Source organism: Peromyscus maniculatus, chromosome 23 (genome assembly GCF_049852395.1).
Source record: "Peromyscus maniculatus bairdii isolate BWxNUB_F1_BW_parent chromosome 23, HU_Pman_BW_mat_3.1, whole genome shotgun sequence".
NCBI lineage: Eukaryota > Metazoa > Chordata > Mammalia > Rodentia > Cricetidae > Peromyscus > Peromyscus maniculatus.
In genome coordinates this window covers 41,142,592-41,265,549 of record NC_134874.1, presented here as the reverse complement: position 1 = coordinate 41,265,549, position 122,958 = coordinate 41,142,592, and the positions used below count along the sequence as shown (strand labels likewise).

The 122,958-nt window shown below is 38.3% G+C and overlaps 1 protein-coding gene across 5 annotated transcripts; it reads right to left on the bottom strand.

The window, feature by feature from the left end:
- Window positions 1–41,973: 41,973 nt before the first annotated feature.
- Window positions 41,974–102,383, bottom strand: LOC102919468 (cytochrome P450 3A13-like). 5 transcript variants are annotated; one of them, XM_076560637.1, is made up of 13 exons: window positions 102,225–102,383; window positions 100,451–100,544; window positions 78,603–78,655; window positions 76,957–77,056; window positions 69,145–69,258; window positions 68,765–68,853; window positions 68,003–68,151; window positions 58,384–58,511; window positions 57,044–57,110; window positions 51,954–52,114; window positions 49,708–49,934; window positions 49,299–49,370; window positions 41,974–42,381 (listed from the first exon to the last, which is right to left on the bottom strand). In XM_076560637.1, the coding sequence occupies exons 1-12, from the start codon at window positions 102,293–102,295 to the stop codon at window positions 49,328–49,330; spliced, it is 1,296 nt and encodes a 431-aa protein (XP_076416752.1). In that variant the 5' UTR covers window positions 102,296–102,383; the 3' UTR covers window positions 41,974–42,381; window positions 49,299–49,327. The 5 variants fall into 5 exon arrangements, with proteins under 5 accessions (XP_076416752.1, XP_076416750.1, XP_076416753.1 ...); XM_076560635.1 differs by lacking the exon at window positions 49,299–49,370 and adding an exon at window positions 46,606–46,768 and having other exon boundaries at window positions 102,225–102,382; XM_076560638.1 differs by lacking the exon at window positions 49,299–49,370.
- Between the last annotated feature and the right edge of the window lie 20,575 nt (window positions 102,384–122,958).

Sequence of the window (122,958 nt, the reverse complement as noted above, 5' to 3'; positions counted from 1 at the left end):
TGTATTAAGGCTGGGCAAGATGACCCAGCATGAGGAGTAGGGCCCTGAAAGCCAGTAACAAAGTTGGAGACAGCCCCTGTTTTTACCATTAGGAGTCTCACAAGAGAACCAGCTATGCAAATGTAATGTATATGCACAGTGCCTGGGTCAGTTCAGTCCCTGTGAGCACCTAATAGCCCAGTTTAGTTGATTCTCTGTGTTGTCTCATGGAGTCCTTGACCACTCTGGTTCCTATAATCCTTTATCATCCTCTTTTGTAGGACTCCATAAGCAGGAGAGTAAGCAAATCCCCGCTACTTCCTTGAGTACCAGCATTGACAGGCTGGATGACCCAGAGACCCAGGAGAGAAAGAAATATGATGGGAGGAAAAAGAAAACATATCAAAATAAAGATGTTGAAATTTTTGTTAAAAAAACCACACAAACAATGAAAAAAATCTTCTCCAGAGGAATTCAGTGTGGAATTCTATCAATATATTTGACAGAAAACCCAAACCAATTCTTTAAAGGCATGTCTAAAATTTACAAAGTTTTGGAAAACTTGAAAATTCACTTTAAAAGCTTGTACTGTCTTCTTACTAATATCAGAATATATCATTTGAAGTAAAATTTTATTGAAATATGACTTATAAGTACCATCAGAGACATCATAAACAAATCAATTGCAAACTTAATTCAGAAACATGAAGTGAATCCTAAAGCTTGCTATCCAAGGTAGCACAAATAGAATAAAACCTAGTTCTACACACGGACATCAAAGATGGAGTAATATGAAAATTTAGAACATTCCTTCCTGATTAATGTTCTCAGGAAACTAGACAGAACAGGAAATTCTCTTAACTTGATGAAAATTGTCTATGAAAACCAAGATTTTACACAGATATTGTGGCCGAAAATCTTTCCTGTTATTTAAAAAAAGAGACAATGCTAGCTTGTTCTCTTTATCTTCACCACGATTCAATGATTAGAACCAAAGAGAAGATTTGTATGTCTTTCAGGGTACAGCACCAATACCTAAGGATACACAAAAATAAGTTATAACCATGAGTTGTGGCATTCCCAGGATCACATCCCCTAGAGGACTGAGGGGGAAAAATCACAAGTTTGAGAGCACATTAAATTACTAAGTAAAATCTGAACAAAAATAAACAAAAATTGTAGTTGGAAGTTTTCATGTGTCTCGCCTGGCCCAAGCTGTTCAGACACAAATAAACACACAGAAGCTTATATTAATTACAGAGTGCATGTCCATTAGCTCAGGCTTGTTACTGACTAGCTCTTACACTTAAATTAACCTATAATTCTTATTTATGTTTAGCCATGTGGCTTGGTTTCTTTTTTCAGTTCTGCCTTGTCTTTTTACTTCCTCTGTGTCTGACTGGTGACTCCTGACTCAGCCCTCTTCTTCTCAGAATCCTCCTTATCTGTTTATCCCACCTGTACTTTCTGCCTGGCTACTGGCCAATAAGCATTTTATTTATCAACCAATCAGGGCAACATACATCCACAGCATAGAGAATGACATTCCACAGTACTTCCCCTTTTCTGTCTAATCAAAAAGGAAGGTTTTTAACTTTAATATAGTAAAATTACATATAATGGAACAGTTATCAAGCAGGAATTCTAGTTATAATATCTAGTCTATTTGTATTTGGCAAAATTAAAGAAAATATTTTATCTATTCTATGTTTATGAGTCTAAAGTTTCATATCTAATTTATCTTTTATCATAACCAAGGAAATTATAAGCATCTAGTCTACATCAAAGACCTCTGAAGGACCTGAGTACTACCTAAGTAAACAGGAAGAGCATTGCAAGCAACATCCAAAAGTCTAGAATGACAGAGACAGCTGGCTGCCTGGACAGTCATCCAAAGTTCCTCTGTAATATTGGGACATTCATCTTCAGAATATAGGCCTAGAGATTTTCAGTCATTTCTCCTTGTGTCCTGTAGAATGTCTGACAGTCTCCTCTGTGAAGCAGGAACCTGAAGGGCCATCTCGTCTTGCAAAGTTCAGTGGTTACCTTCCTATGGCTCCTGCATGTCCAGTTAATATAACATACTGTCAATCAGTTGATGAAAGCGCACTTTTTTTTGCCCAGTAGCTAACTTTTGCCACCTAGAATGCAAACTCCATAATGAGTTCATTCAATGCCCATCATTCTCCTATGTGTCTTATTGTCCAGAAAAGTCTGAGTTTTAAAACATTTTAAATGCCATATTTTGTAGGTCTTGGAAGTGTTTGAAGATTACCTATCTAATTGAAGTATATCTATGTATACCTAGAAAACTTAGCTAACATGACTATAAGTTTGATTATCATAAATAACTAATTTTTAATCTGTATTATTCAACATACACTACAATCTTAGATGAGTTGCACAAACAAAATACTTTAAACAAGAATAAAAATATACATATAGTATAACAAAATTAACTTTAAATTTGTGTCAATAAACTGAAATCTATAGAAATTTAAAACATTTTACACAAGTTGTTACTTTTAAAAGTAGATTCAACAATCTGTCCTTTCATCCTATCATATCTATAACCTTTTTTTAAAATTATGAACTGTATGGCAATAGCTGAAGCTTTTTCCTAGCTAGCTCTTATATCTTAAATTAGCCCATAACTACTAATCTATGTATCACCACATGGTCTGTGGCTTTACCTGTGTCCCATTACATATTGCTCCTTGGGAAGCTCACTGGTGTCTCCCCCACCTGTCTCTCTCTTTGAATTTCCCACTTGCCTCTAAGCTGCCTTGCCATAGGCCAAATGGCTCCCCCTCTGAAGATTAGATAGTTGTAGTAACAATTTCCTTGTTAAGAAATTCAGAAACAAAACTCACTAAGGAGGTGTAAAGTGTGTAAGTTTGAAAGACATTATAAGATTTTTTCTGTTGGTAATGTAAATTAGGAAATAAAGTGAATTAGGTACATTTTGGACTCACCAAAGTAGGATAGATAATGGAATATTTTCTCTGAATTTGTCAAATGCAAATGTACTAGATATTGCTGATGCATTTATTGCTTTTATATATTGTATATAGTTACTGTATGTATTGTATATAGTTTTTCTTATATTAGTTATAACTTTAAAAAAATTTATTAGACAAAAAAGGGGGAAATGTGGTGATATTTTATTTGTGCTGAAATGTGGTGATATTTTATTTGTGCTTTAATAAATAAAGTTTGCCTAGAGATCAGAGGAAAGAGTAAACCATTTTAAGTAAACAAAGAAATCTGGCAGCAGTAGCACACTCCCTTAATCTTATCACTTAGTAGGCAGGATCTCTGTGTGTTCAAGGCCACACTAGGGAATAGAGCCAAGCATGGTGACACATGCCGTTTAATCCAGTACCAACCATAGAGACCTGGAGGGTTAATATAGACAGACAGAAAGTGACACAGCTGTGTAGGAAGAGGAAGTGAAGGATCTGGGCTAAGAGAGCCATTGAGAGGGCAGGACAACAAGGCAATATAGGCATCAGAAGACACGAAACAAATCACATTTGGAACCTGCCAAGTGGTGAAGTAAAGTTAGCTGTGGCTTTCCCTATTTCCCTGATGTTTCTCTAAGGCTTTTACCCATATATTTGGCTCCATATTTTTTATTTAATAAGACTATTTAGAAGTTCATCTACAATTTTTTTTTCATTGCTGGTGGTGAATTATGCAGCATTATACATGCTAGCCAAGCACCATATCACAAAATTCTATCCCTAGACCCTGGATTTGAAGAAGAATCTTGATCTTAGGCCATGCAGGTCAAGAATGGCAATCTTCCTGTCTGTGTAGCACCACTGCTGGGATTAAAAATACTCACCCCACACACAAGAAAAAACTGTTCCTTTATTTAAAGGTACTCACATTCAAGGAAACAATACAAGCCCAATGTGAAATTAATAAGAAAACACCATTTAAAAAGTCATTAAAACATGAATAGTCTTGCAGTAACCACTGCACACCAGTGCTTCTGCCTCCATCACAGTAATTGGACTGACATGGGGTGGAAACTGATGAAACTCAACATGGAGTATGTCCTGGAGAAGGACTTTTTGCAGAGGATAATGTAGAGGATCCCTGTGGTGGGATAACCCAATATTCTGGCCAGGTGATTTTCTTATCTAATATCCCCACCCCAGTCTCACTCCCCACTGTAGCCATTCGTTATTTTTACCATACCCAATGTCAATAGAGATTCCCGCTTTTCTCACTTTTTACATGTTATGGAATCTCTTTTTATTTTTTAAACAGCCTTCTTTATATCCTTTTTACCTTCTTAGAAAATGGACTGGTCTAATTTCAAGTAACTCTGTGTCTCAGTTTTATGAGAGACGAGACTGTTTTATATGATGTGACTACACATTAACTTTCTAATATTCGTCTACTTTTAACCAAGACTTACACAGCTTTCCCCACCTTTTTGTTGCCTCTACCTCTCCTTTTTATTTACATACTCCTCCTCTATTTCTTACCAAGAAACTTTTATTAAGCACTAGCCTTTACATGGTGGACTTCTTATTTTTCTTCCCCTTTTTTTCTTACTTATACCTCAAGTAGCTGACATTTCATAGAGAGATAATTGAAAGTGCCTTATTCTCTAAAACATTTCAAGAATGTCTAATGACAGTTTTATAAACAATCACTCCAATATTTTCACAACAGTCTTACTGATGGATAAAACTTGTATTGGAGACATCAATCAACTGGCTGAGGATGACAGAGGGAAGAACTAGGAGCCATGAATACAAGGGTAACAGAAGATAGATCTTCTCAAACCTACTAAAACACAGATTTTCTTAAATACTGAAAACAGTCCCACCTAAGGGATAAAGATGACCTGAATTAAATCAACAAAAAAATTAACCAATGGTTCAAACACAGATGGGAAGGCTGCAAATAGATCCATATCTGTCACTGTGCCCAAAACTTAAGTCCAAGTGGATCAAGGACCTCAACATAAATCCAGCTACACTGAACCTGCTAGAAGAGAAAGTAGGAAGTAGTCTTGAATGCATTGGCATAGGAGATCGCTCCCTAAATATAACACCAGTAGCACAGACACTGAGAGAAACAATCAATCAATGGGACCTCTTGAAACTGAGAAGCTTTTGTAGAGCAAAGGATACAGTCAACAAGGCAAAGCGACAGCCTACAGAATGGGAAAAGGTCTTCACCAACTCCACATCTGACAGAGGACTGATATCCAGAATATATAAGGAACTCAAGAAATTAGACATCAAAACGACCAACAGTCCAATTAAGAAATGAGCTATAGAAGTAAACAGAGAATTCTCAAGAAAGGAAACTCAAATGGGTGAAAGACATTTAAGGAATTGCTCAACATCCCTAATCATCAGGGAAATGCAAATCAAAACAATTCTGAGATACCACCTTACGCCTGTCAGAATGGCTAAGATCAAAAACACTGAAGACACTTTATGCTGGAGAGGATGTGGAACTAGGGGAACTCTCCTCCACTGCTGGTGGGAATGCAAGCTTGTACACCCACTTTGGAAATCAATATGGCGCTTTCTTAGAAAATTGGGAATCAATCTCCCCCAAGATCCAGCTATACCACTCTTGGGCATATACCCAAGGAATCCTCAATCATACCACAAGAGCAGTTGCTCAGCTATGTTCATATCAGCATTGTTTGTAATAGCCAAAACCTGGAAACAACCTAGATGCCCTTCAACTGAAGAATGGATAAATAAAATGTGGCACTTATACACAATGGAATACTACTCAGCAGAGAAAAACAATGACATCATGAGGTTTGCAGTCAAATGGATGGACCTAGGAAAAAATCATCCTGAGTGAAGTAACCCAGATTCAGAAAGACAAACATGGTATGTACTCACTCATAGGAGGATACTAGATGTGGAACAAGGATGACTGGACTGCTACTCACATCACCAGTGAGGCTACCTGGAAAACAGGACCCCAAGAAAGACATGAGGATCACTAATTGACAGAGAAATGGATGAGATCTACATGAACAACCTGGACATGAGTGGGAGCAGTGAAGGGTGAGTGTTGAGGGAAAGAGAGCCTGTGGGAGTGGGAGATCCCAGCTGGATCAAGAACAGAGAGAGAGGACAAGGAATAGGAGACCATGGTAAATGAAGACCACATGAGAAAAGGAAGAAACAAAGTGCTAGGGAGGCCCACAGAAATCCACAAAGATACCCCCACAAAAGACTGTGGCAATGGTCGAGAGACAGCCAGAACTGACCTACTCTGGTGATGGGATGGCCAAAAACACTAATAGTCATGCTAGAAACCAACGACTGAGGGATCCGGATGCAGAGATCCACGGCTAGGCCCCAGGTGGAGCTCCGGGAGTCTAATTAGTGAGAAAGAGGATTTATATGAGTGAGAAGGTTGATTTCTTCTCTTTCTTCTGTGTTGGGATGTTCAGGTCTTGCTGATGTAGCTTCTGATGGAGCCATATTGGTTTTTATGTTGTTGACTATATTTCTGCACTGTCATCTACCCATCTCTTCCTCCACTTGGTGCAATCAGTGTCTGTGTCTGAGGGAGCCTCTCTTGGTCTGATGATGCACTTGGTCCAGTGGGAGCTCTTGGTCTAATTGGTGCTTAGGGACTCTTTGTCTCATAGAGCAGCTCTTAGTCCAATTGTCACTCATGGCCTCTCTTTCAGGAAGTAGTTCTTAGTAAAATTTGATAATGGCAGGCTCTGTCTCAGGGAACACTTGCTGTTTTGGAGGGTGGGTGGGATTTTGCAGAGGTGGGGCTTGTAGCTTGCAGGGTCTGATGGGTGATGGTTGTAGTCTAACCTGTCTGCAGGAAGTCTGCCTGCCCACTGGCATGTAACTGGGACTGCAATGGGTGGTGTGGAGGTGCAGGGTTGTGCCCCTGGGCCCAAAGCCTAAAGGCTGGGGTGTTCAGGTATGAGGATAAAGACTCACCTCTTAGTCCAATCAGGTGCTGGTGGGCTCTGTCTCAGGGAACAGTTGTAGTCTTGGAGGGTTCCTGGTATTTTGGGGAGGTGGGGCTTATTGGTTACAGGGTCTCTCTATACTAAATTTTAAAATTGGGTTGTTTGTTTTCTTAATTTTCATTTTTAAGTTCTACATACATCCTAGATACTAAGCTACTACTGTGTTTGAAAAGATCTTATCTGAATATGTAGAGTACCTCTTTATATGGGTATTGGTGTGCTTTGCCATACAGAGTATTTTGAGCTCCATGAGGTCCCATTTTTTCATCATTGGTCTTAGTGCTTGTGCTATTAAATTACTGATTAGAAAATATTTTCAGTGCTAATGAGTTCCAATCTACTCCCCATTTTCTATTTTATCAGATTCACCATGTCTGGTCTTATGTTGGTGTCTTTGGTTCACTTTCAGTGGAGTTTTTGCAGGGTCTTAAACATAGATCTGCTTGCATTCTTCCACATGCAATCAAACAGTTTGATGAGCACCATTGATGAAAATGTTCTCTCTACTCCAGGGTGAATTGTTTGCTTTTTTGTTAGAAATCAGATTTTCTTAGAAGTGTGGACTTATGTCTATGTCTTCAGTTCAATCCCATTGGTCAATGTGTCTGTTTTTATGACAATCATGGTGTTTTTATTACTATAGATCTGTAGTACAACTTAACTTCTAGAATGGTGATAGATACCTCTAATACTTCTTTTATTATTCAAGATGTTTTAGTTGTTGTGTGTATGTGTGTTAGTTTACACGTAATTGGCCTCCGTAAGTTCACCGGTAGTGGCATTATTAGAGGGTGTGGTTTTGTTGAAGGAAGTGTGTCACTGTCTCCTATGCCAAAGCTCTTCCCAGTGTCTAAGACTACTTCCTGTTGCCTGTAGAACAAGATGTAGGATTCTCAGCTCTCTCTCCAGCACATGTCTGCCTGTAGTCCACCTACCAGGATGAGAATGGTGTCAACCTCTGAACCTATAAATCATGCCAATTAAATGTTTTCCTTAGTAAGATTTGCCATAGTCATTCTGTCTTATGAACAAACCCCAAGACACTGTGTATCTGTATATGTGTCTGTGTCTCCATAGGAAGTTCAACATTGTTTTTTGTTGTTGTTGTTTAATTTTTGTGAAGACTTGTGTTGGACATTTTTTGATGGCTATTACACTGAATCTGTAGCTTTGGTAGCAGGGAATTTTTCACAATAATAATCCTTCTAATCAGAGAGCATTCCATCTTCTGGTATAACTGTCAATACCTTTCTTCAATGTCTTAAAGTTGTTTTAGTTTTCAAAATACAAATTATTCACTTTTCTGTTTAGAATTATCACAAGATTAAGGAAGAAAAAGTTTATCTTTGCAGTCATTATCTTGTAGTCATTTCAGAAGGAGTACTTAGAAAAATGTATTCAAATCCAATTTACAATGCAAAGGAATATGAAAGCATTAAAAAGGAAATTTCTTGAATCAGAAGAGACTTTGAAAATATAAAACAATTCTTGGTAAACCCAAAGCCTTGTCCTAATGCATCATTTTAGTGTTTTAATATCTGTGTACCTCACCTTTCTAGAAGTAATTCATTTTTAATAAGGAAAATCCCATCAGGTCTCTTAGTTTGACACTTATAAATGAGACTTTTCTTAATTATTTTACTCAGAAATAAAGCTATAGAGCTGCAAAGATATTTCAGTGGGTAAAAGAACCTGACATCCAGCCTGACCCGGTGAATTTACCCGTGCAGCCAATATAGAGACAAGAATGAAATGACTCATGAAAGTTGTACTCTTACCTCCATCTCCATACAGTGACATGAGATGGAGACCACATGGGAAGACAAATATAATTTTTAAATATAATAAAATTTTAAAAAGAAAGAGATGAATTGTATATACCGTAACAAACAAGAAAACAACTTAGGAATCACTGGCAATAATAAAATATTTTTTCAAGTTCACACAGTTTATGAACTCAGTCAATCTCAAGGAGCAGAGAAAAAAAGAGGACCACTAGTTTTAGTCTCATAAATCTTCTCAGTTTACAAGATGTTATCTTTAATTATCACCTAAATTAAGGACTTCTTTGATGAGAGTATGAAAATAATGAATTCACTACCCATACAATAAAAGAATATACATAATTATTCAGCCATTGGTAAGGGCAATATATGGAGACATGTCATTGTGGTATCACAAACCCAAGGATTTTCCTTGAGTTCTTATCAAATCAATTTACACAATTTCTTATTTCAAGTACACAGTGCTCTATTTTGATCAAGCACAAGGCATATTCCTGGGCTGTAGAACCCAGTGAAGCTGTCCTAATTAGGATTTCACTGTGCTGTTTACTATTGTGCACTGAGGGGACAGAACAGTTGGGTAAGTGTATACAAGATCTATGGAATTCTGGAGTTGCATGGATTAATGATTTGAATAAAAATGGCTCCTATAGGCTCAACTGTTTGGATATTTATTCTCCATTTGGTTGAACTCTTTAAGAAGGATTATAAGTTCAGCCCTATTGAAGGAGTTATGTCACAGGGGGTAGGCTTTAAGGTTTCCAAAGGTTGTCGGGCAGTGGTGGCACACACCTTTAATCTCAGCACTTGGGAGACAGAGACAGGAAGATCTCTGTGATTTTGAGACCAGACCGGTCTACAGGCTCCAAAACTACAGAGAAACCCTGTCTGAAAACTTAAAGGAAAAAAAAAGGTTTCAAAGTTTTAGTCATTTTCAGTGTCCTCACAGTCTCCTGCTTATGTATTCAGATATGAGCTCTCAGCTGTTCTGTCTGCATGCCTTTGTTTCCCAATCACAAACATTAACACTCTGAAGCTTTAAGCCCAATTAAATGCTTTGTTTTAGATATTCTCTTGGTCATGGTGTTTTAACTCAGCAAAAAAGTAACTAAGAAGGAAGGTACTACCTGGGAGTGGGCTATTGCTGTGACAGGCCTGCCCATGTTGTTTAAGAAAAATGTGAATGACTTTGGGGATTTAAACTAGAATATAGGTTGAATGCTATGACCAGGATTTAATGGCTTATCCTTGTAGCAACTAGGAAGACATTTCAGAGAGCCATATGGAGGCCCAAACAAGGATACAACAAAGAAAGAGAACTACAGACTGATCTCCCTCATGAACATTGATGCAAAACTACTCAATAAAATACTGGCAAATAGACTCCAAGAACACATCAAAACAATTATCCACCATGATCAAGTAGGTTTCATCCCAGTGATGCAAGCATGGTTCAACATACGAAAATCCGTCAATGTAATACACTATATAAACAAACTCAATGAAAAAAACCACATTATCATCTCACTAGATGCAGAAAAGGCATTTGACACAATCCAACACCCCTTCATGATAAAAGTCTTGGAGCAAATACAGGGAACATATCTAAACCTACTAATGGCAATTTACAGCAAGCCAACAGCCAACATCAAATTAAATGGAGAGAAACTCAAAGAGATTCCACTAAAATCAGGAACTAGGCAAGTCTGTCCACTCTCCCCATACTTATTCAATATAGTACTTGAAGTTCTAGCCAGAGCAATAAGACAACATAAGAAGACTAAGGGGATACAAATTGGAAAGGAAGAAGTCAAGCTTTCCCTATTTTCAGATGATATGATAGTATACTTGAGTGACCCCAAAGATTCAACCAGGGAACTGATACAGCTTATAAACACCTTCAGCAACTTATCAGGACACAAGATAAACTCAAAAAAATCTGTAGCCATCCTATATACAATTGACAAAGAAGCTGAGAAGGAAATCAGAGATACATCACACTTTACAATAGCCACAAATGATATAAAATACCTTGGGTAACACTAACCAAGCAAGTGAAGGACCTATATGACAAGAACTTTAAGTCCCTGAAAAAAGAAATTGAAGAAGAAGTCAGAAAATGGAAAGATCTCCCATGCTCATGGATAGGCAGGGTTAACATAGTAAAAATGACAATCTTACCAAAAGCAATCTATAGATTCAATGCAATCCCCATCAAAATACCAACACAATTATTCACAGACCTGGAAAGAATAATACTCAACTTCATATGGAAAAACAAAAAACCCAGGATAGCCAAAAGAATCCGGTGCAATAAAACAACCTCTGGAGGCATCACAATCCCTGACTTCAAGCTCTACTATAGAGCTACAGTAATAAAAGCAGCTTGGTACTGGCATAAAAACTGACATGTGGACCAATGGAATTGAATTGAAGACCCTGACATTAACCCACACACCTATGAACATATAATTTTTGACAAAGAAGCCAAAGGTGTACAATGGAAAAAAGAAAACATCTTCAACAAATGGTGCTGGCATAACTGGATATCAATGTGTAGAAGGCTGCAAATAGATCCATATCTGTCACCCTTCACAAAACTTAAGTCCAATGGATCAAGGACCTCAACATAAATCCAGCTAATCTGAACCTGCAAGAAGAGAAAGTAGGAAGTAGTCTTGAACACATTGGCATAGGAGATCACTTCCTAAATATAACACCAGTAGCACAGACACTGAGACAAACAATCAATCAATAGGACCTCTTGAAACTGGGAAGCTTTTGTAGAGCAAAAGATATGGTCAACAAGGCAAAGTGACAGCCTACAGAATGGGAGAAGATCTTTTCCAGCCCCACATCTGACAGAGGACTGATATCCAGATTATATAAGGAATTCATGAAATTATACATCATAACAACCAACAGTCCAATTGAGAAATGGGCTATAGGACTAAACAGAGAATTCTCAAAAGAGGAAACTCAAATGGCTGAAAGACATTTAAGGAATTGCTCAACATCCCTAATCATCAGGGAAATGCAAGTCAAAACAACTCTAAAATACCACCTTACATCTGTCAGAATGGCTAAGATCAAAAACAATGAAGACACTTTATGCTGGAGAGGATGTGGAACTAAGGAAAATCTCTTCCACTGCTGGTAGGAATGCAAGCTTTTATAACCACTTTGGAAATCAATAGGCTCTTTCTTAGAAAATTGGGAATCAATTTCCCCCAAGATCCAGCTATACCACTCCTGGGCATATACCCAAGAAATGCTCAATCATACCACAAAAGCACTTGCTCAGCTATGTTCACATCAGTATTGTTTTTAATAGCCAAAACCTGGAAACAACCTAGATGCCCTTCAACTGAAGAATGGATAAATAAATTGTGGCACATATACACAATGTAATACTACTCAGTAGAGAAAAACAATGACCTCATGAGGTTTGTAGGAAAATGGATGGATCTAGAAAAAATCAGATAACCCAGACTGTGAAAGACAAACATGGTATGTATTCACTCATAGTGCGATACTAGATGTGGAACAAGGATGATTGGACTGGTACTCACATCACCAGTGAGGCTACCTTGACAACAGGATCCCAATAAAGACATGAAGATAGCCCAATGACAAAGAAATGGCTGAGATCTGCATGAACAACCTGGACATGAGTGGGAGCAATGAAGGCGAGGGTTGAGGGAAAGAGAGAAGGAGATCCCAGCTGGATCAAGAAAAGAGAGGGAGAACAAGGAATAGGAGACCATGGTAAATGAAGACCACATGAGAAAAAGAAGAAACAAAGTGCTAAAGAGGCCCACAGTAATCCACAAAGATACCCCCGCAAAAGACTGCTGGCAATGGTCAAGAGACAGCCTGGACTGACCTACTCTGGTGATGGGATGGCCAAACACCCTAATAGTTGTGCCATAAACCCCATCCAAGGACTGAGGAATCTGGATGCAGACATCCATGGCTAGGCCCCGGGTGGAGCCCTGGGAGTCTAATTAGCAATAAAGAGGAGGGTTTATGTGAGCGAGAAGGTTGGATAAAGCACAGGGACAAATAGCCAAACGAATGGAAAAACATGAACTGTGAACCAAAGGCTGAGGGGCCCCCATCTGGATTAGGCCCTCTGAACAGGTGATACATTTGATTGGCTTTATCTGTTTGGGAGGCATCTAGGCAGTGGTACCAGGTCTTGGGCTCATTGCATGAGTTAGCTCTTTGAAACCTGGGACTTATGCCGGGACTCTTGGCTCAATCTGGGAGAAGGGGACTGGACCTGCCTGGACTGAGTCTACCAGGTCAATCTCAGTCCTCGGGGGAGGCTTTGCCCTGTAGGTGGTGGGAATGGGAGGTGGGCTGGGGGGGAGGGGATGGGGGCAGGAATGTGGAGAACAAGGGAATCTGTGGCTGTTTTGTAGAACTTAATGGTATTGTAAAATAAAATAAAATTAAATTAAATTAAATTTAAAAAATCACAAACACAACATAATCCAGATTCTCTGTGTAATATCCGACTTTATGTGGCTTATTTTTTTATATTACTTCTACTCTCTCTCTAAATACCTTATGTTTTAAAACTATTTCTGTATATAACTGTCTATATTCCTTTTCCTCTCTTTCTCAGGCATACATACTTTTTTACATACATTGTAAACCATTTAAAGTCTTATTTTATCCCACCCTCTCTTATTGTGAATCTTTGCTTTAAACTGCAGCATTACTAGGACTAAAATAGCAGCTTTGGCTGCTGACTCTGCCCACCTCAACTTCCCCAAATGTGGAACTGTATTTATAGCCAGCTCTGGGAACCATGCTCACTGATCACTCTGGGAAGCAGTGGGTGTATGCTTCATGCAGCCCAGAAACCTCTTCTTTTCCTAGCTCCATTCCTTCTGTCATGCATTTCCTTTATCTTAGTTATTGAATACTATGCAATTGTGTAAGGACAGCATATTTTCATTATGTGTTCATCAGTGATGAATATCTATGGCGTGTTCAATTTCTGGTTATTTTGAATAGAATAACAATTAACATGGATGAGCAAGTGTCCTTGTAGTGGTATATAGAGTCCTTTGGGCATATGCTCACTAGTATAGCAGGATCTTGAGGTATGTCAATTGACAGCTTCTTTGGGAATCTTCCTATGGTTTCCACAGTGGCTATACATGTTTGCACTCCTATTTGCAGTAAATATGTGGTCCCAATTCCTTGCATTCTCAACAGTTTATGCGGTCATTAGTTTTATTGTTTTAATGATCCTTGGCATTCTGATTGGTGTAACATAAAATCTCATTTTTTAACAAGCAAAATTCATAGATGAGAAATGTCTCTGAACAATCTTTGAATGTCATTAAGATTTCATAATTGATCTCTCCTAATTTGCATGTTTTAGGGCCTAATTATTTGTAGACCTATTTTATATCCTAAATAATTAATATAGTCTCCTCTTTGTATCTTTTCAGGAACAATTTGTGATCCCCAACAAGGCAAAATTTTCTTTACTTCTTCATTCTTTCTAATGTATCTGCATTTTAATCAGCTATTAAAATATTGTCCATGTAATGATAAATTATAGATTTAGGTAATTGTTTACATATTAATTCCAGTGGCTGTTGTATAAAATATTGGAACAGGGTTGGGCTATTTAACATTCCCTGTGGGAGAAACCTCCATCGATATCTCTTAACTGGCATAGAATTATTATAATTAGACACTGGGAAGACAAATCCTTCTCTGTCTTTTTCTTGTAAGGATATTGAGAAGAAACAGTCTTTTAAATCAATAACTATAAGAGGCCATCCTTTAGGTAACAAAGAAGACAAATAAATTCCAGATTTTAGAGAGCCCATTGGCAGAATTACCTTGGTAATTACTCTTAGTTCTGGTACCATTCTCTAGCTTCTGAATTTAGTATCATTCTGTTTATTGATGAATACAGCCTTTGTTAGAAATATTTGAAAGATTCTCTGGGGCCTTGTATAACTTTCATAAATGACTCAATTTTTTTCTGTGTTTCCTCAATTCTGTCCCATGTATCCATGGCTGCCTGTGGCATAGAATTAAGGTTTGGTTATCATATAAACATTGTCTTTGTATATCAGTATAATCACCTACTCCAAGAAGCTGATCCTGGGAAAATTCCACATTTGTAGTCCTACATTGTTGTTCTATTATTTTAGCTTCCTGTTTAATCTAGGTTCTCCATTGTAATTGTGCTCCAGTGTCTAGGACATCTGTAATTAATTCTTTCTAGTTCTGAGGAATAATTCCATTACAAGTGGACCAGGAGTTTAACATGCTTTAAAACTGGAGACTGCATGTCATATGATACTTTAGCATCTGTAAATCTCCTTAAATCTAACATCTCCACTGGTTTCCAACTACCTTGTATACACTAATAGGGAAAACCACCAGCCAATCTTAGCTCAGCAAGTCTGCAGCTTCCAAGTGAGAGTTACTTCATGTCTACCAACACACATATGCCTTGCTGTTTTTTCCATCTGATTTTTTCTCTTTCTACACAGATCTGTCACTTTCTGTTGGTGTTTATAGACCTCCAGACCTCCATGGTTAACTAGAGTTGGAATTTAGGCATGTGTCACCATACCTGGCTCTGTTTCCAGTGTGGCCTTGAAGATATAGTGATCTTGCCTGTTAAGTGATAAGATTAAGAATGTATGCTACTGCTACCTGACTTCTATGATTGCTTATAAGCTGGCCTTTTCCTCTGATCTCCAGGCAAGCTTTATTTAATAAAGCACAAATAAAATATCACCAGAAACAGGGCCCATTATATCAATACAAAAGGGTTCATAGGGGCTCAGAGAAACTGAATAGACAATCATGGAACCTCTATGGGTCTGAACTTGGTCTTCTGCATAATTGTTGTATTCTGCTAGCCCCTTACCGTTGGAATGTGGAAATTAAGCAACAGCCTTGGCAATATCTTGTGATGCTTAGGAGTTCTCAATGGAACCCTTATGGCCAATAACTAAATAAGGCAAAATAATCAAAGTAGGCCTAATAATCAAAGGTTTTACTTGATGGCATAAAATGTCTTGTTGGGGCATTTTCTCCTTATTTGGTGCCTCTATTTAAATTTATGTCACATACATATATATTTCAAGAAGCTTTTATAGGAATAGATTTTTCAAATGGCTATATTGCATTCCCCCTTTTCTCCTATTTTCCATCCTTCTCCCTATTTAATTTTCATATTCTAGTCTACTCTCTATCTCTCCATAATGATATGCTGTATTTCTCTTTTCTTCAGAAGATCCTTTCTTCCACCCTGCTATCTTAGTAAATACCTAAGCTCTGAGGCTATTCACACTATAGCACCCCTTTCAAAGATTTAACACCTGACATCCTCATATAAGACAAAAATATTTGTCTTTTATGGTCTGTATTTCTTCATCTGGGGTGATTTTTTTAGTTCCATCTATTTACCTGTTAATTTAATATTTCTTAACTGCTGAAAAATATTTCACTTTGTAAAAATATGATATTTTCACTATCCACTCCCCACTTGATGAACATCTAAGGCATTTCCAATTTCTGCAATTTTGAAAGGGTTAGCAAAGAACATTGATGAGCAATTATCTCTCTAGTATGATATAGAATCCTTTTGTTATAAGCTCAATGGTGGTATAGCTGGATCTTAGAGTATATCATTAAGCAACTTCCTCAGAGAGTGATTTCCATAGTCATACAAATTTTCACTCCAATTAGCACTAAAAATTGTTCCTTTCCCCTCACATCTTCAATAGCATGAGCTGCTATTTATTTTACTGGTTTTTGCCATTGTGACTGGTATAGAATGAAGTCTCAATATAGTTGAATTTGAGTTTTTCTGATGTTGAAACATGTCATACATTTCATCAGATGTTTTGGGGCTTTTTATGGTTCATCTTTTGAGAATTTTCTGCTTAACTTTATACATAATTTTAAAATTGCAATGTTCATTTTCTTAATTTTCATTCCTTTTAACTTCTACATATATCCTAGATACTAACCTACTACCAGATATGTAATTGATAAAGATATTTTTACCAATATCTTGTCTCTCTGTATGGATACTTGTGTCCTTTGCTATACAGAATATTTTGAGCTTCATGAGGTCCCATTCTTTAACCATTGGTCTTAATGCTTGTGCTATTAATGTATTAATTAGAAAATACTCTCAGTGCCAATGAGTTCAGGTCTCTCCTACACTTTCTCTTTTATCAGATTCATGTGTTTAGCCTTATGTTGATGTCTTTGGTCTACTCTAAGTGGAGTTTTTTCAGGGTATTTAACATGAATCTATTTGAATTCTTCTACATGCAGTTAAGCAATTTGATCAGAACCACTAATAAAGATGCTGTCTCCTCCAGTGTGAATTCTTTGCTTTTTTGTCAGAAATCATGTAAGTGTGTGTGGAGTTATGTATAAGTCTTTAGTTCAATCCCATTGGTCAATGTATCTGTTTTTATGACAATCATAGTGTTTTTAATACAAGTCTGTAGTACAACTTGAAGTCCAGGATGGTGATACTATCAGGAAATTTTCATTATTCATAGTTTTAGTTATTGTGTTAGTTTGAATGCAATTAATTTCCATAAGCTCATAGGGAGTGGCATTATAGGAGTTGTGGTTTTGGTTGGAGAGATTGTGTCATTGTGGGGATGTTTTTGAGGTCCCCTATGCTCAATCTATGTCCAGTGTCTCAGACCATTTCCTGTCACCTTCAGGTCAAGATGTAGGGTTCTCAGCTTTCTCCAGTGCATTTCTGCTTGCATGCCACCCACCATGATGATAATGGACTAAACCTCTGAAACTACAAACAATCCCAATTAAATATATTCCTTAAGAAGAGTTGCCATGGTCATTGTGTCTTTTCAACAGACCCTAACTAAGACACTGTGTATCTGCATATGTGTCTGTGTTTCCATATGAAGCTGAACTTTTTAAAAATTTTTATAAAGTCTGTGTTGGATGTGTTTTGGTGGTTATTGTATTGAATCTGTAGATGGCTTTTGGTAGCAGGGCAGTTTTCACTATAATCATCCTACTGATCAGAGCACATGGGCGAATGTTACATCTTCTGGAGTGATTGTCAATGTCTTTCTTCAATGACTCAAAGTAGTTTTAGTTTTCAAAAACAAATCATTCATTTGCCTGGTTAGAATTATCAAAAGAAACTGATTAAAGAAGAAAAGGTTTATGTTAGTAGTCTTTATATGACAGTCATTTCAGAAGGAAAATTAAAAAATATTTGAATCCTATTTATAAGGCAAAGAAATATGAAAGCATTAAGAATGACATTTTTGAACCAGACAAGAATTTTAAAATATCATACAATTCTTGGCAAAGCCAAAGCCCTATGTCTTGCATCATTTTAATATCTGTGCACTTTGTCTTTCTAGAAGTAATTCATTTTTAATAAAGCAAATCCCATCAGATGTCTTATTTTTACTTCTATAAATCAGACTATTCTTATTTATTTCACTCAGAAAAAAGCTATAGAGCTGCAAAGGTATTTCAGTGGGTAAAGGAACCTGACACCTAGTCTGACCAGCTGAGTTTGATAGAGCAACACATGTTATGACAGGGAAGAAATGACTCATGAAAATTATCCTCTTACCTTCCTCCCAATGCATTGACATGAGATGGAGACCACATAAGCACACAAATTAAAATTTTCACATATAATAAAATTTTAAAAAGAAAGAGATGAATTGTATACACCATCACTGTTGCTTGCTCTGCAGCTGGGGTCCCACTGTCTCTGATACCAGGGGCAGGGGGTGAACAGATGCAGAATCAAATGACACAGGCTCTGGGAGGTTGTAAGTAATCTCGTTTATTAAACAAAGGACTGACGTATTTATGTGTGTACTTTTTGGTGGGCTCTGCTTCTAGCTGCCCTGGTGTTTCCTGGTTGGTTCTGGGACATATGTCAACAGTGATCTTGAGAATCCAGTTTCAGGTGCTCTGGTTCAGGATACTACAGTGCTTGTTAGAGCTCTTTGTTAGCATGAACCAATGTTTTAGGTCTTATCTGATTTATATCACTCTTTTTATTTTATTTTGTGGCTAGTAGTGGCAATCACAGTTTATTGCTCTAATCTTGTTGTCCTTACCTCAGGGGTCCCTTGACATAGTGACTGTAAATGTCTTAGGTTGGCCTTCCTGACAGGCTTTTACCCTTCTCTGGCTACCAGCCCTCAGAGGGTGGTTCCCCTGGAAAGCATTTAGGGTGCAAGAGTATTAGACAGAGATATCAGACAGAAAAAACACAAATTTCCATGACCCCAGCTCTTATTACTTCCTTAGGGGAATGATGAACAGGGTTTTCCAGAGCCATTAGCAGTTGCAGGGTCATTTTGTTGATGTGGTGCTGGCGAGAAACATACTGTAGGAAACACTTAAGAAACAGAATTATTAAGAGTATCATTCTCATATCATTCCCCATGCCATAATTTTTGAAGGATCTAGGATCAGTTTCATGTGATGCCAAGTTTGTGTAAAGAATGTCGTAGATAAGTCCAGTGGTTTCACACGTGTGGAGTTTAGGCTTAAGATTTCATTAGAGAGTTGTACTGAAATGATTAAGAATTCTTTTTTTTTTCATGATACCAATATGATTTCCCTTAATTGACTCCTGGCTTTTGTTATATTTGAGACTGGGTAAGGGGTTAAACAAAAGGAGGAAGATTGGGGATCACAGTTTCCTCTTACCAGCCATCTTAATGTCTAGATTTCTTCATCCAATAAATCTAGTTGTTGCTGTAAATTGAGTACAGCTGATTGGAAATGGTAATTAATCAGCTGTGGAGTATTTAATGCTCAGGCTGATTACTCTGTGGCCTTATTAAGCATAGAGGCGGTGGCTCCCATTTGAACCAGCGAGGCTGTGGCTGCTGTGCCACCTGCCACAGCAATCAGAATAGAGGCCATTATAGCCGCTGTTATTCCAAGGTCTCTTTTTTTCTGTTTTTTTCATCATCAATTTTACTCCATGGAAATGTGTTACATTGGTCAAACAAACCCAAAGGAAAGCATGGAGGTGTACCACTATTGCCTGTGAGGCCTCCTCAGGATTCCAGCAGCATCCCAGCTTACAAAGGTCCTGAGTGCAATTTAGCATTGGCATGGAAAATTGGTTAAGATAAAGAAAAAGATTTTAAATATATATAGGTGTGGCAACGAGGGCAAAATATTTTCGCAGGACAACATAGTGATCATTTATAAGTCTTTCAGAAGCAGAGATGGTGTCATAATGTAAAAAGGTATAATCTCCATTGAAATAAATGCCTCCTTTTATAATGAAAAAGGGCCTTAAATCCATACATGCATGGGATCCACATAAAGGCCATGCCCCAAAGACAGTTCTGTCCTTTTTCACTTGTCTTATGAGGTAATCATCAGTAGTTTTTGGTGTAGTACTGTTCACAGATAGTGTAGCTTCACCATCTTCTGGTGTCTGGATCCCAAGCCCCAAGTTAGACTTTCCTAATAAGAGACAGGGTGCAAAATCAGGAAGTAAATGATCCCATTTAATAAGTATTTCAATCTTGGTAGCATATTCCTCTGGATTTAGACAAAAGGAATCAAATGAATGCTGAATGCCTTCAATGAAGATTTTTTCCTTTTTTCTCAATAGTGGGGCCCGTTATATTGATACCCTGCATAATTTCAGTTATTTTTTCCAATTAGCCTTTATAATCCTGTAAAATCTCCTGTGATATAAGAGGGGAAAGGGATGTACCCAGAAACATCAAGTCTATGACGTGCATCAAAGCAAAGGATATTTGTTTGAACATAAGATCCAAATGAACAAATAAAAGAGTCTTGAAATGGGGTATAAGGCAGGCCCAAGATTTTGCCAGTTGTATAAATTCCCTGGAAATTAGGGGCAATTACCACAACAGGCATGGGATAGGTGGGGCAGGAACTAATGCCCATAGAACTTCAGCCTGAACAGTCTTTGGCAGGATCAGTAGCAAGGCTGTCAGCAAAGGGTGAGGTCCTCTTTGAGATTTTCTTGATCCATAGCAGGCCTTATATCTCTGATTGGCATCCATATTGACTTAGTTTTATCCTATGGAAACACACAAGCATATACTTACCCATGTGTTAATATTGGAGCAGGAGATTGCCAGAGATTAGCTATAGGGTCTCTTCGTCTGACTAGAGGGAGTGGTGTTTCTCTAGGAAGAGAGGCCCAATGTGTATAGGCTGGAAGTTCTTCTTAAAAAGAGCTTTCACCAAGGCCAAGTGTGGATTCCTCTTCAATTCCTTGGGTATTTTTTGTAAATCATCCTTTAGTGAGCAGTTTTTCCTTTCTAGAATTGCCTGTCCTTCAGGGTTATATGGAATACCTGTGGTGTGTTCTATTTTCCATTCCTTAAGGAAATCCTTAAACTGTTGAGAGGTATATGCTGGGCTGTTATCAGTTTTTATGCTCCAAGTCATTCCCATGACCATAATAGTGGTTTTTAATGCCTTGATTACATGGGAGGATTTTCCCCAGTCTGTGCTTATAAAGCCAAAATTGGTCTTCTTGGCATCTGTAAAAGATATAGTCACTTTAAGGAGAGGAACATTCGAAGGATTAGCACACAGGCCTACAGTAAACTCAAGAAGTCACAGGACTGATAATGTTCATCTTGGGGGAAGTGATTATCCAAGATCCCTGTAAAACCTGTCATCATTTTCGGGAAGGGAAGGGAGTCTGCCCATAAGGGCTGAGTATTTTGGAGGGAGAAGGGGAAGACAATCATGTCTGGTTTGCAGCCCATGATTCTCCTGGCAGTTGCTCTTGCTTTATTGCCTATCTCAAAGGCAATATCAAACTTCCAGGTGATACGGGATAAGTCAGAATATGATAGATGTATCCAGATTAGTGGGCATGATTGCCACAGTGCTCCCAATACTCCACCCTTAGTCCAAAGGACTAGGGTTACCAGGGCAATATTTGAATTATATGTCCTTAGGAAGGTATTATAGGCAAGTTTACTCCCTCTTTAACAGATCCTTGGCCCCCTCTGTCAATTGTACTTTTGCAGAGGGGGAGATATGCCCCTCAAGAAGGAAGAACAGTTGTCTCGTGTCCTCATCTGGGATTGGGAGAAATTGCTTGAACCAATTAATTGTGCCAAAGAGTTCCTAGAAGTCTATAAGAGATTAAGACTCTCAGATTATAATAGAGGCATTGAGTGGTTGGATGACTTGGCTGATTTGGTAGCCAAAAAACAAAAAAAAAACAAAAAAAACAAATGGAGGTAGCCATTGTATCTTTTCTGGGTCAACCTTGAGGTGAAGGGCTACCAGGTCCTCAAGGAGCTGGGGCAATAACTCTGGAAGTCTCTGTCTACTTGAGTGGGCCAAAAGTCGAGTTTAATGGTAAAGGCCTTGGAAGGTTTATATATGTGGAAAGGCAGTGGCCCCTAGAATTGGGGGTGAAGGCTAGAATTTCTACCAGATTGACCTATTATGCATGCTTTACTATATCCTCATGAAAGGCTTTATCATCTATGGTAAGCATAGCTCCCATTTCTTCTAATATATCTTGAACCCAAAGCCTACGGTGGTGTATCAGCTATAATAGGGAAAAGTCGCCCTGATTGCCATCAAGATCCTACCAGTGAACCAAGTGAAGTGTTGTTTTAGAAGGCTTATCTCCTCCTACCCCAGTAACAGTTGGGCCATCTTTAAGTTTCCAATGTGGGAAGGCTTGAGTATCATTAAGAGATGCTCTTCAGGGCATGAGGATGAAGACAGTTTTGCCCAAGGACTTGCCTCTTTGGGAGGTGAGGCAGGAAGGGATTGTTTAGGAGGTTTCTTTGATGGGTCAGTCTCATCCTCTGAATCTGGCTCTACATATGGAGGTGGGAATTCAAGCAAGAGGGTACCCATATTTTGTGTTTTACAGTGGTCATTAAAAGTTTTAAGAACACCATCTGTGGTACCTTCTTTTATACAAGGTATAATACCTAATAAAATAGGAATAAATCATGCATGAGAAGATTTACCTTTCTAAACCTCCCTTTTTTGGCTAAGAATCAGATCTGCATCCAAAAAGCTGGATCCCAGATATTATCAGGAGATATACAGGGTGCTATGGCAGAGTCTTCAACACAAATGCTAGCCACGTTTGGCCACTTAATGTGAATATCCCTGGTCTATAGAGATCTTTATGTTCTAATATCTGAGCTTCTTTTGCAGTAGCAGGAATGTTACCCATTGTTAGTCCAAAGGAGGGTAAAATTACACTATCCTGGGTGCTGTGGGATGGTCTGTATGTCAAATTGCTCTGATTGGTCAATAAATAAAACACTGATTGGCCAGTGGCTAGGCAGGAAGTATAGGCAGGACTAACAGAGAGGAGAAAATAAAGAACAGGAAGGCAGAAGGAGTCACTGCCAGCAGCCACCAGGACAAGCAGCATGTGAAGATGCCAGTAAGCCACAAGCCACGTGGCAAGGTATAGATTTATGGAAATGGATTAAATTAAGCTATAAGAACATTTAGCAAGAAGCCTGCCACAGCCATACAGTTTGTAAGCAATATAAGTCTCTGTGTTTACTTGGTTGGGTCTGAGTGGCTGTGGGACTGGTGGTTGACAAAGATTTGTCCTGACTGTGGGCAAGGCAGGAAAACTCTAGCTACAGAGTCTCTGGGGCGTAGGGATCATGTCTTTGGCACCCTGTTCAAGGTGGCTGCAGCTCCCCACAGCTTGAGTCTTGGTTGTGACACCATTCAAGTACTCAGACAGCTGCAGTGGCACCCAGTGGCTCTGAGGGGGTCATTGAGGTTCATCATAAGCACTGCCAGGAACAATGTAACACCAACTTATCAGATCTGTCTTTGGTCTGTAAGGCTGCTAATGAATCAGGTCCTGAATTGCCATATTCTGAGCAAGTCCTACAGCAATGTACAATGCATTCAGAGACTTATTATGACTGATAATCATTTGATGAAGGCTATGTTGGAGCCTGTGGTCTTCCTTAATTGGCAAACTGCCTATGATGATCATGTTGAGGCTCAGGCTCATTTTAATATACAGTATAACATCACTGTTTCTCTTGAGATGCTCATGGGCTAAGAACCATATGTTAATCCTGTCACATAAGCCCAAATTGATCAACACACCCATTTACTTGCCTCATGAGACACCATTGTGCTTGGTGGGTTGGAAAGATTCCATCACCCTTCAGTGCCAAACCCCTGCTCTCCTATCAACCTGAAGGCAAAGGTATGCTTAGATTTTTTTCCCCAGGATACCACCCTGCAGATATGAATACCATCCAGAGATATGTGTCCAGCAACAGACCAAGAGACTTTGGCCAAAGAAGAATCTTCAGAGGGGTAATGTATGATTTGCCCCACTACTATGACATTAGTAAAAGTTATGTCATTATTGGCATGTGAACCTAGATATAAAGCAATTGCCTCACTGCCTACATGGTTGCTAATGCATCACCAGAAAGACTTCAATTGGCACAATAAATATGACTAGGGTCCCATCCATGTCATTTAGACTGAATTTTTTTTTACTAATCCTTTTCTTGTTCAAATATCTTCTGCAACAGGTTCAAGAACAGAAGGTGGCCACAAAGATGACACTGCAGATGACACCTTATTTGGCAAGCCACCCTAAGGTCAGCACAGTCCATTATGCTGAACTCTCCTAAAGTGGGATAAATAAGGTAAGGGCAATGAACCCTAGCTCCCACTGAGCATGTCCTATAAAATAATAAAAGGGGTGGATATGTGGGATGATTCATTCCTAACAGGCTTAAGGGTCAGCCTAAAGTTACAGCACAAACCAGTAAAAAAGATACTTTCTGAGAGCCAAACCTGGGTCTACTGAAGGGCCTTAGCAACAGCAGCTGAGACATGATCTGGAGTTGACCTGGGCCAATAAGAGGCAGCCAGGTCACTCCAGCAGATGTATATTCATCAGACCTTCCCCCAGGGTGGGGTGGAGGGTATATAAGGCTTGTCTCTCCCTAAATAAACTGAGCTTGTTGCTTTGACATTCTTCCAGAGTCTGTGTCATTGACTCTGTGCCTACATGGCCCCCTCCCCCAAAGGGAACAACAGCACAGGACCCTGCTACACAAGTGGGTCAAAGACCTCAACATAGGACCAGTTACATTGAACCTGGTAAAAAATAGAGTGGAAAGCAGCCTTGAATGCATTGACACAGAGGATAATTTCCTGAAAAGTACATCGATAACACCAGTACTAAGATTTACAATCAAAAATTTGGACCTCATGAAACTGAAAAGAATCTTTAAGGCAAAGAACACAATAAAAATACAAAACAACAGCCTACAGAATGAGAAAAGATTTTCACCAACTCCACATCAGCTAGAAGGATAATATCCAAAACATATAAATAATTCAAGAAAGCAGACATCAACATATCAAATAATCCAATTAAAATTGGGGTACTGGTTGGGTGGTGGTGGCCCATGCCTTTAATCCTAGCACTTGGGAGGCAGAGGAAAGCAGATTTCTGTGAGTTGGAGGCCAACCTGGGCTACAGAGTGAGTTCCCAGAAAAGCACAATGCTACACAGAGAAACCCCGTCTCAAAAAAAAAGAAAAGAAAAGAAAAAAGAAAGAAAGAAAAGGAAAACAAAACAAAACAAAAAATGAGATACTGATCTAAACAAAATTTTCAACAGAGAAATCTCAAATGGCCAGAAAACACTTAAAGAAATATTCAAAATCCTTAGCCCTCAGGGGGAAATGCAAATCAACATGACTCTGAGATTCTATTTTACACCTGTCAAAATGGCTGATACAAAGGCACAATTGAGAGCTTTCTCTAGGGATGATGTGTAACAAGGGAACACTCCTCCATTGCTGATGGGAGTGCAAACTTGTACAGCCACTTTGGAAATCAATATCGTGGTGTCTCAAGAAAATAGGAAACTGATATACTGCTATACCACTCCTGGGAATATACTAAAGGATATGCCATCCTACCACATGGATACTTGCTCAACCATATTCATAGCAGTTTTATTAATAAGAGCCAGAAACTGGAACCCACCTAGATTTTACTCAACTGAAGAATGGATAAAGAAAATGTGATACATTTACACAAAGGAGTGTCAATCAGCTGTTAAAAATGACATCATGAAATTTGCAGGCAAATGGATGGAACATCCTGAGTGAGGTAACTCAGACTCAGAAAGACAAACATTGTATGCTCTCACTTATACAAGGATTTTATCTGTATAGGATAACCATGTCACATCCACAGACGCAGAGAGCCTAAGTTACAAGCAGAGCTCAGAGGGATGCATGGATGTCTCCAGTAAGGGGATATAGAATAAATTTCATAGGTGGTCTGGGAGCTGGTAGGTTTGGGAACAGCAGGGGTCAGGTGGGGAAAGGGATGGAGTAGGTATGGTGATATTTTATTTGTGCTGAAATGTGATTTTATTTGTATGTTAATAAATAAAGTTGCCTGGGGGTCAGAGATAATAGTAGGACATAGCAGAACCAGGCGGTGGTGATGCACACCTTTAATCTGATCACAAGGCAGGCAGAGTCTGTGTGTTCAAGGACATAGCCAGCTTGGAGACACATGTCTTTAATCTCAATAACAACCATAGAGACCTGGAGGTCTGTATAGACAGGCAGTGACGAGGAGGTCATGTGGTTGGGTTTACAACCAATGAGAAGGCAGAACAGAAAGTCAATAAAAAGACAGACACACAGGAAGTAGGTATCCTTCTCAGGGGAAGGATGGCAGCAGCAGCAGGTGATAAGAAGTTGGTATTAGTCTCAGCTCTTAGCTACTGCTGTGACCTCTGGGGCTTTTAACTCTGTTTGACTCTGTGTTTCTTATTTAAGAAGACTGTTACATCTACATTTGGTGCCCAACGTAGCAAGAATTCATTAAAAAACACTTGACTCAGCTCTGCAGCCCGGCTCCCACCTCAGCCCAGCTTGGCCTAGGCCCTAGGCCTGACCAACTGTAGCTGTAAGCAGTTACCCACAGCTGGAGCTACTTGCAGCCAGATTGACAACTCAAGTGGCTCAGGTTAAAAAATAAAAAAGCTGGTGCTACAAACAACTCAGGCCTGCCAAAGCTCCTGGTCCAGCTACACTCAACTGTACTTGCAGCAGCTACATTCAACTGCAGCTAGAGCTGCTTGCAGCCAAAATGCCAACTCACATGGTCGAAGTTTAAGGAAGCCAGAGCCCAGGCTCAACTCAGCTCAAGCAGGAGCTCGTGGCTGGATTTCAGCTTTTAGCCAAAACATGTGGCTACACCTTTTTCTTCCTTCCTTCCTTCCTTCCTTCCTTCCTTCCTTCCTTCCTTCCTTCCTTCCTTCCTTCCTTCCTTCCTTCCTCCCTCCCTCCCTCCCTCCCTCTCTTTCTCTCTTTCTCTCTTTCTCTCTCTCTCTCTCTCTCTCTCTCTCTCTCTCTTTCTTTCTTTCTTTCTTTCTTTCTTTCTCTTTGGATTCCCATCTCAGATGCTAGGTAGCTGTTTGGAAATTCCCTTGGATTTCTACTGTTCTACACAGACTTGGTAAGTCAATTAAGATATCAGATATTTAAAAGGGAAAAACTACTTAAAAGAGAAAATTTTTTCCACATTAAAAATGGGTATTATGTGTACATTAGAAGAAAATTGGACTCTGATAAAATTTTAATCAGTCTAAAAATGGAGCAACTATGTGAGAAGATTAATGTTGATGGGATGTACTTTACACCAATTATGCACATTATTATTTTCCTTATCCTCATTTTACTGTTTAAAAAGATAGTCAATTTAAGTGCCAGTATAAAAGCTTTAGAAAAACCTGTTAAAATAAATTATAGAGAAGTTCAGATTCAGACAGAATAATTTAACAGTGAAATTATTTCAGGATTGGATTATAAGGTTTCAGAAAGAAAGCCTGTTTTCACAAAATCACCCTTAATTTATCCAGTAACTATACAGCAGGTACCTGGTCAAGTGAATGCATAAAATATTTGTACTCCAATTGAAATGTTAGATCTAAGAAAGTTTAAGGAGGCAATAGTATCTTGTAGCATGCATTCCCCATTTATAAAGCAAATGTTAAATTCCTGGTCAACTTATAATAAGATTATACCACAGAACTGACGAGTGCTGGTAAATGCTGTCCTGGAACCTAGGGCACAGCTGCAGTGGCACATGTGGTTCAAAGATGAAGCTAAAACCATAGAAAGTCAGTAGAGGGCTAGAGGTGTGCAAATCTTCCAGGATCAGCTTGTAGGATAAGGCCAATATACTGCAATACAAAGACAATGTTTAGATGATAACCAAACCCTAATTCTATGTCAAGTGGCAGCCTTGAATGCATGGGACAGAATTGAGGAAGCATGAAAGGAAACTGAGTCATTTATGAAGGTTATATTTAGCCCAAAAGAATCCTTCATGGATATCTTACAAAGACTGAATTTAGCAGTAAAGAGAATGATCCTGAATTCAGAAGCTATCCAGATAATAATAGAATCTTTGCCCTTGAGAACACGAATGCATCATGCAAGAGAATAATCAGGCCATTTAAGGCAGGATCTGCACCCTTGGAATATTGGATTAGAGACAAGTTTAATGTTGAGGCTCATGACCATGATGATATGTGGCTAGGAGAAGCAATTTCAAGAGGTTTGAGGAATGTCAGATGTTTTGGATGTGGAAAGAAAGGACATTTGGAAAGGAACTATAAACAGGGCATTCCTAGAAACAATGTTTCTTCAAGGAACAATGGCAACAGAATGCCCCTTCCTTCTGGAGTATGCAGAAGGTGTTGTAAAGGAAAACATTGGACCAACAAAGGTAGATCAACAAGGGACAGACAGGGTAATCCTTTGCCTCAGTCTTCAGAAAACTGCCAGAGGGCCTCAGGCAGGCTCCCACAGCAAATCAAGTTCAGACCTTTCCTTCAGTCATTGAGGAAACCCCTACTCAGAGCAATTAAATAACCAATGCCTATTGGGATAAACCAGCTGCTCAGGATGATGAAACAGTTGAGACAGAGAGAACAGAAAATTCAGGAGGAAACATAAGGAAAAAAATTTTGGCAAACTTCTATAAATGAACAAAGACCAAAATTAACAATAAAAATAAATGGTGTTTTGTTGTCTGGTCTGGTATATACAGGTGTTGACATGACCATAATTGCACCAGAATTTTGGCATCCAACTTGGTCTCTTCAAGAGGTAAATGTTCAGCTGTTAGGGACTGGAACATTATCCCATGTGAAACAGAGTGCAAGATGGCTCGAATGCATAGTTCCAGAAGGACAGAGAGGAAAATTATAACCATATGTGGCTAACATAGCTATGAACCTATGGGGTAGAAACTTGTTACAACAATGGAATACTCAGATTAACATCCCTACAACCTTAGAAACAAATAATAAAGTAGCACATGTTCCTGAGAGAAATATTAGAAGGTATTATTCTAATGAGTGGTCACCAGCCATCCAGATTGTACAAGGACAGGCAGGGCACAACAACTGATGATCTTCCAAAGACACCAACAGCTCCACCTTTAAAATGATTAACAGACAAGCATGTATGGGTTCAGCAATGGCCTTTAGCAACAGGGAAACTCTAGGCTTTAGAAGAGCTGGTAGAAGAACAGTTAAATGCTCAGCATATTGAAGAATCAACCAGCCCTTGCAATTCTCCTGTATTTTTTTATTAAAAAGAAATCTTGTAAATGGAGAATGGTAACAGACCTTAGAGTAATTAACAAAGTAATTCAGCCAATGGGCTCTATACAATCTGGAATTCCTTTGCCTTACTTAGGTAACTCTCTTACCTAAAGGATAGCCTCTTATAGTAATTGCTTTAAGACTGTTTCTTTTCAATACCCTTACAAGAAAAAGACAGAGAAAGATTTGCTTTCACGGTGCCTATTTATAAATCAACTGGTTAAGAGATATCAATGGGGGTTCCTCCCATGGGGAATGCTGAATAGCCCAACCCTGTGCCAATATTTTGTACAACAACCATTGGAGGTGATACAAAAAAATCCTAAACCTATAATTTATCATTATATTGATGATATTTTACTAGCTGACTCAAATGCAGATACTTTAGAAAGAATGTTTGAAGAAGTAAAGAAAATTTTGCCTTGCTGGGGATTACAAATTCCTGAAAAGATACAACAATGAGATTCTATTAATTATTTAGGATATAAAATAGAACTACAAAAATTAGACCCCAAAAGGTGCAAATTAGGAGAGATTTATTACAGATACTTAATGACTTTCAAAGATTATTTGGAGACATTTCTCATCTATGAACTATTGTTGGGGTAAAAAATGATGAACTGAATATTTTGTTCAAAACATTATAAGGTGACAAGGACTTAAATACTCCAAGAGAATTATCACCTGAAGCTGAGAAAGAATTGGTGGTCGAAAAGAAAGTTCATGAAGGACATGTAGATCATATCAATCCAAAGCTGGATTGCATTTTGGTTATTTTACCTTCTAGGCATTCTCCAACAGGAATATTAATACAAAGGGATGATATTATATTGGAATGGATATTTTTACCAAATAAACCAAATAAAAAATTAAAAACTTATGTGGAACAAAATCTTTGACTTGATTTTGAAAGGAAAATTGAGACTTCATCAATTAGCAGGAATAGACCCAGCAGAAATTGTCATACCTTTGACTAGAGAGGACATTGAAAATGTATGGGCAGAAAGTGAACCTTGGCAAAGAGCTTGCAGTAATTTTTGGCGAGAAATTAACCACAAATATACAAAATGTAATAGAATTGATCTTATAAAGAGAGCTGATTGGATTTTGCCTCGGATTGTACAGAAAAAACCAATACATGGAACTTATATCTTTTATACAGATGCAAACAAACAAGGAAAGACAGGTTACAAATCAGAAAATTTATGTAGTACAACTTGAAGATTGGTATGATAATACTGTCAGTACATTTTTATTACTTATAATTTTAGTTATTGTGTGGATGTGTGTTAGTTTAAATGGAATTCCCCACACACACACCATAAGCTCATAGGGAGTGTCATTATAGGAGGTGTGATTTTCATAGAGAAAGTGTATCACTGTGAGGTGGGCTTTGAGGTATCCTATGCTCAAGCTATGCCAAATGTTTCAGACAATTTCCTGTTGACTGTGGGTCAAGAAGTAGAATTCTTAGCTCTTTCTCCAGTACATGTCTGCCAGCATGCCATTCACCATTAGGATAATGAACTAAACTTCTGAAACTATAATCCATCCCAATTAAATGTTTTCCTTAACAAGAGTTACCATGGTCATGGTGTCTTTTCAATGGACCCTAACTAAGACACTGTGTTTCTGTATATGTGTCTGTATTTCCAAATGGAGCTGAACTTTTTAAAAATTTTTATAAAGTCTGTGGTGGATGTGTTTTGGTGGTTATTGTATTGAATCTGTAGATGACTTTTGGTAGCAGGGCAGTTTTCACTATAATCATCCTACTGATCAGAGCACATGGGCGAATGTTACATCTTCTGGAGTGATTGCCAATGTCTTTCTTCAATGACTTAAAGTAGTTTTAGTTTTCAAAAATACAAACCATTCTGTATTTTTGAAATACACATTTTGTCTGGTTAGAATTATCACAAGAAACCGATTAAAGAAGAAAAGGGCCGGGCAGTGGTGGTGCATGCCTTTAATGCCAGCACTCGGGAGGCAGAGGCAGGCGGATCTCTGTGAGTTCGAGGCCAGTCTGGGCTACCAAGTGAGTTCCAGGAAAGTTACAAAGCTACATAGAGAAACCCTGTCTCGAAAAATCAAAAAAAAAAAAAAAAAAAAAAAAAAAAAAAAAAAAAAGAAGAAGAAAAGTTTTATCTTAGTCACTATCTTGCAGTCATTTCAGAAGGAGAATTAAAAACACATATTCAAATTCTATTTACAATGCAAAGAAATTCAAAAGCATTAAGAAGGATATTTCTTGAATTAGACAAGTCTTTGAAAATACCATGAAATTTGCCCATTTGCCAGCCAGTGGGCAGGGCTCCTGCAGAAAGATTCCCCTTCTCCAAGACCCCCCAGCAGACCCTGCAATCTACAACCCTGCCTGCACACCGTTCCACCAAAGATCGCTACCATTTTCTGAGACTTGGAAACCAGCCCCCAGCTCATCCAGCCCAGAGCTTCATCTGGCCCAGAGATGGAGCTCTCATTGGGCAAAGAGCTGTCATTGGACAAGGAGTAAACTCAGGAAACAGAGAATATGCCAGCCTTGATTAGATCAAAAGAGTGGCTTTCTGAGAAGTGGAATCTGCTACCTCTCACTGGACCAAGAGAGGCTTCCTGAAACACCAAATCTGTCACTTCTGACTGAACCAAGAGCCTTGATAAGTCCAAGAAAAAATCTGGGAGTCACAGAATCAACTAGCTTGATTTGATCCAAGGGCAGCTCCCTGAGACACAGAAGCTGCCTGCTCCAATCAGAACAAGATCTAAGATTAGACCCAGAAGGGCCCCCTTAGACACAGACACAACAAACACATTGTAGACCAACAGCAAATCACTCAGACACAGGCACCTCTTATACCTATTAGAGGAGGAGATGGGCAGACATCAAGGCAGAAGTACAACAACATACAAGAACATAAAGAACAATACAGCATCACAGGAAACTAGCCCTCCTCCAACAGCAAGCCCTAAACATCATTAGGTGGGAGAAGCAGAATAAAGCAACCTTAAGAATAGCATCATGAAGATGCTAGAGGGCTTTCAAGAAAAATTAAAAATGAAATTGAGGAAAAGGTAAACAAAAAGTGGAGGAAATTACTAAAGAAAATCATAAAAAGTCAAACAAAAAATGGGAACAAATCTATAAAGAACAAGAGGAAAAGACAAATATAAAAGCAGAAGAAAACAATAAATCCCTTAAAGAAAACCATGAAAAAGCAATGAAACCAGTGAGGGAAACAGCTCAAGACCTGAGAAGGGAAATAGAAACAATGAAGAAGACACAAACAGAGGAAATGCTGGAAATAGAAAATCTGAGTAAATGAGCAGGAAACAAAGATGGGAGCATAACCAACAGAATACAAGAGATGGGAGAGAGGATCTCTAGTGTAGAGGATACAATACAGGAAACGGATTCGTCAGTCAAAGAAAATACCAATGCCAAAAAAACCATAACACAAAATGTCCAAGAAATCTGAGACACCATGTAAAGACCAAATCTAAGAATAATAGGGATAGAGGAAGGAGAAGAATACCAACTCAAAGGCACAGAAAATAAGTTCAACAAGATCGTAAAAGAAAACTTTCCCAACTTAAAGAAGGAAATGCCTATGAAGATCCAAGAAGCCTATAGAACACCAAACATACTAGAACCCCCAAAAGATACCCTCACCACATAATAATTAAACAACTAAATGAACATAATAAAGAACGAATACTAAAAGCAGCAAAGGCAAAAGGCCAAGTAACTTATAAAGGCAAACCATCAGAATAACCTGGATTTCTCAATGGAGACTTTGAAAGCCAGAAGGACCTGGACAGATGTACTGCAGATGCTAAGATACCATTCTAGACTTACACAGCAAAACTTTCAATCATGATATATGGAGTGAACAAGACATTCGAAGACAACACCAGACTTAAACAATACTTATACACAAACCCATGCCTACAGGAAGCACTAGAAGGAAAATTCCAACATAGGAAGTCAGATACACTCATAAAAACACAGGCAATAGATAACACCAGAGCAGTAAACCCCAAAGAAGAGAAGCACACACACTACCAACAAAAGATATCAGGAATGAACAATCACTGGTCATAAATATCCATTAACATCAATGGACTTAATTCACCTATAAAAAGACACAGACTAACAGAATGAATATGAAAACAGGACCCATCTTTCTGCTGTATATAAGAAACACACCTCAATTTCAAAGATAGACACTACCTAAGAATAAAAGGCTGGGAAAATTTTTTTCAATCAAATGGTCTTTAGAAGCAAGCTAGTGTAGCCATCCTAATATCCAGCAAAATAGACTTTAAACTAAAATCAATCAAAAGACATCAATAAGGGCATTACATTCTCATCACAGGAAAGATTCACCAAGATGATGTTTAAATTCTGTACACTTATGCCCCAAATACAAGGGCACCTGTTTCTGAGATTGGAGGGATATTAGTCTGAGTATTCCATTGTTGCAACTTGTTGTAACAGGCACCCACAGTTGTAAAGGAGATATTACTAAAGCTTAAATCACATATAAAACCCCACACATTAATAGTGAGAGATGTCAATACCCCACTTTCACCACTGAACAGATTTGCCAAATTGAAACTTAACAGAGAAATAAAGGACTTAACTGATGTTATGACTCAAAGGGACCTAATCGATATCTACAGAACATTCCATCCTAACAAAAAAGAATATACCTTCTTCTCAGCACCCCATGGAACCTTCTCTAAAATTAACCACATACTTGGCCACAAAGCAAATCTCAACAGATACAAAACAATTGGAATAACCCCCTGTGTTCTATCAGACCACAATGGTTTAAAGTTAGATTTTAAAAACAACAAAAACTACAGAAAGCCTACAATCTCATGGAAACTGAATAATGCTCAACTGAATCACCAATGAGACAAGGAAGAAATTAAAAAAAAAGAAGTTAAAGACTTCTTAGAGATCAATGAAAAGGAAGACACCACATACCCAAACTTATGGGACACTATGAAAGCAGTGCTAAGAGGAAAATTCATAGCACTAAATGCCCACATAAAGAAGTTGGAGAAATCTCACACTAGTGACTTAACAGCACACCTGAAAGCTCTAGAACAAGAAGAAGCAATGTCATCCAGGAGGAATAGACACCAGGAAATAATCAAATTGAGAGCTGAAATCAATAAAATAGAAACAAAGAAAATAATACAAAGAATCAATGAAACAAAGAGGTGGTTCTTTTTAGAAAATCAACAAGATAGACAAGCCCTTATTTAAACTAAAAAAAGGCATAGAGAGAACATCCAAATTAGCAAAATCAGAAAAGAAAAGGGAGACATAAAAACCAACACTGAGGAAATCCAGAGAATCATCATATCACACTTCAAAAATCTCTACTCCACAAAACTGGAAAATCTAAAAGAAATGGATAATTTTGTGGATAGGTGCAACATACCTAAGTTAAATCAAGACCAGATAAACTATTTAAAAGTCCAATAATCCCTAAGGAAATAGAATCAGTCATTAAAAGTCTCCCACCCTGCCCCCCCCCAAAAAAAAGCCCAGGACCAGATGGTTTCAGTTCAAATTCCACCAGATCTTCAAAGAAGAGTTAATACCAATACTCTCTAAATTGTTCCACACAATAGAAACAGAAGGAACATTACCAAACTCCTTGTACCACCTGATTCACAAGCTAAACCAAAATGCAACAAAGAAAGAGAACTATAGATCAATCTCCCTCATGAACACTGATGCAAAAATACTCAATAAAATATTGGTAAACAGACTCCAAGAACACATCAAAACAATTATCCACTATGATCAAGTAGGCTTAATCCTAGGGATACAAAGGTGTTTCAACATATGAAAGTCTGTCAATGTATTACACCATATAAAAAACTGAAAGAAAAAACCCACATGATCATCTCACTAAATGCTGAAAAGTCACCTGACAAAATCCAATACCCCTTGATATTAAAGGTCTCGGAGAGATCAGGAATACAGGGAACATACCTAAACATGATAAAGGCAATTTACAGCAAGCCAACAAAAGTAAATGGAGGGAAACTAAAAGCGATTCCACTAAAATCAGGAAGAAGGCAAGGCTATCCACTCTCCACATACTTATTCAATATAGTTTTTGAAGATCTAGCCAGAGCAAAAAGACAACTTAAGCAGATCAAGGGGATACAAATTGGAAAGGAAGAAGTCAAGCTTTCCCTATTTTCAGATGACATGATAGTATACATAAGTGATCCCAAAAATTTGACCAAGGAACTTATACAGCTTATGAACACCTTCAGCAACATAGCAGGATACAAGATCAACTCAAAAAATCAGTGGCCCTCTTATATACAATTGACAAACAGGCTGGGAAGGAAATCAGAGATACATCACCATTTACAATAGCACAAATGATATAAAATACTTTGGGGTAACACGAACTAAGCAAGTGATGGACCTGTGTGACAAGAACTTTAAGTCCCTAAAAAAAGAAATTGAAGATGTCAGAAAATGGAAAGATCTCCCATGCTCATGGATAGGCAGGAACAACATAGTAAAAATGGCAATTTTACCAAAAGCAATCTACAGATTCAATGCTATCCCCGTCAAAATACCAGCACAATTCTTCACAGACCTGGAAAGAACAATACTCAACTTCATATGGAAAAACAAAAAATCCAGGATAGCCAAAAGAATCCTGTACAATAAAACAAACTTTGGAGGCATCACAGTCACTGACTTCAATCTCTACTATAGAGCTACAGTAATAAATACAGCTTGGTACTGGCATAAAAACTGACATGTGGACCAATGGCATTGAACTGAAGACCCTGACATTATTCCACACACCTATAAACACCTGATCTTTAACAAAGAAGCCAAAACTGTACCATAGAAAAAAGAAAGCATCTTTAACAAATGGTGCAGGCAAAACTGGATGTCAACATGTAGAAGGCTGTGAATAGATCTATATCTGTCACCGTGTAAAAAACTCAAGTCCAAGTGGATCAAAGACCTCAACATAAATACAGTTACTCTGACCCTGATAGTAGAGAAAGTAGGAAGTCGTCTTGAATGCACTGGTACCAGAGATCACTTTCTAAATATAACACCAGTAACACACACACTGAGAGAAACAATCAATCAATGGGACCTCTTGAAACTGAGGAGCTTTAGTAGACCAAAGGACCCAGTCAACAATATAAAGTGACAGCCTACAAAATGGGAAAAAATCTTTACCAATCCCACATCTGACAGAAGGCTGATATCCAAAATATATATAGAACTCAATAAATTAGACATCAAAATGCCCAACAGTCCAATTAAGAAATGGACTATTGAACTAAAGAGAGATTTCCCAACAGAGGAAGCTCAAATGGCTGAAAAACATTTAAGGAATTGCTCAACATCCCTAATCATCAGGGAAATGTAAATCAAAACGACTCTGAGATACTACCTTATGCCTGTCAGAATGGCTAAGATCAAAGACACTGAAGACAAGTGGAAAGGACGTGGAGCAAGGGGAACTCTCCTCCACTGTTGGTGGGAATGCAAGCTTGTACAACCACTTTGGAAATCAATATGGCACCATCTTAGAAAATTGGGAATCAATCTCCCCCAAGACACAGCTATACAACTCTTGGGCATATACCCAAGGAATGCTCAATCATACCACAAGGTCACATGCTCTGCTATGTTCATAGCAGCATTGTTTGTAATAGCCAGAACCTGGAAACTACCTAGATGCCCTTCAACTGAAGAATGGATGAATAAAATGTGGTACACATACACAATGGAGTACTGTTCTGCAGGGAAAAACAATGACATCATGAGTTTTGCAGGCAAATGGATGGATCTAGAAAAAAATCATCCTCAGTGATGTAACCCAGACTCAGAAAGACAAACATGGTATGTCCTCACTCATAAGTGGATACTAGATGTAAAACAAAGGATGACTAGACTGCTACTCACAGCTTCAGGGAGGCTACCTAGTAAAGAGGACCTTTAAGAAAGACAGAGGGATCACCCACCAACAGAGAAATGGATGAGATCTACATGAGCAAACTGGATGTAAAGGGGGGTAATGAAGGGCAAGGGTCGGGGGAAAGAGAGCTTAGGGGAGATCCCAGCTGGATCAAGAACAGAGAGTGGAACAAGGAAAGAGATACCTTGATAAATGAAGACCCCATGGGAAAGGAAGAAGCAAAGTGCTAAAGAGGTCCCCAGAAATCCACAATGAAACCTCCACAATAGACTGCTGACAATGGTCGAGAGAAAGCCCGAACTGACTTACGCTGGTGATAGGATGGCCAAATGCCCTAACTGTCATGATAGAACTCTCATCCAATGACTGATGGAAGTGGATGCAGAGATCCATGGCCAGGCCCCAGGTGGAGCTCTGGGAGTCCAATCGGTGAGACAGAGGAGGGATTGTATAAGCAAGAGATATTGAGACCATGATTGGAAAAAGACAGGAACAAATAGCTAAACTAGTGGAAACACATGAACTATGAAACAATAGCTGAGAAAACCCCATGGAACTAGATCAGACCCTCTGGATAAGTGAGACAGTCGATTAGCTTGAACTGTTTAGGAGGCCTCCAGGCAGTGGGACCGAGACCGGTCCTTAGTGCATAAGCTGGCTTTTTGGGGCCTGGGGTCTATGCTGGGACACTTTGCTGAGCCTGGGTGAAGGGAGGAGTGGACTGGACCTGCCTTGACTGAATCTACCAGGCTGAGCTGAATCTCCAGGGGAGTCCTTGCCCTGAAGGAGGTGGGAATGGGGAGTGCATTTCGGGGAGGCAGGGGGGGGGAGTGGAGGAGGGAGGACAGGGGAATCTGTGACTGATATGTAAAATTAAAATAATTATTAAATTTAAAAATTAAAAAAAAGAAAATATCAAAAAATTATTGAAAAACACAAAGCCCTATCCTCTTTCATCATTTTATATTTCAATATCTGTGCACTTCATCTTTTCAGAAGTAATTTGTTTTTAGAAAGGAAATCCCATCAGATCTCCTAATTTGACTTCTATAAATGAGACCATTCTTACTTATTTTACTCAGAAAAAAGCTATAGGGGTGCAAAGATATCTCAGTAGATAAAAGAACCTGACACCCAGTCTGACCAGCTGAGTTTGACCTGTGTGACTCATGAGATGGCAGGAGAGAAATGACTCATGAAAGTTGCTTTCTTACTTCCATGCCTATGCAGTGATATGAGATGGAGCACACATAGGCATGTAAATAAAATTTTCACATATAATAAATGTTTAAAGAAAGAGATGAATTGTATATACCATAATAAACAAGAAAAAACTCAAGAATCACTGGAAATAAGAAATATTTTTCAAGTTCATGATGTTTTATGAACTTTGTCATCTTCAAAGAGCAGAAGACAGGAAAGGACCACTAGTTCAATCTATTAAATCACCTCAGTTCACAAGATGTCATTTTTAGCCATCACCTAAATTAAGGTCTTCTTTGATGAGTGCATGGACATAATGAATTCACTATCCATGCAGTAAACAAATATCTATAATTTTTAGGCATTGGTTTCATGATGTATTGTATATCAAATAAAGTTTGCCTGAGGATCAGAGGACAGAGCCAGCCACTAGATTAAACTTTGAGGCCAGGCTGTTGTGGCACAACCTTTAATCCTAGCACGTCAGAGACACAGATCCATCTGGATCATCTGGATCATGATGAGTTCAAGATCACACTAGACTACATGAGATTGATTCAGTCTAGTAGAGAAACAGAACCAGGCAGTGATGGTACATACCTTTAATTCCAGCACTTGAGATCCCATGTTGCTACCAGGATTTGAGAAACACATAGGCCATTAATCCCAGCAGTAGGAAGGAAGTGAAATGGCTGGGTGGAGAAAGGCATATAAGGTGTGAGAAGACAGGAACTAGAGCCAGGTTTCAACTGAGAACTTAGAGGTATTCAGTCTGAGGATTCATGGAGATAGGATCTAACCTGTCTTTGGACCAGAGGATTAAAAAGTGGTGAGAAGTTTCTATAGTGGCTTGTTCCTTTGTCTCTCTGATCTTTCAGCATTTACCTCAATATCTGGCTTCATGTTTGTATTATAAGACCATTTAGATTTAGGATTTTGCAACACATTGGTAAGTGCTATCTGTAGAGAAATATCAGTATGGTACCACCAAACCCAGGGATTTTCCTTGAGTTCTTATTAATTCAATTTATATAATTTCTTAATCATGAACACAGTGCTCTATTTTGATTAATCACAAGGCATATTCCCTGGCTGCTGGACCATGTCCAGCTGTCTGAATTAGGACTTCACCGTGCTTTTTACTACGATGCATTAGGGGGGGGGGAGCAGAGTAGCAGCTTAAGTGTGCACAAGGCTATTCTAAAGGAAACCAGACCAGGCTCCCAAAGAGGTATTTTGAAGGAAAATGTCTGTAGAGGCAGCACAAACTCAGTGAAGGCAGAACTACGGAGATCTAGAGTTGCATGGTTTAATAATTTGAAGGAAAATGGTTCCCATAGGCTCAAATGTTCGAATATTTGTTCTACATTTGAACAAACACTTTAAGAAGGATTATGAGGTGCAGCTCAGTTGAAAGAGTTGTGTCAGTAGGTGTAGGCATTGATGTTTCACAGGTTTAATCATTCCCAGTGTCCTGTCTGTCTCCTGCTTATGGACCGAGATATGAGCTCTCAGGTGTTAGGTCTCCATGCCTTTGTTCACCACCACAGACTTTAACCTTTGGAAACTTTAAGCCCAATTAAATGCTTTCTTTTAGATATTTTCTTTGTCATGGGGTTTTGAATCAGCAATAAAAAAAGCAACTAAGAAGGAAGGTACTACCATGAAGTGGGTTATTGCTGTGACATGCATGACATGTTGATTTTAGAGGAATGTGAATGACTTTGGCTAGACTATCTTCTAGTTAGTCAACCTAACTAGAAGATAGGTTGAACTCTATAACCAGGATTTAATGGCCTATCCTCATAGCAGCTAGAAAAACATTCCAGAGAGCCATATGGAGGTTGGAGGTCCAGCCACAAAGACATTTTTCTACCACTATGACACCAGCTTTCTGAAATCATAATTCTAATTTAATGTGCATTTTATAAATTTTCTTGAGCATTGTGTTTTGTGACAGCAGTAGGAAAGCAACTAATATGCATGGTCTTGATGCAAACTTCTTGTACTACCATGGATACAATGTACTTCTACACAGAAGGTAAATGGAAATGTATGGCTATGAAAATTGTACCACTTAGATGTCATTATTGCTTTTTTATGTTGCTATAGTATACTCGAGACAAGATAACTCCTACAAACTAAATTATTTGTTTTTTTCTCCCTTTCTTTCCTTCCTTCTTCCCATTTCTTTTCTTTCTTTCTTCTTTCCTTCATTCCTTTCTTTAGTCTCAAACTCTTCCTTCTTTGCCAGGATGCTGACCCAGTCAAATGCAAATGAAGCACACTATGAACTCCTACTAGATGATGCCCCAGCTGCTGTCCCATCATATATATCCCCCTCACTATCTGGTAGGAAATTGAGGTGACTCTCAGAGGTTATTTCCACCATACTCTAGCAATTCTAGGGATTCTGTTTCCTTTGCTCCTGTAGCCTGTTGGCCAGTGGGCTATAAAAGAAAGGGAGACCCCACAGCTGGCACATACTGAACAGGAAATTCTGGAATGTATATAGTTCATGAGTACACACCTCCCACAACTGGCAGAGGGTAGAGGCATCTTTACATATACATGTGAAAACATGCCCTACATTGAGGATCATGCTCCTTTCAGAAGCCAAAGTTTTCTAATAAATAACCCATTAACAGACGTAGGATATCTACATTCAGATTGTTCATCAGAGTTTTCCTGAAAAACACCTAATAATACAGGGTACTGCTATTGGTCTTGGTTACTGAGAAGAACACTAGGGTAAGATCCCATTTGAAAAGACAGTAAACACATTGGTTATAGGCCATCCCAAAATTGTACTGACCAGGAAATTTTCTCCTTGATGTCAATCTTCTATAGTACTGGAATGTGGTTGGAAGTATTCTTTAGGGGGAAAGAATTCAACAGTCTTTCTTACTCAGCAGTGAATCTCATGAACTTATAAAGTGACAATCATGGCAAGATCAAGGTTTATATATGAAATAGTGACATGAATATTATGAGGATAGCCAATCACTTTTTGCTTGGATTTAACTCCATTCCATGGGAAGAAATACACATTTAGTACTGTATCTCTTGCAAAGGATACATGGCTGTGGGGCACAAGAATGAACACAACGCAAGAATGAATCTATTATTCTGATAAAGGTCTTAATATCCAACTGCCTTTTAATTTGCATCTTTTATCAATAGATTAATGTAGCCCTCAGATCTAATCAAAGAAATTTCTCTGTGAAGTGGATAGTGGTTAACACAGAAACTTACAACCCATCAAAATGCAAAGAATAATTGTCAGTGGAATGATCAGCCACAAATGCCAAATTAAAGATTCAATAATGGAAACAATATTGACAAAATCAGTGAAAAATCTTTTATCAGCATTGAAATGAAACATACTGTTCTATCTCTGAAAATATGGGCAAATTTTGATATTAGAAAACATAAAGATTGCTAATAATTTTCATTCCATTCACAATAATTGAGAAATATCAAGACAATGAAAAATCATTGAAGACTCTGACATGAAGTGTGATAGATTAAAGTCACATTCATCTAGGTTTTCTTCAGGAATAAATTAAAATCCAGGTATTTAGAATGCACTTTTTGAAGAACACATCAGAACTTGAGGTAAAATCAATCTTCATTTATGGCCCCGTTTCTTGATATAATCTTCAGAACAATAGGATTTTCTGGAGTATGAATTATTTTATTACTTAATTTCAAGGGAACCTGAAATAGTTAAATAAATATACTGGTAAGTTAAATGAATCATCAATTTCACAGAAATCTGGTAGAACCTGAGGTATTATGTTCCCTATACTGTGTACCCTAGCCCTATACTGTGTACCCTAGTAAACTTATCTGGGGTCAGAGAACAGAACAGCCACTAGATACAGAGGCTAGAAAATGGTGGCACTCACACTTTTAATCCTAGCCTTCTGGAGGCATGAATCTCTGTCAGTTCAAGGCCACACTGGAAATAGCCAGGCATGGTGACTCATGCCATTGATCACAAGAAATGTGCCTTTAATCCCAGAGAGTGATGGCAGAAAGCAAAAAGATATATAAGGCATGAAGACCAGAAACTAGAAACATTTGGCTGGTTAAGCATTCAGGCTTTTGAGAAGCAGTTCAGCTGAGATCCATTCTGAATGAGGACTCAGAGGCTTCCAGTCTGAGGAAACGGGATCAGCTGAGGAACTGGCAAGGTGAGGTAGATATGGCTTGTTCTGTTTCTCTGATCTTCCAGCGTTCACCTCAATATCTGGCCTCAGGTTTGATTCAATTTAATTTAATGGCTTCTTCATGTGCTGTGGACATGCACATGGCTGCGGCCCTAGCATTCCCAAGTAAGAGGGAGGAGAAACACAAGATTACAGCATGCTTAGCTACATAGCATGTTCTGTACCATCTTGAACAATATGGACTGCTTCCTGGAAAAAAATAAATTTATCTTTATGAGTTAATAAATGACTTTTAACACTATGGTGGTCTGAAAGAAAATGGCTCCCAAAGGGAGTGACACTATGAGAAGTTGTGGCCTTGTTGGAGCAGGGGTGGTCTTATAGGAAGTGTGTCCCTAGGGAGTTAGGCCTTGTGGTATCATATGCTCACCCCATGCCCAGTGTCTCAGGCCAATTTCTTTTGACTCTGAATTAAGATAAAGAATTCCCCAGCACCATGTATGCCTGCAGGCCACTGTGCTCCCTGTCATGATGATAATGGACTAAACCTCTGAATATGTAATATGTCACCTCAATAAAAATGTTTTCCTTTATAGGAGTTTCCGTGATTACAATGTCTTTACATAACAATAGAAACCCAAAATAAGACAAACATCAAATGTCTTGAGTTGCTTATATGGAATATGAAAACATGCTTCAATCAATCTATTCCTCCTTAACAGAATATATATAAATGTATTCTGTATAAGGCCTGAGATAAAATTGTGATGGTATGTCTTCCTTATTGTTCTAAATTTTGACTGAAAAGCAGAAGTTTACACATTGTAAAGCACATTTGTGGACACATAACAATCACATCTTAAAAGGAAATAGAAGGTTAATTTTCACCTAGTAAAACTGGAAAAAATCCAAAAGTAGGTTTGGTACATGGTAAATACTATTGTCATACTATGACTTTGGAACAATGCATTTTCTTTCCAATTTGATACATGTGAGTTCATGATAGATGGAGGGATTTTAGGTACCACTATAGTATGCATTAATCCTCTGTATTTCTTCTGAAATTCCAAGATGGTGCTAAAAAGTGAATTTTCACTCATATTCAGTAACTTTCCTAAATTATATTGTTGTGAGTTTGTGGAACAGAGGGTCCTCCAACAGAGTAGTAATCTGATATCAGCAGAAGAATGTGCAAACAGGTTGTCTCATAGTAGAGAAAGGTCATCTTGCAGGTAGCTAGAGTTTGTCAAAAATTTCCAGATGCCTGAAGATGGCCTATCATCAAAACAAATTCACTGAAATGTATTCATGTACGGAGTAGGAAGACAGGTGGCCTAAATTCACCAAAGAGAAAATGACCTCAGTATATTCTTCTTCCATGATGAAAATATACTGAGTCATATTTTATACAAAAGTCATCAAATGAAACTTGTTGGAAATTTCTTCATTTATGTTAACAACAACATATTCTTAAGTTCTTTAAAGCAGACCTTTCAAACATGCTTCTAAATGTTACACCTTATATTAAAACTTTACACAGGCCGGGCGGTGGTGGCGCACGCCTTTAATCCCAGCACTCGGGAGGCAGAGCCAGGCGGATCTCTGTGAGTTCGAGGCCAGCCTGGTCTACCAAGTGAGTTCCAGGAAAGGCGCAAAGCTACACAGAGAAACCCTGTCTCGAAAAAACAAAAAACAAAACAAAACAAAACAAAAAAAAAAACAAAAAAAAAAAAAAAAACTTTACACAGAAGAGGGCTGTGTATTTGTAAGACTAGACATGGTCATGGATTTCAAAGAAGCAGTATTCAGTATTTTCCAGAGAGAACATGGCAGATGCACATATAAACTTATGAAGATGTGATAGCATGCAAAAGTCATGTGACATGTGCAAACACAAGCCGAAACCGTATGCGTGTGTCAATAAGAACATCGTCCCTCAACCCCTTAGCCGAGGAGCTTGGATGCTTGAAATCAATGGAAAGCAGTCTGTTTTCTTTATTAAGGCTGTGACCTCAATTAAATCAACCAGATTCCAGACCAGGTCCTTCACATAAGAGCAGTCATCTACACAAACTGGACTTGGTTGACTTAAAAATTAGAGAGAAAAATGGAGAGAGAACACATTGAGTGTGAGGTGAGGTGAGGATGGATCTGGGATAAATTGTGGTGATGATATGAATTAAACAAAATGTATTGTATGAATTCTCCAAGAATTAATAACACCGTTTAAAAGTACACGTAAAGAAATGGTTCTATTAAATAATTTTGTCAGATTTTATTATTTAGAATAGTTTAAAATGTTTAATGTTTTTATTGAAGGATTTAATATACAAAGATCCTTCGAGGAATCTTTTTAATTTTGGGGAAGAAAAAATTTAGGGGATATAGAAATTAGGGGATCCTTTAATGAATAAAGAGAAAATAATAGTGGAAAGCATATGTGGTAGTTCACAGATTATAGGGGTTGGAGGGCAGCCTGAAGATGTCATCTAGAAAACAGGAGCAAATTTTACTGAGAAAATCTAGTGAAGGTTCTTGGTTTGGAGGGGACTTAATTGATAGGAACTTGAAGGATAAGGAATAAAAAAGGGAAGAAACAGATGGATTTATAAGAATCTAAGTGAATGCCTGCTAGTCTAGACCTGAGTTTCTAAAATGTGAGGATCAGTGGATAAAATGGCCAAAGGATTCCTTCATACCCATGAATAATGATTTAATGCAGCAATTATTGTCTGTGGCTAAAAATGGGAACCACTGTGGAATGTTTAAAGCCACTGCAGTGGGCAAAGAACTTTGGACATTCTGATATCACACAGGGAGCATAAGGTGATAATTACACCTCTTGGAGACAAAACATGTATATATATATATATATATATATATATATATATATATATATATATAAAATAAAACACAATTTAAAAATATGTTCCATAATTGTAGGAGCCAGAGGGGTTGAGGGCACCAGGAGAACATGGACCACAGAGTCATCTAAAGCAGGACTCATGGGGGCACAGAGACTGAAACAACAATCATGGAGCCTACGTGGTTTTGTGTGAGGTCCGGTGCACACATGCTGTGTTTGTTTAGCTTGGGGGTTTGCAGAACTGCTAACAGTGGGAGTAGGGGTGTCTCTTACTCTTTTGCCTGCTTGTGGCCATTTCCTCCTTCTGGGTTGTCTTATCCTGTCTTGATATGAGTGTTTATGCCTAGTCTAATTGCAACTTGTTATGCCATGTTTGGTTGATATTCCTGGTAGACCTGCTCTTTTCCTATGGGAAAGGGAAGAGCAGTGGATGTGGGAGACAGGTGAGGCAGCAGGGGTGGGGGGGCAATGGGAGGATGGAAAGAAGCAGAGAGGAGGCTGTGGTCAGGATGTAATTTATGAGATAAGAATAAATAAAAGGAAAATAATATTTCCATGTATGGGATATACAAGTATGAAAATACTATAAAATGTCTATTATTTTATAAATGAATATATACTTGTAAAAAGAAAAAAAGAATTAAGTGATACTATATGTAATCATAAAAGAAATATCTACATCCTTAACATATATGCTTAGACACAGACTAACTGTTCCAGAAGTCAAGGGCCCTAGGACTCAAGCATGGCTTTATATAGATCTTTTGACTGAGAAATAATTAATTAAAGATAAATCATTACATTCCATATATATTTCATATATATGTTATATATATACACAAATTTATGAAAATACCTATGAATATAAACCAAAAACGACAAAAAGAATATGTTCTGCCTCACCTCTGTTTCTTCACAAGGATACAGGGAAAAGTTCTGCAGGATTTTGACAATTGCAAGCTTCAGGTTAATGAAAGCAAACCTCATGCCAATGCACTGTCTAGGACCATATCCAAAAGGCAGGTATGTATAAGGATTGATTCTATCTTTATTCTCCTTGCTGAACCTGATGTCACAATTGAATAAGAACATAAATAATGAAACATGAAGTGCACAAGAGCCACATGTTTACAGTTTTCAACTACAGTCCTCAGCCAGAATCATACAGGGTACTTCAGTGGGTTCACTATTGCAATCAAGGTGAGTTAAATCATTAAGAGATTTGGAAGTGAAAGTTCTTTCTACAACTTTATGGTAAAGGAGCTCCCAAAGTTAATAAGATGTTGAGTGGTTAATGATCATTGAAACCAAATGTGTCTTCAAAGTTTAAAATATTAAGAATATCATGTGTTCCTAGTATGGACACATCACAAAGTAAAAGTGAAAGAGAAGAAAGGAATTGCTCTGACTCTTGAGTTGGGGGATTTGTTCATTGAGGAAGAAGGAGATGTATGTTACAGATGAATTGTTTCCATTCTATTCTCTCTTCACCACCCTCTCCTTCCTTCCTTTCCTTGTTTCAGTCTACTCACCCTAATCTATTTCCTCTTCTTCCTCCTCTTTCTTTTCAGCCTCCTTTCGCTCATTAATCCCTTTTCACAAAATCTTTTACTGTCTCTCCTCCTCCAAGAGTTATCAACTGAAGTGCTTTGCAAGGACACATGCTGCTTCTCTACTCTGTTTTCTCTGAGTTTTGTCTCCATTTCCTTTACTGGGAGAAAAACCTACTAAAAGTACAGTCCCATGTCCAATTAAAATTTGATTTCTTGCTGGGCGGTGGTGGCACACGCCTTTAATCCCAGCACTCGGGAGGCAGAGCCAGGCAGATCTCTGTGAGTTCGAGGCCAGCCTGGGCTACCAAGTGAGTCCCAGGAAAGGCGCAAAGCTACACAGAGAAACCCTGTCTCAAAAAAATCAGAAAAAAATTTGATTTCTCACAAGATTATTTAAATAAAAATGGCGATTCTGGAAATATTCTAATAATATCTGTTCTCTGAGTTACTAACTATCAGGGAATATTAAGAAATAATTTCCAAGCTATTTTATAGAACAGCATTGGAGTCCAGTGAGAGTTTTACTGATATGTGTGTGCAAGCTGAAGTTGGTAGACTTCTGTTGGGGAAAATTTCCACACACACACCCATATACACATAGATGAGAAACATTAGCATTCTTCTATAGACATCTTATATAATGCATTTGATTATAACCTCAGTATTTTTTAACTTTTGCATTCCTCCTTCCTGGTCTAGTTGTTGATGCCCAATGAGTCTATAGTATCTGACTGAAAGCTGTACCAACAATAACAATGAACCATGGATAATGTCTGCACTTGTAGCCACTGAACTAAAGGAGGTGGAAGTGGTGGCTATGTAGAGGGACATAGAAATCACCTAACCAGAAAACAGGAGTTAGGTGACTCCATTCTACTCCTCTAATAAGCACTATCCTTCTGCCAACACTAGAGACACATGGCTAAGAATACAAGGTTTTAGACATCATGAAAGTCATGTAGAGGCTACTATTTGTCTAAATTCTTGGGCTCCTATTTCAAGTGCATCTATCTTAAAATACCATTTTTACATGAGTAGCATGATACGGATTGGACATTATTTATAGGAATATATAAGCACACATTTGTATGTGAGCACCTAAATGACACCTAAACAACAATTTGTAAAAAAAATGCCATGCACTTGAAGAAGCGTGAGGAGGGATCTATGGGAGAATTTTGAGGGAGAAAAGTGACTGAAGAAATGCTTATCCAAATAATAATCTTGAAACTTAAAAAAAATAAAATAAAATATTTTCCTGCATTTTTATTAGTGGGGCAACAATGGAAGCATAGCAATTATTTCCATGCTGCATACAATTCCCACAGACCGCTTATCACTTTCCACTCACAGAATACCCTGGTTCAGATTCAAGAAGGACGAAAATATCAACTTTCTAATCAGACTTAACTTTGGAGGAGTCACGCACTGGATGAGTGTGACAGAGTTTCCTTCACAAAACAAACAGAAACAAGACTAAGAGGACTTGTATTATCATTCATCCTAAGTGGCACAACTTGACCCACCATACACAAGCTTTCTGCACCTCTACCTGCACCAATGCCTAATACATTGGTATCCTATAACTCAGAAATTTGAGGATGTGTCCAGAGATTTCTTGTGACAATAAGGACAGCATCAAAGAATTATAAACTTAAAAAAATAAGTAAGATAAATGATTTTCTAATCATGGTAATTGTACTTGCTCTCTTTTATACACCTCACATACACACACATAAGCCTGTGTCATAAAATATCATTTATGAGCTACAGAAAGTAATCAGAAACTATAAGAACAGGAGGAAACTGATGTTTTTCTAATATCTGAAAACCTGCACATACTTCAAAGTATGTCCATTGATGTCATTATATTACTAGAACTTTTTTATTAAGGTTTTGTGGTAGTTTGAATGAAAAAGGCCCCATAGGCTCATAGGAACTGGTATTATTTGAAGTGTGGCCTTTTGTGGTAAGTTGTCACTAGTGGTGGGCTTCGAGGTCTCAGTAGCTCAAGCCAAGCCTCGTGGTACAATCTTCACTTACTTCTGCCTGCTGATCTGGGCATAGAACTCTCAGCTACTTCTCCAGCCCCATGTCTGCATGCTGCCATGATTCCTGCCATGATGATAATGGACCATAACTCTGACATGTAAGCCATCCCCAAATAATTTTTTCCTTTGTAAGAGTTGCCAGGGTCATAGTTTCTCTTCACAGCATTAAAAGCCCTAACTAAGACAGTTTTAAGACTCTAAAACAATATTACAAAATTCAGAACTGTCATTATTTGATCAACTAAAATGTATGTAGTTTTTATAATAATTATCATTGTTTACTACTGATATTCTAAAGACAAATATACATGTCAGGTAATATAAATTCATATTTATGTGATTATATTAATAGACATCTTAAGATACTTATATAAGTCTGCTTCCCTTTATGGTTCTTGTACCTTTCTGGATGGAACTCCTCAGGATCTGGCCAGTATTTTGGATTTTGGTGAAGAACAAAGATAGGTATGACCACCACTGTCCCTTTGGGAATGAACACACCATTGATTTCAGCATCTTCCTTACTGATTCTGTTAATCCTGCCAATAACTGGATATAATCTCATAGTTTCATTCACCACCATGTCTAGATATTCCATCTCAACCAGAGCTTCATAAGTGGCAGGTACCTGGTAAGATTAAAAAAGATTCTGCTGATTTGAGATTCAAAACTAACTTTCATGTCAATCTATTCAGAACTATTAAGGTTTTAGGAACTCAACTTCAACCCAAGTTAATGATTGGATTTACCGTTGATAAGTCCTATTCACCACAGTCATGTGTGTTGACATACTAAAGGTCCACTGAAATGCATGCTGAAGTGAATATGGAAGAACATTCACGTAAGCTTACACTTAGGCCCCAAAGCTTCAGTTTTCCTTTGTACTGTTTTCCTTTTAAGTAGTAATGAATGGCATATTATGTCAATCTCATTCAACATACATCAGCTGTTGAGGTTGTCAAAACTTAATATAGGGAATCCACAAGTCCAGACTGAAAAAAATATAATGTGGGGAACATTAAATTCCTTTTTAAAATTCCATATCAATCCTTTCAGAGGACAACTCACAGTGTTTAAATCCTATGACTAAATTTAATATTACTATAGATGTTCAATTTGAAGATCAATGCTAAATTAAACAGGAATAGTATATGAAATTACAGTGACTAACTTCTGTAGGATCTTTTAACTTTGACACTTATTATGGTAAAATAGTGTGAAAATTGAGATGAATTGAGCAAAATCTTTATGTTCTAGTGAGAGGTCCATTCAGCTCCATGCTCAGTTTCTGAAACAAACATTCTCTTGTACCGCATATGCTGTTCAAATAAATCTTTCACTTTCAACATCACAGGCTAGAGTCACCTGAGAAAGAAGTTTAAATGGAAAGATTAGGGATTGCTACTTTATATTGGTTTGTGCATATATCTGGGAGTATCCCTGACTATTCATTAATGTAGCAGGGTCCAGCCATTTGTAGATAGCACTATTTCCTGAGTGGATGACCTTGGGATGCATGAAAACATCTAGATAAGGATAGGTCAGTGAGTGGACCAGCATCCTCCATAGTCCCTGCTGTGCTTCTTTGGCTGTGAGTGAGTGCCTCTGTCAAAAGCAGTGCTGTGTAGAGTTGCATGCAGTCCTGTCTACAAGTTCCTGTCTTGAGTTCCTTCATTGACTTTCCTCAGTGATAAGACTGTTATGTGAACATGTATGCTGAAGTAAATTCTTTCCTCCCCAAAGTTATTTTGGGTGATAGCATTTGTCACATTGACAGAATGAAACAGAAAGATAGAGTGAGTATGAGGAGTGAAGATGCTTTGCTTGTATCTCATTGACAACCCAGTGAGTCCCAGAGTTCAGGTATCTCACACTCCATTGTATCCAGTTTTGGGTGTAGATGAGAAGATAGCTTATATAATGTGTTGTCTCACACTGTGGGACACTGATATCACCATAATATACAGGTAAATATTTAAGTTAGAAGCTGCCATGATGTGATTTCTTTGAGTCTAATAATCTGATTAGAGAGAGCTGTAAAGAGAAGAACAGCTGAATCAGCCTGCCTAGCCAAAACTAGGTGATGCTCCATTGATAACAGTCATGCCAAAGCATTGCCAGTAATAATAATAAAGCTGTCAGGTCAATTGTTTAAATTCTTGGGGGAAGCCTCAGTGGTTAAGAGCACTGTTTGCTCTTGCAGAGGACCCAAGGACAGTTCCCAGTACCGATATGGTGAGCACATTTCATGGAAGTCTAACTACAGGGAATCTGAGGCCCTCTTCTGGCTTCCTTATGTTTCACATATGCACATGGTACATAGATATACATGCAGGCAAAAAAACCCATTTAAGTTTAAAGAAGACACTTGGCTGATATTTGCTTATCCTTAAATATCTAAAGAGATTTTATGCATGTTTATGGACTGTGTCATTGTAGTTAGAATGTTTATTACAGGGTTAGTACAGAATTGCTGAGGTTAGTTTTTCTCTACACATAATTTTTTCTTTGTTTTAGATTTGCATAAGTTATTGCTGAAAGAATCATTTCTTACTATATTTACTATAATTCTAAATGCAAGTGTGGAAGTAGTGTTTCTTGTTGAGGTTTGATATTTTTTCTGTGGCTCTCAGCATCATCTACTCACCTTATTGGGCAGGACTGCATCAATCTCTTGCTGCAGTTTCTTCTGAACATTGGGGTGAATTGCCAGTAAATATGCAATAAAGGAAAGAACAGTGCTTGTTGTCTCATAGCCAGCAAAAATAAATGTGATTGATTGGGCCAGGATCTCCAGATCAGAAAGAGCTGAAATGAGATATGACATTTTATGTTAATGATCAAAGCTGGTGCCTACACAGAGCCTTCACCTGCTTTGATCTACAATATTTGACACAGAAAAGTACACTGCACTTTATATACAATGGTGTACTGCCTGCAAAATATGAAAGGGCAATGGTGGCACAATACGTGTGGGAATAACTAACCAATAAGTGATTTGACTTATGACCTACTCCATGAGATGGAACCAAGACTTGGAACTGCTTAGGTGACCTGGAACCTGAGACTAGATATCCCAGAGGCCAAAGGCAAAGCCAAATAATGCTTGTGTAAAAAGGTAGAGATAAAATGACTCATAATGATATTCTGCTGTAATTATAGATAAGTGCCTTGCTCAGCTATCATCAGAGAAGCTTCCTCCAGGATCATATAAAAAAAAATATCCAGAACCACAATGATGTATTTGGCAGAGAGTGAGAGCCTTTGAAATATTCAGTCCTAAATGGGATTTCTCCACCAAATCCCTCTCCTCAGATCCCAGAGACACCCACAGAGGAGTCAGGAAGAAAGTAGTAGACAGTTGGGTTAAGAATACCAAAAATACCAAGAATGCAGGCACTCCAAATCAACACGATGAAATGTCATATGAACTCACAGAGACTGAGAAAGCATGCATAAGGTCTGCATGGGTCTCTATAAGGTCCTCTGTGTATATATTGTGGCTCCCAGTTCAGTACTTTTATGGGATTTCTGAGTGTGCAAAAGAATGGGTCTCTGATTCTTGTATTTTCTTCACCTAACATTGATATGTTAGTTTGTGTTTTATCATTTTAAATTTTATTTTTTCACATTAAAAAAATGAATGATCAAATGAAAACCTGTCCAATGGGAAAAATGTTAACAACTATATCCTTTATTTGTGTTGGGAGATGGAAAATGAGTTTTTTCCAAGTGGAGTAGCACACAGAATATCAACCACTCCAGGACAGACCTCATGTTCAAGCGTGGTTTCCCATCATATTAATGAACTCCACAGTGTGTGTGTGTGTGTGTGTGTGTGTGTGTGTGTGTGTGTGTGTGTGTGTACTTTAATTTGGTTACGGTTTGGTGTTTGTTTGTGGTATTGTTTTGTTTTGTTTCCTTGATTGTGGGTAATTTTTCTGTAGTATTGGACTTTTGTTTACTTTTGAGAAAGAACTTAAAGTTCAGTGTGTGGTATTTTCAGAAGGCCTTTGGGCAAGGGGAAGAACATGATCAAAATATATTAAATGTAAAAATTTTTAATAATAGAAAATAACAAAAAATTGGACATTGACTTGAAATGTAGGATTAATGAAATTAATTAATTAAAATTTTCAAAACACACGTTGTAGTATGAATGTATGAAAAGAAGGATTACTCTGAAATACTAAACCCAGTCACCATGATTAAACATTGGAGAGGAAACATATCATAAACACTGTGATTTTTCTTTGTAGCTGTAAAGTTTCTCTGGTCCTGCCAGGCACCCACAGTCCCATGGCCCACTTATAAAATAATAACTCAGAAGCTTATATAAATTACAAACCATATGGCCATTAGCTTATTACTGACTAGCTCTTACACTTAATTTAACCCATAATTCTTATTTATATTTAGCCACATGGCTTGGTACCTTTTCTCAGTTCTGACTTGTCATCTTGTTTCCTCTGTATCTGGTTGGTGACTCTTGACTCAGCCTTCTTCCCAGAATTCTCCTTGTCTGCTAATCCTGCCTATACTTCCAGGCTGGCTACTGGCCAATCTGTGTCTTTTTAATCAACCAATCATAGCAGCACATATTCACAGCATACAGAATGACATTCCACAGTACTTCCCCTTTTCTGTCTACTCAAAAGGATGGTTTTAACTTTAACAAAGTAAAATTACATATAATAGAACAGTTATCAAGCAAGAATTACAGTTACAAAATCTAGTCTATTCATATTGGCAAAATTAAAGAAAATATTCTATCTATCCTATATTTGTGAGTCTAAAGTTTCATATCTAATTTATCTTTTATCATGATTAAGGAAAACTGTAATTATAACTATCTAGTCTTAAACTATATCAGAGACTTCAGAGGGACATAATATTATCTAAGTAAACAAGAAATGCATTGTAATCAATTTTCAAAAATCTCAAATGACAGAGACAGCTGCCTGTCTGAACAGTCATCTAAAGTTCCTCTATGGAGTCTTTGAAGATTACCCTACCTAATTTAAATATATCTATTTATACCTAGAAAACTTAACTAACATGATTGTAAGTTTGACTATCATACAAGAGTAATTATTAATCTGTATTTCTTAATTATCTATTACAATTTAAATGAGTTACATAAACATAATACCTTAAACAAGAGTAGAAATATATATATATATATATATATATATATATATATATATATATATATAAACTTTAAACTTGTAATAAACTAAAATTTATAGTAATGTAAAACCTTTTTAAACAAGTTGTTGCTCTTTAAGAGTAGGTTTTATATTCTACTCTTTTATCCTATCATATCTATATTATCTCTTTTTTTCCTTTAGAAAGATATTAAATTTATAATCAACCCTTTTTAAATAAAAAAATTATAAACAATACTTTAGAAATTTGGGTGTAGCTTCTCATACTAGTTTCTGATGGTTGAGGGCAGTGACAATCTTATGGGGATCCTGAAAAAATTAAGAATTATGGACAAGTCCTGACTGGAGTAGTCTGTGAGGCTGCATTGTCTGAGCCAATTGTCTTGAAGCTGATCTGGATGTTGGAACATCTGGAGACCTCTCAGAGGGTCTTCCTTAATCAAACCATATAAGCCTGTTTTTCATCTTCTGTAGAAACAAAAGCAGAACTTCCTTTCCAAAGCAATATATCCTTAGACATAAAATTTAATGTCAAGGTGTATTTAAAACATACATATTGGTTTAATTTAGCAGCCTTTACAATCAAATATCTCTCTGCAGTTAAAAATCTCAAAGACAATATAATCCAGACTCTCTGTGTGATTTCCATCTTTATGTGTCTTATTTTTGTATTACTTGTTTTCTCTTTAAAGACTATATTTTTTAAAACTTCCTATTTTTTATATAACAGTCTATATTCCTTTTCCTCTCTGTTCCAAGACTATGTATATTTTTACACACATTGTAAACCATTTAGAGGTTTATTTAATCTAAATCTGCCTTATTGTGAATCTATTGCTTTACACTGCAGTGCCTAGTAATGAAGCAGAAGCCTTGACTGCTGACTTCACCCACATCAGCTTCCCAATATGATGGTGGTAATTCACTGCCAGCTCTGGGAGCCATGCTCTCTGCTGACTGTGGGAGACAGTGGGTCCATGTCTCTATCCAGCAGTAGCATGTAGCCCAGAAACTTCTTTTTCTAATACTAGTAAAAGCTAAATCTACCATGCAGTGCACTGCTCAGCTTGGAGACACCACTGTGTACTGCAGCTGGAACCCACCATACTGCAGGTCCAGCCCACATGCAGCTGCAAGCACACCACACTGTGGCTCATAGCTTGCCTGGGACACAACTAGGAAGCTGTTTTTAGTTCCATTTTAGAATCTCTTATTAAGTTCTCTCAGGCTTTATTTAAGTGGAAACATTTGCCACCATGTCTGAGCACACCATTTGTAGCTGAAAGATTTTCTTTGTACCCACCTGGCCTGGGTCAGGAAAAATCTCCCTCACCCGCCAGATATGCAGCTATTTGGACCCAAATAAACACACACAGGCTAACATTATTTTAAAACTATGGCCATGGCAGGCTTCTTATTATCTAGTTTTTATATCTTACATTAACCCATTTCTATAAATCCATATTTTGCCATGTGCCTAGTGGCTTACCAGTAGCTTTACATCTTGCTTCTTCTGGCAGTGGCTAGCAGCCTCTCCTCCACTCTCTTTTCTTCTCTCCTACCTCTACAGTTAGAATTATTGGCCTAAACTTATTCTGCAAAACCTTTGGCCAAACAGCTTTATTTATCAAACAATCAGAGCAACACATATTCACAGCATACAGAATGACATCCCACAGCATTTCTTCTTTAATGTACTATGTTATTGTGAAAGGAAAAATAAATTTCCAATCCCTTAAGCTAGAGAGCTTCCAATTATGAAGCACAGTAAAAGTTAGTATTTTGACACTGTACTTCATGATTAAATGCTCTGGAAACAGATTTGCAAGTAGAGGTTCTGATTCAGTGGTCCTGCCTGAGGCTGAGAATCAGCATTTGACTCTGTAGGTAACCCACATATCACTGAAGACTCTTGGAGTGAAAAATCAATGCTCATAACAGACCTTCAGATTTTTAACAGTTTAATCAAAATATAATTGTTTAATTTTCCTCTTTTTCTCCTTCCTCCTAAATTTTTAAGCTACATCTCCACTCACTCTCAAATTTAGGACCTCTTCTTTAACCAATATATTACATACACAAATAAATAATCATAAATACAACCTGCTGAGTCTGCTCATTTTTCCAACTTATACTGGTTTCTGGGTTGGAATTTAGTATTGGATAAACAATTAGGCATTCATTCCTTGGGAATACTAATTATCTCTCTTGGATGACCTGAACTACTTGGACCTCTTCATCTAAGGATGGGTTTTCATGAGATTTTCACCATCTGTGTTGGAATGTCAACTGTTGTTGGGCCAATTCAGGTCTTGGTTAGGCAGCCATGTTTATAATATTTCAGGGTTGTAGTTTCCCAAAGAGGGAAGGTAAAATAACCTTGATATTTTCTGTATGAACATACTCCAGGATTTTAGAGAGTTCCTCGGGCCGCTTCATATAACATAGCCTGTCTGTGTCTTTTTGTGATTTAGCAGGAAGCTTTCTCTGCTGGAATGAACCTTTACATTTCAAGAACTAGCCCTGCACTCTGTGCAACCCCTTTAGACCCTAAATTATACTTAGTTACGTTTATAGGACTCCGTGTCCTTGGAATTCTGGGAGTTCATCATCAGCTGAAGAAAATCCACTCGGTGCTGAAAGGAGACAGAAATTTCAAAAGCAGAAAGTGAATTGGCATGCAAAAAAAATAAGTATGAAACAAAGAAGTTAAACTTTCTTGGGCAGAAGAGGCTTATTTATGAATCCAGATAATGTTGCCTGAATCACTAATGACACAACACACTGACCCACAGATTTGGGGGGACAAAAATTTTACCATGAGCCCAGAGGTGATGGCACACACCTTTAATCCCAGCAGGTGGATCTTTGAGTTTTGAGTACAGCCTGATCTATAAAATGATTTCCAGGACAGCCAGAGCTAGTCAGAGAAACCCTGTCATGAAAAAATAGCTTTTACAAAATAAGTCTATCATGATCTAGTATCATGCTGCCATGTTCAGCACCATTTCTCATGACTTTCCCTAATTCTAAGTATCTGTAGTTGTTGACAACAGACTCCTGTCTGGATGGTTGGCAGTTACTTCTCCTTTCATAGGTGCTTGTTTATAAATAAGTTCTACACATCAATATCTCATTTCCTTGACATATTGTTAGCCAATATCTCATATACATCACCTGCTGTTCTGGAAGGCATTGCTTGGTTTTATGTGATTGCCTCCTGTCTTAGTTAGGGTTGCCATTTCTGTGAGGAGATGCCATGATCATGACAACTCTTATAAAAGAAAACATTTAACTCTGGATGCTTGCTTACAGTTCAGAGACTTAGTTCATTATCATCATGGCAGGAAGCAAGGCAGCATACAGGCAGACATAGTGTTAGAGAGATAGCTGAGAGTTCTTATACCTTGACAGGCACCTGGAAGTGAGTTGAGACACTGAGCATGGCTTGAGCATAAATGAAACCTCAAAGCCTGCCTCCACAGTGACACACTTCCTCCAACAAGACCATACCCACTCCAACAAAGCCACAACTCTTAATAGTGACACTCCCTTAGGGAGCTATTTTCTGTCAAACAACCACAACTACAAATGCACCAAACATCAGAATACTAGCAAATAAGCAGTGGCACCTCCTCAGACATGATGCTGACTCCCTGACAGCCTTCTGTCAGCATTTCTTCTGTCAACATCCTTAAGCCTTAGTCCAGCATGTAAGCTGTATTAGGAAAAACTGGGTGGTATAAGTGACAATTTCAATGCTCAAAGAAATTGCTGAAGTCCTAGGCAGGATACAACTCAAATTGAAAAGGGCAAATTCATTAAATATCTTAATAGGGCTTTTTATAAGGAATGTTTAGCTTTTGATATCATTGCCTTAAAATTACAATAAATTTTGTCATATTTTACCTCTTGGGTATCTGCAAGTCTATCTTTTTTGGTCCTTTCTATAAAATTCTTAAAAAATGATGTAGCATCACTTGGAAACACACAAATGTTTAGTTTGTCATATACTCTGGAAAGGAATGGAAAGAGTGCTGTAGAGAAACAAAAAAAAAAACATGATGAAATTGCAAATTTAAGCATTTCACGGTTATTTTATTCACCAGTAACAAACTTTAAATAATCTAAGTGAAATATTAAAAAACAACAGAATAACTGTGGTAGAAATTAGTATAATTATAAAATATAGTAAGTATATCACACCTAAATTAACTGAATTTTAAATAGAAATGCAAAGATGAGAGTTCAGCTCCAGAAATATTCAGTGTAAAATTTTATGAAATATTTAACAGGTAATTATTACCAGTTCTTCACAGGCATTTCTAAAACTTACAAAACTAGGAGAATGCAGAGAATTGAATCTGAAAGCTTCTATTGCCCTGTTATTTAAAATCAGAATAAATTTTGCAATGAAATCCTATGTAGAAATGTGACTTAATGCCTGGACTCAGTCTAGATCCCTGGGCACCAGCCACTCCAGGGAAGACCTGCCCAAAATGGCCCCAGGTTCTGTCCACAGGGCAGGTTCCCTTCTACTCTCACCCCTATTGGGAAGGCTCCCCTTCTTCAAGACCACCGGTAGACCCTGCAATCTCCACACCCTGCCCCCACACCCATCATCACCCGAGACCCCAGCCACTTCCTGAGACTTAGAGACCTGCCCCTAGCTCCCATCCTGCCCCAAACTTCCCATATCGACAAGAGCTGAATGCCTGGGCTCATCCTAGATCCCATCCCTGGGCACCAGCCACACTGAAGAAGACCTGCCCAACTTGGGCCCCCTGGGCAGGTTCCCTTCTACCCAGAAGGAGAACCTTCTACGGAGAAGGGCATTACATCCTCATCATATGAAAGATCCACCAAGATGAAGTTTTAATTCTGAACATTTATGCCCCAAACACAAGGGCACACACATATGTAAAAGAAACACTACTAAAGCTTAAACCACATATAAAACCCCACACAATAATAGTGGGAGATCTCAACACCCCACTTTCACCACTGGACAGATTTCCCAAATTGAAACTTAACAGAGAAATAAAGGACTTAACTGATGTTATGACTCAAATGGACTTAATAGATATCTACAGAACATTCCATCCCAACAAAAAAGAATATACCTTTTTCTCAGCACCCCATGGAATCTTCTCTAAAATCAACCACATACTTGGCCACAAAGCAAATCTCAACACATACAAAACAATTGGAATAACCTTCTAGGTTCTATCAGACCACCATGGTTTAAAGTTAGATTTCAACAACAACAAGAACTACAGAAAACCTACAATCTCATGGAAACTGAATAATGCTCAACTGAATCACCAATGGGTTAAGGAAAAAATAAAGAAAGAAATTAAAGACTTCCTAGAGATCAATAAAAATGAAGAAACCACATACCTAAACTTATGGGACACTATGAAAGCAGTGTTAAGAGGGAAATTCATAGCACTTAATGCTCACAAAAAGAAGTTGGAGAAATCTCACACTAGTGATTTAACAGCACACCTGAAAGCTCTAGAACAAGAAGAAGCAAAGACTTCCAGGAAGAATAGACGCCAGGAAATTATCAAAGTGAGAGCTGAAATCAATAAAACAGAAACGAAGAGAACAATACAAAAAATTAATGAAACAAAGAGCTGGTTCTTTGAGAAAATCAACAAGATAGACAAGCCCTTATCCAAACTAACCAAAAGGCAGAGAGAGATCATCCAAATTAATAAAATCAGAAATGAAAAGGGGGACATAGCAACAGACAATGAGGAAATCCAGAGAATTATCAGGTCATACTTCAAAAACCTCTACTCCACAAAAATGGAAAATCTAAAAGTATTAGATAATTTTCTGGATAGGTACCACATACCTAAGTTAAATAAAGACCAGATAAACTATTTAAATAGTTGAATAACCCCTAAGGAAATAGAAACAGTCATTAAAAGTCTCCCAACCAAAAAAAAGCCCAGGACAGATGGTTTCAGTGCAGAATTCTACCAGATCCTCAAAGAAGAGTTAATACCAATATTCTCTAAATTGTTCCACACAATAGAAGCAGAAGGAACATTACCAAACTCCTTCTATGAGGCTACAATTACCCTGATTCCTAAACCAAACAAGGATACAACAAAGAAAGAGAATTACAGACCAATCTCCCTCATGAACATTGATGCAAAAATACTCAATAAAATTCTGCCAAAAGACTCCAAGAACACATCAAAACAATTATTCACCATGATCAAGTAGGCTTCATCCCAGGGATACAAGGGTGGTTCAACATATGGAAGTCCGTCAATATAATACACCATATAAACAAACTCAAAGAAAAACACCACATGATCATCACACTAGATGCAGAAAAGGCATTTGACAAAATCCAACATCCCTTCATGATAAAGGTCTTGGAGCGATCAGGAATGCAGGGAACATACCTAGACATAATAAAGGCAATTTATAGCAAGCCAACAGCCAACATCAAATTAAATGGAGAGAAACTCAAAGCAATTCAACTAAAATCAGGAACGAGGCAAGACTGTTCAAACTCCCCATACTTATTCAATATAGTACTTGAAGTTCTAGTCAGAGCAATAAGACAACATAAGGAGATTAAGGAGATACAAATTGGAAAGGAAGAAGTCAAGCTTTCCCTATATTCAGATGACATGATAGTATACTTGAGTGACCCCAAAGATTCAACCAGGGAAATGATACAGCTTATAAACACCTTCAGCAACATAGCAGGATACAAGATAAACTAAAAAAAAATCAGTAGCCCTTCTATATACAATTAACAAAGAAGCTGAGAAAGAAGTGAGAGATACATCACCCTTTACATTAGCCACAAATGACATAAAATACCATGGGGTAACACTAACCAAGCAAGTGAAGCACCTATATGACAAGACCTTTAAGTCCCTGAAAAAAGAAATTGAAGAAGATGTCAGAAAATGGAAAGATCCCCCATGCTCATGGATAGGCAGGACCAACATAGTAAAAATGGTAATTTTACCAAAAGCAATCTACAGATTCAATGCAATCCCCATCAAAATACCAACACAATTCTTCACAGACCTGGAAAGAATAATCTCAGCTTCATATGGAAAAACAAAAAAACACAGGATAGCCAAAAGAATCGTGTACAATAAAACAACTTCTGGAGGCATCACAATTCCAAACTTCAAGCTCTACTATAGAGCTACAGTCATAAAAACAGTTTGGTACTGGCATAAAAACCGATATGTGGACCAATGGAATTGAATTGAAGACCCTGACATTAACCCACACACCTATGAACATATACTTTTTGACAAAGAAGCCAAAGGTGTACAATGGAAAAAAGAAAGCATCGTCAACAAATGGTGCTGGCATAACTGGATATCAATGTGTTGAAGGATGCAAATAGATCCATATCTGTCACTGTGCACAAAACTTAAGTCCAAGTGGATCAAGGACCTCAACATAAATCCAGCTACTCTGAACATGCTAGAAGAGAAATTAGGAAGTAGTCTTGAACGCATTGGCATAGGAGATCACTTCCTAAATATAACACCAGAAGCTCAGACACTGAGAGAAACAATCAATCAATGGGACCTCTGGAAACTGAGAAGCTTTTGTAGAGCAAAGGATAAGGTCAACAAATTAAAGCGACAGCCTACAGAATGGGAAAAGATCTTCACCAACCCCACATCTGACAGAGGACTGATATCCAGAATATATGATGAACTCAAGAAATTAGACATCAAAATGTCCAACAGTCCAATTAAGAAATGGACTATAGAACTAAAGAGAGAATTCTCAACAGAGGAAATTCAAATGGCTGAATGAATTTTAAGGAATTGCTCAATATCCCTAATTATCAGGGAAATGAAAATCAAAACTACTCTGAGATTCCACCTTACACCTGTCAGAATGGCTAAGATCAAAAACACTGAGGACACCTTATGCTGGAGAGGATGTGGAACTAGGGGAACTCTCCTCCACTGCTGGTGGGAATGCAAGTTTGTACAACCACTTTGGGAATCAATATGGCGCTTTCTTAGAAAATTGGGAATCAATCTCCCTGAAGATCCAGCTATAACACTCTTGGGCATATACCCAAGGAATGCTCAATCATACCACAAGGGTACTTGCTCAGCTATGTTCATATCAGCATTGTTTGTAGTAGCCAGAATTTGGAAACAACCTAGATGCCCTTCAACTGAAGAATGGATAAATAAAATGTGGTACATATACACAATGGAATACTGCTCAGCAGAGAAAAACAATGACATGAGGTTTGCAGTCAAAAGGATGGATCTAGAAAAAATCATCTTGATTGTGGTAACCCAGACTCCGAAAGACAAACATGGTATGTACTCATTCATAGGAGGATACTAGATGTGGAACAAGGATGACTAGATTGCTACTCACATCACCAGGGAGGCTACCTGGAAAACAGAACCCCAAGAAAGACACGGAGATCACCCAATGACGGAGAAGTGGATGAGATCTACATGAACAGCCTGGACATGAGTGGGGGTAATGAAAAGTGAGGGGCAAGGGAGAGATAGCTTGGGGGAGCAGGAGATCCCAGCTGGATCAAGAACAGAGAGGGAGAACAAGGAATAGGAGACCATGGTAAATGAAGACCACATGAGAATAGGAAGAAATAAAGTGCTAGAGTGGCCCACAGAAATCCACAAAGATACCCCCACAATAGACTGCTGGTCAAGAGACAGCACGAACTGACCTACTCTGGTGAAAGAATGGCCAAACTCCTTAACTGATGTGCTAGAAACCCCATTCAACGACTGAGGGAACTGGATGCAGAGATCCACGGCTAGGCCCCGGAGGACCACCAGGAGTCCAGTTGGAGAGAAACAGGAGGGTTTATATTAGTTGAGACCAAGGTTGGATAAAGCACAGGGACAAATAGCCAAATGAATGGAAACACATTAACTATGAACCAATGGCTGAGGGGCCCCCATCGGGATCAGGCCCTCTGAATAGGTGAGACAGTTGATTGGCTTGATCTGTTTGGGAGGCATCCAGGCAGTGGGATCGGGTCCTGTGCTCATTGCATGAGTTGGCTGTTTGAAACCTGGGGCTTATACAGGGATGCCTGGCTCAGCCTGGGTGGAGGGGACTGGACCTGCCTGGACTGAGTCTACGAGGTTGATCTCAATCCTCGGGGGAGTCTTTGCCTTGGAGTAGATGGGAATGAGGGGTGGCCTTGGAGGGAAGGGAAGGGGGAGAACAAGGGAATCCATGGCTGATATTTAGGACTAAATTATATTGTAAAATAAAATTTAAAAAAAAAGAAATGTGACTTAAAAATACCAAAGAGATTTTATCAGCAAAACTCTTACAACTGAATGCAGAAACATGAAAGAAATTCTGTTATTTGCTACTCAATGAGGCATAACACAAAATAAATCCAAATCACACAAGCAATCAGAGATGGTGTGTTTTGAAAAAATTCATGGATAAACACAATATCCTTTACTATTTTTTTTTCAAAACAGGGTTTCTCTGTGTAGCTTTGTACTTTTCCTGGAACTCACCTTATAGACCAGGCTGGCCTTGAACTCACAGAGATCTGCCTACCTCTGCCTCCTGAGTGCTGGTATTAAATCGTGCACCACCATCGACCGGCATCCTTTCCCAATTAATGTCTAAGAAAATTGGGATCAGCAGTGATTTCCCTTAACTTTATGAGAACTGTCAATAGAACCTAAGAGTTAACATAGAAATTGAGGCAGTATATCTTTTCCATCACTCTTGGATAAAAGGCAATGATAAGTTGCTCATGCTATCATTATTTCTGTGCAGTAACTAGAACAAAAATGCAGGTGCATTACATCTTTCATGTCACCGCATCAATACACAAAAATACATGATTATAATCATGTGGTCTGGTGGCTGAGTCAGAGAAACACAAATCTGAAAGGAGACTTGATTATTAGATAGAGTCTCTTTAAAAATTAAGAAAATTTGATGTGTTGGTGACTAAAGGTATAGGCTTATACATGCTAGCCAGGCACCATGCCATGAATCTCCATCTTTAGCTTCTGAACTTGAAGTAGAATCTTGACTGAATGCCATGTAGGGCAAGAATTGATATCTTCCAGCCTCTACTGCTCTACTGAAGGGATTTTAAATATTTCTCAACACTCTTGACTGTCATATTGCTTTACTTTAGTGTTCTTATATCTAATGCAACAAACAAGGCCAATGATTAGCAAGAAAACATTTTTTACAAAATCATCAAAACATAAATAATCATGGTGAAATCACTGCACATTTGTCCATTTTCCCATATCACAATCATGGGGGATGGTCCAGGAAGAAACTGATGGTGAAACTCAACATGAAGAATATTCTGGAGTAGGGCTTTTGGGGAGAACAATACAGAAGGTCTCCCAGTAGTGAGATAACCCAATATTCTGGACATTTAGGTTTTATTATCCTATCGCTCCACTCCATTGTCCTTTCCCTCTAAAGCTATTCCTTATTTATATAATACACAAGGTCAGTGAAGGTAGGCAGCCCAGTTTCTCAATATTCAATCTTATGTCATTTCATATTTTTGGAAACCTTTTCATATATCTCTAATTCCATCTTGGTAACATAGACTTTCCTGGTTTAAAGGACATCTGCAGCTCAATTTCCTGAGAGATGGGACTGTTTTACATATGACTGCACAATCTTACCTCTTTTTCTCCAGTTTATCTTTAACCCAAACTCCAAAATCTTCCTGCATCCCCTTTTTACTCCACCATGATGTTTTTTCTGCCCCTCTATGTCCTACTTTGCAACACTCTATTAATCTCTAGTCCAATCATGACTTATTTTCCCCCTTTATTCATACTTATACCTACAATAGCTAATGTGTCAGCATAGAGAGAATGGAGTCTGCCTTTTCTTCCTAAAATAGTTAGCCTTTAAAGAGTGACTAATGAATGTTTTGAAGTCAACTGCTATTCTATTTTCATAGAGGGTTTGCTAATTGTTGATAACTATTTTTGAAAACCTACAATAGGATCATGGGGAGTGGGGGTGTGGTGGGGAAGAGCTCAGAGCCCTGAACATAAGCCTTACAGAAGAAAACATCACCTCAACCCTACTACAGCCCAATCTTTCCTGAAAACTAAAAAATCTCTCTATATAGAAGGTGACCTGAATTAAAAAAAAATAACAAAATGTAGCCATTGATGTAACCACAGATGGACATTTCTTAGTTGTAAGGCATAAGTAACATGAAAAACTACATCAACTTTCCTTCAATCACAGAGTAACCACAAATAAAAGGAATGTACAAAACACAGGATAAGAAATCAAAGTGACTATAAATTATGTTTAAAGAATTCAATAAACACATGCCTATCTCCTGAATTAATCCCAAGAAAACACGAAAAGCTGAAAGAAATATGGAAATTGAATCAGGATATTCAGATGAAATTTGATAAAGAGATAGATATACAACAACAATGAATGTTTCATTAAGTGTGAGGAGCCTAGTCCCATCTTTTCCTGGGTACTATTGAGGAGAAAAGGATAAGAAATATTAGGTAGGAAGAGAGACCATGCTAATGAGAAGAAAAACAGAAACACAGAATAGTTTTGGGAGACCTGGATCAATACTCAATGACCTCTTCTATCTCTTCAAAAGGTCTCTTTAAAACAATGTCAACAGGCAGTGCAAAAGACCCCCCCCCTTTTAGATCAAAGCACACCGCACAGTCAAGTGCAGATCCTTACAAACACACGGTAACCATGCCTGTGGTTAAGCCATCACCTTATGCAGCCCTGTCTGGTAAAGCAAGCTCAGACCTAACTAGGAAACCTCTGTGGGCCTCCACAATTAAGTCAAATACAAATTTTGGTGGAAAGCATCAGAAATAGAGCAGATCATATAGAAGATAGAAGGTGAAGGTATGAAGACAAGACAGAGTATTAAGATCATTCAGTCATGATTAGTGATCTATTTCTTAAACAGTTGGATGGAACATGTAAGTTATGGGGAGATAAGAAAAAGGTCTATGTTTTTTAGGATAGAACAATGATGAGAATTCTATGTCAAATGCATAGAAAATATTCTCAATAAAATCATAGGACAGAAGTTCCCAGACTTCTGTTGAAAGAAGGAAAAAAATGTCCATCAAGTTCCAAAATGGATAGAGTATAACACAGGTAAGAAGGCCGGAGAAGAAACTTCCCATTTCATATTATAGATATACAGTGAATATGCAGAATAAAGAAAGTGTACTGGAAAGTGTGAGAGGGAGGATGAAGTCACAAATGAAGACAGGACCATGAGCACATCTCCTGTATTTTCAATGGAAAAAATACCAGGATGTCTTGAAAAGTTGTAGTCCATGTTTGGAAAATAAGAGCTGCTGAACAATGTAAATTTGTATATGAAAAACACTATTTATTACAATCAAGACAGAAAAGCTGTCCCTGTTTATGTCATTCTAAAGAATTTCTCACAATGAAGTCTGCTTGCATTACATAATATAAAGATCAGTTTGTACTGAAGTAAAAAAATAAATAAAGCCAAGAGGCTAGATGAAGAAATGATGCTAACACCGCTGTTCAGAAAAGAGGGCCAACACAATGTCACGAAGTAGAAAATCAATAAAGAGTCAGGAATTCAAATATAACTTTCAATAAGAAGTCTGAATATTAACACTCTATATTCCTTTATAAATGGACACAGACTAAGGATGAAGATAGTGATATATCCTTTAATTTCAGTACTCAAGGGTCAGATCCAGGCAGATCACTATGAGATTCAGACAAGTCCCGTATACATAACCAATTCTAGTCCAGCTAGGAGTACATGGAGCCTGTCTTTTAATAAATAGATAAGCAAATAATCCACAATCATATTTGATAAACAATCATAATGCTTTACCCTGACCCAAGAAATGTACCCAACACCAAATATCAACATAGGAAAAATCATGCATCACTTTTCCAATATCACACTAAAGCTAGTCCCAAGGATGTAGAAGATCATTTTATATACATTAAAGGAACTATCCACTCACAAGACATTGCAACTCTAAATTTATTTGCATCAATATGTGCACTCAATTTCATAAAACAAATGCTAATAGATACAATGTTACAGAATAAATTCTGCAACATCTACACTCACTCTTAAAATAAATATACTATCCATAAGAAAATAGAGAAACTTTAAAAGTAGATAATATTAATTTAACTTCAATTCAAGTTTCATTCTAGATATGTTGAATAATTCAATATATGTAAATGTATAGTTATAAATCATGGCATTAATGGCTTAAAGACAGAAATCACAAAATCATCTCATGCCTATCAAAGAAGTACAAAAGTATATGGCAATGATGGATTACAACATGTGAAATGAAAATTCAGATGGGGATAAAAGAAACATCATACAGGAGTGAAAGCAAAATGGCAGAGATAATAATTGTGTATGGATATGCTATGAGGGACCTCTTTATTTTGTATGGTATATAAAATAATTCTAAGATCTTAATGTAGTTGAAAACAGACTATATACCTGAAGAAAAAGCCAATGGATTGAAAGAGTCAAATATATAAAGCTTTCTGGTGTTTTTCACAAAGGGATCCTGGGGGTTGTTGAGGGAATCCACTTTCACTCCAAATAAGGTACTAGTGGTCACGTCCATGCTGTAGGCCCCAAAGATGCTGAATAGAGAAACAGGCGAGTTCATATGTTACTCATACAACCTCTGAGCTATGTGTCAGCTTGTCTGCATTATCATCAATACAGCATGAGTTTACTACTGTGGTGTCTTCAGAACTCAATATGATTTTACTACCCATACCATTTCCAAAACCTTCTCCCTCTTCAGTTGGATGAAAGAGAGGCAGAAAAATTTATTTCCTGTTGATATTTTTTAAACCCTCAGTAAATCCTGTCCATTTAGACTGTTGAAAGTTACAGCTATAATACTCTAGGCAAACCAATGTCCTCTGATGTAGCACATATATCCTCTACCCACATTTCTTTATCCCCATGTCTTCAGATTTCCTAAATTTTTCTTTCATTCTAAACTATATAACTAGTCTTCTAAAACATACAGGATGACAACAGGCAACCTAATTTTGTCTTGTGTACACAATGGAGAGACTCTCAAAAGGTATTGCGGCAACTGTTCCTTAATGTGTGGTTCACAGCAGCATAATTTCATGCCTCTCCCTTACTCTTAATCCAGAATAATTTTAGCTACCTGTCAGGCAGAGGGAAGTCTCCAAATGGGGCACAGTGTCCCCAGCGAATGCATGCACCACTACTCACTCTTTTGTTGTAACATTCTTGCCCTTCTCTACTTCCTGACTTATGTTTTTCACCAGCAAGTCTCCATATTCTTGGATGATGTGGAACATCTATGCACAAAACACAGCACAATCTAATGGTAAATGGCAATATCTGAGTCCCAAAATAACAAGTCTTTGAAGTTATAAAATGATCATCATATTTTTAAAAGTACTATGTAAGACAAAATAACAACGACAAAACAAAACAAAGAACCAACACAATAATGAAACAGAAAAACAAAAACCATTCTTAGCAATGCGATGCTCAAAGGAACTTCTCTTTAAAGAGTATAATATTATTCTACCAGTCATCTGATAGAGTATACTACATTTATAATAAAAAGTCCTCCATTAACTTACCTCCTTCAGTTTTCCACTACTAAAGGTTGGTGTCAGCAATGATCTGATTCTTTTCCATTCTTCATTCTCAGATTGTGTTACACCTTTTTTCATTATTCCAGGTGGACCAAAAGGCTACCATACAAAGAAAATAGATTATTCCCTCTATTAGATTGGTTATCTTAGCAGTTATAAAATCTGTATAAATAGAAAACATTTGTTAATAGCTACTAACCCTCTTCTAGGTGGCAGGTTTTATGCTAGCCTCTAACATTTCCTCAAACTAGGGCTGGAGCAAAGGCTCAGTGGTTAACACCACTTGCAAAGGACTCGGGTTTAATTCTCAGTAGCTACATTAGGTGGATCACAAGTGCCAGTAACTCCAGTTCTGGGTGTCTGATGCCCTCTTCTTCTCTCTGTGAGTACCTTCACACATGCAGCACACATACATACATTCAGGCACACATATGTAATAAATAAAATATGTAAAATACCCCCCAAATTACATAAGGATACATATAGCCACCTGTGTGGGATAAAGCTGTTATATTACAGTCTTCATTTCGATATGATTCCTTCTATAGAAAAAAACTGTCTTTCTATGTGAAAACACAGGTGGGAGAACAAAAGTATTCTCTAAGTCAGTACAGAAAATTTTAGTTACTTAGTTAGGTTTCTATTGATGTGATGAGGGCTATGAATAGAAGCAACTTGTCATGGAGATGGTTTAGTAATCTTACACCTCTCAGGCATCAGTCTGTCACTGAGAGTACTTGAGGCAGGAACTTAAGGCAAGAACCTGAAGGCAGGAACTGAAGCAGAAGCTTTGGAGGAATGCCACTTACTGGCTTTCTTAACATGGTTTGCTCAGCCTGCTTTCAGATACAACCCAGGACTAACAGCCCAGGGGTGGCACCAACTACAGTGAGTTGAGCACAGTCACTAATGAAGAAAACGCCCCACAGCCTTTCTACAAGTAAGCAGATGGAGGTACTTCTCAACTGAGGTTTCTCTTCCTAACTATGTCTCGGTTTGCTTCAAGTAGCCAAAATACAATGAGAACCATAGGGTACATATAGGAGGGCTATATTGGCAACCTTTTCCTTAGACCAGCTTTTAATTTACAAGTATCTTCAGGGTGAGCTATTTTGAAAAGAAGTGACATGACATAGTAAGCATTAAATTATCACAAATACGAAGGACTAAGTATTATTAGTCTAAGCATTAATTGTATATAAGGGAAATATTTCTCCTTGATTTTTTTTTTTTTTGGTTTTTTTCGAGACAGGGTTTCTCTGTGTAGCTTTGCGCCTTTCCTGGAGCTCACTTGGTAGCCCAGGCTGGCCTCGAACTCACAGAGATCTGCCTGGCTCTGCCTCCCGAGTGCTGGGATTAAAGGCGTGCGCCACCACCGCCCGGCTACTCCTTGATTTTTTATACTGAAATATAAGCAAAAGAACACTATAATTCCCTTTTCCTGATAGAAAGTTTCTTCTGCCATATGCCCCTGTATTTGATTCTAACTTGAAATATTTCAATAGTTCCTAATGATATAAATACTTGTTAATAGTGAGAGGGAAACTTCATACATGTGATAAAAACTACATCACACAAAACCTTCATCTGGCACCTCACTTTGTTAAGAAACATTGATTTTTCCCATTAACAATGATTTTACAAGACCAGTTCTCACCTCTTACTACATCCTACCCTGGTGTCTAGCTATTGAAATAAGAGAAAAAAAGATATACTCAGAGGCACACAGATTTCATGGAAGTGGAAATATTTCCATATTCAAGTTATGTTATTAACCATGTGGAACAAATAAAGATTATACAAAAAGAATTAAGGAAACTGAATGTGACAGAATATCTACAACCACTCACACTCAAGGCTCAGGGAACATTGTGGAAGACATGGTGAAAAGACAGCTAGAGCTAGAGGAGTGCAACAAAGGGCTGGACTCTGGGAGTGACATGGGTATGGCTCACATGGACTCACAGTTGCTGTGGTTATCCTCACTAGACCTCTAGAAGATCAATCCAATTTTAAAAATCCAGCACAGTCGAAAAGCAGCTCATGATGTCCCCATCCCTGTCTGTAGAGCTAATATTAGTTGCATGAGCATTTTTTCCATGTATACACAACTCTATTAAAGATGTGCAATGCCTACAGGGCCATGAAGAAAGCATCGGATTCAATGAGACTGGACTTACAGATGAGTTTCCGGCACTATGTGGCTACTAGATTTTGTACCCTGGTCTTCTGCAATAGCAGTCAGTTTTCTTAATGTCTGAGCCATCTCTCCCCATGCAGTGTTGTAAAACATACAAAAGCATGTCATAGGCCCTAGTACAGAAGGTGTTGCTACTAACTGGAATGTGATGCTAATCTAATTGGCTTCTATATTCTTAACGTTTATACTCTCAGATTGCTGCTTTCAATGTTTGTCTTGGAAGTTTCATTTTACCATGGGCAAAGATTTATACAGAAACTTATAACTAAACAAAGTAAACAAAAAGTTGGCCTCAGAATGCTCACTCCTAAATGTGACAGCTAAATTACCCACTCCAAGGCTCAGGGGAGATTTTTTAAAAAAAAGGGAGAGGAGCAGAAGAAATATAAAGTCTGGCCTGGATAAGAGGCTCACTAGTTAAGAAAATATACTGCTCTTGACAGGGACCTGGGTTCAGTTTCCAGAATTCCTGTCAGTTGGGGCAATTGTCTGTGATTTCAGAACCAGGGAATCCAACACCTTCTTCAGGTCTTCATCGACTCTTTACTCATATACACAAACACATACACATTTTTAGTGAATATAAATAAAGTTTCTTAAACATTTTAGAATATATAGGAAAGGTACAGTCATATAGAAAGTTCACTTCTGGGCATAAAAAGGTCAATGCACTCTTGAAATCCCAGAAATTGTGATTAATGGCCTAAGACCATTCACAGGATAAGACCCATCAACATTCCACTATGAAGAAGGATAGGATTCATGAGGTTCTGTCTCTCCCTGAGGATTTATAGGTAGGTAGTGACAACCAGAGAAGGAAGAACCATTTACTTCAACAGTGTACAGATTAATAGGATGTCTATATTCCTGCAAATAACTCTCCAATATTTGGTCTCTTGTAATCAACACTTAATAAATTCACTGAGTCACCAAATTTATTTAAAGGCATTATAGTAGCAGAAAAATAATTTAGTAGAGTGAGAACAGTAAGAGTGGGAGAGAGACAAGATGAGGTAATAGGATGTGAATATAAACAATATATATATATGTGTGTGTGTGTGTGTGTGTGTGTGTGTGTGTGTGTGTTTGTGTGCATGTGTGTGCATGTGTGTGCATGTATTATATGTCTGTCTGTTAGAATGGATTCTATATATTGCAATAATATAATAATAAAATGTATAATACATACATATATGAAATAATAGAGACATTAAAAAATAAGAATTACTGTCATTACTCATGTGCACATACCCATATACTGATGCAAGGCACACACATAATTTTTAAATTAGAAATAAAAGTTATAAAAATAAATTATTAAAATATTCAACACAGTGTTGTTGTATGCTTTAAACTCTGCACACAGGATAGAGGCATTTAGCTATCTGTGAGGTGAACATCATCCTGGATGGACTACATATCGAGTTCCAGCACTGGCAGAGATAATATTGAGACAGTGTTAGAAAGGAAATAAACATGCCCTTATTATAAAGGAGAGTAAGAATGACAGAAACATATATCAAATAAAATATATAATTCATAACAATAAATGCTTTATAATACAAACTCACAGCAAACATTATCCTCAACAGAGAAAATTTATATGTGAAAATTCTACCAGAAAACTTGCTGAAATGATGAACAATTTCAGTAAAGAGTCAAGATACAATTCAGCTTAAAAAAATCAGTAGTTTTATGTATACTAGCAGTCTAAGAAGGAGATTGTTGACATGTTTCATTTTAAAATACCTTCAAAGTATATAATAGACCTTGCAATGATCCTAATCAAGGAGGGTAAAGAACTCTACAGTGAAATCTTTAAATCACAGAAGAAAGAGACTGAGATAATACAAATGGAAAGACATCCTTTAATTCTAGACTGGTAGAACTGACATTGTGAAAATAATGATTTTACCAAATGTATTTTATAGATTCAAGGCAACACCAAGAAAATCACCATGACATTCTTCGAAGAACTAGAAAAAAATTCCTAAAATCCATATGGAATCAGAAAAGATTCTGGATAGCCACAGCAATTAATAATAATAACAATGCAGAAATAATTATCATTCCAGATTTCAAAATACGTTCCTTAGCAGTTAATAAACATAGTATCCTACAGGTGCAAAAACATATATATGTGATATATATATATATATATATATACACAAACATGAGTATACATGACTACAGTCACTTGATATTTGAAAAAATTCCAGATGGCTCAGAGGTTAAGAGCACTGACTGCTCTTCCAGAGGTCCTGAGTTCAATTCCCAGCAACCACATGGTGGCTCACAACCATCTGTAACGAGATCTGATGCCCTCTTCTGGCCTGCAGTCATACATGCTGTATACATAATAAATTAATAAATCTTTAAAAAAAAATGCCAGGCGGTGGTGGCGCATGCCTTTAATCCCAGCACTCGGGAGGCAGAGCCAGGCAGATCTCTGTGAGTTCGAGGCCAACCTGGGCTACCAAGTGAGTTCCAGGAAAGGCACAAAGCTACACAAAGAAACCCTGTCTCAAAAAACCAAAAAAAAAAAAAGGAAAAGAAAACAAAAGAAAAAGATCCAAAAATACACACTGGAGAATAGACAGTAACTTCAACAAATGTGATGAGAAAGCAGAATGTCCACATGTAGAAGAATGTGATAGATCCATATTGATCATTGTACAGAAAACTAACTACAAATAGATCAAAGACATCAGTGTAAAATCTAAAATGCTAGGTTTTCCAGAAGAAAACTGAAGCAGGACCCTAAAGAATATGGGTGTAGGAAAGGATTTCATGAACAGGACTCCTTATGTCTGGAAATTAAGGTCAACAATTGACAAACATTGCCTCACAAAATTAAAAAGCTTTGTACAGCAGAGGAGGCAGTCAATTGAGTTGAAGGCAAACTCTATAAAGTGGGAATCTTTGCCACCAGTACATCTGATAATGGTTTCATATCAGAATCTATAAGGTACCCAAAACTAAGACTTAAGAAAACAAATGACTCAACTTAAAAATGAGATATGAGAGATGGACATAGTGTCTCATACCTTTAATATCAGTACTACAGAGGTAGAGGAAGGTGGATTTATGCAATATGAAGAACAGCCTGGTCGACATAATGAGTTCTAGGACAACCAGGGCTATGCAGAGAGACTCTATCTCAAGGAAGGTGGGTAATAAAGTTGAAAAAATTCTCAAAAGAAGAAATTTAAAGTATAAAATATGGACTGAATGTTTGTTATCCATGGAAATTAGGTAAATAAAAATTAGAACAACTTTGAGATTTCATCTTACCAATCTCAGAATGGCTAAAATCAAGACAACCACAGCAAATGCTAGTGAGGATGTAGGAAAATAGAATCATAATCTACTGTGTGATTGGAAACTGGTGCAAACTGAAAATCATTGTAATTAGTTCTTCAATAAACCAAACACACATCTAACATATGACCCATATTTACCACTTATTGGCAATTCTTCAAAAAAGACAACATCCTACTCCACAGATGCTTGCGCAGATATGTTCATTGATGTTCTGTTCACAATTACTAGGAAATAAAACAACCTAAATATCCTTCTATAAATAGATAGTAAATAGATAATGAAAATGTGGTATATTTATAGAATGGAATACCATTTAGCAGAAACTTAAATCAAACCAGGCAGTAATTGAGTGGAACTAGAAAATATTATATTGAGTGAGATAACCCAGACCCACCAAGACAAATACCCCATGTTATTTAATTCCTTTGGTTCCTAGCCTCAATCTAAGATGTGTGAATACAACAGAGAGTGATCACAGAAAGGAGAAAACTAAAATGGGTCTGTGACAAGGGGAACATCTAAGAGGGAAATAGCAGGACACAGGTAATATGAAGGAGAAATGGGGAAAATGGGAGGGACTTTTAACTGGAGAAGGAAGAAGGAGGAAAATACAGAAGGAGAGGAAGAGGGAATGATGAATAACACTATGGACAGTTGAATGACACAGGGATTAAATATTTTATATCATCTAAAGGGAGTTGGGATGGGAACAGGGGAGGGATGAGTAGGAGAAAACAAATGATATATATTTGTATTTTAACTAAAGTTTTGAAAGGAAACACATGAACTATGAACCAAAGGCTGAGGGGCCCCCAGCTGGATCAGGCCCTCTGAATACGTGAGACAGTTGATTGACTTGATCAGTTTGGGAGGCAACTAGGCAGTGGGACCAAGTCCTGTGCTCATTGCATGAGTTGGCTGTTTGAAACCTGGAGCTTATGCAGGGACACTTGGCTCAGTTTGGGAGGAAGGGACTGGACCTCCCTGGACTGAGTCTACCAGGTCGATCTCAGTCCTCGGGGGAGGCTTTGCCCTGGAGGAGGTGGGAATTGGGGGTAGGCTGGGGGTAAGGGGAAGGTGTGGGAGGGGGGAGAATAGGGGAACCCGTGGCTGATATGTAGAACTGAATGGTATTGTAAAATAAAATAAAAATAAAATAAAATTTTAAAAAAGTTTTGAAAGTACCATTTTAAGCTGTTTACACAAGGAGGTATATAAATGTGGATAAATTATCTTAGCTCTGTCATCAGACCAAACTGAGTTTGAATGTAAGCACTCACACTTACTAATAAAGCTTAAACACACTAAAACATAAAATAAATAAGTAAACTGCCTAAGAAAAACTGAAGGAGAAATGAAAACACAAACTTTAACCTTATTTATGATTACCAAGCTTTCTTAGGGACTATGGGGTGACATAAGTATAAGGAGACAGTAAACAAGCCTCTGCCCTGAGACAGAAGAGCTGCTAAAATGAACTAGTGACTTCTGCTTTGTGACTCTGCTTGCCAATCCTCTGCTGACCAAGGTCATCTGCTCTTCCCCCTTGAGAAGTGACCACCATGAATTCCCACTTAGACAGCATATTTGTGCCTGTTCAACAAAGGTTATGAAGCAATGAGGGAAGTTTTTGTTTATCTCTGAGTACTGACAATTTCTCCTACAGAAAGAGTGACACCCCCACATATTAACAATACAGCATGAAAATACACAGCATGCCATGTACATTGTTTCAAAATTTTGTGAATACATAAGAATTTCATAATAAAATGTTTGTCCATTTGTGGTGCTGGAGATTGAACTCTGGGTCAGGTTAATCTACCACTGAGCAACATCTCCAGCCTGTCATAACAATGTTTTTTTGTCTTTGTTTTAAAAGACAGGGTTCTTCCGTGTAGCACTGGCTGTCCTGGAACTTGATTTATAGATCAGGCGGTGTTCAAACTCAGAAAGTTCTGCCTGCCTGCTGTGATTAAAGGTGTGCAGCAACACAGCCTGGATGAGTTTTTTGGAAGATGCAGGTGTTCCTATGTCAGGAGTGGAACCTAGGCCTCCTGAGTGAAAAACAGGAATCCTAACAGCTAAACTATGTGAGATCATAAAAAAATTGTCAATGAATACTTACATATTCCTTCCTTCTCTTTTCATATTTATGCCTTATTGTTTCAATAATTATTGTTGAATACATGTATACATATTTATATACATACATATTCCTGTGTATAGCGTGTTTGGTGTGTAGAATCTTCATATTTTTAAAAAGGAATACTCACACGTCGATTTGTGAAGACAGAATAAAATGCTTTCACTAGCACATTCTTGATCATATCTGGTTCTGTGATAACCAGCACAGGGACCAGCCCATTATATAGCCTGTATTGGGAAAACAGAGATGATTACATTTTGATCCTGATGTTACCTCTGGTTCTATAATACTTGTTTCTGTGAACTGAAACTTGGTCTTCTGTAAGAATAGCAAGTGCTTATTCACTGCTACTCTGCTGCCTCTAAAGGAAAATTATTAACAACTGATCAGCAGTAATGTTTCAAGGAACTTTTCTTTGGAGCCATTAGAAATGCAGCACAGCGTGCCCATGGCCATGGGTCAATGGTCTTCACAGCTCAGCAGCCCTGTGATTAGTATTGTGGTTTCTGATGATGGATGAGAAGAGATGAAGCAGAAACTCTTCCCACTTTTTGTTGCACATAACATAGTGATGTCACTTCTTCCCAAGTCCTAGAAAAATCCCCAATTGCCTCAATCATCACAGAAAATAATGAAACAAGCCTATAAGTCAACAACACAGTGTAACATAATCAACACATTATCTTCAAAGCTAGTAGTATGTGTTGAAAGGAAATAACCATACACATTATTATTAATAGTCAATGCCTTACATAAAATATAACAAAAATTAAAAAAGTAAAAGAACATTCAAAAAAGTGTGGAATTACAGAACTCTAAAACCAGTAGTCAGGAGGCAGATATGGAAGACAGTGGCTTCTAGGCCAATGTGTACTTATAGCAACTTCCAGTCCAATGTATATATTGAGAACTGGTCTCAAAACATAAACCATGGGCAAGGCCCAGGATACCTCAAACCTATAGAAAGAAGTACAGGCAGGTAAGGATTACTGTGAATGAGAGAAATGGTCTTCCGGAGGGAAGATCATGCAAACTGGTCACCCGATTTCACATGATCAGCCCTGAAAACATACATACAAAAACTATGCAGACTAAATAGGTCATACTTATGACTACAAATGCACTTATATATACATTGAGTCACATAACAACAATTGATGAAAACCAGAGGATATATATGAAGGAACAAAGGGAAAGGAGAAAGGATACAATTGTATTATAACCTCAACCAAAGAAATGAAGTAATAAAAATGAAAAAAACCATAATTTATACACATATTAAATTTAACAAAAAAAAAGTATAAATATGCCTATTTTCCCCTTAGGCTATCTTTGAAAAGTCCATATTTATTAGAAATATTTTTGATAAAATTATTTTTGTTTTTATCTAAGTGTAAATCAATATGGACAGGAGACACTCTCCTGAATTTATGAGCGCAAATTACATGCCTCTGAATTAATGGATATTTTACAAGTTTTAAAAGTCTCAAGGAAGTATAATAGAGGCAGGAATCCTTCTAAGACATTGGTTTAATGTAAGGCTAGGTATCTCTGGAACAACAAAGGATGCAGACAAATTATACCTGCAATGTCCTCATCTTAATTCAGACTGTGGGCAGCAACATACTTGTGGAATCCTTGGCAGGACAGGATTTCAGACTCTTTAAAACAGGCAAATGTGACCCAATTAACTCTGGACTGAAAAAGTTCTCCAATGCAGTTTGGTGTTACATCATAACATATCTACATATTGAACATTTGCTGAATACTAACCCCCACATATTTCCATACTTTTTATGGCATTCTATATCGTATTTCCACATGCCCTGGGAAAAGAAAAGAAAATGAAAAGTCATTATTTTTCTACAATTATTGGCCACTAAACTGTAAACAAATGACTCAAATTCCAGCATATCAGGCTCATTATTTAATTTTTCTACCCAACAATTAATGGAAATCCTTCCATGTTCTCTGAGAGAAAAAAGAAAATACAGGGGACACTTTGACATGGGGAACTTAAAGATATTCATGATTTCTTTTCCAGATATTGTACATTCCAAAAACGTTCCTTCTCTAAAAAAGTAGCAACTGTCTTGTCTTTCTCTTTGGTAGTTCTCTGGTTTTCTTTTGACTCTGAAATCCTGAAACACTGTATTTTCCCATTCCTTGGGTGGCTGAGGGAAACAAGAATCAGGGAGATTGCCATAAATGTGCAAAATCTATTTGCTTCTCACTGCTTACCACCCCTTTCCCTCACTTGATAACTTCTCCAGGATTCAGTATAGTCAGTAAATTGAAGACAACATTCATTTACATGCCATATTAGATTTATATAATTGCCTTTCATAATATTAAATGAAAAGTAGAAAGGAAGTAGATGAGAATGATTTTGCCTTCTAGTGTCCCTGTTCAATATGAGAAGATGAGAATATGGCACCTCACATAAAGAAAACATAAAATTGAATGCTTAGTTTGAATTTTCCACCCTGAACTCTGGGGAGAAAAGTCCATGTAATCATTAAGCGGCAATTGTAATTTTGGGGGATAGAATTCTAAGTTAATCAGCCTGGACTCAAACTCTCTGTGTATCTAAGACTGATCTTAAAATGATTCTCCTGATTGCAGGGATTACTGGTGTGTGCCCCCATGTCCAGTTTATATGGTGCTGGGATCAAGCCTAGGACATTTTCCATTCTAAACAAGCATTCCATAGAAGGGAATTCCATTTCAGCCACTGTGAATGTCAATTATATAAAACTATGTAATTATATAATTATATAAAACTCCAGACAGGTGACAGAGTCCAGTCTGTAGTGTTCTTTGCCTAGTGTTTAAAGCCAGACTGAACAAAATCATTTTCCAAGACCCTAAAGAAATTACAAAGGGAACATTACTTCTTTGTCCTTGTCCAGGAACTGAATTGGAAAAGTCTAGTCTAGGGCTGGAGCCAGTGCCTCAGAAGAGTGAAGGTTGTAGTTTTGTGGTGATTTGACTTTTTCCTGGGCTGTGGTTCAATCCTGATGCATCTGTGACAGAGGTATAGTGTTTTCTTTTTGCCAGCATTTTATGGTTTAGCTGTGTGCTGACCATGGCCATTTCTCCTTTACAAATAGCATGTGAAAAGCTATGCTGCTTAATAAATTCAGATATAATTCTTCATATTATGCAAGATCTCCTGGTCACAGCAACAGTTCTTCCTTAGTCTCAAACATATCACCACCTTCCCCTTGGGCATCCTCATTTCTTCTGGTTCACATAATTTGGTACTCAATGCAGGGCTTAACATTACTAGAATCATCAAGAATGAGTGTTATTGTGCTAAATGTACAAAAAGTGTCAGATATGAGGACCTGTAAGAAAGAATGGAGGAATAGCTGAGAGTAAAACATGGGAGGAAAAGATTCTAAAGAACAATCTTTTCATTCATATGCTTTGTCTACTTATACTTTGACATGAATCACTATGGTACTTAGATAAATTTTTTATTTTCATTAAAAAAATATTTCCTTGGTTCCCTGATAGAGGTTGTGTAAATTTAAAGGTATGGGAACATGTCCCTGGAGTTTTCACCAGTCCCACCCAGGCCTGCAGCCACTCAGACCCAAGTAAACATACAGAGATTTATAATACGTATAAAATGTATGGCTGTGGTAGGCTTCTTGCCACCTATTTTTTATATCTTAAATTAACCCATTTTTATTAATCTATAAGTTTCCATGTGGCTTGTTGTAACTAGAGTTTTCCTGCCTTGCCCACAGTTAGGACAAATCTTTGACACTCGCCAGTCCCACAGCCGCTCAGACCCAACCAAGTAAACACAGAGAATTATATTGCTTACAAACTGTATGGCCGTGGCAGGCTTCTTGCTAACTGTTCTTATAGCTTAAATTAATCCATTTCCACAAATCTATACCTTGCCATGTGGCTTGTGGCTTACCAGCATCTTTACATGCTGCTTGTCATGGTGGTGGCTGGCAGTGACCCCTCCACCTTCCTGTTCTTTCTTTTCTCCTCTCTGTTAGCCCCACCTATACTTCCTGACTAGACACTGGCCAATCAGTGTTTTATTTATTGACCAATCAGATTAATTTGACATACAGATCATCCCACAGCAGCTTGTGGCTTACTGGTACTTTTACATGTTCTTTTACATCTTGTTTCCCCTGTGTCTGACTGGTGACTCTTGACACAGCCTTCCTCTTCCCAAAATTCTCTTCTCTCTTTGTCCTGTGTATACTTCCTGCCAAACTATTGTCCAATCAGCATTTTATTTATCAACCAATCAGAGCAACATATTCACAGCATACAGAATGATGTTCACAGCAATTCCCCTTTTCTTTTTTTTCCTAAAGGAAGGTTTTAACTTTAACACAGTAAAATTACATATAACAAAACAATTATCAAGCAAGAATTATAGTTACAATATCTACTCTATTTATAATATCTAGTCTATTTGTATTTGGCAAAATTAAAGAAGATATCCTACCTATCCTATATTTGTGAGTGAAAGGTTTTATATCTAACTTATCTTTTATCATAACTAAGGAAATTATAACTATCTAGTCTGCAACTACATCAAAGACCTCAGAAGGATATAATATTACCTAAGAAAATAAGAAGTGCATTGAAAGAAATTTCCAAAAATCTAGAATGACAGAGACAACTGTCTGCCTGGACAGTCATCCAAAGGTCCCTCTGTAATGTTGAGGCATCAATCTTCAGCCCACAGGCCTAGAGTCTCTCAGACATGTTTCTCTGTGTTCTATAGAATGTCTGACAGTTTCCTCTGTGAAGCAGGAACCTGAAAGATCATTTTGTCTTGCAAAGTGCAGTCGTCACCTTCCTATGGGTCTTGTATGTCCAGTAGATACATTTTTCAAGAAGTCCAGGCAAGAACAGTTTCTTGCCGAAATGGCTATTTTTGCCAAGAAGAAGACAAACTCCATATAGAGTATCTTTGATGCCCATTCTCCTCTCTGGAGTAAATCGGTGCTTCCAGGAGAAGACATGTCTTACTGTCAAGAAACTAAATTTTTAAAACATAAATGACATATTCTCTAGGTCTTTGAAGTGTTTGAAGATTAGGAACCTAATTTAATAATATCTATGTATACCTAGAAATCTTAACAGGACTATAAGTATGACTATCATAAAAGACTAATTATTAATCTGTATTTTTAATTATCTATTATAATATAAATGATTTACATAAAGATAATACCATAAATGAGGATAGAAATATATATACAGTATAACAAAATTAAGTATAAACTTGTATCAATAAACTAAAGTTGATCTTGCACCCCACTTCCCTTCTGGACCAGAGTTCCCATTTGGACAAGAGAACTCCCATCTGGACAAGAGAGAGACATTTCCTGAATCTGTCAGCTCTTTCTGAACCAAGTACAGTGATAAGACCAAGAAGGAAACACAAGGAGATGGGCAGACGTCAAAGCAGAAGTACATACAACAAAATGAAGAGCAATACAGCATCACCAGAACCTAGCCCGCATCCAACATCTAGACCTGAACATCAAAAATTGGAAGAAGCAGAAGAAAATAGCCTTATGATTAACATCATGAAGAAGGTAGAGGCTTATGTAAAGGAAAAGACAAAAAAAATGGAAGAGTGCTGTAAACAACTAGAGGAAAGGGCAAACAAATTAGAAGAAAACAATAAAGTCCTGCAAGAAAACAATAAAGTCCTGGAAGGAAACAATAAAGTTCTGGAAGAAAACAATAAAGTACAGAAAGAAAATCATTAAAAAGCAATGAAACAAATAAAGGAAACAGTCCAAGACCTGAAAAAGGAAATTGAAAAAATAAAGAAGAAACAAACAGAGAGAATGCTGGACATAGAAAACCTGAGTAAAAGATCAGGAACTTCAAATGCAAGTATAACCAACAGAATGCAAGAGATGGAAGAGAGTATCTCTGGCATTGAAGATACAGTAGAAGAAATAGTTTCATCAGTCGAGGGAAACACTAAAGCCAACAAAGTCATGAACCAAAATGTCCAAGAAATTTGGGACACCATGAAAAGACCAAACCTACGAATTATAGGGATAGAAGAAGGTGAAGAATACCAACTCAAAGGCACAGAAAATATATTCAACAAAATTATAGAAGAAAACTTTCCCAACTTAAAGAAGGAAATGCCTATGAAGATACAAGAAGCCTATAGAACACCAAACAGACTAGACCCCCAAAAAAGTCGCCTCGCCACATAATAATTAAACAACTAAACGTACAGAATAAAGAAAGAATATTAAGAGCAGCAAAGGAAAAAGGCCAAGTGACCTATAAAGGCAAACCCATGAGAATAACACCCGATTTCTCAATGGAGTCTTTGAAAGCCAGAAGGACCTGGACAGATGTAATGCAGACACTAAAGGACCATGGATGTCAGCCCAGACTAATATACCAGCAAAATTTCAATCATCATAGACGGAAGGAACAAGACATTTGAAGACAAAGCCAGAGTTAAACAATACCTATCCATAAACCCAGGCCTACAGAAAGCACTAGCAGGAACATTCCAACCGAAGGAACTCAGATACATACTTGAAAACACAGGCAATAGATAAACCATAACAGTAAACCATAAAGAAGAGAAGTACACACACACTACCACCAAAAATAACAGGGATGAACAATCATTGGTTGTTAAGATCCCTTAATATCAATGGACTTAATTCACCTATAAAAAGACATAGGCTTACAGAATGGATACGAAAGCAGGACCCATCTTTCTGCTGCATACAAGAAACACATCTCAAATTCAAAGACAGACACTACCTAAGAATAAAAGGCTGGGAAAAGACTTTCCAATCAAATGGTCTTAAGAAACAGGCAGGTGTAGCCATCCTGATATCCAACAGAATAGACTTCAAACTAAAATCAATCAAAAGATATCAAGAAGGGCATTATATCCTCATCACAGGAAAGATCCACCAAGAGGAAGTTTCAATTGTGAACATTTATGCCCCAAACACAAGGGCACCCACATATGTAAAAGAAACATTACTAAAGCTTAAACCACATATAAAACCCCACATATTAATAGTGGGAGATCTCAACACCCCACTTTCACCACTGGACAGATCTCCCAAATCGAAACTTAACAGAGAAATAAAGGAGTTAACTGATGTCATGACCCAATTGGACCTAATAGATATCTATACAACATTCCATCCTAGCAAGAACGAATATACCTGATTCTCAGTACCCCATGGAACTTTCTCTAAAATCGACCACATACTTGTCTACAAAGCATATCTCAACAGATACAAAACAATTGGAACAACCTCCTGTGTTCTTATTTCAACAACAACAAAAACTACAGAAAACCTACAATCTCATGGAAACTGAATAATGCTCAACTGAATCACCAATGGGTTAAGGAAGATATAAAGAAAGAAATTAAAGACTTCCTAGAGATCAACGAAAATGAAGATACCACATACTCAAACTTATGGGAAACTATGAAAGCAGTGGTAAGAGGGAAATTCATAGCACTAAATGCCCACATAAAGAAGTTGGAGAAATCCCACACTAGTGAATTAACAGCACACCTGAACGCTCTAGAACAAGAAGAAACAAAGTCTCCCAGGAAGAATAGACCCCAGGAAAATATCAAAATGAGAGGTGAAATTAATAAATTAGAAACTAAGAGAATACTACTATAGAGCTACAGTAATAAAAACAGCTTGGTATTGGCATAATAACCTACATGTGGACCAGTATAATCGAATTGAAGACCCTGACATTAACCCGCACACCTATGAATATATAATTTTGACAAAGAAGCCAAAAGTATACAATGGAAATAAGAAAGCATCTTCAACAAATGGTGCTGGCATAACTGGATATCAACTTGTAGAAGGCTGCAAATAGATCCATATCTGTCACTGTACACAAAACTGAAGTCCAAGTGGATCAAGGACCTCACCATAAATCCAGCTACTCTGAACCTGCTAGAAGAGAAAGTAGGAAGTAGTCTTGAACGCATTGGCATAGGAGATCACTTCCTAAATATAACACCAGTAGCACAGACACTGAGATAAACAATCAGTCAATGGGATCTCTTGAAACTGAGAAGCTTTTGTAGAGCAAAGGATACAGTCAACAAGGCAAAGCGACAGCCTACAGAATGGGAAAAGATCTTCACCAACCCCACATGTGACAGAGGACTGATATCCAGAATATATAAGGAACTCAAGAAATTAGACACCACAACGACCAAGAGTCCAATTGAGAAAAGGGCTTTAGAACTAAACAGAGAATTCTCAACAGAGGAAACTCAAATGGCTGAAAGACATTTAAGGAATTGCTCAACATCCCTAATCATCAGGGAAATGCAAATCAAAACAACTCTGAGAAACCACCTTATGCCTGTCAGAATGGCTAAGATCAAAAACACTGAAGACACTTTATGCTGGAGAGGATGTGGAACTAGGGGAACTCTCCTCTACTGCTGGTGGGAATGCAAGCTTGTACAACCACTTTGGAAATCAATATGGCACTTTCTTAGAAAATTGGGAATCAATCTCCCCCAAGATCCAGCTATAACACTCGTGGGCATATACCCAAGAAATGCTCAATCATACCACAAGAGCACTTGCTCAGCTATGTTCATATCAGCATTGTTTGTAATAGCCAAAACCTGGAAACAACCTAGATGCCCTTTAACTGAAGAATGGATAAATAAATTGTGGCACATATACACAATGGAATACTACTCAGCAGAGAAAAACAATGACATCATGAGGTTTGCAGACAAATGGATGGATCTAGAAAAAATCATCCTGAGTGAGGTAACCCAGACTCAGAAAGACAAATATGGTATGTACTCACTCATAGGAAGATGCTAGATGTGGAACAAGGATGACTGGACTGCTACTCACATCACCAGTGAGGCTACCTGGAAAACAGGACCCCAAAAAAGACACAGAGAAATGGATGAGATCTACATGAACAGCCTGGACATGAGTGGGAGCAATGAAGATCAAGGGTCGAGGGAAAGAGAGCGGTAGATGCTACCTGGATCAAGAAAAGAGAGGGAGAACAAGGAATAGGAGACCATGGTAAATGAAGACCACATGAGAAAAGGAAGAAACAAAGAGCTAAAGAGGCCCACAGAAATCCACAGATACCCCCACAAAAGACTGCTGGCAATGGTCGAGAGACCGCCGGGACTGACCTACTCTGGTGATGGGATGGCCAAACACCCTAATAGTTGTGCCAGAAACCCCATCCAAGGACTGAGGAATCTGGATGCAGACATCCACGGCTGGGCCCCTGGTGGAGCGCTGGGAGTCTAATTAGTGAGAATGAAGATGGTTTATATGAGCGAGAATTGTTGAAACCAAGGTTGGATAAAGCACAGGGCAAATAACCAAATGAATGGAAACACATGAACTATGAACCAAAGGCTGAGGGGCCCCCAACTGGATTAGGCCCTCTGAATAGGTGAGACAGTCGATTGGCCTGATCTGTTTGGGAGACATCTAGGCAGTGGTACCAGGTCCTGGGCTCTTTGCATGAGTTAGCTGTTTGAAACCTGGAAATTATGCAGGGACGCTTGGCTCAATCTGGGAGGAGGGGACTGGACCTGCCTGAACCTAGTCTATCAGGTCAATCCCAGTCCTCGGGGGAGACCTTGATCTCGATGAGTTGGGAATTCGGGGTGTCCTGTGGGGAAAGGGATGGAGGCAGGAAGTGAGAGAACAAGGGAATCTGTGGCTATTATGTAGAACCGAATAGTATTGTAAAATAAAATAAAAAATAAATAAATAAAAGAAAAAAAGAAACTAAGAAAATAATACAAAAAATTAATGAAAGAAAGAGTTGGTTCTTTGAGAAAATCAACAAGATAGACAAGACCTTATCCAAACTATCCAAAAGACGGGGAGAGAGAATCCAAATCAACAAAATCAGAAATGAAAAGGGGGACATAACAACAGACATTGAGGAAATCCAGAGAATTATAAGGTCATATTTCAAAAATCTCTACTCCACAAAACTGGAAAACCTAAAAGAAATGGACATTTTTTCTGGATAGGTACCACATACCTAAGTTAAATCAAGACCAGATAAACTGTGTAAATAGTCCAATAACTCCTAAGGAAATAGAAACAGTCATTAAAAGTCTCCCAACCAAAAAAAGCCCGGGACCAGATGGTTTCAGTGCAGAATTCTACCAGATCTTCAAAGAAGTGTTAATACCAATACTCTCTAAATTGTTCCACATAATAGAAACAGAAGGAACATTACCAAACTCCTTCTATGAGGCTATAATTACCCTGATTTCTAAGCCAAACAAGGATGCAACAAAGAAAGAGAACTACAGACCGATCTCCCTCATGAACATTGATGCGAAAATACTCAATAAAATACTGGCAAACAGAATCCAAGAACACATCAAAACAATTATCCACCATGATCAAGTCGGCTTCATCCCAGGGATGCAAGTGTGTTTCAACATATGAAAGTCCATCAATGTAATACACCATATAAACAAACTCAAAGGAAAAAAAAAACACATGATCATCTCACTAGATGCAGAAAAGGCATTTGACAAAATCAACATCCCTTCATGATAAAAGTCTTGGAGCGATCAGGAATACAGGGAACATACCTAAACATAATAAAGGCAATTTACAGCAAGCTAACAGCCAACATAAAATTAAATGGAGAGAAACTAAAAGCAATTCAACTAAAATCAGGAACGAGGCAAGGCTGTCCACTCTCCCCAAACTTATTCAATATAGTACTTGAAGTTCTAGCCAGAGCAATAAGACAACATAAGGAGATTAAGGGGATACAAATTGGAAAGGAAGAAGTCAAGCTTTCCCTTTTTGCAGATGACATGATAGTATACTTGAGTGACCCCAAAGATTCCACCCAGGAACTGATAAAGCTTATAAACACCTTCAGCAACATAGCAGGATACAAGATTAACTCAAAAAAATCAGTAGCCCTCCTATATACAATGGACAAAGAAGCTGAGAAGGCAATTAGAGATACATCACCCTTTACAATAGCCACAAATGACATAAAATACCTAGAGGTAACACTAACCAAGCAAGTGAAGGACCTATATGACAAGAACATTAAGTCCCTGAAAAAAAGAAATTGAAGAAGATGTCAGAAAATCGAAAGATCTCCCATGCTCATGGATAGGCAGGGTTAACATAGTAAAAATGGCAATCTTACCAAAAGCAGTCTACAGATTCAATGCAATCCCCATCAAAATACCAACACAATTCTTCACAGACCTGGAAAGAATAATACTCAACTTCATATGGAAAAACAAAAAACCCAGGATAGCCGAAAGAATCTTGTACAATAAAACAACCTCTGGAGGCATCACAATCCCTGACTTCAAGCTCTACTATAGAGCTACAGTAATAAAAACAGCTTGGTATTGGCATAAAAACCCAACATGTGGACCAATGGAATCAAATTGAAGACCCTGACATTAACCCACACACATAGGTTAATGAACATATAATTTTTGACAAAGAAGCCAAAAGTGTACAGTGGAAAAAAAGAAAGCATCTTCAACAAATGGTGCTGGCACAACTGGATATCAATGTGTAGAAGGCAAATAGATCCATCCATATCTGTCACTGTGCACAAAACTTAAGTCCAAGTGGATCAAGGACCTCACCATAAATTCAGCTACTCTGAACCTGCTAGAAGAGAAAGTAGGAAGTAGTTTTAAATGCATTGGCATAGGAGATCACTTCCTAAATATAATACCAGTAGCACAGACACTGAGACAAACAATCAATCAATGGGATCTCTTGAAACTGAGAAGCTTTTGTAGAGCAAAGAATACGGTCAACAGGGCAAAGCGACAGCCTACAGAATGGGAAAAGATCTTCACCAACCCCACATGTGACAGAGGACTGATATCCAGAATATATAAGGAACTCAAGAAATTAGACATCACAACGACTAAGAGTCCAATTGAGAAAAGGGCTTTAGAACTAAACAGAGAATTCTCAACAGAGGAAACTCAAATGGCTGAAAGACATTTAAGGAATTGCTCAACATCCCTAATCATCAGGGAAATGCAAATCAAAACAACTCTGAGATACCACCTTACGCCTGTCAGAATGGCTAAGATCAAAAACACTGAAGACACTTTATGCTGGAGAGGATGTGGAACTAGGGGAACTCTCCTCTACTGCTGGTGGGAATGCAAGCTTGTACAACCACTTTGGAAATCAATATGGCACTTTCTTAGAAAATTGGGAATCAATCTCCCCCAAGATCCAGCTATAACACTCGTGGGCATATACCCAAGAAATGCTCAATCATACCACAAGAGCACTTGCTCAGCTATGTTCATATCAGCATTGTTTGTAATAGCCAAAACCTGGAAACAACCTAGATGCCCTTTAACTGAAGAATGGATAAATAAATTGTGGCACATATACACAATGGAATACTACTCAACAGAGAAAAACAATGACATCATGAGGTTTGCAGACAAATGGATGGATCTAGAAAAAATCATCCTGAGTGAGGTAACCCAGACTCAGAAAGACAAATATGGTATGTACTCACTCATAGGAAGATGCTAGATGTGGAACAAGGATGACTGGACTGCTACTCACATCACCAGTGAGGCTACCTGGAAAACAGGACCCCAAAAAAGACACAGAGAAATGGATGAGATCTACATGAACAACCTGGACATGAGTGGGAGCAATGAAGGTCAAGGGTCGAGGGAAAGAGAGCGGTAGATGCTACCTGGATCAAGAAAAGAGAGGGAGAACAAGGAATAGGAGACCATGGTAAATGAAGACCACATGAGAAAAGGAAGAAACAAAGAGCTAAAGAGGCCCACAGAAATCCACAGATACCCCCACAAAAGACTGCTGGCAATGGTCGAGAGACCGCCGGGACTGACCTACTCTGGTGATGGGATGGCCAAACACCCTAATAGTTGTGCCAGAAACCCCATCCAAGGACTGAGGAATCTGGATGCAGACATCTATGGCTAGGCCCCTGGTGGAGAACTGGGAGTCTAATTAGTGAGAATGAAGATGGTTTATATGAGCGAGAATTGTTGAAACCAAGGTTGGATAAAGCACAGGGACAAATAACCAAATGAATGGAAACACATGAACTATGAACCAAAGGCTGAGGGGCCCCCTACTGGGTCAGGCCCTCTGAATAGGTGAGACAGTCGATTGGCCTGATCTGTTTGGGAGGCATCTAGGCAGTGGTACCAGGTCCTGGGCTCGTTGCATGAGTTAGCTATTTGAAACCTGGGACTTATGCAGGGACGCTTGGCTCAATCTGGGAGGAGGGGACTGGACCTGCCTGAACTGAGTCTATCAGGTCGATCTCAGTCCTCGGGGGAGTCCTTGATCTGGAGGAGGTGGGAATGGGGGGTGTCCTGGGGGGTAGGTGAGGGGGGCAGGAAGGGAGAGAACAAGGGAATCTGTGGCTATTATGTAGAACTGAATAGTATTGTAAAATAAAAAATAAAATTAAATTAAAAAAAATATAAAATAAACTAAAGTCCATAGCAATGTAAAACATTCCTAAACAAATTGTTGCTCTTTAAAAGTAAGTACATTAATCTAACCTTTCATCCTATCATATCTATTCTATCTCCTTTTCTTCTTCAGAAAGAGATTACTGTTATAATCAACCTGCTTTAAATAAAAATATTTTTTTTCTCTGTCTCATACCAGAGGGCCTTTCTGATATGGGACAGAAGAATCTGTCTACCTTTTTTTTAGCAATATGTTTGAGTTTAGAGAAGGAGTGAGCCAATTCCATTTCCAAAGCCAGTTTGGCATATTTGGGGATTTGGGTGTAGCTTCTCATACTACTTCTTGCTGGAGGGGGGTGCTGTAACTTATGGGAAAATAAAGAAAATTTTACGATTATGGAGTAGTCCATGAGGGTATATCGTCTGAGCCAGTTGCCTTGAATCCATTCTGGATGTTGGATCATCTGGGCCACAGTGTCATCAGAGAACTTCAGGGGGTCTTGGCTGGTCAAACCTGATGTATCTTAATCTGGAACAAATCCATAGCTTCTTGCTTTCTGTGGAAACGAAAGCAGAGCCTCCCTTTCAAAGCAACATATCCTTACATGCAAATTTTGATGTCAAGGTACCTTTAAAACATATAGGTTTAACTGTGAAGCCTTGACAATCTAATGTCTTTTTGCAGTTAAAAATACCAGAGACAACATAATCCATATTCTCTGTGTGATATTCATCTTTATTTGGCTTATTTTTATAATACTGTTATTTTTTGTAAAAGACTTTAGTTTTAAAAACGATCTGTGTTTTAGCTGGGTGGTGGTGGCATATGCCATTAATCCCAGCATTTGGGAGGCAGAGGCAGGCAGATCTCGGTGAGTTGGAGGCCAGCCTGCACTACAGAATGAGTTACAGGAAAGGTGCAAAGCTACATGGTGAAACCCTGTCTCGAAAAAACCAAAAAAAAAAAAAAAAAAAAAAACTTTCTACTTTTTTATATAACTGCATGCATTACTTTTTTTTCTCTTCCAAGCCTATGTACATTTTTACAGACATCGTAAACCATTCCATCTGGATCTGTCTTACTGTGAACCACTTGCTTTAGAGGGCAGTATTACTAAGACTGACATGGCAGCTGTGGCTGTTGACTCCACCCACCTCAGTTTTCCAACATGGCAGTAGTACATTTACCACCAGCTCTTGGTCTGGAAAACCATGTGTACTATCAACTCTCAGAAGCAGTGGGTCTATGTTTGTATCAAAGCAGCATGTAGTCCAGAAAACTTTTATTTTTTGTCTGTAATAGCAAAGGCTCAATCTACCAAACAGTGTAAAAGGGGAATTGCTGAGGATATTGCCCTGTATGCTGTGAATGTGTTGCTCTGATTGGTTAATAAATAAAGTACCAATTGCCCAGTATCCAGGCAGAAAGTATCGGTGGGACAAAGAGAGAGGAAAATTCAGGGAACAGGAAGGCTGACTTGGGAATGGCCAACCAGACACAGAGGAAGCACTATATAAAAGTACCTACCAGTAAGCCACAAGCCACATAGCAACTTATAGATTAATAGAAATGGAGTAATTTAAGATATAAGAGCTAGATAACAAGAAGCCTGCCGTGGCCATACAGTTCATTAGTAATGTAAGTGTCTATATGTTTACTTGGGTCTGAGCAGCTGCAAGCCTGAGCAGGACTGGAGAAAACTCCAGCTACAGAAACATGTATGTGGAAGTTTAAAGATGGAATATCTCCAATGAGGGCCTCATAAGTTTCCTATTTTGGGTTTGTGCTGTCGAATTTTATACATGATTGTTTATAGCGAATGTTTGAGTATGATTCATTTGTAATTCAGCACTCCTGTAGATCTAGCCAATATACTCAAATCTAACTGGGCGATATAAGATTAAAAATAAGATGTCAAAAAATAGAGGTAAAGGGACCTGAGGGCCAAGAGGTAGCTTAATTTTTTGAACTACTTTCACTTCATGATACCTCAGAGGATAAGAAGGAACTTCTTTTTTTTGTGCAGTTATAAAAGCACCCGAATTGGCTCCTACTTGTCTAACTGAGTCAAAAGCCCCATCCTCCTCAGGATCCTCCTCATTTTGCTTTTAGCCTTCCTTTCTCTAATTTTTAGAAACTCATGAAGAAAGTTCAAATGAAGACGCTGCTATATGGTATGGCTAGTAGCCCCAACTTGTGTCAAAAATTTATTGCTCAAAACTTATTCCCAGTTAGAAAAAAAGTACTCTTCTCTCATGATTATTTATTACCTAGTTGATTTATTACCTAGGTGATTTCAGCAACTACTGAAAATGTAATTGCTCATTTATTTATCACATTCCAGCATCACTTTCAACAGACTCAGCTGGAAATCTCCTCAGAAAAATCACAGGTTACAGGTACCTTTTCTTATTTATGTGATATTATAAAAGAACATACCATTTTCCCACAATGATCCAGATGCAACTGCTAACATTTATTGATTTTAAAAAGATGCTAGGAGATACTATTTAGCTGAGACCTTCCCTGAAACATACTACAAATGATTTGACTCTCTATTTCTCCATATTAAGAGGAGATAATGACCCTTTTTCTAGAAAGCTTATTCCTGAGAGTCAAACACCTTACAATTCACACATCTAATCATCACTCATGCACAGTTGACCAGTATTGACACAAATCTTCTTTTATCTCCTGTACTGTTAGATACTCCTACATATCCCTCTGGAACACTCTTGCAACTGAGGGGACCTATACATTGAATTTTTCTGCCCACTGATGATGGCTGAATCTTGACTTCTTATTATAAAATCCTTGCTCAGATTATTCAGAAAATAGGTGTCCTCAAGCCCATCAATTTATTGCATGATAAATTGACAAGATAGTTCTCCCCTTTACAACATGATTCACTTTGTGCCTTCAGTGACGCTTGAGAGGTAGCTCTATTTGACCTTATGGGCCAGCTTTGTACTTCATATCCTGAAGATCCTTTAATTCAAATTTTCAACACTACTCTCTAGTTATCCCAACACTTTGAATTATGTACACAATCCCAGAAATAGCTATGTGTTCCTTGGTGAGAGTCCATCTGGGATGCTCAATGTTATAACTTCAAGAAGTAACTCCTCATACATTGAATGTTTCAACTATGTCTTCCCAGAATGTAGATTTCTTTTGCATTGCCTCAACCTCTAAACAGTTACTCTGACAGTTTATATGCCATATATGATTCTCAAATACTTCCTGGTGCTCTTATTGAGCAGACTGAGGATGAAGAAATGTTTCACTTTTTTCAGCATGCCAAACAACTGTCAGAACCAGGAGGTTTCTTAATTTCTCTAATACTTTCAAGCACACTACTGGGCATTTGGAAAAAGGGAATTGCTGTGGGATGTTCTGTATGTCCTGTGGGAGCCCATTCTCAGGTTCTTTGTGGCGTTACCCAGCAGGTCCGTATAGAGGATGATTAGGACCATGGGCCTGAGTGCAGGTGTTTGAGATGGTCTGCACTTGGCTGTGCTGGGGATGGTCTGTATGTCAAGTTGCTCTGATTGATTAATAAATAAAACCCGATCAGCCGTGGCTAGGCAGGATAAAAGGACAGAAAGGCAGAAGGAGACGCTGCAGCCGCCGCAATGACCAGAGAGGCTGCAGCCGCCGCCATGACCAGAGACACTGCAGCCGCTGCCATGACCAGAAGCATGTGAAGACGCCAGTAAGCCACCAGCCACATGGCAAGGTACAGATGTATGGAAATGGATCAATTTAAGATAAAAGCACAGTTAGCAAGATAAGGACAGTTAGCAGGAAGCCTGCCACGGCCATGCGGTTTGAAAGCAATATAAGTGTCTGTGTTTACTTGGTTGGGTCTGAGCAGCTGTGGGACTGGCGGGTGACAGAGGTTTGTCCTGACTGTGGGCGAGGCGAAAAAAATCAAGCTACATTTGGCGCCAGAACGTGGGGCTAAAGAAAAAAAGGGCTAAAGAAAAAAAGGGAAGAAAAAGTAAAGGGACTAAAGAAAAAGGACAAATGAACAGGGATAAAGGCCGGTGTTATGAAAAAAAATAAATAAATAAATACTAAAGACAAAGTCCCTTAACCAAGAGGCGCTCCAATAAAGTGTGATCTGAGAAGAATCCTCGCGTGGTGGTAAAGAGGATTCAGAACTCAACACACGGAGCGGTGACGTCGTTAAGTTCTCCAGGAACGGTGACGTCGGTAAACGCCCCACAGTTCCTAATTCTCTCTCTCAAATGAGCGGCATCCGCCGGTTTGAGTTACTGGCGGGTTCCTGGCGTGTGCGCTTGACCTGCAGTATGGCGGGAATGAGGCCTCTGCAAATGGAACATTAAGCTGCGTGGCGGATTTAGCCTTTGCTAGTACAAAACAAAAAAAGAGGTTTATAAAAAATAAGCCATGTAAAGATGGATATCACACAGAGAGTTTGGATTATATTGTCTTTGGGATTTTTAACTGCAGAAAAACATTTGATCATAAAAGATGTTGAGTTAAACCAATATGTATATATTAAAGATATCTTGACTTTAAAATTTGGATATAAGGATGTGTTACTTTGGAAAGGAGACTCTGCTTTTGTCTCTACAGAAAGCCAGAGGCTATGGATTTGTTCCAGATTAAGATACATCAGGTTTGACCAGCCAAGACCAACTGAAAGGTCTCCGATGACACCATGGCCCAGATGATCCAACATCCAGAATTGTTTCAAGGCAACTGGCTCAGACGATACGGTCTCACGGACTACTCCATGATCCTAAAATTTTCTTTGCATCCCCATAAGATACAGCGCCCCCCTCCAGCAGGAAGTAGTTAAGAGAAGCTACGCCCAAATTCCCAAATATACCAAGCTGATTTTGGAGATGTGTAAAAGTTAAAACCTTCCTTTTTTTAAAAAAAAAAAAGAAAGGGGAAGTGCTGTGGGATGTTCTGTATGTCCTGTGGGAGCCCATTCTCAGGTTCTTTGTGGCGTTACCCAGCAGGTCCGTATAGAGGATGATTAGGACCATGGGCCTGAGTGCAGGTGTTTGAGATGGTCTGCACTTGGCTGTGCTGGGGATGGTCTGTATGTCAAGTTGCTCTGATTGATTAATAAATAAAACCCGATCAGCCGTGGCTAGGCAGGATAAAAGGACAGAAAGGCAGAAGGAGACGCTGCAGCCGCCGCAATGACCAGAGAGGCTGCAGCCGCCGCCATGACCAGAGACACTGCAGCCGCTGCCATGACCAGAAGCATGTGAAGACGCCAGTAAGCCACCAGCCACATGGCAAGGTACAGATGTATGGAAATGGATCAATTTAAGATAAAAGCACAGTTAGCAAGATAAGGACAGTTAGCAGGAAGCCTGCCACGGCCATGCGGTTTGAAAGCAATATAAGTGTCTGTGTTTACTTGGTTGGGTCTGAGCGGCTGTGGGACCGGCGGGTGACAGAGGTTTGTCCTGACTGTGGGCGAGGCGGAAAATTCAAGCTACAGGGAATCAAGCTGTAGATCCAGGTTTGCCTTATTTTATTCAGATGGTTGCTGAGACTGCTTGGTTTAAGAAAGCTATTGATTCATGCAATTCACCATCAGCACTGTGCTATGCCTCAGCCCCATTTACAGTTATCTAGAGATCAAGTATGACAAATTGTAACCTTTCTGCTTGTGTAACCTGTCTGCCTTCTCCTTGTTATGGTGTAAATCTCCAGTGCTTATTACCTTATGACATATGGATGTTACAGGCATTTCATTTTTTTGGCAGCCTTAAATACATTCATGTTAGTATGACACTTATTCTGGGTTCCTCCTCATGTCTATCCTATTAACTGGAAAATCTGGTAAGCATTGGATTACTCATTGCTGATAATCATTTTTTTATAGCTCACCCTTCCAAAGTGTTAAAAAAATTAATGCTGTAGCATACACTTCTGATGCCGTTAAGGATTTTTTTTTTTGAGACAGGGTATCCCTGGGTACTTTGCCCCTTTCCTGGATCTCGCTCTGTAGATGAGGCTGTCCTCAAACTCACAAAGATCCTTCTGGCTCTGCTTCCCAAGTTCTGGGATTAAAGGTGTAAGCCACCACCGCCCGGCTTTTTTAAGGAATTTTGTGCTACATTATGTATTATACATAAAACTTGCCTCTCTTGTATTCCTCAAAGATGAGAAATTGTACATGGTTCTATTAAAGTTTTGGTTGAAAAAATAAAAAGTGGGAGTACATATACCTTCTTACTTCTACAAATCTTCTAAATTGTACTTTTTGATTATTTTGTGAGAACAGAACAAAAAGGATTAACTGGAGCAGGGCATTTATGGGTAGACATGCTTAAGAAGGAGACCTTTTAACAAAGTTCCTGCTATATGGGAACTGTGTGATCCTGACCTTGTGCTCAGGTAGAGGAGAGGATGCTTGTATTTTCCCACGGGAGGCTGATAGATCATATTTGGTCCCAAAGTACCTTATCCTGCATTCCCATGGTATGAAGACATCTGCTGTAGTACAGGGGACAGAAGGTAAGGATGTGGAGGATGATGACTTTGAAGGCAGCATGCAGTCCAGTTCACCCCTTGCAGTCCACCTGGTATTACAGGGCCCACTCACAACTTGGGGACAGATTAAACACCTCACTGTAGAGTGAATATGAGTGGTCAAGGAGATATGGAAGCCTGTTATTCACATTCAATTTATTTTAGCAATTTGGGCATTACTCCCTGCCAAACATGTAGAAAGTGCAGAAGTCTTCTGGGCCTGTATGGATTACACTCCCTATGGCCCATCCAGTCACATGGGAAGACCTGCCTACTAGAGAATTTACTAATGGTGTGCTAGTTATTTTACAATGCTGATGTTTCACCTGTGGTGCCTGGCACTACTCACTTTAGCTATATTGTTATATCATAAATTATTCCTATTTGTTTGTCATTGGTGGGACAGTATGATCATGTTCTTCTCATGTGAGTGAATAGCAAAGCCTATAGCCAAGGGTCCACGTGGGATCAAAAATCATACATCATCAAATTATTCCTCGTTCTGATCACCCATAAGTTACCCCTTTGGATGGACATTTCCAAGAATGCAGTGATTTTCCTGTGCCCTGATTCAAAATGGAATTCCACTTGAGTGGCTTGTCCCATGATTCTAAAGAACCTCTTGCCTCTGAATGGATGATCTGAGGAGCTGGTTGACTTGTCTTAGTGGTGCTCACCTGGTCTGGATGAAGATAACTTCCTAGAATTCTCTCATTGGCCACTTCTTGTTTATCTATCTTCAGATGAACAAGACATTAGGCTGTGAACCACTGTCCTAGATAATGGGGTGACCTACAGAATTTTTAGAGAAAATGACTAACCATGGTATGCATATAATTTTATATTGGACCTCAGTGCTTATGTTAACCCTCCATACACGTAACAGACTGCAAGTCCCTCTGTTAAAGAAAGGCGGATCACTTCAAAATTGCATGTGATACTTCCATCCTCACTAAGTGTGTAGATGCCTTTGCTCATGGGAGCCTTCTTTTACTTTAACTGTCTTCCTTTGCTGTGGTTCGTAATGATACTTTAAGTATGGTGACTTTGCACAATGTGTTCATATTGAACTACATCAGGCTTTTACTAAAAAATATTTCTATATGTTATTTTAACTATAATTTTGCAGTACTTATAGCTATCAAGTCAGAAGCTGCATCCACACTGGCCCTCACCCAACTAGTATAAACTGCCCATTTTGTTAATCAGACTCCTTATAGTACTTCTGGAGCTTTGGTGAATATACATAAAAATGAATACAACAACTAGAAGCTAAATTAAATTCTTTAAAAGTTTGGATATTGAGCCTAAGAGATACAGTACAAACAATGAAATGTTAATCACTTTTACAGTATCATGCTGGCTCTAGATACATCCATAATGTTCCTTTAAATTATGATGAACATGAATAGAAATGGAAGAGAATTAAAAATATTTTCAGGGAATATGGCCACATTAGAATGTTATTTTAGATTTCCTAACCATCAAGCAAATAGTTACTGACATGTGCCATGCTTATCACACATTCAATTCCCTTTGGAGCCAGCCAAAGATTTATTACACAAACTGCTAGATGTAATCTCCTTAACATTGGTAAACATTTGTTCACTATTATCCTCAGATTATTTAGTGTTGGTAATTTGTCTAATAACATTAGGAAGCATTTGTTTGTTTAAAGGTTATCTGGGGCTCTTACACATTTAAACACAAATAATTCATCTGGCCATGAAAAGTAAAAAGTGAAGAGAAGGTACTCTTTGTTGCAGACTAGTCCAAAGTTCTCTCAGACACCTTTGCCAAAGGACAAAAGGCATGACATTTCTGTGGCGTTCCAGGAACAGATTTGCAAAGCTCCTCTCTGGGTCTAGAGCCAGAGCCTCTAGGAAATTTTGGTTGCAGTTTCTGGCAATCCTACTCTTTTCCCTGGATTGTGGTTATCAGTTATGAGGCAGCAGTGTTTGAGGCATCCTGGATTCTCTTTGCCAAAATTTTCTGACTTAACTCTCATCTCACCTTGGCCAATTTCGCCTGCAAATAATATGTAAGAAGCTATGCTGATTAATAAACTTCCTTGGCATAAGTCATGCAATTATGTAAGACATCTATGTCCCATGTGTCAGTCTATTTTGTTTCTCTCCCTTGGTCCTACTTCTCAAAATCCCACCTTTTGGTAGGTAATCTTATTCCTACAGGTTTGGGTCAGCAAAGTACACCCTCAGCTATGGAATTGGGAACCAGTCACCTACAAATAAGATATCATGGTATGCACAACCCTGAGTGAGGAGTTTAAGTAATCTGTGGTCATCATCTCAACAGCAAGTTTGAGACCAGTCTTGTCTACATGAGACACTTTTGAAACAAACACAAAACCCACGATGTTTATTTCAAAGAATACCTAAAATAGAGTTCATCCAAAAATGATAAAGAAGTTATTGCTAGTTCAAATGGGGGCAGAAAGCATGGAAATCTTAAAAACTTAAGCAACAGAGTCCTTGATTTTGAAAAATTATGATCTAGTAAGTAAACCTTGAGCATCCAGAAAAGCAAATCTGCCAAGAGTGCAGTCTTCATGTAGGCACTGCCCCTGGGCATGAGCTCAGGAAGGACAGGCCAGGAGTCCATCCTTTAGAAAGCATTCAGAAACATCTTTGTAAATTCACAGTCCCTAGGTACATGTATATGTATATATGTATGCATTTGTACATATCATAAATTACACACACACACACCATATATATATATATATATATATATATATATATATATATATATATATATATATATATATATATATATCAGATTTGTCAAATCAAGATTTTACTAGTGATTTGTATAAGTGATTCTGCTTCTGTTCAAGAAACAAATCTCACAATATGGTTAAATATCCAAGGTTCATGGGCAACAATATCCCATCTCCCACATTCTTGCTGTTTAGAGTCATGCATATGATTCTACCTTGAATTGAAAAGGAGTAAAGGCAAATCTTCTTGTAGGTGGTAAAAGCTCAGCTAGAGCCTTGGAAGTAATAATGAGATTAAAGAGTTCAATTGAGGATTCAAGTATGTGCATATATCCCAAAAATAACTATGCTTCTCCTGATAGGCATGTTCCAGAGATACTCAGCAAGAAGTATAAATGTTATTACTGAACTCAGAAATCACACAGGTTGATGAGGTGCTACTCAGTGGCCTTACATGTATTTCATTAAATACTATTAAGAATAACTGTACTTTTCTTGAATCTGTACTGAAAAAGAAACAAAATGTTTGATGCTCCCAAAGTCTGTTACACATCAGCATTTTAGCCTCAGGTCCAAGTTACAGTCCTCACCTGACCTGATGCAAACCTGAAGTCATTCCTGATCTGCCACAAACCTGAGGTCTCAAACACATGTTAGTAGAATCCAGGGTAACCTGGCAATGATCTGCATGTGACAAAAACAGTTCTGCAAACTGAAAGCATTACAATTAGTCCCAATGTTCATTTGAATGGATGAACTGACATGGGGTTTAATGATATTTGTATAAGTAACACAGTTACAAGAAGCAAAGTAGGGAACCCAAAACCACTCACCCTCCTATAGTTAAGCATCGTCCCAACAAAAGGCAGAGGTTTGGGGCCAGGAATCCCTAGCTTCGTAAAAAATCCATGAGAAGAGGTTCCATACCTAAAACATGGAGGAGAAAATCAGCTCTTGAGTTTGTTAATCATACATATAAATATTCATATTCATACATATACATACGTACATATATTCCCACATTATAGAAAACATACATATATACATATACATACTAACTTATGTATATTATTGATGCAATATTTTATATGAGTATATACACACACATCTATCATCTATCTATCTATCATCTATCTATCTATCTATCTATCTATCTATCTATCTATCTATCTATCTATCATCTATCTATCATCTATATACTTGGATGCAAATATTGAGAATTACCAGAATTTATCCAGTGAGGGAAGAGGTGGGCAGAATATAACATAAAAATTCAGGGAAATAATTCCCTTCATATACCATCTTACTATAAACTTTTTGGTTATTACTTGATGGTCTCAGTCTCAGAGTTAATATGTAATAAAACTTAATAACATGAGGTTGAATGCTGCTGAAGGACTCTCCAGACTTAGAAGTAAACACACATCATCAGTTTGAGTAACCTGCAGTTCACGGTGTACATGAATCTGCCTCAACATTAAGTAAGCAGTGAACAGTGAGGTTACTCAGAGTGGGAGGACAGGCCACCAGCAGAGCCCCCACGACAAGACTCTCTGACCTTTTATGTCCCTCAGACTGAAAACTGTGCAGAGTTTCCCAGGTGCAGTTTTTGGACTTGGGAGATGGCTCAGCAGGTAATAGCATTTTCTGCTCTTTCTGACTACCCAGGTTGGTTTCCTAGCCCCCAAATGACAGCTAATAACAGTTTATAATTCCACTACCTGAGAATCCAATGCCTTGTTTTTACTTACATGGGCATCAGGCATACATGTGACATGCATACATACATTCATGCAAAATATTCATAGGGGCAATATAAAAATATATTTTAGGATACCAAATTTGGGAGTTCAGGTGTGGGGTTTTGATGCTGCAGTTGCCTTTGAGTCATTTATGCTCCTGCAAGTAACCTTTCAAACACATTCCTGTGGTAACTTCATAAACTCATGTCTCTCTGAGGTGGACTTTGGAGGAATGGCTACATTGATCTGTCAATTGTTCCCTACTGAGGTCAAAGGATATTTGTTCCCATCTTTCCCAGAAAACTCAAATGGCTCAATGTGTTATTTATGAACTCATGAGGCAATGAACTCCATAAAGCATCATTTCTCTGTCCTGTTTCTTCCTAGACCCTAGATGGCACAAAGGCAGGTTTCTGTACTTAGATGATCAGCCACAGGCTCTTCGTTTACTGTCAGTAACCCAACAATGTTGGTGACAATACTCTCTGGACAGACAGGTCTGAGTCTAAGTAATCATTATTATCTCAGGTGTAGTTTCTCTCATTGTGGGTTCAATATTCTGCACACCTTCCTATACAATGTGACAAACTAATGACAGAAAATAAAATAAGAGAAACAGGGAACTGTAATCATTTTAAGCCTGCTCTAGATTGTCTCCCAGTGTTGGATATTTAACAGTAGTTGAAAACATTTGTCTGAAAAGCACAGTGAGTTAAATGGTTTAGGTTACATTAGAAATGTGTTTGGCAATGGGTGTATGAATTTCCATTGCATTATCTCTTTTGGTTTTCTGACAGTGAAAAATGGCCCAAGAATCATCCTAACTCTAAGGCCACAAAGGAGAGGCATTCTACCATTTACTCACAGGTAGAGGAGCATCAGAAAGGCAGCCAGAAGTGTCCATGCTTCCATGGAAAAGTTTGGAATCAGGTCCATTGCTCTTTTCCTTCAAGAAATCTCTCTCTGACTTTTCCCAGTAGGTGAGGACACGAGTTCACTGTTTATAGCTCAAGAGGGATCATGTGGACTTTGCATTACAGGTTACCCGTATTGCTGATGATTGCATATTTGCTAACCCTGGTGAGTTACTCAGTAACATTCAAACTCAAGGTTAGAAATTTGTATTACATATTAACTCTAGGAACAGGACCACCAAGTGTTAACCTAAAAGTTAAAAATAAAATGGCAAGTGGAGGGAATTAATGCTCTGAATTTTTATGTTATGTTCTGCCCACCAGTTATCTCTCTGGATAATTTCTTGTAGTTGTCAATATTTGTATCATATATATATATATATATATATATATATATATATATATATATATATATATATCCTCATAATAGACACTAATCCTTGAGTGAGTATATATGTGAATATGTGGAGAATATTACTTTAAGGTGTGTTTCTTTTGTTTATGTTGCATTTGTTTAACTCTGTGAAGCTGTGATATTTGAACTGCCTAAAATACCTGATTGTCTAATAAAGAGCTAAACAGCCAATATCAAAGCAAGATAAAGGATAGTCAGGGCTGGCAGGCAGGAAGAATTAATAGAAGAAGAGAGGGAGAAGGAACAAGCCAGAGAAGGAAAAGGACTCCTGGGGCCAGCCACATAAACAGAAAGCCACAGGGTAAGAGGAAGAGTTACAGAAGTAAGTGAATGGGGAAAAACCTAGAGGCAAAATATAGAGAGGATAATTAAAATTAAAGAAAGCTGGAAACAACTATCTAAGCTAAGGCTGGATGTTTATAATTAATAATAAGCCTCTGTGTGTGATTTATTAGGGAGGTTGGTGGCAGGCCTCCCAAAAGACAATAACAAACAACAAATATATTTATATATGTATGTGCATGAGTGTCTTAGTTAAGGTTTCTATTGTTGTGCAGACACCAAGACTGTAGTGACCACTTAAAAGTTTATAATAAAATGGATAGATTCTTGCAGTTGTCAATAATTCCAAGAAAAAATATATATATAAATACACACACACACATATACATATATATATATATATGTATACAAATATATTTAAAAATTAGTATACATGGCTCAAAATTTAAATATTGGCATTACCTTGGAAGTTCAGTGTGGTTGCTCAGAGGGTGAGGATAGCCCACCAGCACAGGCCCCTGACAAAACTTTCTGACCTTTTCTGTCCATCAGACTGAAAATTGTGCATAGCTTCCAAGGTGTAGCTTTTGGGCTGGATAGATGGTTCAGCATCTAACAGCATTTGCTGCTCTTGCAGAGGACCCAGGTTCTGTTCCCAGGCGAGAAATAATGGTTGACACTGTCTCTTGTGACCTACACTACAATCTTGATTGGAGAGCTCCCACAAGTGAGTTTTGTTTGTTTGGTTGGTTGGTTGGTTGGTTGGTTTCAAGATCATTTTTCATATTTTATTTTTTAATTTTCTTTTATAATTTAATTTAATTTTACATATCAGCCATGGATTCCCTTGTTCTCCCCCCTCCCACCCTTTACCTTTCCTCCATCTGCTGTGGGACGGTCTGTATGTCAAATTGCTCTGATTGGTCAATAAATAAAACACTGATTGGCCAGTGGCCAGGCAGGAAGTAGGTGGGACAAGGAGAGAGGAGAATTCTGGGAAGCGGAAGGCTGAGGCGGAGAGACACTGTAGCCGCCGCCATGACCAGCAGCATGTGAAGACGCCGGTAAGCCACCAGCCACGTGGCAAGGTATAGATTTATGGAAATGGTTAATTTAAGATAAAAGAACAGTTAGCAAGAAGCCTGCCACGGCCATACAGTTTGTAAGCAATATAAGTCTCTGTGTTTCCTTGGTTGGGTCTGAGCGGCTGTGGGACTGGCAGGTGACAAAGATTTGTCCTGACTGTGGGCAAAGCAGGAAAACTCTAGCTACAAATGGCGCCCAACGAGAGGGCAAGAGTTTCCACCTAAAACCTGAGAAAAGATTCTAAAACAGAGCTAAAAACAGCTTCCTAATTGTCTCTCTCAAATGAGCAGCAGCTGCCGGTTTGAGTTACTGGCAGGTTCCTAGCGTGTGCGCTTAACCTGCAGTATGGCAGGAATGAGGCCTCTGCAAGTGGCACATTAAGCTGCATGGTGGATTTAGCCTTTGCTAGTACAAAAAAAGAGGTTTCTGGGCTACACGCTGCTTGGATAAAAGCATAGACCCACGATGGCTCCCAGAGCTGGCGGAAAACGTACCACTGCCATGTTGGGAAGCTGAAGTGGGCGGAGCCAGCAGCCACAGCGCCGTTTCAGGCTTAAAGGCTGCAGTTTAAAGCAATAGGCTCAAGGTAATATAAAAAATAAGCCACATAAAGATGGCTACCACACAGAGAATCTGGATTATGTTCTCTTTGATATTCGTAACTGAAGAGAAACATTTGATTGCAAAAGCTGTTGAGTTATGCCAAAATGTGTGTTTTAAAGGTACCTTAACTTTAAAATTTGGATGTAAGGATATGTTGCTTTGGAAAGGAGGCTCTGCTTTTGTTTCCACAGAAAGCCAGAGGCTATGGATTTGTTCCAGATTAAGATACATCAGGTTTGACCAGCCAAGACCACCTGAAAGGTCTCTGATGACACCATGGCCCTGATGATCCAACATCCAGAATCGTTTCAAGGCAACTGGCTCAGACGATACGGTCTCACGGACTACTCCATGATCTTAAAATTTTCTTTGTGTCCCCATAAGATACAGCGCCCCCCTCCAGCAGGAAGCAGTAAGAGAAGCTACGCCCAAATTCCCAAATATACCAAGCTGACTTTGGAGATGTGTAAAAGTTAAAACCTTCCTTTTAAAAAAAAGAAAGGGGAAGTGCTGTGGGACGGTCCGTATGTCAAATTGCTCTGATTGGTCAATAAATAAAACACTGATTGGCCAGTGGCCAGGCAGGAAGTAGCTGGGACAAGGAGAGAGGAGAATTCTGGGAAGCGGAAGGCTGAGGCGGAGAGACACTGCAGCCGCCGCCATGACCAGCAGCATGTGAAGACGCCGGTAAGCCACCAGCCACGTGGCAAGGTATAGATTTATGGAAATGGTTAATTTAAGATAAAAGAACAGTTAGCAAGAAGCCTGCCACGGCCATACAGTTTGTAAGCAATATAAGTCTCTGTGTTTCCTTGACTGTGGGCAAAGCAGGAAAACTCTAGCTACACCCATCTACCCCCCATTCCCATCTCCTCTATGGCAAAGACTCCCCTGAGGATTGAGTTCAACTTGGTAGATTCAGTCCAGGCAGGTCCAGTCCCCTCCTCCCAGGCTGAGCAAAGTGTCCATACATAGGCCCCAGGTTCCAAACAGCCAGCAAATGCACTGAGGACAGGTCCCAGTCCCCCTGCCTGGATGCCTCCCAAACAGATCATAACAACTGACAATGAGGAAATCCAGAGAAACATCAGGTCATACTTCAAAAACCTCTACTCCACAGAACTGGAAAATCTAAAAGAAATGGATAATTTTATGAAGAAGTACCACGTACCTAAGTTAAATCAAGACCAGATAAACTATTTAAATAGTCCAATAACCCCTAAGGAAATAGAATCAGTCATTAAAAGTCTCCCAAGCAAAAAAAAAAAAAAAAAAAAAAAAAAAAAAAGCCCAGGACCAGATGGTTTCAGCATAGAATTCTACCAGATCTTCAAAGAAGAGTTAATACCAATACTCTTTAAATTTTTCTACACAATAGAAACAGAAGGAACATTACCAAACTCCTTCTATGAGGCTACAATTACCCTGATTCCTAAACCAAACAAGGATATAACAAAGAAAGAGAACTACAGACCGATCTCCCTCATGAACATTGATGCAAATATACTCAATAAAATACTGGCAAACAGAATCCAAGAACACATCAAAACAATTATCCACCATGATCAAGTAGGCTTCATCCCAGTGATGCTAGGGTGGTTCAACATATGGGAGTCCATCAATGTAATACACCATATAAACATACTCAAAGAAAAAAACCACATGATCATCTCACTAGATGCAGAAAAGGCATTTGACAAAATCAAACACCCCTTTATGACAAGTGAGTTTTTAAGAATCACACAAGACAGGTGGGCGAGATGACTCCATTGTTAAGAATTCTTTCTGCTCTTGCAGAGGACCCAGCACCTACATGGTGGCTATGTTGGTTTGGGTAGGAATGGTCCCCAAAGGGTCATATATTTGGATGTTTGGTCTTAGAGGGTGGTGCTTGTGGAGGGGCTGTCCACCACTCCCACATTTCCCCAGAGTGCTCTTGAGTAGGAGCAGCAGGAAATATTAGAAGAAATAGAGAGGGGAGATAAAGATAGAAAATACAGGATAGCCTTGAGAGGACCTGGAACCTATTCCAAAAGGCTCTGACTATCTATGTGCTAGGGTATATAAAGAAATGCCACGGGATGGAAAAAAGACCTCCCCCAGCACAGCCAAGTGCAGACCATCTCAGAAAACTGTACTCTGGCCCATGGTCCAATCATCCCCTCTATGCAGACTCGCTGGGTAAAGCCACTAGGAAACCTGAAAATGGGCTCCCACAGGTCCCCTTTTCTTAATGTATAAAAAAACCCTTCTCATTAAGAGCTCATTGCACTCTCCATAGCTGTCACACCTTCTAGTATAGGAGTAGAGGAAGACAAAGATATCTTTTTTGAAATGGTCTAAGGTGACTAAAGCAGTCTTAGCTGCATCCAGCCCTATCTAAACCAAAAAATTTAATGCAATTGCAAACCTAAAGACTCCCTTAGTTTCATAATTAACAATAACAGGTTAAATATTGCTATAAATAGTTACAATTCTCTTAATCCTACTACTGAACAGAACCATTTCTATTTCTTGCTAACTCAAGAAATCTTCTGATGTATTCACATCAAACTTAAATATTTCCTTAACTTCACCAAACCAGGGTGTGTTTATATCAATAGATTAACATAATATCATAACCATTACTATACACCATTATAATTCCTACACATGCACTCAACCTGAATTCACTCACAACTCTCCCTTGTCTTTATAATTTTTTAAACAAAATCTTGAATGTAGTTAGAAAAAAACCCAAATTTCATCATTTAAACAATTCCATTTGTAACACAAAACCAGTTCCATAAGCAATTCCATTTTTACATAAACAGTTACATAAAACAATTCATGTATCACCACAGTTAATAAATCATCTTGAGCCTAGTTAGAAAAAAAATAGATTTCTTCATTTAAACAGTTCCTAGTTCATCACCATAAGTAAATTCAAAATTGTCCTGTTGTAATGGAAGCACTGTTGTTCATTTCATTTCTTAAATCCCAAAATTTAAATAATAAATTCTGGTACCAGCCTTCCAAATATGAAGAAATCCATAACCAAAATCTTTTTTGTAGTTTAATCTCATTTTTTTTAAAGCTCAACAAGTTCAAATAAATTCTGGTACTAGATTTTCACTTCCAAATATGAAGAAAAATTTTACAACCAAAAACTTTTTGCAGTTAACAATTTTAGTTCAAACAAGTGTCTCTACAACTTCATTCTCAAGCCAGAGACATTTTTTAGTTACAGTAACATTTTAAACTGCAGCATTTCTGCTGCTGGCTCAGGTTATTCTCTGCGGTGTTGATTTTCCATGGGTTTCAGCTGTAGATGCTTGGCTGTGGTTGTTGTGCTGGTTCTGGCATCCACCATTCTTAGTTTCTTCGCAGCTTCTGGAGCTATTGAAACCACTCAGAGTGCCAGCTTGCAGTCTGCTAAGACACTACCGTCTGTGTCCCAGATTTCTTCACCATACACATTAAGCATACACGCACAATCAACAATTACATGTTTTTTACAAACTGACTATAACATATTAACATACACTTATTTATAAGGGAACTCTATAGGAATACCTTAGTAAATATATTATTATATTCATTCTATAGGACTACCTTAGCAAACACTTCTTATTTAAACTTATATCATGGATATTTACTACATCTTTTTACTTACAAGTTTATTATAGGACTACCTTAGATTTTCTTAAGGAAATTCTATAGATGTATTACGCATCTAACTTAGTAAACACCTAAAGATTTCTTAACACCTAGAAGAGATTTAACACCCAGACAGAGAATAATATTCTACACTTTACTCTTAATTATCTTATCATTAGAACCATTTGAAAGACTCTTTAAACAAGACAGGAAGTATGCAAATCATTTCTAAAGTTCAGAGTTTTTAGTACAGTTCAGAGTTTATAGTCAGTTTTGATATCATTCTGAAAGTTCTTGAGATTTTGAAACAAGAGTCTGATTCTTTAATGCCTCTCTCTTATCTCTGGGATTTAGTGAATCCTGTTGCTATGCATTTCAGATCTTTTATAACAAATCTATCAAGAGCTATCTCAGTTTACAGCAACCTCCCCCCAAAAAAATAAAAGAGAAGAAAAACCTTGTAATGAATATTCTGTTTCTGAATTGCTCAGCTGTTAACTCAATAGACAATTTCCCAACAGAAGATAATTGTCTAAGTTGGAGTGGTGTTGCAGACCTACAGCTTCCAGCAACTTCCTCTGTGTGCCAAAACCATTGCTATAATTCATTACAAACTTCATTACAAACTCCTCAGCCGTCTGGAGGCCTCTGTATACTCTTAGTATCCCCATACTGCAAGATGGAACCTCAATATCAGCAAACCTGATTTAGCTGCCTATCACTCCAGTTCCTCTAGAGCAGTGTCCTTAGAGCTAACATTCAAAGCAATGTTCCACACTCATCACCAAACTCTGAGACAATTTACCCTCTTATTAATTAATTTTAAAGCCAACAAATGCTGATGTTTCTGATAGATTTTTATTAGCCCAATATTTCTTAGCAAGATTATTTGTTCACCAAAACTGCTACTATTCAAAGGAGTCAAGAACATAGATGTTCTTCCAAGAAACATATCCTTCATTAGCTTCTCAACCCCTGACACTATTGTTAGCAGCTGGGATATGCTCTTACCATGATTTGCATAACTCAGACTGTTCTCACAAACATCAGTGCATTCACTAGGCAAACATTCTAATTTAGCGTTGTTTTCTTATAAGAAACTTTCAAATGAAGCACCTTTGTTTTGTAAGACAGCTAGCTTTTCGAAGTTTGATCCCCACCTATAAAGCAGTTATTTATTTTTGAATGTCTGTTTCCTTATCTTCCAATTAGAGTTGCAAAGAATCATTCATTACAAGCTGTTTGTTCAAGAGGCAAAGAACCTTCATATTTGCCCAAAAGTTTCTGCATATCTAAAACAACATTGAGTGTATAGACTTCTTTTCTTTGCTTTCTTAAGAATTTTAAAGTGGCTTGATTGCTCTTATAAGTAGCTTCTTGTCATCCAACTACTCTAACAAAATTACCTGCACAGCTATTAGGGAAAATAAGTTATTTTCTCAAAGGTGCCAAAAACAATGAAGCTCTGAGCTTCATATCCTTTCAATTTTTCATTGGACCTGACATTCAACAAACTCTTAGATGATTTTGCTCCTTCTTAATCTTTTAAAAGCTCTATTTTGTGTTTCCCAAGAGCATCGTTTCAAGCTGAAAAATATTTTTCCTAGGTCATATCACCATCTTTAGTGGAAAAACTACCTTTCTCAGAATGCATTTCTCTTATATCAGCACACTGTTACAATCTTTTCCCAGAGTTCTTTTTGAGTCTGGGAGTCAACTTCTGGTTCCCTTGTACTGGCTTGCTTTCATATTGAAAAGTCAAGTTTCGACTTTCAGCATGGGAGATTTGAACCAAGCATTTTATGTTTTCAACACTGGGACATTGGGAGATTTCTGTTCTCCCTGAGCTGGCCTTAACAGGTATTTCACTTTCATCTTTATACTGAACCCAGATCAGAATCTCATGTGCCTCCTTAGCATGCGTTGAGGTGTGCACTTCTGATACCAAAATTTCCTCTAGGCATTGTGCATTTTTCTTAGTCAGTCAGTGAAAAACAAACACATTTAATATAAAGCTTTCCCCCAGCTCTTTCAGAGAGACTCTCACTGATAGATCTTTATCTCATTTTGCTTGTTCCTTCCCCTCCAGATGCAGTACTTCAGATACCTCAGGCTGTGGCTCTGTTCCTCTGCTAACTGCCTCTGGAGGTAGGGGGCTTTACCCCGCACCCAATCTGCTTCAAATTCTAGCAGCTTTCTCCAGGTCTTATACCTTCCAGAAAGGAATTTGTCTCTGCTCCATTTCTGTCCTGAGAATCAAGCTTCAGCTATTTTATCAAGGGAGATTTTTTGTTATCCCTAAGCTTACAATAGGACAGGTTTATTTATCCTAATAAGACCTTTCATTTACTTGTTCCAGTTCCCTAGAGGGTTGCATTCCTTTGTCTGTGTGCTCTCACAGAGAGCTTGTTGTCAGAGACAATAACCCTTTAAGGCTTCATAACCTCATCTCACCAGGAATCAGAAAGCTTTCCCAGAAAGGTGCTTTCTCTGACGGAAAACAGCTTTACTCATGCATTGTTTTCCATTCTACCTTGGCTCTGCTCTTTCCCCAGACAGTGTTCCTGACTTGGCAGAGCAGCTGCAGATGCAGTTCTGCTTTATTGCCCTCCTCAGCAACCTTTTCCATCAGGGAAGATCTGTCTGCCTCAGCTGAACACTGGAGGAAGCTATTGACAACTGCAGGAACCCTAGTATCCCTGGAATGCAAACAAACTTGGAGGTACTGGCTAGTTGCCTCAGCTCAGCTTTTTTGCTTTTCCTGTACTAGCAGCCCCTCCTGTCATGGAGGGATCTCCCTTGGCTCATTGTATCTCTAAGCCTGCACTCTCCCAAGAATTACATCAGTGGACTCTGACCACTGCCTTTTACTAGCTTGAAGAGACAGAGCTTAGAAGAGAGATTTTTGGTGACTCAAGCCCTGCCTCCCTCATTGCAGAGAAGATTTTTTTCTTTCTTGAAAGAATGACGTAGGGCTGGAGAGATGGCTCAGAGGATAAGAGCACTGACCGTTCTTCCAGAGGTCCTGAGTTCAATTCCCAGCAACCACACGGTGGCTCACAACCATCTGTAATGAGATCTGGTGCCCTCTTCTGGCCTGAAGTCATACATGCTGTATACATAATAAACAAATAAATCTTAAAAAAAAAAAAAAAAAGAATGCCATAGAGAGGTTTGGTTGTTCTAAGAGGTTTGTTGTTTGCCCTTAGAGTGAGTCACAGGTGAAAGCCCTTACTAATATCTCCAGGTGATTCTTATTTTTGTCATTTAGAGAAAGAGAAACTCAGAAAGTTCTGAAAGGCTTTTTAGAGAGCGATTAAGTTTTTTAGAGAGCTTTTAGTTTGAGAGAGAAAGATTAAGGCTTTTTAGAGAGATATTTTACCAAGTTTTTTTTTATTCCAAGAGAGAAAGATCATCAATTTCATTTCCAAAACTTCCGAACTTTGGCTTATTACCCCCATATTTTTGCCTCAGGTAGAATCATTTTCTCCTGATGCTTGAGACCAAAAACTTCCCACAAGATGTTTTTTCTACCTGATAAGCTCAAAGAAGAGTTTTTCTCTACCTGTAAAGCCCAAAGAAGATAGATTTTTTTCCCAGTTTGTGTTCATAGCCCCCAAAGTTAGAAAATTAAAGACTTAGTTTTTCTGTCGAGTTGCCTAACTTAAGTAAATTTTTTGTGCACTACCTTACACTTCTAAGTTTTTCCTCCACTACATGCTACATTCTACCTTCCTTATTTTTAGCAGATACAAATTGAGAGAGAGATAGAAAAACAGAAATCCTGATAGAGGAGATTTTGCAGTGCAGTGTCAGACATCCTTCCAGTCCATGTTTTTTCCATTTCTCTTGAGGATAAAGCCCTCTTTTCTATTTAACTTTTTTCTTTCACTACAACGCTGGACAGACCCTTCAACTGATAGCTCCCACTCTTACTTTCACCAAGCATTCTGCATATTATAAAAATATATTATTATTTTTTTCTCTTTGTCTTTGTCTCTGTTCATGGCACCATTCTGTGGAGGAGCTACCCACAACCCCCACATTGCCTCAGAGTGCTCTTGAGTAGGAGCAGCAGGAAATATTACTTAGAAGGATATGGAGGGGGGAGATAAAGATAAAGAATACACGATAGCCTTGAGAGGGACTGGGACCTATTCCAACAGGCACTGACTACCTATGTGCTAGGGTATGTAAAGGAATGCCACGGGGTGGAGAAAAAGACCTCCGAACACCACAGTCAAGGGCAGGCCATCTCAGAAACCTGCACTCAGGCCCGAGGTCCAGTCATCCACTCTATGCAGGCCTGTTAGGTAAAGCCTCTAGGAAACCTAAAATGGCCTCCCACAGGTGCTACATTAGAGGGATTAGGAGGAGTGACCTTCTTGGAGTAGATGTGACATTGTTGGAGGAAGTTTGTTACTGAGGGTGGGCTTTGGGTTTCAAAATCCCAGGCCAGGCCCATTGACTCTCTTCCTGATGCCTATAAACTAGGATGTAGAGCTCTCAGCTACCATGTCTGCTTGCATGCCTCCATGTTTCCCAGAACGATGATAATTGACTATATAACTGAAAAGGTAAACAATTCACAATGGAATGCTTTCCCTTGTAATTATTGCCTTGGTTATGATGTCTCTTCACAGCAACAGGACACTGAATAAGACAGTGGCTTACAACCACCTGTAACACCAGGTGCAGTGGATCTGGTATACTCTTCTGACCTCCTCTGCACCAAGCACACAAGTGGTGCACACACATGTAGGCAGAACACTCATATACATGAAATAAAAATAAATCTTGTTTAGAAAATAAAAATAAGGTTATATTTGTGAACATATTTCATTTTTACCCTTTTGCAGTGTCTTTTTTTCCTTTCCACAGTAATCAATAGACAATGCATTTTCTGCAGCTGAAGGAGTGAGTTATCTTCTAGTTTGTACTTTTGGAAAAGAATCATGTTCACATTCCTACTTTACCTCTTGTGAATTCATAGTCTGTAGTGTATTGAACAACATGATCAGTGTTATAACTAAGTTCAGAGATTACCAAAAACCGTTCAAGAAATTTTCCCATTTTTATCTACACACCTCCAATTGTTGCTGGACACTGGTTATAGTAGGAGAATGTCTTCATGATACAACATAGTCACTTCTTCATCTGCTTGCTTTCTTTCAACTTTCAATTTTTTTTTTTTGTTCGGGTGGTGGTAGTGTTGATGATGATTTTGTTCTGCTTTTTGCTGTTATCAGGTGATATAAAATTTCTAAGTTCATATTTTGTACATTAAAAAAGTATCTCTTCCAGGACTCATTAAATAAAATACTTAGTTTTCCCTAAAAAGTGCCATAAACCATGCATGTATGCATTGATTCAATGCAAATGAAATAGTGTCATCTGGGGTGTTCCGTGTAGTGTGCAGCTTGACTTGCAGATGTTGCTTGTCCAGGTTTTGCCTCAGGTGGGGTGAGAAACAAGCAGACATGTTCATGCAGTCTTGTTCTGAGAACATACCTAATGCACTTGAGGAATAATTTGAAATATGAAAGAAAATTGAAAACTGGTGGCTGAGATCTTGTCTGCCACCAAAGCAAAAATGAAAATCTTGGAAACAGTTTGCAAGAAAAGTATAATTGGTAGCTCAGGAAATCTTAATGCAAGCCCATTTTGTTTTATTGACTTTAACTGCTTCATATGGGTTATATTAGTGTCTCTGGCATATAGAGGGAGAAACTGAAGCTCAGGGATTAAAATCTGCTCCCCAATATCCATAAATCATAGGAGATCATAACAGACTCTCATATGTAAAGGTAACATAAAAGCAGGTTGAGAATCTTTTTGGTACTCAAGTACATCAATATTCAACAGCTATCATCATTCTAAAGAAAGCATAATAATAAGAAACATGCATATACAAGATTATACACACTTATTTGTTGAATTCTTCTTTCTCCCATGGCTTCAGTCTCAACAGTTTCCTGTAGAAAATCTAGAATGTAGGACCTGTTGTGTGACACTGTTCTTGGAATGATGTGAACAAACGTCTACTCCCTCCAGACAGTAAAACAATAACAGACCAAAGTAAGAATACCACAGATGTTCTACTTGATGCACCAATGAGATCTACTAGGGAAGAAATGACTCAAAGACAGATTACATTACCCAAAATCCACCTCAACATCTGTAGTGGCTCACAAAAACTGGAAACCTGGAGCAAATAGCACAGCTAGCAGACAGCTTGACAGGTTGGAGTGTCTATTCTAGGCAGCTCTTCTGGTCTGTGAGTGTCTCTCTGAGGTTCTTATTGCTTATATATGTTTGGGGAGGGAGGGTGAATAGTGAATTTGGTCAGTTTCAGGGACTTCTTGAAGACTTTGAGTTCCTTGCTTCCTGAGATTAGCAGCTTTTCTGCAGGATGGAATGTTTTTGCCTCCTCTTAGGGTAGTAATTCTCAACTTTCCTCATGTTCTGACTATCTAATACAGTTCCTCATGTTGTGGTAATTCCAAACCATGAAATTATTTTGTTGCTACTCCATAACTGTAATTTTTATTATAAACCATAATGTAAATATATGATAAGCAAGATATGTGTGGCTCCCATGTAAGAGTTGCTGAACTGTCAAAGGGATTGGGAACCACAAGTTGAGAAGCACAGTCTTAGACAGTCATATGTTGTAAAACATGTAGTTACTTCATAACAATTATACCATTATTGAACCAGTAGGCACTTTGTGTGTGACAGCATTCAGGCTCCAACACTGCATAAGATCACTGATGTCTCTTCTCCTGCAACAGCCTACAGTACATTTGGGCAGTATGAAAGCTTGATTGGAGGTAGTAAGCTCCCTGACTACTCTGTGGAAATGGACTCATTTTTGCAGAGAAAATTTCAATACAGTATGACAGTTAGGCTTCACTGTGGTTCATTCTAATTTCTCGTATCCAGGTCTACAGTGAAAGAGAAATAAATGAAGCAGTGAGACACAGAGAAACATGCAGATGGGTAAAGAAGAAGCATGAATGCATTTAAAGTTTCAAATGAAGTAGTTTCCAAAGTATCTGTAACTGTTGGAAGTGATGTATGAGTCCTGTTTGAAAGTAACATAGCTTCTTCCCCTGGACACTAGGGAAATGCCTTGAGGACAAGACCCAGAATCCACCCTGAGAATATTCAAACTCTAAAGATAGAGAGCCTGAACCTGAGCATCCTACAGGAGCAGAATCCTAGAAAAGTTTTTCCACATATTTATCCATTGAGAAACCTAGAGTTCACTGCAATTGTGGTCCATGGAGGCTAGAGAACAGCTCAGGCTGGAAGCAGAATGTGTCATTCACATGATTCCACGTTTGAAGGAATGAAAATAAAAGAATGAGAAAGCATGGAAACTTCACTGAGATTCCTGAATGCTGCTGGGGCCAAACAATGTGCAGAAAGGCTGGATTTTCTGAAAGGGAGCCAGTAGTGGACATTGTATGAAGCTATAAATTTGGAGACCCCAGAACTTTGGAGATGTCATGGCTGTAGGACTTAAACTAAAAAAAAGATGTAGGAATTGAGTCAAGAGGGAAGATGTACACATTGTAGATGACTGGACTTGAGAGGAAGACCTTTCCAAGTTCTTTAGAGACCAAAGGATTCCAACATAATCCAGATGCTTGAAATGGAGTTGTAAGATGTCATGTTTATCCTGCATAATTTTGGTCAAGCTACAATCTAAAACTTCCTTGCTGTAACGTCATTTATCTCTTTGGAACTAAATCAGTGACATTATATATTGGATCCATGTTATATTGTATTGTTTTATTTTTAAAATTCACAAGGATTCAGAGTCCAGAGATTGCTTTGAGTCGCAGAAGAGACAATGGACTTTTGACATAATTGGGGCTACTATAGGGACTATGGTGACTATGGAGACTGTGGGGACTGTGAGGACTGTGGAAGTAGTAACAAATGAATTCTGCATTTTGAAATAGTCACTGTCATGGAAAGAAACAGCTCTTACCTCAAAAGAATTAAAGACATGTTTTATTCTGGAACATATATGTGTTGACTATGGACTGCAAACATACATTTAGACTCCTTCAGATATAATGTCCCTGTGTGGAAAGAGTTCTGTGGAATTTTTATGATGAAAGAACAAAGTAAGCCATGAATCAAGGCATTTAAAATTGCTTTTGTTACATCATAGAGGTGATTAAAGTAAGATGGGGAAATCCCCCATATAAGCCTCAGATGCTCTTATAACAGTCTTAAGTTTCAGGTTTGTGTTGGTGGAAACTAAGTTAACAGATTTCAAAAGTGTTTTTATCTATTACTTATTGTGACACAGAGACTGTCAAAATGGCAGTCCAGGGAGGTAAAACACCCCAAGATACGGTAAATAGGCTCTGGACCCGCAACATTCCATCCTCTTCACCTTTCAGCAGCTCAAATCATTTCATCAGTCTCTATAGACTTGGCTTTTTTCCAGGAGTTCAAATTCATATCCTGAACCTATGGGGCCTGGGGCAGAATATGGTAGTTTATATGTGAAATATCTCCAAAGAACTCAGATGTTCTCATCCCACTTGGTGATGCTATGTATAGGGATGTGGTTTACCTCTTGCTGTACTTTGTGTCTGTCAATCTCCTGCCTGTGGATGCAATGTGGTCAGTCATCTTATGCCCCAGCTTCACTGCCTTCTCCACTGTAATGGACTCTGTCTTTTCTTAAACTGTTATACCAAAGAAATTGTTATGTTCTTAAGTTGCTTCTTGTCAGCCATTTGGTCACAACAGTGAGGAAATTAACATAGGCTGTATGACTTCTATATTCAGAACACAAAGCACACTGTGAATGTATGAGACTTAAGAATTCTTGACTGAGTTCAGATATGCACTGTTCTAAGTTATTCCACAGTGTGCCTTGACCTGAAAAACTCCATTTTATAGACAGCTTTTCATTCTAGTTTGAGGGTAGAGGATGATTAGACTCAAAGGTGAAACTTCAGATAACAACCATCTATTGAGTTCCACCCACGTGGCACAGACTAATAAATGACTTATTCCTAGGATTAGAAAAGGTGTCACCTATAAACTTATCATGAGGACTTGAGACTACAGTGGTCCATGGGCATCTTGAAATCCAATTAGAGAAAACAATCCCAAGAACTTACGAGACATGCCAGACCAGGGAAAAGGTGTAACTCTTCACCTGAGCCTTGAAAGTGGTGGATGCCTATGACTGTGATAGCGATGATCCCATACTAGTCTATTAGGTAATACTTTGTGTGTGTGTCAAAGACCAACTGGAAGAGAAATCCCAAGGACTTCAGTTCTGTTCAATGTTCTGCTGTTGTTCAATTTACTCACCTGCCATCTGTTTATTCTCTTGCTTGTCTATTTAGACCACAACTCTAATATTCCTAATCCAAACCAGATTTGATGGCATCTAGACTCAATTATGCAGTTTTGCTGTCAATCCTGACTCTCCCATGACTTCAAAAGCAGCCCCTTCCTTGATTCTAGTTCTGGGTTTATTATCTTTTCAGTACAGAATCTACATGCATCAACTTCAGACCACATCTGAAAGCCTTTGAACTCGAGATCATATCTACTTGTATTCATTCTGTAAACTGAATTTAGCCATACTCAGAGATATACAGATGTGTTGAATGATCTTTGAATGAAGAGACTACATTTACCTTAGCCAGATTACCAAAATATGTGAGATAATCTAACAAACTCTTGCCATTGAAACCAGTGCAACTAGTGAATTCATTATTTCTGTGAAAACTGGCCTTGTAGAAATACACCAATGTGCCCCCAGCTTCTGGCAATGCATGCTTTCAGCATTCCTCCCCTCCTAAAGTTCCACATTCAACAGGAGAAAGAACTGGAAACTGAGAAGCACATGGTGGTTATTGAATTTCAAGCTCGGATAATTCCAACAAAGCAAAAGAATCTTCTGTTGCACATCTCAGCAGTGTTTTACTTTACTTCCTCTTGTTCCTTTTTTTAAACACCACCCTCCTCAGTAGAATATCAATATAAAATACTCATTTGGAATGGAAGGATTGAAGAATGAGTTCTTATGCATGTCTGAGCCTGTTTTTTTGCCATCTGTCTGTAAGAAATATTGACCAGAACTGACTTAAGAAGGCCAAGGTTCACTTGACTCAATAAAAAGATCGCTTCAGGTTTTCCCTCACCTCCATGTATGTGCTCCTCTTGGAGGTTGTATCAAAATCCCTCCCCTTCGCTATTACTCTGTCCTCCTTCTCTGCTTCACTTAGAGTGTCAGAGATCACCCAACTAAACCAGAAAACAAGAGTTCTTCAGGACAGGATAGAACAAATCCTTGGAGAGTAATGGACTGAGGAAAAGGTGAATCCTACAGTGGTTTATCAAGTGGTCCTGGAGAGAGAGAGAGAGAGAGAGAGAGAGAGAGAGAGAGAGAGAGAGAGAGAGAGAGAGAGAGACAGATGAGAAAGAAAGACACAGACAGACAAACAGAAAGACAGACAAACAGAGAAAAAGAAACAGAGATAGACACAGACAGAAAGATACAGAAAGAGACAGAGAGAAAACTCCAGAAACAAAAGGTAAGGTAAGGTTTATTGTTCTGAGTATTTTGACACAATTACTGATGTAATTCAATCCAGAGTCTTACCAAATACATCTTCTTAAAAATAATTAAAAAAAATAAGCTGTTGCCAGGTGGGGTTGGCACACACCTTTAATCCCAGCACTTGGGAGGCAGAACCAGGCAGATCTCTGTGATTTCGAAGCCAGCCTGGTCTACAGAGTGAGATCCAGGACAGGCAACAAAACTACACGGAGAGACCCTGTCTCAAAAAAAAAACAAAATAATAATAATAATAATAATAATAATAATCTTTCACAACTTTTGCTAAATGTTGGTATACTAAGTCTAAGAAAGATTAGTTCTCTGATCTAAAACTACAGCACTAAGTACAAGTATAGCTATCATTGAAGTTCCACACTCTAGTCTCATATATGAACTTCACCCACACAGAATGAGTGAAGGAATAGTATTTCAGCCTGGATCTTCTGAATACAGTGTCTGCAAATTGGGCTGCTTCAAAAGAACAAATTGATAATTCCTAGAAAGCTCATTGATGAGGGTGACAGTGATAAGAAGGGACATTCATTCTACTCTCCAGGGCCCAAATGATAAAATCTTCTGTCACTTTTGTAGCAAAGAACAGAATGTAAATTACATCATGAATGCTCACTCACCCCTGCTTCCTAGAGTCTCTTTCCAGATCAAGCATCTACCAGCAAGTTTCTAGCATTTCACAGATCATCCTGAGTTATTTTTCCAACACTTTAAAGAGTTCCTGATGAAAGCAGACTCTTTCCCACAGCAGCCATCAATTGCAAAGGCTCTGTAGGTAAAGGTGGGACTGCATGTGCACTTTTCTCATCCATGCTGTGATGCTGGCATGCTTGATCTTATGCCACAGTCCCCAAGATCACATGTGTGTAACTGCACTATCATGTCTGGTTCTCTGCAGATGACTGCTCTCTCTGGCTCTACAGTCCTTCTATGTCCTCTTCCTCAGTGATCTTTGAGCCTTAGAGGTTTGTGACAATATAAAAATGTCATGCCTGTATGGAATAAGGGTATATTAAACAACAACAACAAAACACATGAAATGAGGAGAGAAGAGTTATGGAGGGTAGAGTAGAAGAACTGAAGGTGAGGGAATGTGGTGGGGGTTCGATCAACACACTTTATATAGTATGTATGAACATTAAACAAAAAAGAAGAAATACAGGGGCTAGACAGATAGTCATTGGTTAAGAGAGTGTTCTGCTCTTGTAAACAGCAAAGTGTTTGGTTCCTAATATACACATTAGGTGGCTTATGAATACCTGTAACTCCAGTTTCAGGGAGATTCATCAACTCTGGTTTCTGTGGACACCTGCATACATGTGTATGCATCTACACATGGACACACAAGCACAATTTTTAAAATAATAAAAACATCTTTTTATAAATTGAAAAGTTAAATAAAAGAGTTCCACACTTCACAACTGTGGGATAAGTAGTGCTGGTATTATTTTTTTACTTTTATTTTAAAGATGTGAAAACAGACACATTGGAAGAAGCTTTTGCAAATGATGAAGCCACAAAGCCAAGAAACGAGGAGAGCGCTTACAAATCTGAATTCTATCAGAAGAAAACTTGCATAATTTTAGGGGACAAAAGAGTAACTCTCTGAAGCGTCTGAGTTTTCCAGAACATGTTTACTTGCACTCTGCCCGTGTACTCCTAAGGTCATTAAAAGTTATTACAAACAGATTGTGTTCACAGACCCAGCACTTTCACCACGTAGCCTTTACAAGAATGTGGATTAACTGGGCTCATGAACTCATGTAGGGACAATATTACAAATACCTCTGATGTGTTGCAACACAGCCATTTCATCACCAGAAAATTAAAAAAAAAAAAAAAACAAGAAAAGAGGAGAAAAAATATTATAAAAATATCTCCAAAAATATCCATTTCCCAAAATTATATCCAATCAGAATGGATTAGATGAAATATTAAGACCTCAAATGAATGATTATATATATTGCCAACAAAATTAAAGATGAAAATAAACTCCCTGATAAATCACATTATCACACAAAGAAACAGTTAAATGAAAAAGGGAAAGTGAATTAAACAAACATGAAAGAGGAATTCAGTGAAGAGCATACTGAAATGCTTAAAGGGGACACATTAAGTGTAATAAAGGTCTTTGTGAAAAGCCTTGCCCATAAAATGTATCAGGGCCGACTTTGTGCTTGAACACAAGATGGCAAAATTAGAACATTCCAATGAGTAGAGAGCTGGACTGGGAACCAATCCAGGGCCCTCTGAAAAAGCATCAAATGCTCTTAACTTCTGAGCCATCCTTCCAGTGCTCCTCTCTCCCTTTATTTTGAGACAAATATCATTATATACCACTCACTTGCCTGGAACTCATACTTACAGAGTTAGCTTCTGCCTCCCAAGTGCTGGGATTAAAGGTATGCACTAACATTCTGGATAAGAGCAAAATTCTCAAGGAAAAATTTTAATCCAGAAAAGTTTGGGATTGTGCATTTCAACTTTTGAAAGATACTAGGATACTAGACTATCACACCAAACAAAGAATTTCTGTCAAATCAGAGAGAGAAAAGAAAGCATTCCATAAAAATAAATTTATACCCACTAAGTTACAACTACATGAGATTCTGGAATGTACCCTTCACATTGAAGAGAAATGTAAACACATCCATTAGATCACAGGCAAGTATAAGCTACACATGAATGAAAATTAAGCAAGAGAGGAGTAGGAGAACACAAAACAAATTCCACAAAAGAAGGATACACCTTTTAACAATAACTGTTATTATTATTCCCAATTGCCCAATCTAGAACAGACCAGGGACTGCAAAGATGCCTCAGTGGTTAAGAGCACTGGCTCCTTTTCTAGAGTAGAACCCAGAGTCTACTCCCAGGATGCACATGGTAGCTCACAACTATCTGTAACTCCATTACAAAGGGATTCCAATACTCTTCCTGTACTACATGGGCAACAGAACTGCAAGTGGTATATAGATGTACATGCAGGTAAAACATAAAATCAAAGCAAATCAAATAAAATATTATTAAGCACACATACATGTAAAATGGATGAAAAGGCAGGAATAAGGCCAGGGAGATGGATCCATAAAGCACTTTCCAGGTGTTCAGATGTTGACAGCCCAGAATTTTGGGTATGCTTGACAACCCATCAAAAATTCAACCACTTAGAAAGTGGAAACTGGCCGGGCGGTGGTGGCGCACGCCTTTAATCCCAGCACTCGGGAGGCAGAGCCAGGTGGATCTCTGTGAGTTCAAGGCCAGCCTGGGCTGCCAAGTGAGTTCAGGAAAGGCGCAAAGCTACACAGAGAAACCCTGTCTCGAAAAACCAAAAAAAAAAAAAAAAAAAAAAAAAAGAAAGTGGAAACTGGGCATCTTCAGAGTAAATTAGCTAGTGAGATTTCACTGTACAAGTAAGCTCTCAGTTTAACTGATAGACTACCTCAATGGATGAAGTGAAGAACGATGCAAAGGAATTTCTGTGCCAACCTGGGCATCCAAATGCATGCCAACATATATGCACATGTACCTCTCCCCAAACACAACACAAACACATGTGAACAACACACACACACACACACACACACACACACACACACACTCACAAAACCACAACCCTTGCAAATAATGGGTATAGAAACAATCTTGCATCAAAGAAAAGTCTCTTGTCATAAAAGACAGGCCCTGCCTTAGAATGAAAGGACTGAAAAGCATTTTTCCCTGAGGAAGTGGAGCTAAAAATAAGTGGGCATCACTGGTTCAATTCATAACAGTTTTGGACCTTGAGGAATGAAGTCATGGCTTGGGGATATAAGTGAGCACTTGCTGTTTGCTTACAGGGGACCTGGGTTGAGTTTTTAGAACATTTGTGCTGATAAATCTTTAAAATAAATAACACATGTATTCAGGGTTAAGAGTACTAGTATCTCTTGTAGAGAAGCTTCCCACTTATGAAACTCATGGTTACTCTTTTTATTTATTTATTTATTTTTTTGGTTTTTCAAGACAGGGTTTCTCTGTGTAGCTTTGCGCCTTTTCC

What these genes read in the sequence shown, in the direction of transcription:
- LOC102919468 (XM_076560635.1), bottom strand. Translation starts at nt 102,295, where the DNA reads ATGGACCTGATTCCAAACTTTTCCATGGAAGCATGGACACTTCTGGCT. An exon ending in TTTCTGATGCTCCTCTACCT is followed by an intron (nt 100,545 to 102,224) that starts GTGAGTAAATGG and finishes TCCATGTTTTAG; the next exon opens with GTATGGAACCTCTTCTCATG. An exon ending in AAGAATGTTACAACAAAAGA is followed by an intron (nt 68,152 to 68,764) that starts GTGAGTAGTGGT and finishes TTCTCTATTCAG; the next exon opens with CATCTTTGGGGCCTACAGCA.